Source organism: Chiloscyllium plagiosum, unplaced genomic scaffold (genome assembly GCF_037043375.1).
Source record: "Chiloscyllium plagiosum isolate Xiang-an unplaced genomic scaffold, Cpla_swu_hap1 HiC_scaffold_47, whole genome shotgun sequence".
Lineage (NCBI taxonomy): Eukaryota > Metazoa > Chordata > Chondrichthyes > Orectolobiformes > Hemiscylliidae > Chiloscyllium > Chiloscyllium plagiosum.
The window spans coordinates 32,181,352-32,325,530 of NW_028270185.1; the positions used below are offsets into that span (position 1 = coordinate 32,181,352).

At 43.5% G+C, this 144,179-nt stretch overlaps 1 long non-coding RNA gene across 1 annotated transcript; it reads left to right on the forward strand.

Moving 5' to 3' along the window:
* Positions 1–18,624: 18,624 nt before the first annotated feature.
* Positions 18,625–78,858, forward strand: LOC148136061 (uncharacterized). Its single transcript, XR_015754781.1, has 3 exons — positions 18,625–18,697; positions 19,861–19,967; positions 78,476–78,858. It is a non-coding gene; the product is annotated as an uncharacterized LOC148136061 (long non-coding RNA).
* The last annotated feature ends 65,321 nt before the right edge of the window (positions 78,859–144,179 follow it).

Here is a 144,179-nt window from a genome sequence, read left to right on the forward strand (position 1 = left end):
ACAGGAAGGGCGGTAAAGCAGTGGTGTCACGATAACCACGTGGAATGGGTTTATCATGTACCCTATCACCCACAAGCTGCGGGACTTATAGAACGAATGAATGGGCTTCTGAAGTCCTCACTACGAAAAGCAGGAGGTTGCAATGACTTAACGGGTTGGAGGAAGCAACTAATTCGGGTGGTGAAACAAATTAATAACCGCCCATTAGGAAATGGGGTAACACCCATGAATAGGATGATACGAGTATGTGATACCCCAAAGACTCAGCCTATTAAAATGTGGAAGTTCGCTGAGGAAGCTGATATTCCCGTAAGGGCCACGCCGGCTTCGGCTGGACTGGACCTACGAGCACTAACTGCCCAGACTTTGATCCAACAGAAACCTACGGTGATTAAGACCGGGTTAGGGTTGATTTGTCCCCCTGGAACCTATGGGCATATCCTCCCGCGGTCGGGACTGTCACTAAAGGGGATTGATGTGATGGCAGGCGTAATTGACGCAGACTACCAAGGGGAGTTAGGGGTGATCCTGGTCAACATCACCGCTGAACCTTACGTGATACAGAAGGGGGACAGAATAGCGCAATTGGTCATTAAGCCATGTAACCTTACAACGGTGGAAGAGATGGGAGCTCCCGTTACGGTTACTGAGCGTGGGACGGGGGGATTTGGGTCTACTGACACTAAGGGGGCCAAGGTATGGGTGCGCCAGACGACCGGCCCCCCCAGGCCGGCCGAAATCATAGCACAGGGGAAGGACAGTCTGGTCACCATTATGTACCCTGGAGACCCGACCTGGGCAAACGTCCCGGCGAACCAGTGCTACTTACGTGAGACCTAAATAATGTTGTAATTGCTATGCACCCGCAGGCTGACCCTCCGCCTTGAACATGGGGTGGTCATGGGGATTGCGACTCCTATTGGCGATGTTCGCGATCGGATGGCCACTCCAGGGCATCGGTATCACGGCCTGGACACTGGTACCGGTCGCCCGCCATGAGGTGCGGTGGGAGGCCAGTAGCCAGCGACGGACGCAGGACGACTTTACATGTGAACCCGGTCAGCAGTGCGTTGTTCTGACTCTCACCAGCGACTGTCAATTGTACACGTGTGCACAGTGCTACATGCGCCGGGATGGGGAAAAATATGACATATCGTTCATACCGCCTAATTGCACCCTGGTGGTAAATGCCCAAGTCAAGACGTGTTTGTGGGACCGACGCACCCAGACATGCGGGACAACGGGGACTCATTGGAGCGTCACAGCTCGGGGGGAAGATCTGTGGCTGCACAATGCCACCGATATTCGGAATCGTCATCGATTCATGTGGTTAATAATGGTACTGCCCTCGACGGACGCCCCGTCTGAGGCGTTATTAAACCCCACGCGGGGCGGGCCAGCCACGGGGGGCGTGCGGTCGCATCGAACACAGTTGGCCCCTATTATGTCAACTTGTCAACAGATGGCCCGGGCGGTACTGCACACTGATGTTCATTGGCGGGTACAGTTGCCCCTCATACCCGAGTGTCATACCAAGAGGCGGCGACGAGCGTGGTACGACACCCTGCTGGGAGGCGCAGGAACTGTTATGGGTATCTCGAATGCCATTGACTCTGAGGTAACCCGTACTAAATTATCTAACACGGGACAGGCCACCTCACAAGGACTACATACTATTGGAAGGTGGATGCCATCCGTAATGATGACTCAAGGAGAGACAGCTGAAATAATGATACGATCTCTGCAATGGGAACTGGATGTCTGGGGCGCCACTCAGGAACTGTTTGAGAACATTACGGCTCAGTTAAATTGGACTGCCTGTCATATTCAAATGTTGCATGCTCAAATACAGAAAGAACGCTTTTTGCGTGTGGTAACATCCCCCAATGTACAGGCGTGGAGGGGACTATGGAATGTATCTGAGAAATTGTGGATGATAACCCATCCAGAGCGAACATGGTGTAACGCAACTATGTGTAACGGATACTTTGTTACCATGAATGTAACCCACACTGTTACGGTCTGTCGATATTATGTATTACCAGTGATTACATCTTCTGGATATTATTTTCTGAAGACAAGGGGACAGTGGTTTAGCCCAGATACCAATATTACCTATGATCTGTCCGCTTGTGAACAGACTGATCAGGGGAAAACTTGCCTACTGATGGACAGGTATCGGGACCCTTGCTTGACTAAGGGAACGGCCCTGTGCGAATGGACTGTTGAGACTCCAAGGGACATGATGTGGCAGATTGGGCCACACACGCTCTGTGTGGCTACCAATAATCCACATCCTATGCTTCCCTCAGCACCGTTCTCGGGATGCCTCTCAAATGTCTATCAGTGGCACTGGCAGAATCACACCTATTTGTTGACCACTTATAGCAGTGCTCGCCACTTTACCAAGGTGCAGTGGAAAGTGCTGAGGAATCCCTGGAACATTTCCCTGGATCGGTTTAAGCGAGCATTGGACCGATCCGAGGAGCTTAAGCAGATATTACGAAAGCATCAAACCAATGTCACCAAGGTTACGGTGTCTACCTTTATACATGGACAGGAGGTAGTACATGCTGCCCGTGTAGTGGACGTGGAGTCAGCTCATCATTGGTGGGACATATTGAGTGGTATGTCCTCCACTGCGGGGACATTCCTGTTCCCACCCTTGTCGGTCCTGGTAGCGGTCCTGGTGATTTTAACATGCTGTAATGTCCTGACTTGCTTGTATATTTGGCGTGTACGTAGGCGCTTGTTAGAAAGAATACATATGGGCATAATGTAACACATGTATTGGGTCAAGCAGTGGAATGTGGTGTAAAATTATGTCCCAATACATGTGTGAATCATTATGCAACACATGTATTGGGCCAAGCAGTGGAATGTGGTGAAAGGGTTAAAATTGTGTCCCAATACATGTGTGAATCTAACCGAAAATGGAAGGTGTCGCTTAGTCCCGTGTGAATCTTGTTATACACCTTCCCGTGTGAATCTTCTTATCTGTATGTAACCAGAATGGAATGTGTTTTTTAGCCTTGCTCTGCTGTTCACATGAATGTTTATATCTGGAAAAGGGTATATCAGCTGGAGAAGTCTCCAGTTCGGTAGAGTCTGCTCCGGGGTTACGTTTAACTGCCGAGCGTGGGTTGTTGGCAACCGCTCTACGAGAACTGACGGCTCCCAGTTTTGGTAACATGTAGAGTGAGTATAAGCCAGACCCGTTGTAAGTACGAGACTGGTTGTGGGGACACTGCGGGGAATAAAACTATATTCTAGCAGACTCGCCTCTTGGCTGTTTGTTCTGTGTCAGACTACTTTCCTGCGAGCCTGGTCCTTGACCTTGAGAATTTTTTAAAACACCAGGCAACATCCTAGTAAATCTCCTCTGCACCCTTTCCAAAGCTTCCACATCCTTCTTATATTGTGGTGACCAGAACTGTACACAATACTCCAAGTGTGGCTGTACCAGAGCTTTGTACAGCTGCAGCATAACGTCCTGGTTCCAGAACTCAATCCCTCTATTAATAAAGGCCAAAACATCCCCTCTATTAATAAAGGCCTTCTTAACATCCCTGTCAATCTGGGTGGCAACTTTCATGGATCTGTGTACATGGACACCGAGAACTCTCTGCTCATCTGCACTCCCAAGAATCTTACCATTAGCCCACTACTTTGCATTCCGAATACTCCATCCACACTTGTCCACATTAAACTCCATTGCCACCTCTCAGCCCAGCTCTGCATCCTATCTATGTCTCTCTGCAACCTACTCCATCCTTCTTCACTATCCACAACTTCACTGACCTTAGTATCGCCCGCAAATTTACTAACCCACCCTTCTAAGCCCTCATCCAGGTCATTTATAAAAATGACCAACAGCAGTGAACCCAATACCGACCCTTGCAGTACACTGCTAGTAACTGGACACCAAGATGAACATGTTCCATCAACTGCAACCCTCTGTTTTCTTTCAGCAAGCCAATTACTGATTCAAACTGCTATGTCTCCCACAATCCCATTCCTCCGCATTTTGTATAATAGCCTACTGTGGAGAACCTTATCGAATGCCTTGCTGAAATCCATATACACCACATCAACCAGTTTAACCTCATCTATCTTTTGGTCACTTTGTCAAAAAAGTCAATAAGATTCGTTAGGCACGACTTACCCTTCACAAAACCGTGCTGACTGTCCTGATCAGATTATTCTTTTCTAGATGGTTATAAATCCTATCTCTTATAACCTTTTCCACCACTTTACCAACAGCTGAAGTTAGACTCACTGGTCAGTAATTACCAGAGTTGTCTCAACTACCCTTTTTGAACAAGGGAACCACATTTGCTATCCTCCAGTCCTCAGGCACTATTCCTGTAGACCCAATGATGATTTGAAGATCAATGTCAAAGGCTCGGCAATCTCTTCCCTTGCTTCCCAGAAGATCCTAGGATAGATCCCATCCGGCCCAGGAGACTTGTCTATTTTCACACTCTGCAGTATTTCTAATACCTCTTCCTTGTGAACCTCAATCTCCTCTAGTCTAGATGCAAGTATCCTCACCAACATTTTCATTTTCTATAGTGAACACTGTCGAAAAATATTTATTTAGTGCTGCCCCTATCTCCTCTGACTCCACACACAACTTCACACTATTATGCTTGATTGGCCCTAATTTAACACTCGTCAATCTTTTATTCCTGACATACCTATGGAAAGCCTTAAGGATAATCCTGATCCTATCCACCAACAATTTCTCATGTCCCCTCCTGGCTCTTCTGAGCTCTCTTTTTAGGTCTTTCCTGACTTCCTTGTAACCCTCAAGTGCCCTAATTGAGTTTTCACATTTTGTCCTAACATAAGTCGCCTTCTTCTTCTTGACCGGGGATTCCACTTCCTTAGTAAACCACAGCTCATGCGTTCTATATCTTCTTCCCTGCCTGACAGGTACATACTTATCTAGGACACACAGGAGCTTTTCCATGAATAACCTCCACATTTTTAATGTGCTCATCCCCTGCAGTTTCTTTCCCCATTCTACGCTTCCTAAATCTTCCCTAATTGCATCATAATTTCCCTTCCCCCAGATGTAACTCTTGCTCGGTGGAGTACACCTATCCCTTTCCATCACTAAAGTAAACTTGACAGAATTGTGATCGCAGTCTCCAAAGTGCTCACTTAATTCCAAATCTAGCTCCTGGCCAGGCTCGTTACCCAGTACTAAATCTAAAGTGGCTTTGCCCCTTGTTGGCCTGTCTACATACTGTGTCAGGAATCCCTCCTGCATACACTGGACAAAAACTGATCCATCTATATTACTCGTACTGTAGTGATCCCAGTCAATATTTGGATAGTCGAAGTCCCCCATGACAACTACCCTGCCTCTCTCACTCCTGTTGAGAATCATCTTTGCTATCATTTCCTCTACATCTCTGGGAGTATTCGGAGGCCTATAGAAAACTCCCAGCTTGGTGACTTCTCCTTTCCTGTTTCTAACCTCAGCCCATACTACATCGGTTAATGAGTCCCCAAACATCCTTTCTCCAACTGTAATATTGTCCCTGATCAACAATGCCACACCTCTCCCTCTTTTACCGTCTTCTCTGTTCTTACTGAAACATCTGAATCCCGGAACCTGCAACAGCCATTCCTGTCCCTGCTCTATCCATGTCTCCGTAATGGCCACAACATTGAAGTCCCAGGTACCAACCCACGTTGCCACGTTATTTCGGATGCTCCTCTCGTTGAAGTACACACACTTCAATCCAGGTTCTCGCTCGCCAGTGTCAGGTACTTGATTTGGGAACTCCCTACTCTTATCCTCTTCTGTACCTGTCCTACAATTTTGGTTCCCATCCCCCTGCTGTATTAGCTTAAATCCACCTTAATCACTTTAGCGAATTTCCCACCCAGGACATTGGTACCCCTCTGGTTTAGATGAAGACCACCCTGCTTGTAGAGGTCCCACCAACCGCAGAAAGAGTTCCAATTATCTAAAAACTCGAAACCCTCCCTCCTGCACCATCCCTGTAGCCACGTGTTCAAATCCTTTCTCTCCCTATTCCTCACCTCAGTGGCACGTGGCACGGGCAGCAAACCAGAGAAAACAACTCTGTTTGTCCTAGCTCAAAGCTTCCATCCTAGCTCCCTGATGTTCCATCTCTCTTCCGACCTATGTCATTGGTGCCAATGTGGACCACGACTTGGGGCTGCTCTCCCTCCCCCCCGAAGGATCCCAAAAACACGATCAGAGACATTGCGGACCCTGGCACCCAGGAGGCAACACACCAACCGTGAGTCTCTCTCATCCCCACAGAACCTCCTATCTGTCCCCCTAAATATCGAGTCCCCAATGACTACTGCTCTGCTCCTCTTCCCCCTTCCCTTCTGAGCAGCAGGTGCCCTACAGCTTTCCCCTGGTAAGTCACCCCCCCCCCAACAGTATCCAAAATGGTGTACTTATTGTTGAGGGGAATGGCCACAGGAATAAGGATGATTCAATACAGAGTTTTGTATGAGCTAAGTTGTTACAAGACTTACCAGGAACACCAACCACAACGAGGATGGTGTCAAACACCTGATCCACCCTTTCTCTGAGAAGATGCATTTCGTTGTTTCTTTCCCTTCCTGCTGCTGGTAATCTGTCGGAATCGGAGAATTCTCTCGGAGATGGAGCTGACACAGTTCCAGAGACTTTATTTATATTGTGTGGTATTTCCACTGGGAAACCGTGATTACATCTTCAAATTTTTATATCATTTTGAACAAACAATTAATGACAACACATTTATTTTAATGATATGATATCATTGAGATTTAAGTCTGTATTTGAATACCCCAAAGACTAGATTAATCTGATCCTGTTCGGTCTCAAATGTTCATTCCAAATTGTCTTCAACAACAATACTTGCAATATTTCACTCACTATCAGTCCCATCAATATCTGAATATCTTTTGATATTCTTTTCAGTGATGACCTTCATTCTGCTGAAGTTATTCAGTCATTTAATACCTCATGTTGTCGAGCTCCTTGAGAGCTGTTCCACTGCTCACTGTTATCCCACAGCTTTCCTTGTTAATCCAGCTGTACGACTGATTTGGGAAATTCTCTCTGTGAATGAGCACTCTCATACAGAACTGAAGCTGATACTGACCACACCAACAGCTGGAACTTCCACTCGGTCACATTTTCTCAAAACAAAAATCAGAACCTTACATTCAAATTAATAGCATGATAGCATCATACGGGATAAATGTCCCGTTTGGTCCATCGAGTTTGTACCTCCAAAATTACACAAAAAGCAACACAAGTCTCAGTCCCCAGCATTTCGTCCATGGTCTTGAATGTTTTGACATTTCAGTGCATATTCAAGTACTTTGTGATGGTTTTGAGGATTTCTACCTCAACTCCCCTCCTGGACGATGAAGCGCAGGCCCCTACTATCCTCTGGGTGGCATGTCCTCTCTAAACCATTTGCCATTCAGCTTAAAATTACACCATCTTGTTAATTGCCCTCTGACTAAGGGGGAAAACTGCTTTCCATTCACCCTGTCCACATCTCCCTTGGTCTTATATACCTCGATCTCTGCTCTAAAGAAAGCAGCCTGAGCTTATCCAGCCTCCCCCTTCACAGCAAAACTGCTGCAGCCCAAGCCATGTTCTGGTGAATGTCCTTTACCCTCCCTCCAGTGCAATCACACCCATCCCATGGTGCAGTGACCAGAACTGCACACAATACTCCAACTGTGGCCTATCCAAATGGCTGTAGAGCGCCAACAGGACCCTCCCTGCTCTGATAATCTCTGCCTCAAAGGGTAAAGACATGTTTCCTATCTGCCTTCTTAACTGCCCACTTAACTCACTGGCCTCCGCACTGGGACTCGAGTCCCAGTGCGGAGGTCAGTGAGGGGAATCGAGTCCCAGTGCAGAGGTCAGTGAGGGGAATCGAGTCCCAGTGCAGAGGTCAGTGAGGGGAATCGAGTCCCAGTGCAGAGGTCAGTGAGGGGAATCGAGTCCCGGTGTGTGAATGTGTGTGTGTGTGTGTCTGTGAATGTGTGTGTCTGTGTAAGTGTGTGTGTGACACACTTACACAGACACACACACTTACAGAGAGATAAACACAGACACACACAGACACAGACACGCACAGACACACACAGACACAGACACGCACAGACACACACAGGCACAGATAGACATACGCAAACACAGGCACAGATAGACATACGCAAACACAGGCACAGATAGACATACGCAAACACAGGCACAGATAGACAAACACAGACAGACAAACACAGACACAGATAGACAAACACAAACACAGACAGAGACACACATACACATGCAAACACACTGACAAACACAGATACACAGACACACTGACAAACACAGATACACAGACACACACTGACAAACACAGATACACAGACACACACTGACAAACACAGATACACAGACACACACAGACACACACAGACAAACACTGACAGAGACTGACAGAGACTGACAGAGACTGACAGAGACTGACAGAGACTGACAGAGACTGACAGAGACAGAGACAACACAAAGACTCACACACATAGACGGAGATACACAGTCACACACACACAGACTCTCACAAACACACATACACAGTCTCATACAGACAAACAGGCACACACACACAAATACCCTGATTCTCTGACTTCTCATTTCCCTTTATTGACATTTCTGTTTATATTTCATGGAATAGACTGGACGCCAATGTCTATCATAAACACCTTGCCTATACATCCACACATCCTGCATCCTGCAGAGACTGTATTCCATTCTCCAACTTGGCAGCGGTCTTCAAGGCAGGCCAATTCCTCCAGAGCAGTCCCACCTCCTTGCAAGCATGACACCGCATAGCCTTCACTGACCAGAATGCCAGGTAAGCAAAGACCTCCTTTAGACCAAGCAGTACTGACACCATACACGAAAACATCTCCCCGAGCTGGTGAAAGTGTGATGGAAGTAAATCAAATGGAACAAAGGGCAGGATGTTCAACAAAATGACCCTCTGGGAAATTACCTCCAGAAGGTCAACAGGCAATACCATCGTAGTGACAGTAAGGCCCTTCTCCAGGGTGAGTTGCACCACCTGCTCAGTCTTCAGGAAGAACACTGCCTTCCTTTACATTTTTGATGCAGCGACAATGGTGGGGAACCAGACTAGCCCCACCAAGGCCGCTGACAGGTCTTAATGGTCATGTTGGGGTGAATGTAACATTTCATCCCGAGCTGGTTTGTTAAATAAGGAAAGGGTGACAATGCCCCGGGAGGGGCTGGTTGGGGAGGTGAAAGATGCATCCACCCCCATGTAGGAATGACTGGGCCCCACCCTCGGTGTTGTTTTACAGAGTCCTGTGATCACCATCGCCCCTCCCAACCTAGACCAACACCTCCCCTCACATAATAGTCAGTAAAGGAAACTGAGAGAGTCCTGTTAGACTTGACCTGTCAGTCCAGTCACCCTGGCAACCATGCCCTGACCTGCTACCCAAACCACAGGTGCAAAACAATTGCTCCCCAGTACCCAGAGCAATAGTCACTGGCAGCAAATAGGTTACTGTCACAAAGCAGCAGCCAAAAGGAGATGGTCCAGGCTCCAAATAGTTCCAGGACTCCAACATACAGCCACTCACTAAGTGTTCAGCTCACTCTCCCCCCTCCAAGAATTAGTGTCCAGGCCAGAATCCCCAAACCGAAGAAGACATCCAGGCTCCAGAAACAAATCTTCCAGGCACCGGTGAATAGAATTGCAGACCATCAGGCTTCTCAGGGCAGCAGCAGCAGTGACAGCAAGTCCCAAGTTTGGTCCCCTCCAAGCTGCAGTACCTAAGGCCCAGGCTGTAGGCCCCAATCCTCAGCATTTTCTCCCCTGCATAGGAGGTGCAATTACAGCAGTCTTCAACTCACTGAGGAAAAATACAGGCCACCAGGCTTACAAAGGCAGTAAAAGGATCAGAGAATCCCAGGTTCAAGTGCTTCCAGGCAGGCAGGCTGCAGCGCTAGAGACTCCATGCTCTAGGCCTCAACCTACTCAGCTGCTCTCAGTTGCAACAACTCAGCATCTATTTTCCAAGGACAGCAGCAGCAGAGTGCAGACTCCCTACATACTGCCCTCTATGGGAGAACAATCCTCTGCCGTCACTCTGTCCCCTGACATTAAGCCAGTTTTGTATCCAAGTGGCAAGATCACTCTGAATCCCTGCGATCTAACTCGATTAATTAGTCTACTTTGTGGAACCTGGTCAAAGACTTTACTGAAGTCCAAGTATACAACATCTACTGCTCTGCCCTCATCCACCTTTTAGATAACTTCTTCAAAAAGCTCAATTACATTTGCAAGACACGATTTTCCTCATACAAATGGATGCTAACTATCCTGAATCAAATTCTGCCTCCATAAATATCCAAAAATCTTAGCTTTTGAGCTCACCTTCAACAATTTAACAACAACAGATGTCAGTCTCACAGGTCACTAGTTCTCCTTACAGCTCTTCTGAAATAAAGGCACTATATTAGACACTGTCCAGTCACCAGGCACCTCACTTGTAGTTATAGATGATGAAAACATTTTGCAAGGGGCCCCGTAATTCCCTCCCTTACTGTGTATATCTGAGTGGGATGCATTAGACCAGGTCCCAGAGATTAATCCATCTTTATATTCCCTAAAACCTCCAGAACACCTTCTTCGGTGATGTGAACTGTTTTTAAAACATTAATATTTATTATTACATTAAAATATCAGGTATCATTTTATGACAGTGAATTCAGAGAAATTTAGAACCCAGCAAAGGAGGACCAAGAAACTGCTCGGGAAATCAAAAGGAGAACGTGAATGCAAACAAGAAACAAACAAATGGACAAAAAGCTTCAATCGATGTTTAAAAGGGAAATGAAAGCAAAGTCCAATGTGGAGCAGTGAATGTGTGGACAGGATAAACTATTGTGGAGAACATGGAAATTACTGGGAAAATAAACAACTACTTTGTGTCTGTTTTCATGGAGTAAGATCCAGCAAATCCCCCAGAAACACCAAGTGACCGTGGGCCTTGTGCAAATAAAGAAAATAAAATCCTTCCTATCAGGGAGGAGGTAGGATTTGGAAACAAAGCTGGATTGAGCATTGATAAGTCTGATGGATGAAATGTACTTCATCCCAGAATTCCGGAGGAAGCAGCAATAGAAGCATTGATTGCATTGGACAGCATTGGGTTTTGCTCTGGTCATTCGCAAAGGCAGGAGTCCATTCTGGGTAAGTGGAAGGTGATTAATGTGGGAGACAGTATGCACTGCAGATGTTGGAAGTCAGAGTCAACAAATGTGAAGCTGGAACAGCAGAGCAGGTCAGACAGCCTCCAAGGAACAGGAAAATCAATGCTTCGGACCAAAACCCTTGGATAACCGGAATGTTATGAACATATTCCGACTACTTGCGAAGGGAAGAAGAAGGAGATTGGCGACCTACAGATCTGGTAACTTGTTATCCACAGTCAGGAATCTGTTAGATTCTATGATAAAGAATGTGATCTTAGATATTTAGAATGTAACAGGAAAATTGGAGAGAAAGATTATGCATTGATGAAAGGGAAATCATTACTGAGAAATGTTTTTCACAGTATTTGAAGATGTTTCTTGTAAACATGGACAATGGAGAACCAGAGATATGGTATAGATGTGTATTCCAGATGATTTTTGAAGACCTCACACAGTGAGTTAGCAAATAAAGTTAAAGGTGAGAGTATTGGCAAGAACATGTGCAAATGGAAAAGTAAAAGTTAGGTTTGCCTTCATTGAAAGGGATTTGGAATATCGAAGTAAAGACATTCTGCACCAGTTGCAGAGAGTGTTGGCGAGACTGTATCTGGAGTGTTGTGTTCTGGTCTCCTGATCTGAGGAAGAATATGCTGAGTACAGACGAACTACAATGGAGATTCTCCAGATTAATTCCTCAGGAGGGAAAGTTGTCTGATGAGGAAACGTGGCCTGTGCTATTGAGAGGTTCAAAAGAATGAGGCATGATCCCGGCAGAGAAGCCCAACTAACACAGAGACATGGAGAAGTGCTGGCAGGCAAGATTAGGAAGAATCCCAAAATATTCCACATGCACATCAAACAGAACAGAGAACCAGGGAGCAATTAGGGCCTATTAAGACCAAACAAGGCAATCTGTGTGTGAAGCTGACAAACATTGGCAGATACTTACATGACCGCTTCATATCTGTTTTACTTGGGAGAAAGAGGATGCAAGTACAGATTTCGAGAATGTGGACTATGAAGCTCTTCAGCAGATTGGTATAAAATGCGAGCAGGGGTTGATGGTTTTAGTTGGTATGCAATTGGTCAAATCCCCTAGTCTGAATGACTTGTGTCTCAGGACACTGTGGGAGAGCCAACAGAGGAAAAGGCCTGACCAAAAGTTTTAAGTCAACTTTTGTCACAGATGTGGTGCCAGAGGGATAGAGAACAGCTGGTGTGGTTCCACATCACAGGAAGGGTGCTGGAGATAGACCAGGCAACTCTCGGCCAATGAATATCAGATCAGTGTCAGGGAAACTATTGGAAAAAGCTGGGAAGGAGAAAATTGATCTTCGTTTGGAGAGGCAAGGTTTGATCAGAGAGAGACAGCATGAATTTTATCAGAGGGTAGTCTTGCCTAACGGATTTGAGTGACTCATTTTTGAGAAAGCCGTTCATCTTGATTCTTAGCAAGATCATGAGAAAACTCCACATGGGAAATTGAAAAACAAAGTAAAGTCTCATGGTGTCTTGGCAAGTTACATCCAAAATTGTCATCGTGGCAGGAGACAGAGGATGGTGGTACAAGGCTGTCTGTGTGACTGGAGACCAGTGTCCGGTGGGTGTACCACAGCGATCAGTGCTGTGTCCCATATTATTTGTGGTACTCGTGATGTAGATGTGAATGTGGAGGGGGGGGGGGTTAGTTTGTGGGGACTGTGATGAATAAGTTTGCATTTGACACCAACATTGGCTGGTGGTTGACAGTTAAGAGGAAGGTCTTATGATACAGGAAGATGTAGGTGGAATGGTCAGATGGCAGATCATTGACAGATGGACTATAACACTGATAAATATGAGGGGAAGAAGGAAGCAGACAGGGGCATACACAATGAATGGCAGCACGTGAGGAAGCTCAAAGGTTGCTTCTCCAGAGATCCCTGATTTGAAAGGCTATTAGGCTACTCAAGAAGGCATATGGGACCATAGACATAACCATTCTTCATCGAGCCATAGATTATAAGAGCTATTTGGGACTTTGGTTAGACCACAGAGGAATACTGTGTGCATTTCAGGATTGCACAGGAAGAGGAGATTTACTAGGATGTTCCCTGGGATGGAACATATCAGCTATCAAGAGCAACTGGGTAAGCTTGGGTTGTTTACTCTGAAGCAGAGAAGGCTGATGGGGATGTGATTCAGAAGGATAAGATGTCAAGGAGCATGGACAGGGTGCATAGACAGCACCTGTTCCTTTTAGTCCAAGGGTCAAGAACAAAGGAATACATTTTTAAAGTAAAGAATGTGAGGGTTAAAGAGGTTTTGAGGATTGTTTTTCACCCAGAGGATGTTGGGGACTGCAATGCACTTCCTGAGAAGGTAGTTGTCATGGGTAAACTCACAATCGTTAAAAAAGACTTGGAGGAGGACTGGAAGTGCCATAACATTCACAGCTATGGGCCTCGTGAAGGAAAGTGGGACTAATGCAGATTGAGCTGGATTTCAGATGGTACAGAGTCTGTGCTTCTATGGTTGTGGAAGATCAATTAACCTTATGACAGGAATTGATGTATTTCTGAAGAGTATAACAAGGGTTATAAGAATGAACTGGAACATCTTCTAAAAGAATGTCAATGGGAAAGGTTAACGAAAACAAGTGCAGCTTCCTTCCAGTCTGAAACCCGAGAATGCAGAACAGGGAAATGGCAGAATGATGAAGCAACTACTTCAGTTCTGTCTTCACAGGAGAAAACAAAACAAAAATAACTTCCTAACAAGAGAAGGAAACCTCAGTCTGGTGAGAAAAACAATGAACAGAATGGAATTAGGAAATAAATGGTTTTGGAGAAATGATTGGGAGTGAAGTAATGGACAGAGACAAAGTTAACATAGATTTATGAAATGGGAATTATATTTGAGAAAATGACTGGTACTTAAATTATGGAGAAGTAATGGATGTGATGCATTTGGATTTTCAGAATGGTTTTTGATAAAGTTCCAATCCTAGTTTGTAAAATCATTCTATGGGATTGGGGCTAGTATATGGACATGATTTTCGAATTAGAGAACTGACAGAAAATAGTGAATCGGAATGAAATAATATTTTTGGAGGATAAAGCTCATAGGCTGTCACAGGGATGGGTGCTTGGCCCCCAGCTGTTCACAATACTGATCAAACATGTGGTTGAGGGACTCACATGTAATATTTCCAAGCCTGGTGATGGCTCGAAATAATGTAGGATAGTGAGTGGGTGAGGAAGATGTAAAATAACTCCAAGGTGATTGAGACAAGTGGAGTGAATGGGTAAATATGGGGGAGATCAAGAGCAATGTGGATAGATGTGACATTGTATACATTGGAAGGAAACATAGAAAGGCAGCCTACTATTTGATAAGGGATTGATTGAACGACCTCAATCTATAAAAGGACTTACATTCCCTTTTTTGTTTGCTTCTGTGCAGGCCTCAGAGGTCCATGCTGGGCAGCGAGTTCTAAAGCTAGAAGTCAATACTGGGAATGGCATTGGCACGCTGACCAATGTACATACACCCAGCCAAGTGGGTAGCTGTAACATTGAAAAGGAACTGAGTCTCCTTATACATTAGTCACTGAAAACAATACTGCGGGGTGAGATAAGTGCTGTATTGACCTTCATTACGAAGGAATTTGAGTACCGGAGTAATGGGTGTCTTACTGCCTCTGTACAGGACCTCGTCTCAAACATTGTGCGGTATTGTGTGCCATCTGGGTCTCCATACTGAATGAAGGACAATCCTGACATTGAGGGAGCGCAGTGAATGATGGCCAGACTGATCTCTGGGATGACAGGTTTGTTGTGGGAACAAGTTTGGGTAGACTGGGTCTGTATTCCATGAGGCTTAGGAAAACGACTGAAGGATACAGTGACATATACAAATCTCACTGTAATGATAACTCCCCTGGCTGATAGGTCTAAAACAACAGGCCACAGTATTAGGTACAGGCAAGTTACTGTGCATTGAGATGAGAATAAATGTCTGCACTCAGAGACTGGTGAACCTGGGGAATTCTCTACCACAAAAGGCCATGGAAGCCAAAGCCCTGAAGGTAAGTAAGGATCTCTAGAGACTAAAGGAATGGGAAAAGAGCAGGAGTATGGTGGGGAAATGAAGGATCAGCTATCTTTATATTGAATGGAGAGAAAAATCGATAGACTGAAGGGACCACCACTGCAGTTCCTATTTTATATTTTTTACAGTCAATAATCACATTAAGAGATATGTACATTGTCTGGGAAAAGTGCATAGAGGCAATGTTCGGCAATATGGGTGACTCTTAACTGACTTCAACGTATCATGAAAAGGGAGAGATGAATCACCCATTCAATAGTTTTGGCTGAGGATGGTGCATATACTGCATCCTAGTCTTTTACACTGATGTACAGGGGTGTTCCGTTATTCAGGATGGGGATGTTTGTGGAGCCCTCTCCTCCAGTGTGTTGTTTAACTGTTGGTCACTATTTCTTGAGATCACAAATACTCTATCACTATTTATGACGGGATGGGACATGATCTTTGGTCAATTGGTATTGGGATCATTTCACCTTCTCTATCAGATGTTAGTCCTGCTGCTTGGAATGCAAGCAGCCAAGTGCAGTAGCTTTAATGGGGTTGCCATCAGTTTTCAGTAGACATGGTTTTGACCCTGGCATATTCACCCACACTCTTCACTGAACCCTGGATTGATGGCAATGGTAGATGGAGAGATTATCCTGGGAGGAAAGTTACAGACTGTGGTTAAACCTGAATCTGTTGCTGGTGTGGTCTACAGCACCACATGAATGGCCAGTCTGAGCTGCAATATCTGCAATGCATTCTGTTTCCTGTCCCCCAGTTCACACCGAGACCCATTCACCCATCGTCCCTGTACTCAGTGACCTACTCTGGTTTCTGATGTAGGAACACTTCAATTTCAATATCGTCATTCTCCTGAGGGTCCCTTCATAGTGTCACACCTCCAACTTATCATATCACACAAAATCCTTTAACATGTTCATCTGAAACTTTTCGCTTCCAGTAATGGCATCTTCAGTGTTTAAAGTGAATGTCTTCCCTTCTGTTTCAGTCCCTGACCATGATTAAGAGCTCTATAGGGTCATTGATGACAGCCATGTGTCGTTTCAGAACCAATGAAGTAGTGCACATTGTGCTAGTGTTCACTTCCCGGTGTATACTGCTCCACGTTGGACAGGGCGTTGGAGCAGTTTTTTTATTATACATCACTGAACTTTGTTCAAAAACAGAAATTGGTGGAGAACCTAAGCAGGTCTGACAGCTCCTGTGGACTGAATACAGAGTTAAAATTCTGGGTCCAATCTCCCCTTTTCTCCAGCAATTTAAGTTTTTACTGTAGAGTTCCAGTATCCACAGTTACTTGTTTTATTGAAAATTGGTTCTGTGCCTAAACATTTCTGGAAATAGTCAGGTCTGGCAGCATCTGCAGGGACAGGGAAAAAGATTGAATGTTTCAAGTCCAGCGTGACATTTCTTCAGAACTGGAAAGGGATTGGGACATTTGATTTTTAATCCCTTGACAGCAGTGGAAGAGGGGTGATGGAAAACAGAGGGTGTGGAGTTGCAGCATAAAAGACAAAAGTATTTTTAGTTGTGGTGAAAGAGAAACAGCTGTAAAGTGGGTCTAAGTTAAGGTGGACACGGTTCAGAATCACACAACACCAGGTTAGAGTCCAACAAGTTTATTTCGACTACAACCTGGTGTTGTGTGATTTTTAACTTTGTCCACTCCAGTCCAACACAGGCACCTCCTCATCATAAATTAAGGTGGGAATGGGGGGAATGGGTTCTCACCATTGAGTGCCAGATAAACAAGACACAGACAAGACAAGGTCATTATTTAGAATTGATACAGATGATTTGGAGTTGGGGACCACATGTAGGGTGTCAAAGTTTGCATATGAGACTGAGATGAGTAGCAGGACAAAGTGTGCCGAGGACTGGCAAACTTTGCAGAGGAACATAGATACATTGTGTGAGTGGGCAATGGTTTGGCAAGTGGAATATTATGTTCATAAATATGAAGTCATACTCTTTGATTGGAGTAACATTAATAAAAAGATTATTACTTGAATTTTAAAAAAGTTACATTATTTGCTATGCCGAGACACCTGAACATCCTGCTGCAGGAGGGTTGGTCACCAGGCACAACAATCAATTCAGAGGCAAATGGAATTTTGTCCTTCATTGCTGAAGGGATTGTGTTTAAAAGCAGAGGTTATGTTCTAGCTATAGTGGGTGCTGGTGAGGCCACACCTGGAGTACTGCATGCAGTTTTTAATCTCCTTACGTGCTCAAGAATGTACTGGCACTAGAGGGGGGTGCAGAGGAGGTTAACTATGTTGATTCCGGAGGTGAGGGGTTTGGCTTAACAGAGACTGGGTAGATTGGGATTATATTCATTGGAATTCAGAAGAATAGAAAGATATAAAATAATAAATGGAATGAATAAAATATAAGTAGAGAGGATGTTTCCACTGGCAGGTGAAGCTAGGACAAGAGGGCATCACCACAAGGTTAGAGGCAGCAAATGTAGGAGTGAATTGAGAAGGAACATCTTGACCTCGATGGAGTGCATTGCCCAGGGAAGTAGTTGGTGCTAGTTCAATGAACGTTTTTAAAGCTAAGTTAGTTTTTTTAAAAAAGAAATAATTAATTAAGGAATACGGTGAGAACGTGAGTAAATGGTTCTGCATCCACAAAATGATCAGCCATGATCAGCCATAATCTTATTGAATGGTAGAGCAGGCTCGAAGGGCAGGACGGCCTTCTCCTTTTCCAAGATCTTTTGTTCTTATGTTATGCATTCCTCCCTCACTCGGACTTGGAGGTGCTGGTGTTGGATTAGGATGGACAAAATTAAAATTCACAGAACACCAGGTTATAGTCCAACAGGTTTATTTGGAAGCACGACTTTGCTGGTCCTTCATCAGGTGGTTGTGTGATTTTTAACTTTGTCCCTCACTCTTGTAACTGAGAAACAGTAACAAAAGCCACAAAGCAGTAGTGCGCAAGCTCCAGCCAACAGTTGGTATTGTGAACAATGAAGAAAGATATCTCAGAATACAATGGGATATTGATCAGATGGGCCAATGGGCTGAGGACTGGCAGATAGGATTTAATTTAGATAGATTAGGTTAGGATATTTGGTTGTCATCGACAGGTTGGACCGAAGAAGTGATTGATGTCAGCGGCGGACCAATGCATAGGCAGGGGAGGAGCTGGAGGACCTGGCGGGGCAGTTGGTCCTCCGACCAATTCGTGAATGAGGGCAGGACTAGACTATACCACGTGATCATCCTCGCGGGATGTTTGGAGTGTGTGTGTGCGGAGGGCTGTCGGCAAGGAAAGAAATAAACAGCAGGAAGCAGGAGGGAAATGGTGTTGGTATGGTCTGAGAGGTTTTACAATCATTTGGTACACATCGGAAAATACAAATTTGAAACTTACAGTCCCGTTTTTGCAGCAAACGGGAAATGCCTCGTTGAGTAATCGGGAGAAAGTGAGGGCTGCAGATGCTGGAGATCAGAGCTGAAAATGTGTTGCTGGAAAAGCGCAGCAGGTCAGGCAGCATCCAAGGAACAGGAGAATCGACGTTCCTTCAGGAAAGAAGGGCTTATGCCTGAAACATCGATTCTCGTTGAGTAATCGGCCCGAGTGAGCGCCGCCATCTTTATTCGGGGCAATGATTCAGTGGACACGTGCGCAGCCGCCAGCTTTGTAGGGGGCAAAGTTCAGAGGGGTGTATGTACAGCCTTCCCTGGTAAAAAGAGTCATAGGGCAGTATTTACACAGAGCACATTCAAACCCAGAGAAATGTATTTTTTTTCTGGATTTGTTTCGTCATTCATTTAAATGATTTGGATGTGAATAGAGGCCGTATAGTTAGTAAGTTTGCAGGTGACACCAAAATTGGAGGTATTGTGGACAATGAAGAAGGTTATCTCAGAGTACAGTGGGATATTGATCAGATGGGCCAATGGGCTGAGGAGTGGCAGATAGGATTTAATTTAGATAGATTAGGTTAGGATTTCTGGTTGGCATAGTTTGGACCGAAGAAGTCCGTTTCTGTGCTAGACATCTTTGACTGTGGGATCATAAAAGTGAACTCTGCTCTGGTTCACCTCTGCGTTCTCTGATGTCCACTTGTTCATTATCTAGCTTCCTCAGTCTCTCATGGGTGTATTTTTGCTCTGTATAGTATTTTGCTATTACTTTCACAGCTATTTTGTAAATGAATTGAAAAATGTAGAGCTGGAAAAACACAGCAGGCCAGGCAGCATCCGAGGAGCAGGAGAATCAATGTTTCAGGCATAAGCCCTTCTTCAGGAATGTAAATGAATTGTCCACTGCTGCCCGGCTCCTGACCATATGCTGTTCCATTATCAGGTTATTTTTTCCACAATATCTTTGACAGTCAAGAATTCTTTTTTCCAATAAGCGAGTGCATTTTCCTTCAATTTCTGACAATCAAATTCTGCACCATTTTCATTCCCTGTAATTCATATTGCACTCCCTGAAACATCAACTGTGTATTTCTCCTTCCACAGAAACCAGTGATCAATGCCAAAGCCTTGTTGCCTGTGGAGCGGGTGATGTCTGACTTCCTCGTACTGCTGCAGTTTGTATGGTGAAGGTGCTCCCACAACGTGGTTGGGTAAGAGACATTACAGATTATTCACTCAGCGATATTGAAGAGTAGAAGATATCTGTTCAAATCATCATGGTTTTAATTTCACAAAAATATTATTGAGAACTTTTGACATAAGGCTACAGATGGAGAATATTGTGTCCAGTGACCAAAACCATTGCCAAATAAGCAGTTTTTCAAGAATGCCTGAAAGGAAGAAAGTAGATCTTAGAGGGTGAGAGTGGGGATTCCAGACCATGTTCCCTTGGAGTCTATAGAAACAGTCACACAGGTGAACTCAAAAATAAACACATCATTGAGAGTCTGAACTAAAATGAGTTATTGAGATATGAAAGGGTGTGTGGTGCAGGGAGATAGGAATGATTACAGCCAGGAATTAATTCAAAGGTGCGAAAATAAATTGTTGTTGCTTATAAATGGAAGTTTTGTGATTGATCAGCAAGTTTTGGTACAAGTGAGCACTTCGGCAGTAGAGTTTTCAATATTCTTGAGATTATCGGGAGGGTGAATGTGGGATGCTGGCCAGGAGTGGGTTTAGATAATGAAATCTAGAGTTAACAAAAGGAACAAATGAGAGTTTCAGCAAATGAGCTGAGACTGTGGTCAGGTCAGGTGATATCACTGAAGTCGAAATAGTGGTCTTGGAGGGGGTCTGGTCTGTCATCCTCACCTCATTCAGCTGCTTGTCAGTTTGTGAATCAAGTCTGTAACAAGCTCAGGAGCTGAGTGGCCCTGGCAGAACCCAAACTGGGCATCGCTGAGCAGGTTATTGCTGAGCAGGTGCTTGACAGCACTGTTGATGACACCTTCCATCACTTCACTGCTGAGCGAGTGTGGACTGATGGAGGGGAATTGGTTGAGTTGGATCTACCCTGTGTTTTTGTGATGGAACATCCCTGAGCAATGTTCCACAAAGTCAGTAGGTGCCAGTGCTGGAGCAGTACTTGCCTTGGTGGGCAGCAGGTTCTGGAGCACAGCCAACAGTATTATTGCCAGAATATTGGCAGGGCCCATACCTTTACACTGCTTATCCATTTCTTGATCTGATTTGAAATGAGTTTTCAACCAAATCGATTCATGTCTGTGATGTCAGGGACCAATGGAGAAGGCTCATCCACTTGGCACTGCTGGCTGAAAATCACTGCTAATGCTGTCCTTTATCTGTTGCATGAATGTGTGAGACCCCTCCATCAGTAAGGGTGGGGATATCTGTGATGCTTCCTCCAGTGAGTTGTTTAATTGTCCATCACTATTCTTGACTGGATGTGGCAGAACTCAGATCTAATCCATTGGTTATGGGATCACTTAGTTCTATTTGGTGTTGCTTGTGCTGTTTGGCCATGCAGGTTTGGTAGCTGCACCAGGTTGGCACCTCATTTTTAGGTATGCCTGGTACTGCTCCTGGCATGCCCTCCTGCATTCACCATTGAACCAGGGTTGATTCCCCTGGCTTGATGTTAATGGTTGAGTGGGGGATATCAGGCCATGAGATTTCAGATTGGGCTGGAGTACAGTTCTGCTGCTGTTGTTGGCCCACAGTGAGGCGGAAGTTGCAGGGTCAAGAGGGCTGATTGTGTGGTTGGTTTTGCTAGTGCATTGGTAGATGTAATGTGGTCCATCCAGTTTCATTCCTTTGTTGAGACTGTGCAGTGATTAATACAATGAGTGATTTGATGGGCCACTGTTGGGTTTCTTTCCCTCAAGGACATTGTCAATGGCAGAAAAACATCCCCAATGGTTCCATGGCAAACAGTAGATTCTTCATTCCAGTTATTTTTTTCTTGACTTCAGAGCCAACCTCTACCGATTTGGGATTCAAACCTGAACTTCAGTTGTATATTTTAATATTCTTGATAAATACGACAGGTTTGATCACTTAATTTTAGAATCACTATCACAGGTTTTGTTTATTGTTTCGGAAATTTAAAAAATGTCCATTATCCTGTCTCCTCCATCCTCCCTTCCAACAACAAGAGTGAGGAGCACATGGAGTTTCTCTGTCAATAACATTGAGTCAATCCAATCAGCTGCCTCTGCTTCTTTCCTCCCTCTCCACTAGCCCACCGAGCTAAACTGCCTCACAAGGATGATCCTCATTATCGTCCTAAACTTGCATTTCTTAGAGTCTCTTGTCAAGCCTTATTAGAGGTCATCTTGACCATTTACCCTAGTGTAGCTAAATCATGGACATTCCAAATCTCTGTCTCATCCTCCTGCTTGTCACTGCCCCCCACCCCACCTTGCCAATTCACAGATATTGTTCCATGATCTGTCTGTCTGTCTTTTCTGGTTATGTCCTTCTCTCCCATTCTGGTAAAACCTAATATTTGACCACCAGATGGAAAATCCTGCTCCATCTCCACTCTCCCTTTCCTTTCTGAATTCCTTGTATTTGGTCTCCTTCCAGGATCTATCCTTGGTCCGTCCTGTTTCTCACCTACATACAGCCAGGAGGTAACATCGCCCAAAAGCACTGTGTTAGGTTTCACATGTACACTGACCATGTCCAGCTCTCCCTTCCCATCATCCGTCTCCATTACTCCACTATTACTCAGTTATCGAACTGCTTACCACGCATCGATTAGCTGCAATTCACTCCAATGAAACACTGTAATTATTAAACCCATTGCCTTCAGTACACTAAAGGCAAAAGAATAACTAGGCAGAGAATAGCGACCCTCAAAGATCAACAAGACTGTCTATGGAACAGCACGAGGTAGGAGAGATTCTGTAAGTATTTCATGTCAGTTTTTACTGAAAGGGGATATTGAAGTTAGAGAAGTTGGAGAAATAAATAGTGATAACTTGGCAAGTGTACATATTACAGAGGAGGAGGTACTGGATGTCTTAAAATGCATAAAGGTGGATAAATCCCTGGAATCTGATCAGGTGTATCCCAGAACTTTGTGGGTAATTAGGGAAGCTTTTGCTGGGCCCCTCGCTGCGATATTTGTATCATCGATCGCCACAGGTGAGGTGCTGGAAGACTGGTGCCATTATTTGTGAAAGATGGTAAGGAAAAGCCAGGGAACTATTGACCGGTGAGCCTGAAGTCAGTGGCAGATAAGTTGTTGGAAGGGATTCTCAGGGACAGGATTTACATGTCATTGGAAAAGCAAGAAATGATTAGGGAGAGTCAGCATGACTTTGTGCATTGAAATCATTAACTTGGACTTGAGAAAGACACAAGGTTTCACATAACACACTGGTTAGCAGGTTCAACACCATAGAATTCTGGGGGAACTAGCTGTTTGGATACGGAATTGGCTGGAAGGTCAAAGAGTCATAGATGGACAGCACAGAAACAGAGACCCGTCGGTCCAACCAGTACATGCTGATCAGATATCCCAATGCAATCTAGTCCCACCTGTCAGCACCCGGCCCATATCCTTCCTAGTCATATACACATGAAGATGCCTTTTAAATATTGCAATCGTAATGGCCTCCACCACTTCCTCTGGCAGCTCATTCTATACACGTACCACCCTCTGTGTGAAAACGTTGCCTCTCAAGTCTCTTTAAAGTCTTTCCCCTCATACCATAAACCTATGCCCTCTAGTGCTGGGATCCCCCACGCCAGGGAAAAGACTTTGTCTATTTATCCTATCTATGCACCTCATGTTTTTATATACATAGATAAGATCACCTCTCAGCCTCCGACGCTGCAGGGAAAACAGCCCCAGTATATTCAATCTCTATTCAACCCCCAGCCTAGCTCAAATCCTCCAACCCTGGCAATGTTCTTGTAAATCTTTTCTGAACCCTTTCAAGTTTCACAACATCCTTCCAATAGGAGGGAGACCAGATTTGTACGCAACGTTCCAAAAGTGGCCTAACCAATGTCCTGTACAACCGCAAGATGATCTCATAACTCCTGTACTCAATACTTTGTCCGATAAAGGAAAGCATACCAAATGCCGCCTTCACTATCCTATCTACCTGCACTCCAAGGTCTTTGTTCAGTAACACTCCTCAGGACCTTATACACTTAATGCTAAGTCCTGCTAAGATTTGCTTTCCCAAAATGCCACTCCTCAGCCCATTCACCCATTTGATCAAGATCCCATTGTACTCTGAGGTAATCTTTTTCACTGTCCACTACACCTCCAGTTTTGGTGTCATCTCACTAACTATACCTCCTATGTTCACATCCAAGTCATTGATATAAATGACGAAAGGTAGTGGATCCAGCAGTGATCCTTGTAACACTCCACTAGTCACAGGCCTCCAGTCTGAAAAGCAACCCTCCATCACCACCCTCTGTCTTCTGCCTTTGAGCCAGTTCTGTATCCAAATGGTTAGTTCTCCCTGTATGTCACGAGCTCTAACCTTGCTGAGCAGTCAGTGTCATAGTGGAGGCTGCTTTTTGGACTGGAAGCCTGTGATGAGCAATATGCGGTCAGGCTGGGTGCTGGGTCCACTGCTTTTTGCCATTTATATAAATGATTTCTATGTGAATATAGGAGCTATGGTTAGTAGGTTTACAATAGACACCAAAATTGGAGGTGCAATGGACAGCAAAGTTACCTGAGAGTACAATGAGACTCCGATCAAATGGGCTGAGGAGTGGCAAATGAAGTTTAATTTAGATATATGTGAGGTTCTGCATTTTGGAAAAGCAAATCAGGGTGGGACTTATACACTTAATAGGAGGGGCATGGATAGGGTAAACAGCCAGGGTCTTATTCCTGTTTAGGTGAGTCCAAAACTAGAAAGCACAGGTGTGAGGGAAAAGATTGAAAAGGGATATTAGGGGCAAAGTTTCAAGCTGAACGTGGTATGTGTATGGAATGAGTTGCCAGAGAAAGTAGGATGAGGGATGAGGGATGAGGGAGCTCTCAGTGGGCTAGGCAATGGCCTAGTGTTACTCTCACTTGACTCTTCATCCAGAATTTAATGCTGGTAGCAGGGATATCCATCTGACTGCTTAATACCCTTTAAGTAAGGAAATCTGTTATGTGCTGCTGGTCTGGCCTACATGTGAATCCAGACCTAGAGCAAGGAGGTTGACGCTCAACTGCCCACTGGAATGATCTGGCAAGTCACTCAGCTCAAGGGCAGCTTGGGGGTGGGCATGAAATGCTGGCCAGCCAGAGACAGCAACATCCCATGAGTGAAATAAAAACAACACTGCAGGGAGCAGTGTCCTGGCCAATCATGTTGGTAGGTTTATGGACAGGGCTTTAAACTGACAGAGAGGATGCAGGGACAGGGTTCGGGTGAAAGGAGCTTTCCAAATCCAAATAGAAAAGGTGAAGCATCAGAACAGCACAAGGACGTGACTGAATACAAGCAGAAGGGAACTGGAAAGGGACAGAGTTTAAATAAAACTGTACACCAGTGAATTAGGCTGTGACAGCAATTTCTGGGAAAAAGTCAATAACAGTTTTTTTTGGAATTGTCAAAGTATCAGCAATAACTTGTGACACAGGGATAAATAAGATTTGGTCACCAGAAAGATGTGTTTACAAGAGAAACTGTGCTGTGTTCTAAACAGGGAGCGTTACAATGGCAGGAAGAAGTTCAGGAGGCTGAAGAGGATGAGATCTGAACGAATAGATACAATTAGGAAGATTTGCTCGGAGTGCCAGAAGTAACAGAAACACCAATGTCCTGATCTGAAACAGATGACCCAGACTGGGATGGGTGTGGGGATTGGAGGTGGTTTCACAGGGTGGGTTTGGGGGCAGGCGGGATGCTCTGTTGGACGCGGGCGGAGGGTGATATTGGATGGGTTTGGGGGCGGGCAGGGTGCTCTGTTGGTGGCGGGCGGAGGGTGATGTTGGATGGGTTTGGAGGCGGGGTGTGTGGCAAGTGAGGGTGGTGTTGGACGGTTTTGGAGGCGGGGTGGCGTGGGTCGGTGTTGGATGGGTTTGGGGGTTGGAGGTGAACTGTTGGAGGCGGGTGGAGGGTGATATTGGATGGGTTTGGGGTGGGCGAGGTGCCCTGTTGGTGGCGGGCGGAGGGTGATGTTGGATGGGTTTGGGGCGGGCGGAGTGCTCTGTTGGAGGCGGGCGTAGGGTGATGATGGATGGGTTTGGGGTGAGGTGGGTGGCAAGTGGAGGGTGGCAGTGTGCGGATTTTGTGGCGGGGGCGGCGTGGGTCGGTGTTGGATGGGTTTGGGGGTTGGAGGTGAACTGTTGGAGGCGGGTGGAGGGTGATATTGGATGGGTTTGGGGTGGGCAGGGTGCCCTGTTGGTGGCGGGCGGAGGGTGATGTTGGATGGGTTTGGGGGTAGGTGGGGTGGCAAGTGGAGGGTGGCGCTGGACAGTTTTGGAGGCGGGGCGGCGTGGGATGGGTTTGGGGTGAACTGTTGGAGGCGGGCGGAGGGTGATATTGGATGGTTTTGGGGGTGGGCGGGGTGCTCTATTGGAGGTGGGCAGAGGGTGGTGTTGGATGAGTTTGGGGCGGGCGGAGTGCTCTGTTGGAGGCGGGCGTAGGGTGATGATGGATGGGTTTAGGGGTGAGGTGGGTGGCAAGTGGAGGGTGGCAGAGGGCGGTTTTTGTGGCGGGGGACTGGCGTGGGTTGGTGTTGGAAGGGTTTGAGAACGGGTGGGAGGCGATGTTGAGGTGTGGGTGGGGGCGGTGTTGGAAGGATTTGGCGCCGAACAGCTGGGTGTTTTCGGGGGTTGGCGGGGCGTGAGGGCTCACGCATGGTTTGCTGCTGTCGAGTCACCTCAACGGGGAGTAGACATTACCAAAAACTCCGAGTCCCAGAGGAAAGGCATGGAATCGATTAATCGAATAACCAATTATCTGAATGTACTATTGCCCGCCCATCTCGTTCAGATAATCAAGGTTCCTGTGTAAACAGCTGGATGTTAACCTGGTTTTGTCTGATTTTTACCTTCACCCAATCAACCCCTGCTCGATCCTGCTGAATGGCCCCAATGGTGGCCCTGTTCCAGTTTAAGACCTTAATCTGTGGACCTGTCTGATCTTTTTCCATAACTATGTTAAAAATAAGATAGTTGTGGTCACTGGACCCAAAGTGCTCTCTGACTGACAATTCAGTCACTTGCCCGACCTCGATTTCTGAGGGGAGGTCCAGTGTTGCATCCACCTGAGTGGCATAGAGCCCTGTACATCTTGATTTAGGAAACATTCTTAGACATATTTGACAAATTCCACCCCGTATGGTCCTTTTACACTCTGGGTGACCCAGTCAATCCATGGGAAGTTAAAATCTCCATCCAATATTACTCTATTATTTTTATAGGTACCTGCAATCTGACTACACATTTTCTCCTCTCGTACCCGCTGGCTATTTGGGGGACGAGAACACCATCCCAGCAGACTGACCACCCCCTTTTTGTTTCTAACTTTTAAAAATATGGCCTCATTTGATGACCACTTAACAATATTGTCTCTCAGCACTGTTTTTCTGTCCTCCCTAATCAAAGGGACAACTTCCCCTACTCAACTACTTGTTCTTCTGTCACGCTTGTAGCTTCTGTATCCTGGAACACTGCCAGTCCTGCCCTTCTCTCAGCCATGTTTCTGTTATGGCTGTAATATCCCAGTCCCCAGAGTGAATCCATGGTCTGAACTTGTCTGCCTTACCAGTCAGACCTCGTGCGTTGAAATTAATGCCTTTTAAACCAGAAGTCTTTTCCCTCCCTGTACTGTGCCCAGATATCCTGGATAGGAAACTTGCTTTCGATGGCTCATGTATTTTCCCCTGACTAGTTGATGGCCCCTCTCTTATTCAGAGTCTCAATTCCCTGCCAAACTAGTTTAAATCCTGCCGGGTAACACTAGCAAATCTCCTCCCAGTGATACTGGTGCCTCTCTGCTTCCAGTGCAAACCATCCCCCTGGTGCACGTCACCTCTACCCCAGAAGAGATCCCAATGACCTAAGAACTGAAAACCCTACCCCCTATACCAGCGCCTCAGCCACACATCCATCTGGCCGATCTTTCTAATTCTATCCTCACTGGCACGTGGCACTGGGAGTAATCTGGAGATCATTAACCTCAATATCCTGTTTTTTAACTTCTTACCTAACTCCCTGTACTTCTTTCACAAGGGCCTATCCCTTTGTCTACCTCTGTCACATGGGCCGGTGTGCACAATGACCTCTGAATGTTCACCCTCCCCTTCAGAACGTTCAGTAACCGCTCAGAGACATCCTTGACCCTGGCACCCTGGAGGCAGCATACCATCGGGGTCTCTTCTGCAGCCACACAGTCTCCTGTCTGTCCCCCTCACAACTGAGTCTCTTTTCAGTATTGCGATCATTAGACAGGATCTGGCAAACAGAGACAGGGAGGAACTACCTGCAGTTGGGTCGATATTAGGAAAGTGGGAGTATTTAAAAGTGATGCTGTGAAAACACGGGGCCAGTGTGTTCCTTGAAGAGTGAATAGTAAAGGCAGCAACTCCAGCGAATACTGATCAAGTGATATCGTGAGTTTGATAAAGAAAATCCAGTTCAATAAAATCAGGAGAAGCCATTCACAAGTATAGAGAGGGCAAAGGGAGTGTAGAAAATGAGGGACAAACAATGGTCATGAAGTACATTTGGCAGATACAACTGAGGAAAAACCACCATCGTTAGCATAAGAGGCTTCCCAGCGAAAGAGCGAGGCCTGTTAGAAACCAAAGGGCTAATCTGTGCATGGAGCCAGAGGATGTAGGCGAGGTCTTCAATGAATACTTCCCATCTGTATTCACAAAGCAGCAAGGCATTGTAGCCGGAGATATCAGTCGTGATGGTGAGGTTCTAGAACATGGTAAGATCAATAAGGAGGGGGTATTAAATGTTTTCACAGGCATAAATAGGTGGAGAAATCCCCAGAGCCCAATGAAATGTACCCCAGGCTGCTATAGGAGGACAATCGGTACATGGAGCCAGAGAAAGTCGGTGAGGTCTTCAATGAGTACTTCCCATCTTTATTCACACAGGAGAAAGACATTGTAGCCAGGGATTTAAGTGGAATGGTGTGGTCCCAGAGCATGTTAAGATCAATAAGGAGGAGGTATTAAATGTTTTCACAGGCATAAAAAGTGTAGAAATCCCCAGTGCCCAATGACATGTGTCTTAGGCTGCTGTGGAAGGTAAGGGAGCAGATTGCTGGGGCCTTGGCAGAGAAATTTAATACTTTGCTGGCCACAGGTGAAATTCAAGAAGGGTAGCAGGGATAGGCCAGGTATTTAGAGTGTATAGCCCAACATCAGTGTGAGGGAAATTATTGGAAACAATTGTGAGGGTCAATTTGAATCAATAATTGGAAAGGTAGGGATCGATTAGGGATACTCAGTATGGATTTGGTAAGAGAAGATCCTGTCTGATGAATTCAGCTAATTTTTCTTTGAAATTACAATTAAAAATATTGATAAGGGCAGTGCAGATTATGTGGGTTCCATGGAGTTCATTAAGGTCTTTGACAAGGTCCCATATGGAGGGCTCATCCAAATGGGAAGAGCCCATGGGATCCAAAGCAAGTTGGCAAATTGGATCCAAAATTGGTGGAGGATTGGTTTTGTGATTGAAAACCTTTGCCCAGCGGGTGTACCACAGGGATCTGTGCAGCAACCGTTGCTGTTTATTATGTACATTAATGAGTTGGATGTGAAAGCAGAAGGTATCATTAGTAGGTTTCCAGATGACATGAAAGGTGAGGGTGTTGTCCACAGTGAGGGGGACGGTTTCAGGCTACAGTCTGAAGGTTGAGGCTGGATCAGAATTTCAAGACAGTCATTTCAATTGACAAGGCAGGCAAGAGCACAGCAGGCGATGAGGGAAAACTGATGTATTAAGGTGCATTTACTTTGATATAAAATGGCTGACAGGAAATGCAGATGAATGCACGGCATGGATAGGAACATGGGACTGGGATATCACAGGAATTACATAGGTCCAGCTGTGGGAAGGATAGGCCAAGCAACTTAATGTTCTGGGCTAGAGATGCTACAGGAAGAAAAGAAGGAGAGGCATTTGAAGAGGAGCGGATGTTTTGATCAGTGAAAACATCACTGCAGAATTGAGAGAGGATATTCCTGGCGATCACTCAGTGAAGCTGTAATAGTGCAATTTAGAAATAAGAATGTGTCATCAGTTTGATATGACTGTACTACAGGTCCTCAGCAGTCAGCAGGAATTTGAGCAAAAGGTATGTGGGAGATGTCAGATATTTGGTCCACAAGACGTGACATAGGTACAGTGTTTGAGGGACAGCACAGTCCAGAAAGTTCCCAGTCAGCATTACAACCCACTCATGGGAAGCCTGCTTTCCCCTCTGTTGTACTGATGTTCGCTAAGACAGCACAGGCCTGGATTTATAACTGTGACACCCCGGTGCCAACTTAGTATAACAAAACTCACAGTTGGGGTAGTGACTGAGCCTGGGTATGTCTGTACCGTGCTCCCCCTCTGGCACTATATCCATGTCATGTCTTGTTAGCTGATGTTTGGAGCCCTCTCATTGCTCTCTGCTCTGTGCACTGTGAGTGATCTTACCTCACAGCAGGATTTATTGAAGGCTCCAGATCTCCCTGCACTTTGTCTCTCTGGCTGACCGACCATCTTCAATGTGGCGATGGACAATACACCCAGCAGTTGGGAAGTCTATTGAGTCAGGAACTTCCTGAGTACCTACAGGAGATAGAGAGATAGACAGAATGGGAAATTAGACTGATGCAGTCAGGGTTACATGTGGAGAATGGCACTGAGTTGCACAGAGATCTGGAAAATCCCAGTCTCCATCTATGGCCTGTGCTGCTGCGTTACTTTAAAGTGGAGAATTCTGTTGGCTCAGGATCTGCAGTAGATGCAAAAGAGAGAGGCGCTGACAGAGTAATTAGACCCTCACAGTGAAGGATACCACATGGAGAGAGACTGAGTGATAGCACTAGAGTGCAGGAAGATGGCAGCATCGCACAATTGTGTCGGAAGAACGGGTTTTGCTTCATGATGCACTGGTATAACTGGTCAGGAATGAGCAACCAGTGAGCAGGCGAAGTGATGGCCCAGTGGTATTATTGCTAGAGCATGTATCCCAAACTTCAGCTAATGTTCAGGGGAGGCAGGTTTGAATACCACCATTTGAAATGGTGGCATTTTAAATGAATATACTTTTTAAAAATTGGAATTAACCATCCATAAATAAGTATTGATAAAAATCCAAACACTTGACCTTCAGGGAATGACAACAGTTCACTCTCACGTGGTCTGCAGGACATACCCACAGCAAAGTGTTTGCCTCTCAATTGCCCTCTGAAATGGGCGAGCCAGCTGCTTAGCTCAAGGGCAGCAAGGGATGGGCAATAAAGGCTAGTCAGCCAGAGACATCCACATCCCATATCTGATTTTTAAAAAAATCCATTCAGATTGTTCCACTGGAACAGTGCTGGGACCAGTGTGCTGGCCAATCACGTCAGTAGGTTTATGGACAGGGCTTTAAACTGACAGAGAGGACGCAGGGACAGGGTTCAGGTGAAAGGAGCTCTCCAAATCCAAAGAGAAAAGGTGAAGCATCAGAGCAGCATGGGAATGTAGCTGAAGACAACAGAAAGGAACAGATGGGACAAAGTTTAACTAAAACTGTACATCAGCAAATCGATTTGTGACAGGAAATTGTGGGAAAGAGTAAATTATGTTTTATTTTAATAGACAAAGTCTCTACATCAAGGTAGATGGATTTGTGACAGAGATAAAAGAGATTTATCACCGGGGAATTGTGGTTACAGGGTGAACAAAAGGTGGAACATAAATATTCAATGGTTCACAACCTTGCAGAAATTCAGGCAAAATGGGCAACGCTAACAATAATGGATAACAAAGGCCTTACAGAGAAAGCATTTGGTCTCAGATCATGAAGTAGAGTAAGTCTGAATGTAAATTCTGGCTATTACTTGCCAGGGACACAAGCAGCAGAACAGTTTTAGACCACGGAACAGTATTTAATTGCCCATCACTGCAATAAGCAGGAATTCAATGGAATTTTTAATAAAGGCACTGTGAAAATTTAGTGAAATGTCAATATTCGCATAATCTGGGACAATCACACTGACAAGAGTGATATTGGAAGAGGAGTTCGGAGAATTTCTTTTTCAGTGTTTCTTTGATTAACACATTGTGCAACTGACTAGGGACATAACAATCGCAGAGCGACAGTTGTGTGATGACACTTCGTGAATGAGTAATGTCACTTGGAGAGATCCTCTGGGAATTTGTGATAAAGTGCAGTTTAAAGAAATATAAAGTTTTAAAGTGAATCACAGAAAGGACAAACTACAACTAGAAACAAAAATAGACAATTACATGAGTTTGAGAGGAGAACTGACCAAGGTAAACAGGCTGAACAGACTGAAACATGTGTCTGTAAATGAACAGAGGAAAACATTTGAAGGAACAGTGTAAAACACTCAAAAGGTCATTTCACTGAAACAGACCAAACCTCAGCAAGAAATCCCCACCGGTCCCTCACTCAGGACAAAATGGATCATATTAGATTATCAGGCTGAGAAGATCACACAAAGTACTTAAAATCCTGAAATGAGAGAGTGTTTTAGGAGTAAGTTTTGAAGGAATATAAAGAGTCTGCTAGCAGGGGGAGGGCAGTGGGAAGGGGAATCATTGTCAGGGTTTAATGACACGATAGGAACAGGGAGAGGTGAAGGTGCTGGAGGTGGTCAGAGTGTGGTCAGGACCTGAATGGTGTTACAAAGCCAGTAAGGATTGCTGCAGCTGTGAGGTGTGTCAGAGGTAAGGAGGGACATATGTATTTTTATTTATTCTGTCATGGGATGTGGGTGTCACTGCCTAGACCAGCATTCTTTGACTCCATGCTAATTACCCAGAGATTGCTGGGGCCCTGGTGGATATATTTAATACTTTGCTGGCCACAGGTGAAGTGCTGAATGACTGAGGATAGCTAATGTGGTTTCTTTGTTCAAGAAGGGCAGCAGGGATAGGCCAGGTAATTACAGAGTAGATAGTCTAACAGCAGGGGGAGGGAAATTATTGGAAACAACTGTGAGGATGAATCAACACTTGCAAAGGTAAGGATCAACTTGGTTTAGTCATCACGGATTTGGCAGAGGTTGATATTGTCTGAGGAATTCAGTTCAGTTTTTTTTTGAAATGGTGCTTAAGTATATTGATGAGGGCTGTGCAAATGATGTGGTTTACATGGACTTGACTAAGTCCTTAAACAAGATCCAACATGGAAGGCTGGTCCAAAAGGACTGGGTTCCAAGGCAAGTTGGCAAATTGGATGCAAAATTGGTGGATAGCATACTTTCACCAGTGGATGTACCACAGGGATCTGTGCAGGAACCATTGCTGGGTATTCTGTCAAATAATAACTTTGAAGTGAAAGCAGACGGTATCAAGAGTAGGTTTGCAGATGACATGAAAGGTAAGGGTGTTGTTCACAGTGAGGAGGATGGTCTCCGTCTGCAGTCCGATGTCGATCAGATGATAATCTAAGCAGAGTTTAGTTCTGATTGAAGTGAGGTAATACTCTGTGGGAGGTACGATAAGCGAAGAACAGACATAATGAACGGTAGGTCCTTGCGGAGTACTGAGGAATTCAGGGACCTTGGTGGACAAGTCCATAGATCCCTGAAGGTGTCAGCACAGGGAGACAGGGTGGGAAAGGCATCTCAACTGGGAGCAGGAGAGGGACCCATATCCTGGTGGAGTGAATTGATAGAGCTGCTTGAGAGGATATAACCTAGTCTGGCAGGGTGTTGGACCTTAAACAGTCGTCAAGTCAGAAAGAAGATGGAACACAAGTTAAAGAGAGTGATTTCAAAAGACAAGGCAGGCAAGAACATAGCAGGAAATGGGGGAAAACTGGTTATTAAACTACATGTATTTCAATGCAAGGGACCTGACAGCTAAGGAAGATGAACTCAGGGCACGGACTGGAACATCAGACTGGGAGATTATAGTTATCACAGAAACACAACTGAGGGAGGGGCAGGACTGGCAACTCATTGTCAGGGATTGCAGGAAGCATCGAAGGGGAGGCAAGAGAGGATGTGTGGTGGTGGGTTTTGATTGCATGAATCATCACAGCAGTACTTAGAGAGGATATTCCTGTGGGATTGCCCAGTGAAGCTATGTTAGTGGAACTGAGAAATAAGAATGGGTCATCACTTTGACACAACCGTACTGCTGACGCCTAATAATCAGTGGGAGGCTGAGGAAGAAATATGAGAAACTGAGGAGCTCAAAAATGGTCTGAGGAGAGCCAGGAGAGGGCACAAGAAAGACTTGGCAGAACGGATTAGAGAGAACACAAAGGGATTTTACACTTATGTGAGGAATAAGAGAATGGTAAAGAAAGAGTAGGGCCAATCAGGGATAGCATAGGGAATTTGTGTGTGGAGTCTGAGGAGGTTGGGGAAGCCCTAAATGAGTTTTTTGCTTCTGTCTTTACGAAAGAAACAAACTTTGTAGCGAATGAAACCTTTGAAGAGCAGGTGTGCATGCTGGAATGGATAGAGATAGAGGAAACTGATGTGCTGAAAATTTTGTCAAACATTAAGATTGACAAGTCGCCAGGCCTGGACCAGATTTGTCCTCGGCTGCTTTGGGAAACGAGAAATGCAATTGCTTCGCCACTTGTGAAGATCTTTGCATCCTCGCTCTCCACTGGAGTCGTATCTGAGGACTGGAGAGAGGCAAATGTAATTCCTCTCTTAAGAAAGGAAATAGGGAAATCCCCGACAATTACAGACCAGTAAGGTCTGCAAGGTGTTAGAAAGGATTCTGAGGGATAGGATTTATGACCATCTGGAAGAGCATGGCTTGATTAAATGCAGTCAACACGGCTTTGTGAGGGGTAGGTCATGCCTCACAAACCTTATCGAGTTTTTTGAGGATGTGACAGAAACGTTAATGAGGGTCGAGCTGTGGATGTGGTGTATATGGACTTCAGCAAGGCATTTGATAAGGTTCCCTCATTCAGAAGGTCAGGAGAAATAGGATAGAGGGGAACTTAGCTGTCTGGATAAGAATTGGGTGGCCAACAGAAGACAGCGAATGGTAGTAGATGGAAAATATTCTGCCTGGAAGTCTGTGGTGAGTGGTGTTCCACAGAGATCTGTCCTTGGGCCTCTACTGTTTGTAATTTTTATTAATGACTTAGATGAGGGGAACTGGAAAGTGCTCAGAAAAGATTGACAAGATGTTGCCAGGGTTGTTGCTGAAGAAGCTGGGGTTATTTTCCCTGGAGCATCGGAGACTGAGGGGTGACCTGCCAGACGTTTATATAAACATGAGGGGTATGGATAGGGTAAACATTCAAGGTCTTTTCCCAGGGATTGGGTAGTCCAAACCTAGAGGGCATATGTTTAAGTTTAGAGGGGAAAGATTTAAAAGGGACCGAAGGAACAGTTTTTTCATGCATAAGGTGATGCATGTATGAAATGAACTGAGAGAGAATGTAACAGATACTGATACTATGACAACATTTAAAAGATATCTGGATGGGAATATGAATTGTAATGGTTTAGTGGTACATGGGCCAAATGCTGGTAAATGAGATGGATTTGTTTAGATCTTCTGGTCAGCATGGACGAGTGGGACCAAAGGGTCTGTTTCCATGCTGTACATCTCTATGACTTGAAAAGAGTGCATGTTATAGAAGAGGTGGTGATGGAAGCTTTATAACACAAAGGTATGGAAAGTCCCAGGACCTGATTAACTGTAAGACAGACGATGCTAGGGAAGAAATTGTGGAGCCCCAAGCAAAGGTATTTGTACCATTGACAGCCACGTGAGATGGGCTGGAAGTTTGGAGGGTGGAATAATTGACAGTGAAGGAGGTTTTCTAAGATTACAAAGGGATCTTGATGAGTGAATGGGCTGAAAAACTGTAGATGGAATTCAATTTGAATAAATGCAACCTAATAAATTTGGTAAAACAAACAAGGGTAGAGCTTATATAATTAATGTTAGGGCCTCGGTTAGTGTTTCAGAGCAGAGCAACCTCTGGGTACATAATTCTTGAAGTTTGCAACACAGGATGGATAAGGCAGTGCTTGGCATGATTGACTATTGCTCAGTCCATTGAGTGTAGGATTTGGGACGTCATGTTGAGATTGTACCGATATTGGTGAGGCCTCTTCTGCAACCCTCTTGTCCATTCTGGTCACCCAGTTATAGGGAGGATATTATTCTGCTGCAAGGGGTTCAGAAGAGATATACCAGGATGTTGCTGGGTATGGAAGGTTTGAGATGTGAAAAATGGCAGAATATGCTGACTCGTTTTTCACAGGAGCCTGGAGATTGAGAGGTGACCTTATAGAAGTTTATATGATAATGAGAGATATAGATAGAGTTAACGGTCGCTGCATTTTCCCCAGGATGGGGGAGTCTCAAGAGAAGGAGCCACATTTTTAAGGTTGGGGGAGAGAGATCTTCAAAAGAATGACATGAGGATCAAATTGTTACACAGAGGGCGGATTGAGTGTGGAATGAACTTCTTGAGGAAGGGGTGGATGTGGGTACAATAACAACGTTTTTCAGACATTTTGATAAGTACGTGAATAGGACACATTTGGAGGGATATGGGCCAGCAACCGGCAGCGGGGATGGGTTTAGTTTGAGATTATGTTTTCTACTAACTGTAGGGTCTGTTTCCATGCTGTACAATTATGACAAGAATATAGTTTTGGTCCATTTTTTGGGAAACGCGTTGATGGAATGCTAGGGAACTAAAGACCAATTAGCCAGATGTCAGTGATGGGTAGGTTGTGCCAGGCAGGAGTTACATGCATTTGCAAAGGCAAGGATTGATGAAAGCTAGTCAGTACAAAGTCAGGTCTCACGAACTTGATTGCTTTTGTTGAAGTGGTGACCATACATTGTCTACGCTAAAGTCAGCAGGACCTTTGACAGGGTTTAGCATGATACACTGGTTCAGAAGGTTAGATCACATGGGATCAGGGAGAGCTAGCCAACTGGATACAAAATTGGCTTGACAGTTGGAGACAGAGGGTGGTGGAAGGGGATTGGTGCTCAGACTGGAGGCCTGTGACCAGCGGTGTGCTATAAGGATCGGGGCTGGGTCCACTGATATGTATCATCTACATAAACGATTTAATTGAGAATATAGGAGTCATTGTTAGTAAGTTTGCAGATGATCAAATTAATAGCATCGTGCAGTGAATATGGTTATCAAAGGGGTTCTTGAACAACGGGATCAGCGGACCAAGGAATGAAAGATGCAGTTGACGTATGGTGTTGGGTTTTGTTGAGGCAAACCAGGGAGGACTAACACAGTTAATGGTTTGGCCCTGGACAATGTTGTCGAACAGAGAGAGACCAAGGGGTGCAGTTACATTGTTCATTGGAAGTGACATTGCAGTTGGACAGGGTGGTGAAAGCAATACTTGACGCACTTTCCTTCATTGTCCAGAGCGTTGATATGAATTGGAGACATTTGTAACATTGTCCTAAATATTTGCCTTAGGCAGAGGAGGCTACGGATTGACCTTCGAAAGGTTTATAAAACTATACGGGGCCTCAGTAAGGTGAAAAGCCAAGGGTAGGTGAGTCCAAAGCTAGAGGGTATAAACAGGGGGTGAGAGAGCAAGGATTCAAAGAGGGAGCTGAGCAGCAACATTAGCCACAGAGGATGGTGCATAGACGGAACGGGCCGCCAGAGGAAATGGGAGAAACGTGTACAATTACAACATGGAAAAGACATTTGGGGAGTACATGGAGAGGAGAAGGTTTGAAGAGATAAGGGCCAAACACAGGCATATGCGACACGTTTAGTATAAGAATCATGGTCAGCATTGATGGGTTAGAGTGAAGGTTCTGTTTCCGTGCTACATGACTCTGTATCCAGTTAAAGAGGAGGAGACTACTGAGATAAGGCATGTTGTAGACACTGAAGCAAGCTACAGCGATAGAGATGGTAGGCTGGAATGCAGTACGTTTCAAATTAGTGAAGTGACTATAAGGAAGGGAGGAGGTTACAAAGATAGCAACTGTTATAGGATTTTAAAAATTATTGAAGACATTGGTCACCAAGATATGACATAGATTCAGTGTTGCAGTGTAGTTAGTCTTAGTACAACAGACCTTACATTATGGGCAGTGATTGAGCCTGGGGTATGTCTGTATTGTGCTCCCCCTCCAGCACTGTATCTATGTCATGTCCTGTTAGCTGATGTTTGGAGCCCTCTCATTGCTCTCTGCCCTGTGCACTGTGAGTAATCTTACCTAACTCCAGGATTTATTGAAGGCTCCAGATCCCCCTGCTCTTTGTCTCTCTGGCTGACCAACCATCTTCAATGTGATGATTGACAAGACACCCAGCAGTTGGGAAGTCTATTGAGTCAGGACCTTCCTGAGTACGTGTAGGAGACAGACAGACAGAATGGGAAATTAGACTAATGCTGTGAGCGTTACATATGGAAAATGGCAATGTGCATCACACAGAGATCTGGAAAATCTCAGTTTCCATCCCTGGCCTGTGCTGCTGCGTCTCTCTGGAGTGGAGAATTCTGTTGGCTCAGTATCTGGAGATTCTGAGTGAGAGACACTGACAGAGGCAGCAATTAGACCCACACAGTGAGGGATACCACATGGAGAGAGACTGAGTGATATCACCAGAGTGCAGCAAGTTATCAAGATCAAACAATTGTGTTGGAAGAACGGGTTTAGCTTCATGATGCACTGGCGTCAGTGTTCAGGGATGGGCAACCATCGAGCAGGTGAAGTGATGGCCGAGTGGTATAACTGCTCGAGCATGAATCCAAAACCTCAGCTAATGTACAGGGGAGAAAGGTTTGAATCCCACCATCAGAAATGGTAGAATTTGAAATCAATAATTTTAAAAATAGTAATTAACAATCCACATCTAAGTATGAGACCATTGCTGATGTACAAAAACCCAAACACTTGTCCTTCAGAGATGGACATCTACACATCCTGACGTGGTCTGCACTACATAACCACAACAAAGTGTTTGCCTCTCAATGACCCTCTGAAATGGCCAAGCAAGTTACTCAGCTCAAGGGCAACTAGGGCTGGGCAAGAAAGGCTGATCAGCCAGAGACACCCACATCCCATACCTGTCGGTAGGTTTATGGACAGGGCTTTAAACTGACAGAGAGGATGCAGGGCTTAGGGTTCAGGTGAAAGGAACTTTCCAAATCCAAAGAGAAAATGTGAAGCATCGGAACAGCATGGGAATTTGGCTGAAGACAAGCAGAAAGGAACCAAAAGGGACAGAGTTTAACTTAGCCTGTACATCAGCGAATAGGTATGTGACAGGACATTGTGGGAAAGAGTAAATTATGTCTTTTTTTCGCATGGACAAGGTCTCTGCAATAAGGTAGATGGATTTGTGACACAGAGATAAAAGAAATTTAGACACCAGAGAGACATGGTTACAGGGCGAACAAAAGGTGAACGTAAGTATTAAATAGCTCACAACCTTGCGGAAACTCAGGCAAAATGCACAACGAGAACTATAATGGATAACAAAGGCATTACAGAGAAAGCATTTGGCCGCAGATCATGAAGTAGAGTCGGAATGTAAATTCTGGCTACTACTTGCCAAGGACAGAATAAGTAGAACATTTTTAGCCACCGAACAGCATTTCATTGCACATCACTGCATTAAACAGGAATTAATTGGAATTTTGATAATTATCAATAATAATTTTGGGAAATAATTTTGGGAAACTTCAATATTCGCATAATCTGGGACAATCACACTGACAACAGTGATAGTGGAAGGGGAGTACAGATAATTTTTTTTCAGTGTTTCTTTGAATAACACATAGTTATGTCCCTAGCCAGTTGCACAATGTCAGATCGATGGTTGTGTGATGAAACTTAGTGAATGAGTAATGTCACCTGGAGAGATTCTCCGGGAAATTGTGATAAAGTGCAGTTTAAAGAAATATAAAGTTTTAGAGTGAATCACAGAAAGGACAAATTACAATGAAAAACAAAAATAGCCAATTGCGTAAATTTGACAGGAGAAGTGACCAAGGTAAACAGGCTAAACAGACTGGAACATGTATCTGTAAATGAACAGTGGAAACATTAGAAGGAACAGTGTGAGTCACTCAAAAAAAGTACATTCCATCGAAACAGACAAAACCTCAACAAGAAACTCACTCCTGTCCCTCACTCAGGACAAAATGGATCATATTAGATTATGAGGCAAACAAGATCAGCAAAACGTGCTTAAAATCCAGAAGTGAGAGCGTGCTTTAAGAGTAAGTTTTAAAGGAATCGCAAAGGGTCTGCTCGCAGGAGGAGGGCAGGTGGAAGGTGAATCATTGTCAGGGTTTAATGACGTGACAGAAACAGGAAGAGATGAAGGTGCTGGAGGTGGTGAGTGTGTTACAGAGAGTGGCCAGGACCTGAACGGTGTTACAAAGCCAGTACGGATTGCTGCAGCTGGAGGGGTTTACAGAGATAGGGAGGGAAATTGGAGGGAGAGGATCAACCACCTGCTCATCCAAAACCACCACATCAGTGGCCACAGGATTTTTCATACACACTATTGACCATCCTCAGGCCATAGGATTATTCACACACTGACCATCCTCAGCCCCCAGGAGCATTTACATAAAGCATTTACGAATTACAGGCCAGAGGATAATTCACACACTGTACTGACCGTCCTCAGGACACAGGATTATTCACAGATAGTATTGACAACCCTCAGGTCACAGGATTATTCACACAGTTTTGAGCATGCACAGCGCACAGGATTATTCATACTCTGTATTGACCATGCACAGGCCACAGTATAATTAACAAACAGAAATGACCATGCAGAGACCACAGATTATTAACACACAGCATTGACCATCCACAGGCCACATTATTACTCACACACAGTATTGACGATTCACAGGCCACAAGTTTATCAACACACAGTATTGAACAACCTCAGGCAACAGGATTATTCATACACAGCATTGCCCATTCATAGGTCTCAGGATTATTAACACACAGTATTGAACAACCTCAGGCAACAGGATTATTCACACACTGCATTGACCATCCTCAGGCCACAGGAGTATCCACACACAGTATTGAATATCCTCAAGGCACAGGATTATTCCCACACAGTATTGACTATTTTCAGGGCACAGTCTTATTACCACACAGCATTGACCATCATCAGGCCACCGGTTTGTCACACACATTATTGAACATCCTCAAGCAACAGGATTATCCACACACAATATTGACCATCCTCGGGTCACAGGATTTCTCACACACTGTATTGACCAGCCTATGGCCACAGGATTTTTGAACACACTGTCTTGAACATTTACAGGTCACAGGATTACCCACAAACAGTATTGACTACCCTCAGGACACAGGATTATTCACACACAGTATTGACCATTCACAGGATGCAGTTTTATTAACAAACAGTATTGACTCTGCACAGGCCACAGATTATTAACACACAGTAGTGACCATTCAATGGCCACAGCCTTATTCCCGCAAAAAAATTGACTATCCTCAGGCCACGGGATTATTCCCAAACAGTATTGACTACACTCAGGCCACATGTTTATTCACGCAGAGTATTGAGCGGTCACAGTACACAGAATTATTCACACTCAGTATTGACCATCCCTAGGCAAAGGTTTATTCACACACAGTATTGACGATTCACAGGCTACAGGGTTTTTCACACAGATCACTGACCATCATCAGTCTGGACTATTATTCACACACAGTATTGACTATCCTCAGGCCACAGAATTATTCACACACAGTATTGACCATTGACAGTTCAAAGGATTAATTGCACATCATGTTGACCATCCTCAGTCCACAGGATTACTCACATACAGTACTGACCATCCGAAGACACAGGATTATTCACTCACAGTATTGACGATTCACAGCCCACAGGATTACTCACACAAGCATTGATCATTCACAGATAACAGGATTATTCTCACGCAGAATTGAACAACCTCAGGCAACAGGATTAATCATACATCGTATTGATCATCCATAGGCTACAGGATTACCCACACACAGTTTTAATCATCCTCAGGCCAAGGGTTATTCACACACAGTACTAATGATTCACATGCCAGAGGATTAGTCACACACAGTATTGTCCAACCTCCGGCCACAGGAATGTTCACAAACAATATTCAACATTCTTAGGACACAGGATTAATCACACAGTATTGATCACTCCAGCCACAGGATTAATGAACATACTGTTTTGACCACTTACAGATCACAGGATTATTCACAAACAGTACTCACTATCCTTAGGCCACAGGATATTTCACACACTGTATTGATCCTCAGGCCACAGGATTATTCACACACAGTATTGACCATGTTCAGGCCACAGGACAATTCACACACAGTATTGAGCATTCACAGTGCACAGGATTATTCAACACTTTGTATAGTCCATCCACAGACCACACTATTATTAACAAACAGTATTGACGGTTCACAGGCACAGGATTATTCGCACACAGTTTTGACCACCCTCAGGCCAAGGGTTATTCACACACAGTATTGACGATTCACAGGCCAGAGGATTATTCATACATGGTATTCACCATTCACTGTCTAAGGATAATTCACACACAGCATTGACTGTCACAGGCCACAGGTTTATTCACACACAATATTGAATATCCTCAGGGCACAGGATTATTCAGTATTGACCATCATCAGATCACAAGATTATTCAGACACTGTATTAACCAGCCTCCGGCCACAAGATTATTCACAACAGTATTGACCATCCACAGGCCACAGATTATTAACACACAGTATTGGCCATTCACAGACCACAGCCTTATTCACACACATTATTGACTATCCTTAGGCCACTGGATTATTCCCACACTTTATTGACTACTCTCAGGCCACAGGTTAATTTACACAGAGTATTGAGCAGTCACAGTGCACAGGATTATTCACACACAGTATTGACCATCCTCAGGCCATAGTATTATTAACAAACAGAAATGACCATCCTCAGTCCACAAGATTTTTCACACACAGTATTGACCATCCTCAGGCCAAGAGTTATTCACACACAGTATTGATGATTCACAGGTCAGAGGATTATTCACACATGGTATTGACCATTCCTGAAGAAGGGCCTGTGCCCGAAACGTCGAATCTCCTGTTCCCTGGATGCTGCGTGACCTGGTGTGCTGTTCCAGCAATAAAGTTTCAACTTTGATCTCCAGCATCTGCAGACCTCACTTTCTCCTCATTGACCATTCACTGTCCAAGGATAATTCACACACAGTATTGACGTTCACAGGCCACAGGATTATTTGCACACAGTATTGTACATCCTCAGGCCTCAGAATTATTCACACACTGTATTGACCAGTCTACGGCCACAGGTTTATTCACACACAATATTGAACATCCTCAGGGCACAGGATTATTCAGTATTAAACATCATCAGACCACAAGATCATTCACACACTGTATTAACCAGCCTCCGGCCACAAGATTATTCACAACAGTATTGAACATGCACAAGCCTCAGATTATTCTCACACAGTATTGACCATTCACAGGGCACAGGATTATTCACACACAGTATTGACTAGCACATGGCCACAGGATTAATGAACACTCTGTCTTCAACATTTCCAAGTCACAGGATTATTCCCACGTTGTATTGACAATTCTCAGACCACATCATTATTCATTCATTGTATTGACCAGCCTCCGGCCACAGGATTAATGAACACACTGTCTTGACCATTTACCGGTCACAGGATTATTCCCACACAGTATTGACCATCCTCAGGCCATGGATTTTTCACACACAATATTGACAATCCTCAGGCCACAAGATTATTCACACACAGTATTGACTATCCTAAGGCCACTGGATTATTCCCACACTTTATTGACTACTCTCAGGCCACAGGTTAATTTACACAGAGTATTGAGCAGTCACAGTGCACAGGATTATTCACACACAGTATTGACCATCCTCAGGCCATAGTATTATTAACAAACAGAAATGACCATCCTCAGTCCACAGGATTTTTCACACACAGTATTGACCATCCTCATGCCAAGAGTTATTCACACACAGTATTGATGATTCACAGGCCAGAGGATTATTCACACATGGTATTGACCATTCACTGTCCAAGGATAACTCACACACAGTATTGACGTTCACAGGCCACAGGATTATTTGCACACAGTATTGTACATCCTCAGGCCTCAGAATTATTCACACACTGTATTGACCAGTCTACGGCCACAGGATTATTCACACACTGTATTGACCATCCTCAGGCCACAGGATTATTCACACACTGTATTGACCATCCTCTGGCCACAGTATTATTCACACACATTATTGACCATCCACAGGCCAAGGGTTATGAACACACGGTATTGACCATTCTCAAGCCAGAGGATTACTTTCACATGTTATTGACCACCATCAGCCCACAAGGTTATTCACACACATTATTGACAAACCTTAGGCCACAGGTGTATTCATTAACAGTATTGAGCATTCATAGTTCCCAGGATTATTTACAGGATTATTCACACAAGTATCATCCATCCTCAGGCTGCAGGATTATTCACACACAGTATTGAACATTCAAAGTGCACAGGATTATTCCCACACTGTATTCACAATTCTCAGGCCACAGGTTAATTCATACACAGTATTGACCATCCTCAGGCCATGGATTATTCACACACAGTATTGACAATCCTCAAGCCACAGGATTATTCCTACACAATATTGAACATCCTCAGGCCACACGAGTACTCGCAAACAATATTCAACATTCTAAGCCGACAGGATTATTGCCACACAGTATTAACCAGCATATGGCCACAGGATTAATGCACACACTGTCTTGTTCATTTACACGTCATTGGATTATTCCCACACAATATTGACGATTCAAACGGCCACAGCAATATTCACACACAGTATTGACCATTCACATGGCACAGGATTATTCACACACAGCATTGACGAGCACATGGCCACAGGATTAATGAACACTCAGTCTTCAACTTTTGCAGGTCACAGGATTGTTCCAACATAGAATTCACAATCCTCAGGCTACATGATTATTCCCACACAGTATTGACCAGCCTACGGCCACAGGATTAATGAACACACTGTCTTGATCATTTACAGTCCAAAGGATTATTCACACACAGTATTGACCATCCTTAGGCCAATGGTTATTCACACACAGTATTGACCATCCTTAGGCCAATGGTTATTCACACACAGTCTTTACGATTCACAGGCCATAGTATTATTTACACATAGTATTGATTGCCCTCAAGTCACAGGATTATTCACACTGTGTTGAATATTCACAGTGCACAGGATTATTCACACAGAGTACTGAATAATCTCAGGCAACAGGATTAATTACACACTGTATTGACTATCCTCAGACCAAGGGTTATTCACACACAGTATTGACCATCCTCAGAGCACAGGATTATTCACACACAATACTGATGATTCATAGGCCACAGCATTATTCACACACTGTATTGACCAGCCTACTTCCACTGGATATTTGAACCTACTGCTTTGTCAGTTTACAGGTCACAGGATTATTCACACAAAGTATTGAACATCCTCAGGCCACAGGATTATTCCCACACAGCATTGATCATTCTCAGGCCATGGATTATTCACACACAGTATTGACAATCCTCAAACCACAGGATTATTCCTACACAGTATTGACCATCCTCAGGCCACAGGATTATTCACACACAACTTTGATGATTCATAGGCCACAGCATTATTCACACAGTGTATTGACCACTCACAGTCCAAAGAATTATTCACACACAGTATTGACCATCCTTAGGCCAAGGGTTATTCACACACAGTATTTACGATTCACGGGCCATAGGATTATTCACACACTTTATTGAGAATTCACAGTGCACAGGATTATTCACACAGAGTATTCACAATTCTCAGGCCACAGGTTAATTCACACACGGTATTGACCATTCTCCGACCACAGGATTACACACACACAGTGTTGACCATTCTCCGTCCACAGGATTACTCACACACAGTATTGACCATTCTCTGTCCACAGGATTACTCACACACAGTATTGACCATTCACAGTCCACAGCATTTTTCACACATAGTATTAACCATTCTCAGGCCAGAGGACTATTCACGCACAGTATTGACCATCCTCAGGCAACATAAGTTTTCACACACCGTATTGACCAACCTCAGGCCACAGGATGATTCCCACAGAGTGTTGACCATTCACAGGCCACAGGATTATTCGCACATAGTATTGACCGTCCTCAGTCAACAGGAGTTTCCCCACACAGAATATGACCACACTCAGGCCACAGGATTATTCACACAAGGTATTGAACATCCTCAGGCCACAGGATTATTCCCACACAGCATTGATCATTCTCAGGCCACAGGATTATTCCCATACATGAATGACCATTCTCAGGCCACAGGATTATTCACACACTGTATTGACCATCCTCAGGCTACAGGATTATTCCCACAGAGTATGGACCATTCTCAGGCCACAGGATTATTTACTCACTGTATTGAACACCCTCGGGCAGCAGGATATTTAACACACACAGTATTGACTATCCTTCGGCCCAACGGTTATTCCCACACAGTATTGACCATTCTCAGTCCACAGGATTATTCACACACAGTATTGACCACCATTCGGCCACATCATTAATGAACACACTGTCTTGATCATTTACACGTCACAGGATTATTTCCATGCAGTATTGACGATTATCAGGCCACAGCAATATTCATACACAGTATTGATCATTCACAGGGCACAGGATTATTCACACACAGTATTGACTAGCACACGGCACAGGATTAATGAACACTTTGTCTTGATCATTTACAGGTCACAGGATTGTTCCCACACAAGATTGACCATACTCAGGCCATGGATTATTCATACACAGTATTGACCATCCTCAGGTACCATGATTATTCACACACTGTATTGACCATTATCAGGACACAGGATTATTCATATACAGTATTGACTTACCTCAAGCCACAGGATTTTTCACACACAGTATTGACGATCCTCAGGCCACGGGATTATCTTCACAAGGTATTGACCATCATCAGGCCACAGGATTATTCACACATAGCATTGACCATTCTCAGGCCACAAGATTATTCCCATACAGTATTGAGCATTCATAGTTCCCAGGATTATTTACACACATTATTGACCATCCTCAGTACACAGGGATACTAAAAAAAATTAAACATTCTCAGGTCACAGGAATACTCAGACACAGTATTGACCACCATTAGGCCACAGGATTAATGAACACACTGTCTTGACCATTTACAGGTCTCAGTTTTATTCATACACAGTTTTGACCATTCTCAGGCCACAGGATTGTTCACACAGTGTATTGATCACCCTCAGGCTGCAGGATTATTCACAGACAGTACTCACTACCCTCAGGTCACAGGATTGTTCACACACAGTAATGACCATCCAAGGATTATTCACACACAGTATTCAGCATTCACTGTGCACAGGATTATTCACACACAGTTTTGACCTTCCTCAGACCAAAGGATTATTCCCATACAGAAGTGACCATCCTCAGGCCATGGGATAATTCCCACAGATTGCTGGCCATCCTCAGGCCACAGGATTGTTCACAAATAATATTGACCAGCCTCGTGCCGCAGGATTATTCGCACACAGTATTCACCATTCACAGTCCACTGCATTATTCACACACAGCATAGACTGTTAACAGACCACAGGATTATTCACACAGAGCATTGAATAACCCTAGTCAACAGGATTAATCTCACATAGTATTGACCATTCACAGTCCACAGCATTTTTCACACAGTATTGACCAACTTCAGCCCACAGGATTATTCACACACAGTATTGACAATCCTCGGGTCGCAAAATTATTCACACACATTATTGACCAGTCTCATGCCACAGGATTATTTACACACTGTGTTGACAGTACAGAGGCCACAGGAGTATTCACACACAATATTCAACATTCTCAGCCCACAGGATTATTCCCACACAGTATTAACAAACATACGGCCACAGGATTAATAAACACATTGCCTTGACCATTCAGTACAAACAGTACTGAACATGCACAGGCCACAGTTTTATTAACAAATAGTATTGAACATGCACAGGCCAGAGATTATTGACACAGTATTGACCAGTCACATTCCACAGGGTTTTCACCACACAGTATGGAGCGTCCTCAGGCAACATAAGTTTTCACACATTGTATTGACCATCCTCAGGCCACAGGATTATTCACTCACTTAATTGAACATCCTCGGGCAGTAGGACATTTAACACACACAGTATTGACTATCCTTCGGCCCAACGGTTATTCCCACGCAGTATTGACCATGCTCAATCCACAGGAATATTCACACACAATATTGACCAGCCTACGGCCACAGAATTAATGAACACACTGTCTTGACCATTTACAGGTAACAGGATTATTCCCACACAGTATTGACCATCCTCAAGGAACAGGATTATTTACACATAGTATTGACCATCCTCAGGCCATGGATTATTCACACACAGTATTGACAATCCTCAAGCCACAGGATTATTCCTACACAGTATTGACCATCCTCAGGCCACAGGATTATTCACACACAATATTGATGATTCATAGGCCACAGCATTATTCACACAGTGTATTGACCACTCACAGTCCAAAGAAATATTCACACACAGTATTGACCATCCTTAGGCCAAGGGTTATTCGCACACAGTATTTACGATTCACGGGCCATAGGATTATTCACACACTTTATTGAGCATTCACAGTACACAGGATTATTCACACACTGTATTCACAATTCTCAGGCCACAGGTTAATTCACACATGGTATTGGCCATTCTCCATCCACAGGATTACTCACACACAGTATTGACCATCCTCAGGCCAAGGGTTATTCACACACAGTATTGACCATTCACGGATCAGAGGATTATTCACACGTGGTATTGACCATTCACTGTCCAAGGATAATTCACACACAGCATTGACCGTCCCAGGCCACAGGTTTATTCACACACAATATTGAACATCCTTAGGGCACAGGATTATTCAGTATTGACCATCATCAGACCACAAGATCATACACACACTGTATTAACCAGCCTCCGGCCACAAGATTATTCACAACAGTATTGACCATGCACAAGCCACAGATTATTCCCACACAGTACTGGCCATTCACAGGCCACAGGATTATTCACACACAGCATTGACGAGCACATGGCCACAGGATTAATGAACACTCTGTCTTCAACATTTGCAAGTCCCAGGATTATTCCCACAGTGTATTGACAATTCTCAGACCACATCATTATTCACACATAGTATTGACCAGCCTCCGGCCACAGGATTAATGAACACACTGTCTTGACCATTTACACATCACAGGATTATTCCCACACAGTATTGGCCATCCTCAAGCCACGGGATTGTTCACACACACAGTATTGACCATCCTCAGGCCATGGATTTTTCACACACAGTATTGACAATCCTCAGGCCACAGGATTATTCACACACTGTATTGAACATCCTCAGGCCACTGGATTACTTACACATAGTATTGATAGTAGACAGACTGCAGGATTACTCACACACAGTATTCACAATTCACAGGCCACAGGATTACTCAGACACTGTATTCACAATCCTCAGGCCACAGGATAATTCGCACACAGTATTGAACATTCTCAGGCCACAGGATTATTCACACACTGTATTCACAATCCTCAGACCTCAGGATTATTCGCACACTGCATTGAACATCCTCAGGCCACTGGAGTATTCACACATAGTACTGACCATCCTCAGGACACACGAGTATTCACACACAATATTCAATATTCCCAGCCCACAGCATTATTCACACACAGTATTGATTGGAACACGGCCACAGGATTAATGAACACACTGTCTTAACCATTTACATGGTCACAGAATTACTTCCACACAATATTAACTATCTTCAAGAAACAGGATTGTTCACACACAGTATTGAACATCCTGAGACCACAGGAGTATTCACACACTGTATTGACCATTCTCAAGCCACAGGATTATTCCCACACAGTATTGGACATCCTCAGGCCACAGGATTATTCACACATAGTATTCACCAGCATACGGCCAGAGGATTAATGAACACATTATCTTGACCATGTACAGGTCACAGAAGTATTCGCACCCAGTATTGACCACCCTCACGCCACAGGATTGTTCACACTCCGTATTGACCATACTCAGACCACAGAATTATTCTCACACAGTACTGACCATCCTCAGGCCACAGGATTGTTCACACACAGTATTGCCCATTCTCAGGCCACAGGAGTAATCACACACGCTATTGACTATCCTCAGGGCACATGATTATTTTCACACTGTATTGACCATCATCAGGCTACAGGAATATTCACTCACAGTCGTGACAATTCTCAAATTACAGGATTGTTCACACACAGTATTGGCGATTCACAGGCCAGAGCATTATGCATACATGGTATTGATCATTCACTGTCCAAAGGATTATTCCCACACAGTATTGACCATCCTCAGTCCACATGATTATTCACACACAGTATTGATGAGTCACAGGCCACAGGATTATTCCCATACATTATTGACTATTCTAAAACCACAGGATTATTCACACACAGTATGGCTGTCCCCAGGCAATGTAATTTTTCACACAATGTACGGAGCATTCTCAGGCCACAGGATTATTTCCTCACTGTATTGAATATCCTCGGGCAGCAGAATATTTAACACACACAGTATTGACTAGCCTTCAGCCCAACGGTTATTCCCATACAGTATTGACTATTCTCATTCCACATGATTATTCACACACAGTATTGACCACCATACGGCCACAATATTAATGAATGCACTGTCTTAATCATTTACACATCACATGATTATTTCCACGCAGTGTTAACGATTCTCAGGCCACAGCAATGTTCACACACAGTATTGACCATTCACAGGGCACAGGATTATTCACACACAGTATTGACTAGCACACGGCCACAGGATTAATGAACACTCAGTCTTCAACTTTTGCAGGTCACAAGATTGTTCCAACATAGAATTCACAATCCTCAGGCTACATGATTATTCACACACAGTATTGACCAGCCTACGGCCACAGGATTAATGAACACACTGTCTTGATCATTTACAGGTCACAGGATTATTCCCACACAGTACTGACCATCCTCATGGAAGAGGAAAATTTACACAAAGTATCACCATGCTCAGGCCATGGATCATTCACACACAGTATTGACAATCCTCAAGCCACAGGATTTTTCGTATACAATACTGACCATCCACAAGCACCAGGATTATTCTCACACTGTATTGACCATTCTCAGGCCACAGGATTATTCACACACAGTATTGACCATTCACAGTCCACAGGATTATTCACACACAGTATTGACAATCCTCGGGTAGCAAAATTATTCACACACATTATTGACCAGCCTCAGGCCACAGGATTATTTACACACTGTGTTCACTGTACAGAGGCCACAGGAGTATTCACACACAATATTCAACATTCCCAGCCCACAGGATTATTCCCACACAGTATTGACGAACATACGGCCACAGGATTAATAAACACATTGCCTTGACCATTCAGTACAAACAGTACTGAACATGCACAGGCCACAGTTTTATTAACAAATAGTATTGAACATGCACAGGCCACAGATTATTAATACACAGTATTGACAATCCTCGGGTAGCAAAATTATTCACACACATTATTGACCATTCACAGTCCACAGGATTATTCACACACAGTATTGACAATCCTCGGGTAGCAAAATTATTCACACACATTATTGACCATCCACAGGCCACAGGATTACTATCACACAGCATTGACCATCCACAGGCCACAGGATTATTATCACACAGCATTGACCATCCACAGGCCACAGGATTATTATCACACAGCATTGACCATCCACAGGCCACAAGATTACTATCACACAGCATTAACCATCCACAGCCCACATTATTATTCACTCACAGTATTAACCATCCTTAGGCAAAGGGTTATACACACACAGTACTGACGATTCACAGCCCATAGCATTATTCACACACAGTATTGACTGCCCTCAGGCCCCATTATTATTCACCATCCTCCGTCCACAGGATCAATACTCTCACACAGTATTGATCATCCTCAGGTCAAGGGTTATTCATACACAGTATTGACCATCCTAAGACCATAAGATCATTCACACACTATATTGACCAACCGGAGGCCACAGGTTTAATGAACACATTCTCTTTACCAATTAACAGGTCACAGGAATATTCCCACACAGTACTGACAATCCACAGGGCACAGGATTATTCACACACAGTATTGAACATCCTCAAGTTCAGGATTACTCTGACACACGATTGACCATTCACAGTCCACAGGATTGTTCACACATAGTATTGTTCATACGCAGTCCAAGGATTAGTCAAACACAGTATTGATGATTCACAGGCCAGAGGTTTATTCACACACTGTATTGACTAAACACAAGCCACAGGAGTATTCACACACAATGTTCAATATTCTCAGCCAACAGGATTATTCAGATACAGTATTGACCATCATACGGCCACAGGATTAATACACACACTGTCTTGTTCATTTACACGTCACAGGATTATTCCCACACAATATTGACGATTCAAACGGCCACAGCAATATTCACACACAGTATTGACCATTCACAGGGCACAGGATTATTCACACACAGTATTGACTAGCACATGGCCACAGGATTAATGAACACTCAGTCTTCAACTTTTGCAGGTCACAGGATTGTTCCAACATAGAATTCACAATCCTCAGGCTATATGATTATTCACACACAGTATTGACCAGCCTACGGCCACAGGATTAATGAACACACTGTCTTGATCGTTTACAGGTCACAGGATTATTCCCACAGAGTATTGATGATTCTCAGGCCACAGGATTATTCACACATAGTATTGACTAGCACATGACACAGGATTAATGAACACTTTGGCTTGATCATTTACAGTTCACAGGATTGTTCCCACACAGGATTGACCATCCTCAGGCCATGGATTATTCATACACAGTACTGACCATCCTCAGGTACCAGGATTATTCACACACTGTGTTGACCATTATCAGGACACAGGATTATTCATATACAGTATTGACTTACCTCAAGCCACAGGATTGTTCACACTCCGTATTGACCGTCCTCAGACCACAGAATTATTCTCACACAGTATTGACCATCCTCAGGCCACAGGATTCTTCACACACAGTATTGCCCATTCTCAGGCCACAGGAGTAATCACACACGCTATTGACTATCCTCAGGGCACATGATTATTTTCACACTGTATTGACCATCATCAGGCTACAGGAATATTCACTCACAGTAGTGACGATTCTCAAATTACAGGATTGTTCACACACAGTATTGGCGATTCACAGGCCAGAGCATTATGCATACATGGTATTGATCATTCACTGTCCAAAGCATTATTCCCACACAGTATTGACTATCCTTCGGCCCAACGGTTATTCCCACACAGTATTGACCATTCTCAGTCCACAGGATTATTCACACACAGTATTGACCACCATTCGGCCACATCATTAAAGAACACACTGTCTTGAGCATTTACGCGTCACAGGATTATTTCCACGCAGTATTGATGATTCTCAGGCCACAGGATTATTCACACACAGTATTGACTATTCTAAAGCCACAGGATTATTCACACACAGTATGGCTGTCCTCAGGCAACATAATTTTTCACACAATGTACGGAGCATTCTCAGGCCACAGGATTATTCCCTCACTGTATTGAATATCCTTGGACAGCAGAATATTTAACACACACAGTATTGACTATCCTTCGGTCCAATGGTTATTCCCATACAGTATTGACCATTCTCAGTCCACATGATTATTCACACACAGTATTGACCACCATACGGCCACATTATTAATGAACGCACTGTCTTAATCATTTACACATCACATGATTATTTCCACACAGTATTAACGATTCTCAGGCCACAGCAATGTTCACACACAGTATTGACCATTCACAGGCCACAGGATTATTCCCACACAATATTGACGATTCAAACGGCCACAGCAATATTCACACACAGTATTGACCATTCACAGGGCACAGGATTATTCACACACAGTATTGATTAGCACATGGCCACAGGATTAATGAACACTCAGTCTTCAACTTTTGCAGGTCACAGGATTGTTCCAACATAGAATTCACAATCCTCAGGCTATATGATTATTCCCACACAGTATTGACCAGCCTACGGCCACAGGATTAATGAACACACTGTATTGATCATTTACAGGTCACAGGATTATTCCCACAGAGTATTGATGATTCTCAGGCCACAGGATTATTCACACACAGTATTGACCAGCATACGGACACAGGATTAACGAATACACTGTCTTGACCATTCACAGGGCACATGATTATTCCCACACAGTATTGACTATCCTCAAGCCACGGGATTGTTCACACACAGTTTTGACCATCGTCAGGCCATAGGATTATTCACACACAGTGAAGACCATCCTCCGGCCACAGGATTGTTCATACACAGTATTTACCATCCTAAAACCATAGGATTATTCACACAGAGTATTGACCATTCACAGTCGACAGCAATATGTACACACACCATTGACCATTCACAGGCTACAGGATTATTATCACACTGCATTGACCATCCACAGGCCGCAGGATTATTCACACTGTGCATTGACCATTTACAGTCCAAAGGATTATTTACACACAGTATTGACCATCCTTAGGCCAATGGTTATTCACACACAGTATTTACGATTCACAGGCCATAGTATTATTTACACACAGTATTGACTGCCCTCAGGCACAGGATTATTCACACTGTGTTGAATATTCACAGTGCACAGGATTATTCCCACAGAGTCTGGACCATTCTCAGGCCACAGGATTATTCACTCACTGTATTGAACACCCTCGGGCAGCAGGATATTTAACACACACAGTATCGACAATCCTTCGGCCCAACGGTTATTCCCACACAGTATTGACCATTCTCAGTCCACAGGATTATTCACACACAGTATTGACCACCATTCGGCCACATCATTAATGAACACACTGTCTTGATCATTTACACGTCACAGGATTATTTCCACGCAGTATTGACGATTATCAAGCCACAGCAATATTCACACACAGTATTGTTTATTCACGCAGAGTATTGAGCGGTCACAGTACACAGAATTATTCACACTCAGTATTGACCATCCTTAGGCAAAGGTTTATTCACACACAGTGTTGACGATTCACAGGCTACAGTATTATTCACACACAGTCTTGACCATCATCAGTCCGGACAATTATTCACACACAGTATTGACTATCCTCAGGCTACAGGATTATTCACACACTGTATTGACCATCCCTAGGCAAAGGTTTATTCACACACAGTATTGACGATTCACAGGCTACAGGGTTTTTCACACAGATCACTGACCATCATCAGTCCGGACGATTATTCACACACAGTGTTGACTATCCTCAGGCCACAGAATTATTCACACACAGTATTGACCATTCACAGTCCAAAGGATTAATTGCACATCATGTTGACCATCCTCAGTCCACAGGATTACTCACATACAGTACTCACCATCTGAAGACCACAGTCTTATTCACTCACAGTATTGACTATCCTTAGGCCACTGGATTATTCCCACACCTTATTGACTACTCTCAGGCCACAGGTTTATTTACACAGAGTATTGAGCAGTCACAGTGCACAGGATTATTCACACACAGTATTGACCATCCTCAGGCCATAGTATTATTAACAAACAGAAATGACCATCCTCAGTCCACAAGATTTTTCACACACAGTATTGACCATCCTCAGGCCATAGTATTATTAACAAACAGAAATGACCATCCTCAGTCCACAAGATTTTTCACACACAGTATTGACCATCCTCAGGCCACAGGATTATTCACACACAGTATTGACCATCCTCAGGCCATAGTATTATTAACAAACAGAAATGACCATCCTCAGTCCACAAGATTTTTCACACACAGTATTGACCATCCTCAGGCCAAGAGTTATTCACACACAGTATTGATGATTCACAGGCCAGAGGATTATTCACACATGGTATTGACCATTCACTGTCCAAGGATAATTCACACACAGTATTGACGTTCACAGGCCACAGGATTATTCGCACATAGTATTGTACATCCTGAGGATTCAGAATTATTCACACACTGTATTGACCAGTCTACGGCCACAGGATTTTTGTATCCACTGCCTTGTCACTTTAAAGGCATAGGATTATTCATACACTGTATTGACCATCCTGAGGCCACAGGATTATTCACACACATTATTGACCATCCACAGGCCAAGGGTTATGCACACACGGAATTGACCATTCTCAAGCCAGAGGATTATTTTCACATGTTATTGACCACCATCAGCCCACAAGGTTATTCACACACATTATTGACAAACCTTAGGTCACAGGTGTATTCATAAACAGTATCGAGCATTCATAGTTCCCAGGATTATTTACACATAGTATTGACAATCCGCAGTCCACAGGATTATTCACACAAGTATCATCCATCCTCAGGCGGTAAGATTATTTGCACACAGTATTCTACATCCTCAGGTCTCAGAATTATTCACACATCGTATTGACCATTCACAGTACAAAGGAATAATTACACATCATGTTGACCATCCTCAGTCCACAGGATTACTCTCACACAGTATTGACCATCCGTAGACCATAGGATTATTCACTCACAGTATTGACCATTCACAGGTAACAAGATTATTCTCACACAGGATTGAACAACCTCAGGCAACAGGATTAATCACACATAGATTTGATCATCCTCAAGCCACAGGATTATTCACACGTGGAACTGACCATTCACTGTCCAAAGAATTATTCACACACAGTATTGACCATCGCAAGTCACCGGATTAGTGGCACACATTATTGAACATCCTCAGGTAACAGGATTATTCACACGCAATATTGACCATCCTCACGCAAAGAATTATTCACACATAGTATAGACCACCCTAATGCCACAGGATTATTCATACACAGTGTTGACAGTCCGCAGGCCACAGGCTTATTTTCACACATTATTGACCAGCCTCCAGCCACAAGATTATTCACTCACAGTATTGACCAACCTCAGGCCACAGGACTAGTTCACAGAGTATTCATCAACTCAGGCAAAGGGATTATTCACACGCAGTATTGACCATCCTCAGGCAACAGGATTATTTAAACACGGTATTGACAATCCACAGTCCACAGAATTATTCACACAAGTATTCTCCATCCTCAGACCGCAGCATTATTCGCACTCAGTATTCTACAGGTTTAGTGACACACATTATTGACCATCCTCAGGCAACGGGATTATTCTCACACAGTACTGACCATCCTGACGCAACACAATTATTCACACACGGTATTGACCATCCTCAAGCCACAAGATTATTTTCACATGGTATTGACAATCATCGGGCTACAGGATTAATCACACATGGTATTGATCAATTGTCCAAAGGATTATTCTCACACAATATTGACCATCCTCAGGCAACAGGGGTAGTTCACAGAGTATTCATCAACTCAGGCAACAGGATTATTCTCATGCAGTATTGACCATCCTCAGGCCACAGGATTATTCACACGCAGTATTGACCATCCTCAGGCCACAGCATTATTCACACACACAATATTGAGAACCTCAGGCAGCAGGATTAATCACACATGTAACTGACCATTCACTGTCCAAAGGATTATTCACACACTGCATTGAACATCCTCAAGCCACCGGATTAGTGGCACACATTACTGAACATCCTCAGGCAACATTCTCAGTAGTCAGTATATAGGGTCCAGGCCAATGTGCTTATTGATTGAATCTGTGGATGAGTGCCAAACCTCTAGGAATTTCCTGGCTGTTCTGTGTTTGGCTTGTCCTATAATAGTAGTGTTGTCCCAGTCGAATTCATGTTGCTTGTCATCTGCGTGTGTGGCTACTAAGGATAGCTGGTCGTGTCGTTTCGTGGCTAGTTGGTGTTCATGGATGCGGATCGTTAGCTGTCTTCCTGTTTGTCCTATGTAGTATTTTGTGCAGTCCTTGCATGGGATTTTGTACACTGCATTGGTTTTGCTCATGCTCGGTATCGGGTCCTTCGTTCTCGTGAGTTGTTGTCTGAGAGTGGCTGTTGGTTTGTGTGCTGTTATGAGTCCTAGTGGTCGCAGTAGTCTGGTTGCCAGTTCGGAAATGCTCTTGATGTATGGTAGTGTGGCTAGTCCATTGGGTTGTGGCATGTCCTCGTTCCGTTGTCTTTCCCTTAGGCATCTGTTGATGAAATTGCGCGGGTATCCGTTTTTGGCGAATACATTGTATAGGTGTTCCTCTTCCTCTTTTTGCTGTTCTGGAGTACTGCAGTGTGTTGTGGCCCTTTTGAATAGTGTCTTGATGCAACTTCTTTTGTTTGTGTTGGGGTGGTTGCTTTCGTAGTTCAGGACTTGGTCTGTGTGTGTGGCTTTCCTGTAAACCTTTGTGGTGAATTCTCCGTTCGGTGTTCTCTGTACCATCACATCGAGGAATGGGAGTTGGTTGTCCTTTTCTTCCTCTCCAGTGAATCGGATTCCTGTGAGTGTGGCATTGATGATCCGGTGTATGTTCTCTATTTCTGTGTTTTTAATTATTACAAAGGTGTCATCCACATATCTGACCCAGAGTTTGGGTTGAATTTGCGGTAAGACTGTTTGTTCTAAGCATTACCGCTTCTGCTAGGAGTCCAGAGATGGGTGAGCCCATGGGTGTGCCGTTGATTTGTTCATATATTTGGTTGTTGAATGTGAAGTGTGTGTTGTGAGGCACAGGTCCAGTAGTTTGAGTATGCCGTCTTTGTTGATAGGTTCAATGTCCTGTTGTCTGTTCTGTATGTCCAGCAGGTTGGCTATTGTTTCTCTGGCTAGGGTTTTGTCGATAGAGGTGAACAGTGCCATTACATCAAATGAGACCATGGTTACTTCCTTGTCTATGAGTATATGTGTATATTTCTGGGACAACTGGGACAACACTACTATTATAGGACAAGCCAAACAGAGAACAGCCAGGGAATTCCTAGAGGCATGGCACTCATCCATAGATTCAATCAATAAGCACATCGAACTGGACCCAATATACCGACCACTGCAACGGATAGCTGGAACTGACAACCGGAGGCGGCAGGTTCAAACCACTACAAATGCCGGAGGAAAGATCACAGAAACGCTTCCCAGGAGGCTCCCAAGCACTGAGGATATCACCTAGACAGGGGACGAAACGTCTGCAACACAAATTCCCAGCTCTGCGAACAGAACCACAACAACGAGCACCCAAGCTACAAATCTTCTCACAAACTTTGAGACCTGTAAGATAATCAGAGGGTTAGATAGAGTGGGCATCCTTTTTTTCTTGAATGGTGATGGTTAACATAAGGGGACATAGCTTCAAATTGAGGAATGATAGATATCGGACAGATGTCTGGGTAGTTTATTTACTCAGAATGTAGTAGGGGGCATGGAACACATTGCCTGCAACAGTAGTAGACTTGCCAACTTTAAGGGCATTTAAATGTTCATTGGATAAACATGGATGAAAATGGAATTGTGAAGGTGAGATGAGTTTCAGATTGATTTTACATTTTGGCACATCGAGGGCCAAAGGGCCTGTACTGCGCTGTAATGATCCATGTTCTATGTTCTGTCCTATCCCCATTCCCTATCCTTGTATCCTCCTCCAGCCCCTTCACTGCAAACTGTGTCTGTAATATTCAGTTCACAAATAGGAGATTCATCACATGCACAAAGATTGCTCATCAACAGACACAGTCTGCCTTTGTTTAATGCAGATGTCCCAGGATAGTCCACTCCGCCATTCAATCATGGCTGACGGGCATTTCAACTCCACTTACCCGCATTCTCCCCATAGCCCTTAATTCCTTGTGACATCAAGAATTTATCAATCTCGGCCTCCACTGCACTCTGCGGCAATGAATTCCACAGGCCCACCACTCTCTGGCTGAAAAAATGTCTCCGCATTTCTGTTCTGAATTTACCCCCTCTAATTCTAAGGCTGTGTCCACGGGTCCTAGTCTCCTCGCCTAACGGAAACAATTTCCTACCGTCCACCCTTTCCAAACCATGTATTATCTTCTAAGTTTCTATTAGATCTCCCCTTAATCTTCTAAACTCCAATGAATACAATCCCAGGATCCTCAGCCGTTCCTTGTATGTTAGACCTACCATTCCAGGGATCATCCGTGTGAATCTCCGCTGGACACGCTCCACTGCCAATATGTCCCTCCTGAGGTGTGGGGACCAAAACTGGACACAGTACTTCAAATGGGGCCTAACCAGAGCTTTATAAAGTCTCAGTAGCACAACAACAGTGCTTTTATATTCTAACCCTCTTGAGATAAATGACAACATTGCATTCGCTTTCTTAATCACGGACTCAACCTGCATGTTTACCTTTAGAGAATCCTCAACTAGCACTCCCAGATCCCTTTGTACTTTGGCTTTACGAATTTTCTCACCGTTTAGAAAGTAGTCCATGCTTGTATTCTTTTTTCCCAAGTGCAAGACCTCGCATTTGCTCACATTGAATTCCATCAGCCATTTCCTGGACCACTCTCCCAAACTGTCTAGATCCTTCTGCAGCCTCCTCACTTCCTCAGTACTACCTGCCTGTCCACCTAACTTTGTATCATCGGCAAACTTCGCTAGAATGCCCCCAGTCCCTTCATCCAGATCATTAATATACAATGTGAACAGCTGTGGCCCCAACACTGAACCATGCGGGACACCGCTTGTCACCGGCTGCCATTCTGAAAAAGAACCTTTTATCCCAACTCTCTGCCTTCTGTCAGACAGCCAATCCTCAATCCATGCCAGTAGCTCACCTTGAACACCATGGGCCCTCACCTTGCTCAGCAGCCTCCCGTGTGGCACCTTATCAAAGGCGTTTTGAAAGTTTAGATAGGGCGGCACATTGGCACAGTGGTTAGCACTGCTGCCTCACAACGCTAGAGACCCGGGTTCAATTCCCACCTCAGGCGACTGACTGTGTGGAGTTTGCACATTCTCCCTGTGTCTGCGTGGGTTTCCTCCGGGTGCTCCGGTTTCCTCCCACAGTCCAAAGATGTGCAGGTTAGGTGAAATGGCCATGCCAAATTGCCCGTAGTGTTAGGTAAGGGGTAAATGTAGGGATATGGTTGGGTTGCGCTTTGGCGGGTCGGTGTGGACTTGTTGGGCCAAAGGGCCTGTTTCCACAGTGTAATGTAAATGTAAATGTAAAAAATGTAATAAATAGACCACATCCACTGGGTTTCCCTGGTCTAACCTACTTGTCACCTCTTCAAAGAATTCCAACAGGTTTGTCAGGCACTACCTCCCCTTACTAAATCCATGTTGACTTGTTCTAATCTGACTCTGCTCATCCAAGAATTTAGAAACCTCATCCTTAATTCTTAATGATGGATTCTGGAGAAACCTCATCCTTAATGACGGATTTTTCAACAGGGAAAGGACATTTCCCTGTGTCTTCCCACTGAAGCTGGGCTGGAATGGAATTTCTGTCCAACAATGAATTGGCTGCTTGACTCCAGCTCCTTTTGCTGAAACAATATATTTTAAAACTGACAGTAACTGGCCATACATGAATTAGTGATGAGAAACCAGGCAGAAGTCATTCAGAATCTGACGGTAACTGTGTACCCTGTAAACAATAACAAAGTCATGACAGAGTACCTCCAATTGTTATTTCTGTCACCATTTTCTTTAGTTTTGAATGCTTTTGGACAACAGCTTTTGAAGATCCTGCCATTTACACCCTCAGCTTTTGTTTCTTCATTTAATGATTTCCCCTGCCCACCCCCATCCTTGCACAATTTTGGTCATTCCGTCATTGAAGTCTCTCCTGCCCTCCACCCATCACAGACTTTCCCTTCTGCTTTCCTTCCCATCTTTCTCCTGAGATCCAAGGAATAATGCAGGTGGTTCCTTCTCTCCCGCAGTCGGTACATTATCACCCACAGAGATACACAGAGATCATCAAACCACAGGCTCAAACAGAGACTGTGTTCAGTCCCACTCCGATCTCACAGTCCAGTGACATATTTATATTCTAACATTCAAACAGAGCAACAGAGAAATAAGTCATTTCCAATTCTCTGCACGCCAGTCTGTAGACAAATCCTAGGAGAAAGTGAGGACTGCAGATGCTGGAGATCAGAACTTAAAAATGGGTCACTAAAAAAGCGCAGCAGGTCAGGCAGTATCAAAGGAGCAGGAGAATCGACTTTTTGGGCATAAGCCCTTCTTCAGGAAACATTCCTGAAGAAGGGCTTATGCCCGAAACATCGATCTCCTACTCCTTTGATGCTGCCTGACCTGCTGCACTTTTCCAACAACACATTTTTAAGCTGTAGACAAATCCTAGCCTCCAAATCACAGCGACTGTAAGATCAAAAAGGACTGTGTTAATCTCTCAATATTTACCCACATCAACCAACTGAATAATACTTTGTGAAGGTTTATAATTGGAAAAACTGTATTGTCCAGATGCTGTGAACATTAATTAAAAACAGAGACTGCTGGAAATACTCACTCATTTTCTCTGATGAAAGGTCATTGACCAGAAACATTCATTGTGTTTCTCTCTCCACAGATGCTGTTTGATCTGCTGAGTATTTGCAGCACTTTCTGTTTTACATCATTTAGGTTCACTCCATGTTCAGAATGCACACAAGTTATTTAATTAAAACAGATATTCCCATTGAGTTCAGGTTATTTATGATTGATATACGACAGAAATCTATTTGTACTTTACAATATTAAAGATACAATTACATACACAAATGTGGAGATAAACATTAAATATATGAACATAATCCATCAGACATACAAAGAATAACAGAGATCTGAGTGCTGAGTGGTCTCACTTCATGTACAATATCAAAGACTGGGAAACAAACTCAACACATCACATTTACAGGCTGGAGTGCCCAGAGATTGAATTATTCCCACTGTCAATTCGAAAATCTTTAACTTTTGGATCAGGCTTATCCTTTTCCATAGCTATTTTAAAACTGATAGAATTGTGGTAAGTGTTTCCCCACTAATATCTCAGTGACTTGCCCTGCCTTATTCCCCAAGAGGACGTTAAATTTTGCCCCTTCTCTCGGATGGCCATTTACATATTGATTGAGAAGGTTTTCTTGAATAAATTTAACAAATTCCTCCCATCCATTACCAGTCTATGTTTGGAAAGTTAAGATCTCTTTCTATTATAACTTTATTATTCTTACAGCTATCAGCGACCTCCCTGCATATTTAGAACATAGACACATGGTGGGTGGCACGGTATCTCAGTGGTTAGCACTGCTGCCTCACAGCGCCAGAGACTCGGGTTCAATTCCCACCTCAGGCGACTGTCTCTGTGGAGTTTGCACAATCTCCCTGTGTCTGTGTGTGTTTTTTCCGGGTGCTCCGGTTTCCTCCCACAGTCCAAAAATATGCAGGTTAGGTGAATTGACCATGCTAAATTGCCTGTAGTGTTAGGTGAAGGGGTAAAGGTAGGGGAATGGCTCTGAGTAAGTTGTGCTTCGGCCGGTCGGTGTGGACTTGTTGGGCCGAAGGGCCTGTTTCCAAACTGTAAGTAATCTCACCTAATCTAAAAAAAAGTGCATCACAGAACAGGCCCTTAGACCACGATGTTGTGCCGAAATTTAATCCTAATGTAAAATATAGTAACAACCTACGCACCCCTCAACTCACTGCTATCCATGTGCATGTCCAGCAGTCACTTAAATGTCCCCAATGACTTTGCCTCCACCACCTCAACTGGCAATGCACTCCATGCATTCACAACTCTCTGCGTAAAGAACCAACCTCTGATGTCTCCTTTATACTTTCCTCCTAATATCTTCAAACTATGACTTCTCGTACCAGTCAATCATCAATTTGCTCCTCAATTTCCCGCTGACTACTGGGGAATCTATGTTACGATCACATCAGAGTGATCAAACCTTTCTTTTTTCTCAGATCCACACACGTTGCTTCACTGGGCGATCCCTCAGGAACATCCTCTCCAAGTCCTGTCATGATGTTTTCCCTAATCAAAATAGCCACTCCCCCTCTTCTCTTGCCTCCCCTTCCATCTTTCTAATGAATAGATCATGGAGTATCTGATCTTACTACTTCTGATGAAGAGTCACTGGACTTCAAATATTAACTCTATTTTCTCTCCACAGATGTTGCCAGACCTGCTAAGTTTCTCTAGCAATTGTGCCTGCAGTTTACCCAGCTTCAGCAGCAAGTCATAGAACATAGAGCATTGCAGGGCAGTACACGCCCTTCGGCCCTTGATGTTGCGCCGATCTGTGGAACTAATCTGAAGCCTATTTATCCTACGCTATTCCATTTTCATCCGTACGTTTATCCAATGACCATATAAATGCCCTTAAAGTTGGCGAGTCTACTACTGTTGCAGGCAGTGCATTCTAGGTCCCTCCTACTCTCTGAGTAAAGGAACTATCTCTGACATCTGTCCTATATATATATCACCCCTCAGTTTAAAGCTATGTCCCCTTGTGCTAGCCATCACCATCCAAGAAAGAAAATTCTCACTGTCCACCCTATCTAATCCTCTGATTATGTTATATGGCTCAATTAAGTCACCTCTCAACCTTCTCACTAATGAAAACAGCCTTTCCTCATAAGACCTTCCCTCCATACCAGCCAACATCCTAGTAATTCTTCTGAACCCATTCCAAAGCTTCCACATCCTGCCTGTAATGCGGTGACCAGAACTGTATGCAATACCCCAATGCAGCCGCACCAGAGTTTTGTACAGCTGCAGCATTACCTCATGGCTCCAAAACTCAATCTCTCTACCAATAAAAGCTCACACACCATATGCCTTCCTAACAACCCTATCAACCTGGGTGGCAACTTTCAGGGATTATATTCCAAGTTAGATCTTCATGCTCTTTCTTCTACTATGACTGCCATGTTAGGAAATTCCTAGTATGAGCCTTGTTTTGGTTTTAATGACATCACTGTCCTGTTTGAAGCCATCCCCAGATGCTCTCTCCCTCCTCCTCTCTTCCAGGTTGTGGTTGAAGAAATATTTGCAGCTGTCTGGGCTGTTATTTCCAAATGCCTTAGCTTAATGGTCATAGTAACAATGGGACACAGTTCTCCAATACAGTGTTTAAGTTCTGATCTTTCTCAATGCAGTTCTTTGATCTAAGGAGAATTTCTACTTCAATATCACGGAGGGTGGTGTGTGTATGGAATGAGCTGCCAGAGTAAGTGGTGGAGGCTGGTACAATTACAGCATTTAAAAGGTATCTGGATCATGCCTGAGACAAATCTTTCACATTGGTCTTCACCACATCAGATTTAAATTCATGAATATGGAATAAATCACAAACACAGTGACATGATTCACTGTGATTAAAGTAATAATACAAGAAGCAATGCATTGGATTATCATGGTTTGTGTATGTGTATTAGTGTGCGAATGTGCATCGGCAACATTAATCATCTTCCACTTCTTTGACACCCCTATCATTTTCATAGTTATCTTTTTGGTCTTAATCAACTGATAAACCATTTCTTTTCCTGTCGATTTTACCCATTTACAATTTCCCTGTGCTTCCTTGGCCTTTCTAAGTTTTTTTTAGTTTTCAGTTCACCCATTTAGATTCTAGGCTAAGCTTCCCATTGTTTTTTAATTGTTTTGTCAGGATCAGTATCTTTCTTTTACTGTTTCATGTCACCCTGTATGCTTGGGGACACCTATGGAGCACGAGATGTGGAAATATAATGATATCTGTTATTGGATCATGTTTACTCTGTTTCTTTAGAATCTCACTTTTGAGATCCTCCCACTGATTTGTCATTATTTTATCTTCAAATACCTGCATCCAGTCCAACTTCGTCAGATTATCTCTCAGATTAAGAAATAGAAACGTACAGCACAGAACAGGCCCTTTGGCCCAAGATGTTGTGCCGAGGATTAATCCTAATTTCAAATAAAAAAACTAACCTACACACCCTTCAATTCACTGTTGTCCATGTACAAGTCCAGCAGTCACTTCAATGTCTGTAATGAATCTGCTTCCATCACCACCGCTGGCAATGCATTCCATGCGCTCACAACTCTCTGCGTAAAGAATCTAATTCTGACGTCTCCTCTATACCTTCCTCCTAACACCTTAAAACTATGACCCCTCGTGGCAGACTCATGAGATTTGTTCCCCCTGACATCAACGTTTTAATCTTGCTGTCTTTGTCTTGTTCCATATTTATGCTCAATGTAAATGTATTAATGTCAGCAACTCAAAAATAGTCCCTCTCTCTTAGTTCATCCAGAAGACCAGCTTCATTTCAGAAGATCAATTCCTGAATTGCTTTTCCTCTCACTGAGCTCTTATGTGCTAAAGAGGTCAGTTAAATATGGTACAATAATCTTTTTGCTCTCAGTGTCTTTCACACTGTTCGTATTGAGAGATTTTTGAGAGATGAAATCCCCAAATACTCTGGTACTTCAAAATATTCAAAAATGTCTGACATACTACTCTTCTGTTTTCCTCAGAGGATTTGGTCATCACCTGTAAACTGCTAGCAGTGTGGCTGCCACCTTTTTAAAACGATCTCAGCTGAACCCTTATCGCGTCTTTTGTAAATTCATTGAGTATATCAATGAAGGCCCTGTTAACCAGAGTGGAGGAGGAGAAACAGTTGAAGATTAAGGGATGCATAGAGTCATTGAGATGTCCAGTATGGAAACAGACCCTTAATTCCAATTGTCCATGTTGACCAGATATCCTGAACACATCTAGTCCCATTTGCTAGCATTTGTCTCATATCTTTCTAAATTCTTCCTATTCATGGACCCATCCAGATGCCTTTTACGTGTATTTACACGAACACCGCTCCCCCCCCCCCACCCCGACTTATCTGGCAACTCATTCCATACACACAACAACCTGTGCGAAAAAGTTGCTCTTTAGGTCCCTTTTAAATCTTTTCCCTCTCGAATATGCCTTCCAGTTTTTGTTTCCCTACCCTGGGGAAAGGATCTTGGCTAATCACCATATCCATGCCTCTCATGATTTTATAAACCTCGATAAGGTCACCCCCCTCTAGTCTCCAAGCTCCAGGCAAAATAGCCCCACTTGCAAGGAACTATGAATCATTCTTTTGCTAATTATCTTAGCTGTGTTCTCTATTAATGGTCTCCCTGTCAGTCTAAAGACAGACAGTAATTGCTTCCAGCACGAGGGAGAGAGAAGCTCATATTAGATGCACGCTGGTGGAAGGTGACATCGAGTCATAGGGTGGTACAACATGGTACAACTTGTCCATGCTGACCAGATGTCATAAATTAATCTAGTCCATTTGCCAGCATTAGCACCAAATCCCTCTCAACCCTTCCGAATCATATACACATTCAGATGGCATTTAAATGTTGTAATTGTACCAGCCTCCACCACCTCCTCTGGCAGCTCATTCCATACACACATCAACCTCTGCATGAAAAAGTTGCCCCTTAGGTCCCTTTTAAATGTTTCCCCTCAAACCATAAATCTATACACTCCAGTTCTGGACTCTTCCACTCCAGGGCAAATACCTTGTCTATTTACCCTATCCATGCCCCTCAGGATTTTATAAACCTCGATAAGGTCACTCCTCAGCCTCTGATGGTCCAGGGAAAACAGCCCCAGCCTATTCAGCCTCTCCCTTTCACTCCAACCCGCTAACCCTGGCAATATCCTTCTAAATCTTTTCTGAACCCTTTCAAGTTTCACAACATTTTTCCTATAGCAGAGAGACCAGAATTGAATGTGGTATTCAAAAATGGTCTAACTAATGTCCTGTACAGCCACACCATGACCTCCCAACTCCTACTCATTGCACTGACCAATAAAGGAAAGCATACCAAATGTTTTTTTCACTATCATGTCAACCTGCAACTCCACTTTCAAGGAACTATGAACCTGCACTCCAAGGTCTATTTGTTCAGGGACACACTCCAGTACTTTACCATTAAGTGTATAAGTCCTGCTCTGATTTGCCTTTCCAAAACGCAGCACCTCATATTTATCTAAACTCCATCTGCCAATCCTCAGCCTATTGGTCCATCTGATCAAGGTCCCACTTTACTCTGAGGTGACCTTGTTCACTATCCACTGCACCTACAAATTTGTTGTTATTGTAAACTGACTAATCACACCTCCTATATTCACATCCAAATCATTTATATAAATGACAAAAGGTAGTGGACCCAACACCAATCCCTGTGGCACACTGCTCATCACAGGCCTCCAGTCTGAAAAACAACCCTCCACCACTACCTCTGTCTTCCACCTTCGAGACAGTTCTGTATCCAAGTGGCTTCTTCCTGTATTCCATGTGAACTAACTGTGCTAACCAGGCTACTATGAGGAACCTTGTCAAACACCTTACTGAAGTTCATATAGAACATGTCCACTGCTCTGTACTGATCAATCCTCTTTGTTACTTCTTAAATAACTCAATCAAGTAGGTGAGACATGATTTTTCACACACAATGCCATATTGACTATCCCTAATCAGTCCTTGCCTTTTCAAACACATGTAAATCCTGTCCTTCAGGATTCTCTCCAGCAACTCACTCAACTCCAACGTCAGGCTTATTGGTCTATAGTTTCCCAGCTTTTCCTTACCACCTTTCTTAAATACTGACACCACATTAGTCAGTCTTTCAGCACCTCACCTAGCTATTGATGATACATTTATCTCAGCAAGGGGCCCAGCAATCATTTTGCTAGATTCTCACAGACGTCTAGGGTACACTTGACCAGGTCCTGGAGAGTTATCCACTTTTAAGGATTTTAAGCCATTCAGCACCTCCTCCTCGATAATATGGACATGTTTCAAGATATCACTAGTTATTTTCACATGTTCTATATCTTCCATGTTCCTTTCCACAGTAAACACTGATGCTAAACACTAATTTATTATCTCCCCCATTCTCTCGTGGTTCCACACATAGGCTGTCTTGCTGATCTTTGAGGGGCCCTATTGTCTCCCTGGTTACCCTTTTGTCCTTAATGTATTTGTAAAGCCCCTTTGGATTTTCCTTAACCCTATTTGCCAAAGCTATCTCATGTTCCCTTTTTGTCCTCCTGATTTTCCTCTTAAATATAATTCTATAGCCTTTATGCTCTTCTAAGGACTCACCCGATCTCTGCTGTCTATGTCTGACATCTGCTTCCGTCTTTTTCTTGACTAAAACCTCCATTTCTCGAGTCATTCAGCATTTCCTCCACCTACCACCTTGCCCTACACCCTCACAGGAACATACCTTCTCTGGAGTTCCATTATTTCATTTTTGAAGGCATCCTATTTTCCAGCCATCCCTTTACCTGCAAACATCTGCCCGACCCCAAACAACTTTTGAAAGTTCTTGCCTAATACCATCAAAATTGGCCTTCCTCCAATTTAGAACTTTAATCTTTAGATCAGGTCAGTGCTTTTCCATGGCTATTTTAAAACTAATAGAATTATGCTCATTTGCCCCAAAGTGCTCCCCCACTGACACCACAGTCATCTCAGACTGCCTTATTTCCCAAAAAGACATCAGGTTTTACACCTTCTCTAGTCGGTATATCCACACACTGAATCAGAAAATTTTCTTGTACACACTTAAGAACTTCTTTTCCATCCAAGCCCATACTGTTCAATTTATTAAATGTATATTATTCTAAGGCATTAGTTTTCACATTCAACACCCAGGCTGCAATTTGCCTACTTATGATAGAACCCATTTGATTTGAGTTCCATTGAATTCAGAGAACACGTAGACATCTACTCTTCCATATAGACAATGAAACTTGTTCTGATTCCCAACTGATGGTAATACTGGACCAGAATCAAACCTGGCTTGATGGATCATAGGTTTAATTTTCTGTTGCTAAGTTAGTTAACGTAGTGGTTAGTCACTGTGGCAGATTTGGTCCGACTGGATTTATACATTCCTTTTTGGGAAGGACATACTATATGGTCACTGTTAGTGTCAGGGTCAATATTGTAGATGAATTGGAACAGCTTCACTTCAATACCTTAGGGCAGACTTGATAACATATGAAGATTATGCCATGATCTTGAGAACTGCTAACATTTTTAGAGGTGCAAGTGTCTTAAGTGAAATTTAAAAGTAGTGAAGATTGTGTAGATGGTGATAATCCTGTGATCAAACAGTTTTGATCAGGTGCGAGTTGGTGACAGCCTGTTTGAGTGCTCATACTGTCCCTTGGTTGGTTGTTGGTTCAGAGCCATCATCAGCTGATGATCACCAGGTGACGGTCAGAATACCCGTGTGCAGCACGATGCACCGAATGGCCTCCTGCTACATTATGCCAATTCTGTGATTCTGTTTTCCTCATTGTTTGGATGTGAACATTGACCACGTGTTTCAACACAATATCAAAATTGAGATTGGGAATTTAGTAACAATCAATCACAATATCTGAACATGTTCCATTGTTTTAACTCACTGTGTTCTGTTGTACCGTGTAGTTTCTCCCCCATACCTCTCAAGCTCACTTCACTCTCATTCACAAGACCCATCCTGGCTATTCAACTTGAAAAAGAATGATTTGCATTGATAGAATATCTGTCACAATGATAGGTCTTTTCAAACTGCTTTATGGTCAATGAATCCTTCCAAAGTACAGTTGCAGTAGGAAATGTGACATTGAGTGTTCACAAACACAATGTGGTAATGACCAAATCACCGGTTTCTGCATTAATACCTGGGAGTAAATATTGAACAGAACTCTGGGCATAACACTCTTCATCCCAGGCTGCAAAAGGAACAGGATGTGAACATAGGAGATGGCTCATTGTGAACTTCCAGTCTTCACTTGATTTAGGGAGGATGCTACAGAATCAGACATTTCCAATCCTTGCTCAAAAAAATGTGAGCTCAGTCCTCGTAATGGTAGGCCAGTCAGTTTAATGTCAGTGATGAGGCAGGTTTTAGAAGTAATAATCTGGGCAAAAATTGATAAACACTGGGATATTTCTAGTTAATCACAGAGCCAAGACACATTGTAAAAGGCGGATTTTGCTTCACTAATTTAATGGAATTTTTTGATGAAGTAACAGTGAAGGTTGATGAAGAGAATATGTTGGATGCTGTTTTGGAAAACATTTGACAAAAATGCCACATAAAAGGCTCCTGACAATGTTGAAGTTCATAAAGTAGGACAGTTGGTATTAGTTTGGATGAAATCATTGGCTACAGGACTGAACAGCAATATTACATTTTCCTATTGTGCACTGAATATAACTATGTTCCATACTCCAGCTGTAGCCTAACCAATCAATACTCCAACCTCTCACCCTCGGAACGCGCAGCCCTCCACTCCCTCCGTTCCAACCCCAACCTCACCATCAAACCAGCTGACAAGGGAGGCGCAGTAGTAGTTTGGCGCACTGACCTCTACACCGCTGAGGCCAAACGCCAGCTCGCAGATACCTCCTCCTACCGTCCCCTTGACCATGACCCCACCCCCCACCACCAAACCATCATCTCCCAGACCGTCCATAACCTCATCACCTCAGGGGACCTCCCATCCACCGCCTCCAACCTCATAGTCCCACAACCCCGCACCGCCCGTTTCTACCTCCTGCCCAAAATCCACAAACCTGACTGCCCCGGACAACCCATCGTCTCAGCCTGCTCCTGCCCAACCGAACTCATCTCGGCATACCTCGACACGGTCCTGTCCCCATTAGTCCAAGAACTCCCCACCTATGTTCGTGACACCACCCACGCCCTCCACCTCCTCCAGGATTTCCGCTTCCCCGGTCCCCAACGCCTCATCTTCACCATGGACATCCAGTCCCTGTACACCTCCATTCCCCATCACGAAGGACTCAAAGCACTCCGCTTCTTCCTTTCCCGCCGTACCACCCAGTACCCTTCCACCGACACCCTCCTTCGACTGACCGAACTGGTCCTCACCCTGAACAACTTTTCTTTCCAATCCTCCCACTTTCTCCAAACAAAAGGAGTAGCCATGGGCACCCGCATGGGCCCCAGCTATGCCTGCCTCTTCGTAGGGTATGTGGAACAATCCATCTTCCGCAACTACACTGGCCCCACCCCCCATCTTTTTCTTCGCTACATTGATGACTGTATCGGCGCTACCTCGTGCTCCCACGAGGAGGTTGAACAGTTCATCCACTACACGAACACCTTCCACCCCGACCTCAAATTCACCTGGACAGTCTCGGACTCCTCCCTCCCCTTCCTAGACCTTTCTGTTTCTATCTCAGGCGACCGAATCAACACGGACATCTACTACAAACCTACCGACTCCCACAGCTACCTGGACTACACCTCCTCCCATCCTGCCCCCTGTAAAAACGCCATCCCATTCTCCCAATTCCTTCGTCTCCGCCGCATCTGCTCCCAGGAGGACCAGTTCAAAATACGTACAACACAGATGGCCTCCTTCTTCAAGGACCGCAATTTCCCCCCCGACGTGGTCGACGGTGCCCTCCACCGCATCTCCTCCACTTCCCGCTCCTCCGCCCTTGAGCCCCGCCCCTCCAACCGCCACCAGGACAGAACCCCACTGGTCCTCACCTACCACCCCACCAATCTCCATGTACAGCGCATCATCCGCCGTCACTTCCGCCACCTCCAAACAGACCCCAGCACCAAGGATATATTTCCCTCCCCTCCCCTATCAGCTTTCCGTAGAGACCACTCCCTCCGCGACTCCCTTGTCAGATCCACACCCCCCCACCGACCCAACCACCACTCCCGGCACCTTCCCTTGCAACCGCAGGAGGTGCAACACTTGCGCCCACACCTCCCCCCTCACTTCTCTCCAAGGCCCCAAGGGAAACTTCCATATCCGCCACAGATTCACCTGCACCTCCACCCACATCATCTACTGCATCCGCTGCAGCCGGTGTGGCCTCCTCTATATTGGGGAGACAGGCCGCCTACTTGCGGAGCGATTCAGAGAGCACCTCTGGGCCACCCAGACGAACCAACCCAACCAACCTGTGGCACAGCATTTCAACTCCCCCTCCCACTCCACCGAGGATATGCAGGTCATTGGACTCATCCACCGCCAAACCACAACAACCCGACGGTCGGAGGAGGAGCGTCTTATCTTCCGACTGGGAACCCTCCAACCGCAGGGGATGAACTTGGACTTCACCAGTTTCTTCATCCCCCCTCCCCCCACCTTGTCTCAGCCGGATCCCTCCAGCCCGGCACCGCCTTCCTGACCTGCAGTCTTCTTCTTGACCTCTCCGCCTCCATCCTACTCCGACCTATCACCCTCACCTTGACCTCTTTCCACCTATCACATTTCCAACTCCCCTCCTCCAAGTCCCTCCTCCCTACCTTTTATCTTCTCCTGCTGAACACTCTCTGCTCATTCCTGAAGAAGGGCCTGTGCCCGAAACGTCGAATCTCCTGTTCCCTGGATGCTGCCTGACCTGCTGTGCTGTTCCAGCAATAAAGTTTCAACTTTGATCTCCAGCATCTGCAGACCTCACTTTCTCCCTTAACCTATCAATAAAACCTCCAATGCTTCGGCTAATAAGAAAATGTATGATTTTGTGACCACTGTATAATCCTCCCACTCACCTTCAAGGACTTGTGGACATTCACTCCAAGGTCCTGTCTCTCATTATGTCACTCTCTGTTCCCAGTTCAGTGTATTGTCACACTCTGTCTCCCTGTATTCACAGGTCAGTGTGTTATCTCTCCATCTTTCTTTCTTCCCAGTTGTGTGTTCTCTGCTTGTCTCTCACTTTTTCCAGTTGTGTGGTCTCTGTTTTTCTCTCTCTCTGTTCCCAGTTCAGTGTGTTGTCTCTCTGTCTTTCTCTATTGCCAGTTGTGTATTATCACACTCTCTTCTCTCTTCTCAGTTCAGTGTTTTATCTCTCTGTTTCTCTCTATTTTTAGTTGTATGCTCTCTGTTTCTCTCTTTCTCCATTCCCAGTTCAGTGTTTTGTCAGTTTATCTTACTCTATTCTCAGTTCAATGTGTTGTCTCTTTGTCTCTCTCCATTTCCAGTTCACTGTGGGTGTCTCTCAATCTCTATTCCCAGTTCAGGGTGTTCTCTATCTCTCTCTATTGCCAGTTCTGTCACTCCTGTTCCAGTTCAGTATGTTGTCTGTCTGTCTCTCTCGATTCCAAGTTGTGTGTTCTCAGTTTGTCTCTCACCTCCCCTAGTTCAATGCATTCTCTGTTTCTCTCTCCATTCCCAGTTCAGTGTTTTGTCAGTTTATCTTACTCTATTCTCAGTTCAATGTGTTGTCTCTTTGTCTCTCTCCATTTCCAGTTCACTGTGGGTGTCTCTCAATCTCTATTCCCAGTTCAGGGTGTTCTCTATCTCTCTCTATTGCCAGTTCTGTCACTCCTGTTCCAGTTCAGTATGTTGTCTGTCTGTCTCTCTCGATTCCAAGTTGTGTGTTCTCAGTTTGTCTCTCACCTCCCCTAGTTCAATGCATTCTCTGTTTCTCTCTCCATTCCCAGTTCATTGTGATGTTAGCTTATCTCCTTCTATTGCCAGTTCAGTGTGTTATCATCTTTTGTCTATGTTGTCTATCTATCTCTCACTATTCCCAATTCAGTATCTTGTTTCCCTGTCTCCCTCTTTTCCCAGTTCAGAGTGTTGTATCTCTGTTGCTATTGCCAGTTCTGTGTTGTTACTCCATCTCTCTCTGCATTCCCAATTCAGTGAGTTGTCTCTCTGTCTCTCACTTTCAGGTTCATTGTGTTGCCACTCTGTCTCTCTCTAATCCCAAATCACTGTCTCTCATTACCTGGTGGTCTAGTGCTTAGGATTCGGTGCTTTCACCGTCGTGGCCTGGGTTCAATTCCCAGCCAGGAAACGGGTGTGTTTAATTTTTTTTTGGGTGCCACAGTAGCTCAGTGGTTAGCACAGCTGCCTCACAGCGCCAGAGACTCGGGTTCAATTCCCGCCTCAGGCAACTGTCCCTGTGTCTGCGTGGGTTTCCTCCGGGTGCTCCGGTTTCCTCCCACAATGGGTGAATTGGCCATGCTAAATTGCCCGTAGTGTTAGGTGAAGGGGTAAATGTAGAGGAATGGGTCTGGGTGGGTTGCTCTTCGGAGGGTCGGAGGGCCTGTTTTCACACTGTTAGTAATGTAATCTAATCATTACGTCTCTATTTCCAATTCAGTGTGTTGTCTCTCTCTGTCTCTAATCCCAGTTCACTGTCTTGTCACTGTCTCTCCCCATTCCCAGGGCAATGTCTTGTCACTGTCGCTCCCCATTCCCAGGGCAATGTCTTGTCACTGTCTCTCTCCATTCCCAGGGCAATGTCTTGTCACTGTCTCTCCCCATTCCCAGGTCACTGTCTTGTCACTGTCTCTCCCCATTCCCAGTTCACTGTCTTGTCACTGTCTCTCCCCATTCCCAGGGCAATATCTTGTCAATGTCTCTCTCCATTCCCAGGTCATGTCTTGTCACTGTCCCTCCCCATTCCCAGGGCAATGTCTTGTCACTGTCTCTCCCCATTCCCAGGCCACTGTCTTGTCACAGTCTCTCCCCATTCCCAGGGCAATGCCTTGTCACTGTCTCTCCCCATTCCTAGGTCAATGTCTTATCACTGCCTCTCCCCATTCCCAGTTTAGTATGCTCCCTCACAATCTATCTCTATTGCCAGTTCATTCTGATGTCCATCATTGTCCATCCTTAATTGTGCAAAGGGCAGTTAAGAGTCAATTTGCTGATGACATAAAGGTGAGTAGTAAAATGAGTTGTGAAGACAAACCATCTGGCAAATGGAGTACAATGTGGCAAAGTGTGAAATGGTACATTTTGGAAGAAAGAATAATAAGGCAACATATTACTGCAATACTATGGCTGAAGAGCTCAGGGATGGAGAGGAATCTGGGTGTCTTCGTACACAAATCACAGAAAGGTAATCTATAGGTATAGCAAGTAATCAGGAAGGCTAATCGTGTCACATTTTATTGTGAGAGGAATTGAAAGCAAGTGTGTGAAGGCTCTGCTTCACTTACCAAGGATGTGGGTAAGGCCTCATGTGGAGTGCTGTGTACAGTACCGGTCACCGTACTTATGTTAATGTGTTGGAAGAAGAACAGGTTTACTAGGCTAATACTCGGAAGGAGCGGATTGTTCCTTATATTTTTCTCGGGATTTACTCAATCCCTGCTGTTAATACCTGACATCTGCTTCCTTCTTTTTCTTGACCAGAAACATAATTACTCTAGTTATCAGCATTCCCTACACCTACCAGCCTCGCCCTTCAACCGAGTAGGAACAGACAGTATATTAGACTCCATTATCTCATTTTGAAAGTTTGACATTGCCCAGCCATGCCTTTCCCTGTGAGTATCCACTCACAATCAACTTTCAAAAGTTCTTGACTAATACCATCAAAATATGCCTTCCTTCAATTTTGAATGTTAACTTTTAGATCTGGTCTATCCTTTTACATCACTATTTTACAACTAACAAAACGATGTTCACTCCCCCATTGATACCGAATTCACTTGCCCTGCCTTATCCCAAAAAAAAGGTCAAGTTTTGCACCTTCTCTAGTAGGTATATCTACATACTGAATCAGAAAGATTTCTTGCACACACTTAACAAATTCCTCTCCATCCAAGCCCTTAGCAGTATGGTAGTCCCAGTCAATGCTTGGAAAGTTAAAATCCCCTACCATAACCACCCTATTATTCTTACAGATAACGGATATCTCCTTACAAATTTGTTTCTCAATTTCCTGCTGACTATTGGGGGTGTAAGGGCTCTATCGTACAATCCCAATAAGGTGATCATCCTTTTCTTATTTCGCAGTTCTACCTAAATAACTTTCCTGTGTGCATTCCTAGGAATATCCTCCCAAAGTACAGCAGTAATGTTATTCCTAATCAAAAACGCCACTCCCCCACCTCTCTTGCCCCTTTCTATCCTTCCTATAGCATCTATAAACTGGAATATGAAGCTGCCAGTCGTGTCCATCCCTGAGCCCCATCTCTATAATTGCTGTGATATCCCAATCTCTTTTTCCCAACCACGCCAAGTTCATCTGCCTTCCCTGTTTTGCCTCTTGCATTGAAACAAATGCAGCTTAATTTATCAGTCCTACCTCATTCTCTGCTTTGTTCCTGCCTACCCTATTTGACTTGCTCCTTTCCCCAACTGTACCAGTCTCAGACTGATCTCTTTTCTCACTACCTCCCAAGGTCTTCCCCCTACACCCCCCCCCCTCACATCCCACCTCTGCACCCTTTCCCACCCTGCACTAGTTTAAATCCTCCTGAGCAGCTCGAGGAAATCTCCCTACCAGTATATTGGGAGAGGTTGGAAATCTTACAACGTTTAAAAATATTTGAATGAGCACTTGAAATAACATAACATTCAAGACTATGTGACGAGTACAGGGATTTGGGATGACCATGCCTTTGGTGATAGTTAATGTCAGTGAGGACCCAATAGGACAAAAGGCCTTTTCTGAACTGTCTAACTATGACTTTATTAAAGGGCCTACATAACATTTAAAGCAAAGCATTCCAAATTTGCCAGAACATTTTTGATTTCAACTGCATTAATAATGTATTGGTGGTAAAAACTTCAAATCTTTAAAGAATCTTTTGAAAAACAAATCTATAAAGCCCCACAAAACATGTCACTTATCTAAAATATGCCGTTTATTTTAGAAATCTGATGGAGTACTTGGGTCATTTGGGCTCAGCACTAACCTGGAGCATAACAGCCTTTACAAAACAATACACAAACTTTGATCTGAGGAGTAAAAGTAAATAGGAACGCAAAAGCATATGATGTCATTTCATGTGGCACCATCTCATTACTTCAGGTTATCCCCAAGAGTCTTCACCATTAACTAATTCCTTTTGAACTGCAGTCATTACTATTATCTATGCAAAACATACCCATCAATTTGCACATACCAAATCCCATAAAATGTAAGAGGGAATCGGTTTTGATGATATTGATTAAAGGATGAATGCAACCTTGGTCCCTCAGGACTCCCAGCTCCTATTCAATGAATGACTGAAGTCTCCGTTGTGCCCTAATTTGATTGTTGTATGATCACAGGTTAAATTACAGCCTCAACTTCATACTAGGACTTAACACACAAACTTTCCTTTAGAGGAAATATGATGATTAAGAATGTAGTTTAATTCACTGTTTCCTTTTATTTTGTTCAGAAGCTGAAGTTCCTGACTCATGTTCCACGGACCACAGTTGTCTTCCGGTACCTCACTGTTATTGAGCCGTATTCAATAATGGAAGGAAATAAAGCAAAATCCTTTCTTCACTGAAATTCATAAACCCCAAGGCCACAGGGAAGTCATTGCCTTGTGATTGGAAGAGGGAAGCCCAATGGATTTCCAATAGTCACTCATTAAACATCACTGAAGTTGATCATTGTCGATAGTCAGATTTCTCACCATCGATCTTCCTGCTCTGTAAGACTGAAAGAATGGACTGAAAGAAGTGAGCATGAATGTTATTAATAACTCCAGTGATATTAGGTAGATGAGAACACTCACAGCTGATCCAATAGAAACTAGGAACAAATACCCTGGGATGTCACTTCATCCTCTGTACTGACTTCACAGGGAAATATCTTCAATGGCAGAAGTGTGGATCTCTCCCAAAGCCATGCCATAATAGATGGTGTCACCAATCACTGTAACCCATGGCATTGAATTAGTGGTGAACCTGGCTGCCCACTTCCCTGTGTTGTTGGGGACTATGACTCTATCATTACTCCATCATCTGGTCCTCAGGTACTGAAGCCCAGCATCAGCTGTCTCTTCTGTAGACATGCCTAATGTTCGGGGGTGGGGTGGGGTTGAAACAGATAATAATACAAATTACCCAAACTTACTTTTTTTTATTGAAAAGAATATATGAATGATTGACTTTGAAGTTTATTAGGCTCAGCTGCTCTGTTCAGTCTTCAAGCTTCAGAAGGGACTCATTCACTCCGTTCCATCTAACCCTCTGTACATCCTTCAGGTTTTCATTTTCTTCTCATGGACTTGATGAACACCCCCTTAAATGGTGCTTACAATATTTCTCTCAACTACATGTGGCATTGAACACCACATTCTGAAAGCTCTTTGGAGAAGACGTTTCTCCCGAATTCTTTATTGGTCTTAATTGTGACCATCTTATATTGATGTCATCTGATTTTTATTCCTCATGTGCAGACACCACGTTTTTACACCCACATCATCAAATCCCCTCAATTTTAAACATACATTTAAGTAGTTTCCTCCTTCTCCTTCCTATGTGAATACACCACCTCTTAAAATTATTTTCCACTGTCTTGCCCATTCTGCTCACCTCTCTGGAATCTGCTATTTTACCACAACCTTCCTCAGTATTAGCCATAGTCGCCAATTTCCTGTCATCCACATAATTGTTATACCCCTGATCTCCAGGCACAATTACTTTCAGGACTAGTACCCTGTGGAACAACACATTCTGTCAGTCTGAACAACTAACTTTTAGCTTTAGTTTCTGTTTCTAACCCTATTGTTATCCATTCTGCTATTTCTTCCCTGCATCCATGTTGTAACTCTCGTTTACTATTAACATATCTTTTAAAAGTCCAGACATAAACACACCCTCCCCAATACCTTTACATATACTGTTATGTCATCAAACAATTCAATAAGGTTTGACACCAATGCTGACTGTTCTTTATTACATCCTCAGTTCTGGATATTTTACCATTATGGTTTTGAGTAAAAACTGCAATATTTTTCCTACAACCAACTTTAAACTACCTGGTCTGCAGACCCACGTTGCATTATTACTATGATTGTGATCCGGTAGCTGAAGATGAAGCAATAAAGCCAAATACTTTCATCAATTAATTAATTATCAAATTTATACAAAATCAGTTCGCTCAATGAGCTCCCCTTGAACTTAAGGTGTCCAAAAGTTTAAAAACAAATTTTAAATATCTGCCAAAATGCTCACTGTTTTGATTTGAATGCATTGTCTTTCATTTAGGGGGAGGCAATGGCCTAGCGGTATTATCACCGGACCGTTTACCCAGAGACTTTAATAAGCCCACTCAATTCTAATTTCACAAAGCAATATATCCTTTTTAACAAGGCATTTTTCAATGATCTTTGTCTTCTCAATGCTGTCATTCCTACCCGAATGACTGTTTTTATTGGGTCGAGGTATATATATATATATATATATATATATATACACACACACAAACGTGATCTGGGACACTGTACCCAATTCGGCACTGCAGCATGGGGGAGGTGCAATACAGAATCAGCAGAATGATTCTGAGATTAAAAAAGTTTCAACGAGGCCAGGTTATATAATGTACATTTGTATCAGCTTGATTAATATTTAAGGTAAAGATAGGTAAAGAGAGATTATTTCCCTGGGAAAAGGTCAGGGGAGAACAGCCCAGAAATAAGAGAGAAGCGTGAAAATTCAAGGAATACCTTTCAAGATGATAAATGGATGTGCTTTCTATACAACACCACAGAGGGCTTTAAGAAAATTCAATGCCAAGACAAATTGACTTTAATCAATAAGGGAATCAGGCATTATGGGAAAAGGCAGGCAAGTAGAGTTGAGAGTTACCAGATCAGCCGTGATCTCATTAACTGGCAGCTTTTATCAGAATCAATGAAAGGTTACAATCTGAAATGTGAACTCTGTTTCTCTATCCACTGATGCCTCCTGATGTGCTAAATGTTTCCAGAATTTTCTGTTTTGATTCCTGGCATCCTAAGGCGATGTTAAACAATCTATTGGTTTGTTTTGTTCAGTTCCTTTGACACTATACTTGACTCAATAGTCTTGGTGTTGAGAACAATTATTCTCACATTTCCTCTAGTTTTAGTTTCTCAATTTTCCCTCAGTCCATTGAGACTATGATGAAACTGGGAGTCCAATAATTCCAACAGAAGGTAAACAAAGATTTACTGACCTGGTCATTGGAGAGTAGAAGCTGCCAGATGGTACTCGAGACAGAGACATAGAACATACAGCGTGACAACAAACCCTTCAGTCCAACTTGTCCATGCCAACCAAATATCCTAAATTCATCTAGTCCCACTTGCCAGCACTTCGACCATATCCCTCTAAACCCTTCTTATTCATATACTCATCCAGATGCCTTTTAAATATTGTAATTGTACCAACCTCCACCACTTCTTCTGGCAACTCATTCCATTCACACACCACCCTCAGCATGAAAAGGTTGCCCCTTAGGTCCCTTTTAATATCGAAATGTCACGTCCAATAAACCACCTCATCTGTAAACCACAATCACTGTTTGGTCAGACATCCCATGGGATAATCAAGTGCAATTATGTCCTATGATAAGGGGCAAAGAACTGAAAATGTGTTGCTGGAAAAGCGCAGGTCAGGCAGCATCCAAGGAGCAGGAGAATCGACGTTTCGGCATAAGCCTGAAGAAGGGCTTATGCCCGAAACATCGATTCCCGATTTTGTAGATGACGTTTGTTTTGCATGCTGTCTGGTTCATTAGCTACTGTTTAAGTGTGTTGTTTGGTTTGTGGGCTACCATGCTGCCAACAGGTCTGAGTAGGCTGGCAGTCATTTCAGAGATGTCTTTGATGCAGGGTAAAGTGCCTAAGGCTTCTGGGCCTGTTTTGTCTGCTTGTTTGGGTTTGTTGCTGAGAAATCGGTAGAATGTGTTTATTGGGTACCTGTTCTTCTTGAATACACTGAATAGGTGGTTTTCTTCTGCTCTTTGAAGTTCTACAGTGTGTGGTGGCTCATTGAAATACTGTCCTAATGCAGCTTTGTTTGTGGGTGTTGGGATGATTGCTTCTGTATTTCAGTATTTGGTCCGTATGTGTTGTTTTCCTGTGGATGCGCATTTGAAGGTCTCCATTGGCTGTCCGCTCTACTGTGAAATCTAGAAATGACAGGTTATTGTTGTTTTCCTCCTCCTTTATGAATTTTATGCCAGTAAGGATACTATTGATGATCTTGAAGGTTTCCTCTAAATTGTTTTGTTTAGTGATCACAAAGGTGCCATCCACGCAGCGGACTCAAAGTGTGACTTGGATGGTTGGGAGAGTTGTTTGTTTGAGTCTCTGCATTACTGTTTCTGCGAGGAACCCTGATATGGGTATTCCATTGATTTGCTTGAGGGTCCTACTATTGAAAGTGAAGTGGGTGGTGAGGCATAGTTCTACTAGCTTGATGATGTTGTCCTTGCTGATGAAGTTGGTGGTGTTTGGTATATGTGTCTTTGGTTTTTCTAATAGCGTAGTCAGTGTTCCTTTGGCCAGGTTGATGTTGATGGATGGGAACAGGGCTGTTACACCATTATTTCATCCACTTCTTTCTTGGTGTCTTTGATGAGGTTCAGGAGTTCTTAGATGCAGTGGTAGGAGTACTCTACTAAGTGCTTTAGACTTTTGTGAAGTTCCTTGGCTAGTCTGTATGTTGGTGTTCCTGGTAGTGAGACTGTGAGTCTGAGGGGGGCTCCTGGTTTGTGAACTTTGGGTAGTCCATAGAAGCATGCTGTGTTGGATCCGTCTGGTTTCATTTTTTGGAAGTCTGTCTTGTTTAATTCTCCTGATTTCTTAAGTTTTCTGAGGAAGGCTATGATTCAGTTCTCCAGTTGAAACCCTCCAACCCTGGCAAACATCCTTGTTCATATTTTCTGAACTCTTTCTGCACTCTAAGCAACACTCATCAGGACCTTACCATTAAGTGTATAAGTCCTGCCCTGATTTACCTTTCCAAAATGCAGCACTTTACATTTATCTAAATTACATTCCATCTGCCACTCCTTGGCCTATTGGTCTATCTGATCAGGATCCCATTGTAGGTGCAGTGTATAATAAAGAAGTTTAACTCAAATGTTGGTGTCATCTGCAAACGTACTAATTATACGTCCTGTGTTCACATCCAAATCAATTATGTAAATGATGAAAACCAGTGGACTCAGATCCGATATTTGTGGCACACCACTGGTCCAGGCCTCCAGTCTGCAAAAGCAACCCTTCATCACCACCCTCTGTCTTCTGCCTTCGAGCCAGTTCTGTATCCAAATGGCTGGTTGATATGTACTACTCGACGACTACTGCCATTTTATGATGTTTTGAAGGAGAATAGAAGGATTAGGTTAAATATAATCTTTTTTTATCTAGGTAGAACTTAACTTGCTTAGTCTCTACATTGCTGGGTGGATGCCAGGGGTATAGAAACACTAGAATACATTGAATAAGAAGGAGGCAATGCGATGGATAGGTCATGAACATTGCAGCCAAGATATTATCACAACCTGTAGTCTTCAATTTATCAATGCTCCCAGCCACAACTTGCTATCAGTTGGTGTGAACTGAATTGATTATCACAGCAGGTTCATGTTTTGTACCTCTGTAACCCCTTGAACATGAACTGTTCACTCAGAATCTTAGAATCCCTACTGTGTGGGAAAAGACCCTTCGGCCCAACAAATCTATACTGATCCTCCAAACCCATATCCCATTACTCTACATTTACCATTGACTTAAGCTACACATCCCTGAACACTATGGGCAATTTAACATGGCCAATTCATCTAACATGCACATCTTTGAATTGTGAACAAAACCGGAGCACCCGGAGAGAACCCACGCAGACACAGGGAGGATGTGCAAACTCCACACAGACAGTCGCCCAGGGCTGGAATCAAACCCAGGTCCCTGGCACTGTGAGGCTGCAGAGCTAACCAGTTGTTGCTTTGGACTATGTTAACATCTTTAAAGGTGCAGCACCATACAGTTAAAACTGGCAGAGAATCATGTGAAATCAATGTACTATCCAACTCTAATCCATGCTATGGCTGATAGTTCAAATTCTAATTTAACATATTTAATATCTTTGGCCCAAAAGCACACTCTTCTCTGCTGCAGCTTCTGGCTGAGCTTCTCCACTGACTGTAACCCTGTTACCATTTGACTGACAGTTCCACAAACTTTCATATTATTTGGTCACACTTCTTAAAGTCTTCATTCTTGCACCAGTGCATGGACTGATCCCCGAAATTTCACTGAACCCATGCTTCTCTTTGACAACCATATTCTACTTCTTGAATTCTTCAAGGAGAATTTCTTAGCATCCTGTTCAAGTCTAATTGGCTTTTTATCCTTGGTTCCTTTATTGTTCCTTAACAGGTTGTTTCTCAAATTAATTGGTTTTGTACATGTTGATACTAATTGGCTTAGACTATTAGGGTCTTTTATTCATTTAATCCTTGGTCAGTTTCCATTCACAGATTAGAAACCCTTGTCTCTGATCCCTGCCTTTTTGAGATTAGTATAGTTTTAGTAGTGAACCCTGATTAATATGAATTGGTTTTACAGTTTGACCATTACATCTGTTAATCCTTGCAGTAAGACACAGCAGAAGGTGGCCATGCCGTCCCTTAAGTCTGCTTTGCCATTTAATGAAATCATGACCGATTTGATATAATGCTTACTGATTCCCTTAAAATTCGCTCAGTATTGAATGTCCTTTTACAGCCTATACAGTCTCTGTGATAAATAATTCCATAGATTCATTACACTCAGAGAAGAAATTCTACCTCATCTGTCTTAGATAGGTGAGAGACTATTCAGAGATTATGCCCTCTGCTCCTGCAAGAGGAACCAATCTTTTTGCATCTAACCTGATGAGTCCTCTGGGAATCTCAGATGTCTCAAGAAGGTTGCATCTCATGTGGAAAGGTCCTGACCTGTACCAAACTGTTTCACTCCACCAATACTGTCTGATCACATGTGCTTTCCTGGCATTTTGTGTTTTTAATTTCAGATTTCCAGCATTGGCAACATTTTGCCTTTCTCTCGGGACATCAGGCTCAGCGGTTTGCACTGCTGCCTCACAGTGTCAGGGATCCAGATTCAATTCCAGCCTTGGGTGACAGTGTGTGTGGAGTTTGTACAGTCTCCCAATGTTCTGCATAGGTTTCCGTCGTGTGTTCCAGTGTCCTCCTACAGTCCAAAGATGTCACGTTAGGTGGATTAAACATAGCAAATGTGTGATTACAGTATAGGGTAGGGAGCGGAGTCTGAGGAAAAAGCTGTTGGGAGGGTCAGCACATACTCAATGGGCCAAATGGTCTTTCTCCACATTGTAGGGATTCTATGATCAGGAATTTTTCCAGGTGGCATCCTCATCTTGCCCATTTTCAGCTGTTCCTTCAACAATCTTCCATTTATCATATAAAGTCACAGCGGTGTTCATGAGCAATTTTACATCATTCAGCTCCATTCCCAATTCCTTCCAGAATAAGGCAGCTCACAAGGCTCCTACAGCAGGACCTGGACAACATCGTGTGGCAGGTAGTACTTACTAATGAAGAAATCACCATTTCCAACAAGAAAATATTCAACTGCCTGATTATTACAAATGTGGATTTGAGAATGTGGCAGAGACTAGATACTGAGTGACTGTCAAATTCTATCCACCATTTATAAATTAGAAGGTAGATGCAGGTGATGGAAGTTTCCTTCCACAAACAGACATCAATATCTGATCAATTGTTTACTCTTAAGCGAAAACTAAGATTTCTGTTAAACAGAAGTACTGAGAGTTAGAGTACTTCTGTCCCTCAGTACTCCAGACACAGGAAGATCCGAAGACAAGAACCTACAGCTGCCTGGTTCTGAGATAAGAAGTGTTGTTTAGTAATTCTTAATTGGGAGTTTATTGGACTAGTATTATAGAAGGGAAGGTAGAATATAGGTTAGAGAAAGAAATTGTAAATAGTAGTTAATTATTCTCTGTTATACTTTAAGAAATAAAGCCATTAATTTTATTTTAAATATTCCTTGGCCATTCGAATTTTTACAGATTACTGCACAGGATCAATCTTTTCTGTGTTGCTGGTTTTAAATTAAGCAGGAGGGTTTACCCTGTGTCGTAACAAGGGTTACCGTAGAAATCACCCTAGTTCTAGTTCCATATGGCTGCTCTCTCATAGACAGAGAGAGAGAGAGAGCAAGAGAGAGTCAACTGGTGGTGAGCTTAACCTAAGGATCACTTCTTCTCTTTACATCTCACACCAGTGACACCGATAGCATAGGTTCAATCCCCACACACTAGCTGAGATCATCATGAAGGTCCCACCTTCTCAACCTCACCCCTCCCCTGGGGTATGGTGACACTCAGGTTAAACTCATGACCAGTCATGTCTCGCTAATGAGAGAACAGCCTGTGGTTCACTATGACTATGGGGACATGGAAGGAATATATATCCAAAACACGGTGGTGAGTGGTTTGGAAGGGAACATGTAGGTAGTGGTGTTCTCATGCATCTACTGCCTTTGTCTTTAGGAAGGTATGGTCATACGTTTGGAAGATGCTAAGGAGCATTGGTGAATTTCTGGAGCATATCTAGTTGATGATACATAAGGCTGCTAAAGAAGATTGGTGTTGGATTCACTGCATGTTTGTAGATAGGGTGCCAATCAAACTGGCTACTTTGTCCTAAAAAAGTAAGTGCTGGAGAAATTCAGCAGGTCTGGTAGTATATGTTAAGAGAGAAAGAGAATTAATGTTTCTAGTCCTACATGACTCCTCCTCAATACTGTTCTGAAGAGGAGTTATATTGGAATCAAATGGTTAATTCTGTATTTCTCTCCACCAATGCTGTCAGGCTTGTTGACTTTCTCCAGCACTTTCTGGTTTCATTTCAGGCTTCAAGTGTCTACAGCATTGTGTGTTTATCATGGCGGTCTCCAATTTCTTGACTGTTGTTGGAGATACATTTCATCCAGTCAAATGGGGTGTATTCCATCATATTCCTGATGTGTGCCTTGTAGATAGCAGAGAGGCGTTTGGCGCCATGAACTGCGTCACTCACGGCAGTACTTTTGCTCTCTGACCTGCCCTTCTATCCAGAGTGAGCAGGACTTATCTCATGAGTCCAGTTCATTTTCAGCTCAATGGTAACTCCGATACTGTTGATCGTAGGGGATTCAGCAATAGCAAAGCCTTAAGTGTCCAGAAGCATTATTTAGGTGATTTCTTATTGAAGGTGGTAATTGCTTCGCATTTGTATAGCGTGAATGTTAATTGCCAATCGTCAGCCCAGGCTGGAATTTTCAGGGATCTTGTGACACAGCGACATGGAGTATTCAGTATCTGAGGATGTAAGAATGCTTTGAACATTGTGCAAGTATTAGTGAACCCTCTGATTTATGGCATTCTGATTGAGAGAAGGTCAGTTATACAGTCACTAAAGATAGTTACGGCTAGGACACAATCTTGAGGACCTCCTGCTGTGAGGTCTTGGAGCTTAGATGGCTGACCTCCATAAACCACACCAATTTCTGTGGGTCTGGAGTCACATGTAGCCCAGACCAGGTAAGGACAGTAGTTATCTTTCCTTAAAGGATATTAATGAACCAGGTGCATTTTCTTTGACAACTGACATTAGTTTAATGGTTGATATTAGAGTTTATAATCCACATACTTATGAAATTGAAGTTTTGTCATGCTGGGATTTGACCCAATTCCATGATAGTAGCTCTCAAGTATCTGAATATGAGCTAATTCAATGGCTGGCTTCCTGGCTGATTTGGAACCCAACTTGATTTTTTTTTTAGATTGGATTACTTCCAAGTTAATTTGTTTCTATTTGATCCCAAAAAATGGAAATATGACAGACTAAGTGATAGTGGTCAACTACATGAATTTGTCTTGACTATGACCAATTGTGAGAACATCCAGTTTGTATCAGGGTTTGTGTATTTGCTCAGTGGGAGTTATAATGGAACGATGGATGATTAGAGGGGATTATTTTACCATTCAGAGGGAGGTATAAAGGTAAAAGAATAATTTATATGTGTGTGAGGTAAATGTGGTGTGTATGTGTGTATGTGTACACATGTGTACATGTCTTTCTGTGTCTCTGTGTGTAAAATACCTAAGAAATTCTTCTGCATGAATAAGAACTTTTTCTTTCCCTTAGTCTTAAAGGACTTTGGAATGTGCTTATCTGAAAAATTGGAATTTGAAACCCAAAGTTCTAAGAACAGGAATAACAGACCAGGAATAACAGACTAGTGAGTGTCTATCAATGTTACAGAAATTATTGGAGAAAATTCCAAAAGAAAGGATTCATCTCCAATTAAAGAAACAAGGTTTGATCATGGATAGTCAGCATGGCTTTGTCAGATGGAGGTCATGCCTAACAAATCTGGTGGAGGTTTTGAGGAGGTGACCATGTCTGTGGATGTGGCTAGGACAATTGAAGTAGTTTATTTGGGTTTTAGCAAAGTCTTTGACAAGGTTCCACATGGGGGATTCAGAATGAAGGTAAAAGCATATGGCAGCTGGAGCAACTTGGCAAGTTGGCTGGGAAATTGGCTCAGTCAGAGGAGGCAGCGGATATTGACAGAAGGCTGTTTGTGTAATTAGAGGCTCATGTACGGTGTGTATCACAGAGATCAGTGCTGAATCCCTTACTGTTTGTCATATTCATAAATAATATAAACCGGTCAGATGGGCAGATGCAATTTAACTCTGACAAATGTGAGATGATGCACTTTAGTAGAAGTCACAACATAAGGCACTGAGTGGTGGGACACCAGGAAGCTCAGAGAAACAGAAGGACCTTGAGGTGCTTGTTAACAGATCCCCAAAGGCAGCAAGACAGGGTAATAGGATAGTTAAGGCATACAAGATACGTGTCTTTACCAGTCCACGATTAGATAAAGTCATTGAGATTCTCAGCATGGCCCAAATTGCTTGTGCCACCCAGTTTTCACAATTAAACTAGTCCCATTTGCCTGGGTTTGGTCCATATCTACCCCATCCATGTACCTATTTAAATGTTTCTTAGGGCGGCACGGTGGCTCAGTGGTTAGCACTGCTGCTTCAGAGCGCCAGGGACCCAGTTTCAATTCCCATCTCGGGCAACTGTCTGTGTGGAGTTTGCACATTCTCCCTGTGTCTGTGTGGGTTTCTTCTGGGTGCTCTGGTTTCCTCCCACAGTCCAAAGATGCGCAGGTTAGGTGAATTGGCCACGCTAAATTGTCCATAGTGTTAGGTGTAGGGGAATGGGTCTGGGTGGGCAACAAGTGTGGACTTGTTGGGCTGAAGGGCCTGTTTCCACACTGTAGGGAATCTAATCTAATCAAATCACAAAATTGTACTTGCTTCTGCCAATACCTCTGGCAGCCTGTTACAAGCACTCACCACCGTCTGTCTGAACAAAGTGTCCCTCTGAATCCTTTTGTATCTCTCCACTCTCACCTTAACTTATGCTCTCTAATTTTTGACTCTCCTATACTGGCGAAAGTCTGTTGGCTATCTATCTTATATGAATCTCACAAGATTTAATAAAGCTCAATAAGGTTGCCTCTCAGTCTCCTACGTTCCCGGGGAAAAAAGTCCCAATCTATTCAACCTCGTCTTATAGCTCAAAACCTCCAGTCCAGGTAGCATCCTAGTAAGTGGAGGGCCAATACTGAGGTGTAGCTGAAAGGCAGGAGGTTTAGAGGGAACATGACATCCAGAGTATGGAAGGGGCCTACAGTGCATTGCCCAGGAGGATAACTGAGAAGGAAATCCTCAAAACCTTTAAAAAGTACTTGAATGAGCATTTGAAATGTCATAACATTCAAGACTGTGGACTAAGTGCTGGGGAGTGGGACTTGTGCAGCTTTTCATGCAATTTTTGGAGGGACAATCTTTATGGATCGATGGGTCACTTCTGTCCTATATGGTGCTATCATTCTATAATTTTGAAGTTAAGGTTCTGATTTCTTTTTGTCTTTGTTTTGAGAAATTATTACCAAGTGTAAGTTCCAGTAATTGTTGTGGTCAGTATTAGTTTCAGCTTCGGTATTTGAGTGCTCAATCACACAGACTTTCCCAAACGAGTTGTGGAACTGAATTAACAAGGGAAGTAGTGATATAACAGTGTGCAGTAGAACAGCTGTCAAGGTACAACATGAGGTATTGAATGATTGAATATCCTCAGTAAAATAAAAGTTATCACAGAAAAGAATATCAAAAGATATTCAGATGTTGATGGGACTATCAGTGTGTGAAACACTGCAAGCATTCTTGTTTGATGACAAGTTGCAAGGAGCGGTTGTGACCAAATAAGATTAGATTCATCTAGTCCTTGGGGTATTCAAATGTAGACTTAAATTTCAATGACATTACATCATCAAAATAAACCTGTTGTCGTAATCTCTTTGTTCAAAATGATATTAAAAAGGTGAATGTGTGATCATATTTTCCCAGGAGAGATACAACAAAATATAATACGATGTCTCTGGATATGTCTCATCTCTCATTTTGAGACAATTCGGACAGATGCCAGCAGCAGGAAGGGAGAGGTTGTTTCACAAACAATAAAATGTATTTTGCAAACATAATGATCTCAAAAATATACGGCACCATCCTTGTCATTGTTGGTGTACCCGGTAAGTCTTGGAACAACTTAAGTTACATAAGTCTATATTTCCGATCTGCATTTACTGATGATTTAATTTCCATTTAGCAAGGCAAATCCCAATGTCAGATGAAAGTGCTCTCACTTACAGAGTTTAAAGTGAATTGTTTGTCGATTCGGAAGTTTCTCAGTAACGTGTAGCGGTGTCTGTTTCTCTGTCCTGTGCAGAATGGGTTGACACGGAGGCCTCAATGAAGAAGTTTGGCTGAGCACCGGCCCCAGCTTGTCTAGAAAGGGTTTAGCAAGACCATTCTCTCTCCATGGTCACTTAAAGCCTGCTCTCAGTCAGCTGGATTAGATTGGGTTCCCTGTGACATGGTGGCTCAGTGGTTAGCATTGCTGCCTCACAGCACCAGTGACCTGGGTTCAATTCCTGCCTCTGGTGATTGTCTGCATGGAGTTTGCATGTTCTCCCTGTGTCTGTGTGGGTTTCCTCCCACAATCTAAACATGTGTAGGTGAGGTGAATTGACCATGTTAAATTGCATACAGTGTTAGGTCCATTAATTAGTGTCAGTGTGGACCTTTTGGGCCAAATGTTTCCACCCTGTAGAAAATCTAATCATGATAAGGGTGGATCAGCCCAGATGGCTTTGACCACCTTGAGTTTTTGTCAGTCAGTGGATGCCTGGGGTTATGATATTTGTGAGGACAGATCATTGGGAAGGGTATTGAACACAAGGTTCCAACTACAATGTAGATTGTTGAAATTATGTGAATGCTATGTGAGGTGTGCCATTTGTAAAATGATGCACAGTGCTGTGGTGTAGAGCCCAATAGGATAAGCGCTGAGGTCTAGAGTTTTAGGTGCCTCAGAGGATTAAATTGTCCAACAGGATGTTTTCTATCTTGCCTTTTCTTGCTTTATCCTTTGATGTTCCCCAAATGATAATGTGAAGGTCCTCCAATTTGCGTTCATTTGGGATTATTATTTAGACTTTAGCTGTCAGTTTAAATATGTAATTGCTATCATTATTATTCACATTATTGTTATAACATTATTATTATGACTATTTTGTCAGGACTGATGTTTTAGAGACAAAAACTCCTGGATATATTTTTAGATGGATTCACCTTGAGGCTAGAGTGTTACACCATGTACTGCAGTACTCCATCAACTTTGTGAAACCTCTATCATTGTACCTGGCTCAGAACGGTGGAGATTGGGTGGTACAACATAATTTTTTGTAGATGAAAGACATTTTGGTTTGGGGTGACTGATGTGCAATTTCGGATATTTGATATAGTTGTGCTGTTCAGAGGCTCCAATCAGGATCAAGAACATCCGGCCATATGGAGAGAAAGTCAGCCCTGCTACTGTGACACCAACTGACCTGATGTTCAGTATTGAGGGACATGCTGCATTAGATACTGTTTCAGGATCACCAATTGAATCATAGTCCATCAACAGCACACTGCTGAACGGATATTAAAATAAACTATTGGAGATTATTCTTAGGGATAGGGTTTACATGCATTTGGAAATACAGGACCTAATTAGGGACAGTCAGCATGGCATTATGCAAGGCAGGTCATGTCTTACTAACTTGATTGAATCTTTTGAGGAAGTGACAAAGGTAATCGATGAGGGTAGAGCAGTGGATGTGGTCTGCATGGATTTCAGTAAAGGGGCCCGCTATGGTCCCTCATGGTGGGCTCATCCTGAAGATTACACTACATTGGATCCATGGTGAGGTGGCAGCTTCGATTCCCATAGAAAGCAGAGGAAAGGGGTTTTTCTGGCTGGAGGGTCGTGACTTGTGGTATTCCTTAGGGTTTCATAATGGGACCTCTGCCCTTTGTTTATTTGCAGATGATAGAACGATCAGTGAAGTTGTGGATAAGGTTGTCAAAGATACAGTGGAGATCAATTGCCGATATGGGTGGAAAGGTGGCAGATGGAGTTTAATCTGGGTAAGTATGAGGTGCTGCACTTTAGGAGATTGAAAGTTAGGGAAAAGATATACAGTAATGGCAGAACCCTGAACAGCATTGATGTACAGTGATCTTGGTGTTCAAGTCCATAGCTCCCTGCAAGTGACCATGCAAGTAAATAGGGTAGCAAAGATGATGTATGGTCAGCTTGCCTTTATTGGCTGATAAATTGAGTACAAGAGTCAAGATGTCATGTTTCAGCTTTATAAAGACTGTTCCTGTGCTGTACAGCTCGATGTTCTGTGTTCTCATGTGAATCATCTGTCAACCCTGATTTACATGATGCTCTTTGTCTCATGGTGTAGGACATCATTGCACCGATTGTCACATAGGATGTCTGTCCAAACAGTAATTGTGGTTTACACCATCGAGACAGATTTGCATAGACATATCAGTTCCTGCAGTTATAAAGTGAGATGTTACATCAATGCTAGTCAAGATCTTGCTGATCAATTTGAGCCAATCTTCCCTTAGAAATGTTGTCATATTTTCCTCCCATTCTGAATGATTGGAAAGCTGAGGTGAGTGGGAATGACTGCTCACCTGTATTCACTCATGTCTTAACCCTGGCCATTCAGGGAACTGATCCCACAGTTCAGTGCATTCAGCCCCTTCTGGTTGGATAAAAGTTTTCATGTTGATTGAATCTCTATATCAATATGAGGTGGTTTATTGGAGATCACACTTAGGTGCTGAGTAATCTCAGACTGTTTTGTGGCTATCGAGGAATCAAATTTAAATTGGGAGTGGATGAGAGATAGTATGGAAGGATCTTGCTTATGCCAGCTAGCACTTGGAAGTTTATAAATGTTTGCAGTAACAGTAACACCGAGCTGTAAATTGTAAATGTCAGGACTGCTTCATCAACACTGCTGCCTGGGGCATGTCTGGAACAGTGTGTTTTACATCAGGGGAGTAACACAGTAGGTCAAACTCTTTGATGCAATAATGACACCGTTCTTCAATTCCATAATGATTCACTTGAAGGAAAATAGTGTTCGATATATTGTGTCACCATAGTCTTACCAGAGCATAGGGCTCTCATTAGAGAGAAGTAGCTGCTGGTGATTTAACTTGAGGGCCACCAGACCTCAGATGAGGGAAGAGGTTGAGAAGAAGAGTCCTGCATGGTAACCTCAAGCCAGTGATGAGAATTGAGCCGATGCTGTTAGCATCATACTGCTCTGCAAACCAGCAATCCAGCCAACTGAGCTCAACCCATTCCCATGGAATGTTGGATGACAAGATATTAAACAAATTTCATTTGACAGCCAAGGGAACGATGTCAGATTCAGAGAACATGCGTTGCTGCCATTATGCCAGAGGTTAGTACAATACAGAAGACTGAATGTTCTGGGGTACAAGCATTCTGTGATGGGCTATCTTCAAGTATTTATTTCTTCTCTTCAAGATCAGTCTTTACCTCCCCAGAGGAGCCACCTCTCAGATGTGGGGTACTCTCTGAATGCTGAGCCATTGGTGTGCATGACAAATACATTTAACCCTCGACTTACTGGCCACTGAACTGGGCAGTACAAATTCCTAATGTGTGATATCATGTATCCATTTAACATTTCCAAACTAACCCTGTGGTGTAATTCGGCAACTGAGAACAACAACAAAAAAAGATTTTATTGCCCACAGGTGCTCTTCATTGCCACTGATTTACTGGATTGATGTGTGATACTGAATCAAGTCTCCAGAAATCACTCTGAATGAAGGCATTAATGATCATGGAACTGAACTGTCTTGGGATCACTAACATCAGGCTGGACCCTCTCATTGTAATGGTGTCTTGTTGTTGGGACAATCCATCACTGTAGAGCTGAATTGCAGAGCTGATTTCCAGAAATGTGGTGACACTGATTACCTTTGTCAAGTGTGGCATCAGGAGCCCAGGCAAAACTAGAATGAATGGGGTATCAGGAAGTAAACTCCGATGGATGGAGTCAAAACTGGCACAGAGTGGTTCTTAGAGGTCAGTCTTCACATCTCCTGGTCATTTCTGCAGCAGTTCCTCAGAGTAGTGCTCTAGGCCCAACCATCTTCGGCTGCTTCATCAATGACTTGCCCTCCGTCAGAAAGTCAGAAGTGGGGATGTTTGCCGATAATTGTACAATGTTCAGCACCAGTCACAACTCATCTGATACTGAAGAAATCAATGTTTTAAGGGAGCAAGATCTCAACAATATCATGGAATTGTAGAATCCCTACTCTGCAGACAGAGGCCATTCAGCCCATTGGGTCAGCACCAACCCTCCGAAGACCATCCCACACCACCACCCTACTGGCGTAATTCTGCATTTACCATGGATAAGCTACCAAGCCTGCACAGCTTTGGACTGTGAGATGAAACCATTGAAACCAAAACCACACATACAGGTAAACTCCATGCAGATGGTCCTTTAAGGCTAGAACCTAAACTTGGGCGCCTGGTGCCGTGAGACAGCATTGATTACCACTGTGCTGCCAGATATGCTGGGTATCTGGGCTTGGGCTGAAAAATGGCAGATAAGATTCACGCCATAAAATGCAAGGCAATGACTATCTGTGATAAGAGATGACCTTCCCTCCACACCTTGACATTCAATGGTGTTAACATCAGTGAATCCCCCATTATCAATATTGGCCAGAAATTCAACTGGCCTCACCCCATCAATACAGTGGCTGGGACAGCAGGTCAGAGGCTCAGAATACTGTAGCAAACAAATGACCTCCTGACTCCCCAAACCCTGTCCACCACCTGCAAGGCACAAGTTAGGGGCGTGATGGAATACTCCCCAATTGCTTGGAGGAGTGAAACTTCAACAAAACTGATGGATCTTGACACCATCCTAAACAAAGCAGTGCATTTGAATAGCACTACATCCACAAACAGTCACTATCTTCACCACTGAGAGCAGTGTGTTCAGTCTACAGGATACGTGCAGAAATTCACTAAAAGTCCTTAAACAGCACTGTCCAAAACGATGATTAGTACCATCTAGAAGAACAAGGACAGTGGATACTTGGGAACACTACCACCTGAAAGTTCCTCTCCAAGCCACTCTCCATCTTGACTTGGAAATATATCACCATGCCTTCAATGTCAGACTGGGTCAAAATCCTGGAATCCATTCCCTTATGGCATTGTGGGGGCAACCTACAGCACATGGACTGCAGCAGTTCAAGAACGCAGCTCACATCACCTCTCAAGGGCAACTGAGGTTGACTAATAAATGCTGGCCAGCAAACAATTCTTTTTGTTTACTGACACACAGAATTGGTCATGAGGAATTTGTGACCCAGTGTTCTCGCTTTACTGTGGGTATCTGTAAAAGCAGCATTGTATTCAATGTGGACCATGAATAGGAAAATGCCCTCAATCGCTAATACTTTTCACTGGAGAACTGTTTTGCATGTTGGTCAATAGCCTTAAGAGAACATCTAATTCCAGTGGCATTGTGATTCAGTTAGGATCTTTCAATTAGAATTGCACTGAGTGTGGGTTCCTAGCTAAAGGGGAACAACTTACCCCAGTGTTCAGGTGTCACTGGGAGCATCTCTCAAAGTAAAATTATACTGAGTGTGGGGAGGGGAACAACTTAGCCAGTGGCCTTGCATAAGTAGGAGTATCTCTGACTATCTCTGACATATCTTTCCCATTACGAAGTGTTCGAATGCTGAATGAATATTCTAACAAAACAAACTAGTTGTTGTCACCCTTATTCATGGAAATTCCATCTCTGTATCTTGCATCGCTAAATCTTTTTTAAAGTTTTGTACCCCAACTTTAGCTGTACTCGTCTTTCAAGAAACAGAGGCATACTTCTTTTTGGATGTGGTACTGTAGGGAGTATTCCATCGCATTCCTGACTTGTGTCTTTGAGCTGGTGGACAGACTTTGAGGAGTCAAAAGTGAAGATGTAGTGCATTTGGATTTCAAAGGTTTTTTTTTAAGTGCTGCATGGAAGGTTAATGCTCAAGACAGGAGCTCACAGGGTTGAGTGTAATGTATTAGCATGGATTGAGACTGGATTGACACACAGAAGATGGAGAGTTGGGATTAATAGACATTTTGTAATTTGTGAAGTGCCATCAGAACCTGTCCCAGCATCTCAATTCCTTGCTATCTATGTTAATGACTTGAAGAAGGAAATAGAGTATAATGTATTCAAATTTACTGATGATATATAAATAGCTGTGGTACATTCTAGTAAGAACATAAGGAATCTGCAAGGGGATATAGATACATGGAGTGAATGGGCAAAAAACTTGGAAGCTGGAGCTTTAATGCTGGAAAGTGTAAGGTCAAACACTTTGCTAGGAAGAATCAAAAAGCAAACAATTATAAATGGAGGAAGATTTCAAAAAGGTCAGCAAAGTGAGATTTGTGTGCAAAACAAAAGGTTAGCATGTTCATCAAGTAATTAAGGATACAAGTGGAATTTGGGCTTTGTTACCATGGGTTTGAAGTGTAAATATAGGGAAGTCTTATTACAACTGTACAGATTGTTGAGACTCCACCTTTAGTACTGTGTATGATTCTGGTTTCCATATTTATGAAAGGAGATGCTGGTGTTGGAGGCAGTTCAAAAGATTCACTAGAGGGATTCCTGGGGTGAAGGGTTGACTAAGGAAAAATGATAACCAGATTAAGTCTTTACTCATTAGCATTTTGAAAAAGTAAGGGGTGATCTTATTGAAATATACAAAATTCTGAGGGGGTTTGACAGGGTAGATGTTGAGATGATGTTTCCACTTATGTAGGGGTCTTGAACAAGGGAACATAGTTGCAGAATAAGGAGACACTTACAGTCAGTTCTGCTATAATGTGGTAATTCCATTCTTGTGCAATCCCGTGTTATAAGAACATTTCGTAGTAAGAGCACCATTTGAACTAATGGGGCCGGAATAGTATTATAACTAAAACACACCTTAAAATTTTGCACTTTAGAAACAGTGTCTTCAATTTGTCAATTGCATTATAGCGATTTTGTGCTAACGAAACACACTGTAACAGAACAACCTGTACATGAAATATTGTAAAGTATGACTGATTAATTTTACCTTCAACATAACGAGTTATTTCTGCCTGCCCTTGGTATACATGTCACTAAGACAATTCCCACTTCTAGTATTGGGAGTATTTCTATCCCTTCAGTGTGATAATGACAAACATTCTGACTTTTCCTGGGCATTCAAACTGTGTCACACATTGACCTGTTTTTTTCCCTCAGCCTTTGACCTTCCAGCACAACCACATTTTTATTTTAGTGTGACGAACTCAGGATCATTTGACTTGGATTTACAGATGTATTGATTGTATTTATCTCAATCAGATGCTTCTCTTTTTACAGTTAAATTTTAATTACTGACAACAAATGCTCAGCTCTTATTGTCAACACATATTCACAATAAGGACTCCTTGAAAAACTGAACTCACCAAGATTACAACTCTCGCGTTTCATCCTGACCACAGATGAAGATAGTTACGGTTGATGGCGGTCAATCATCTCAGCCGTCACACATCTCTGCAGGAGTTCTTCACACTTGTACCATGACCTTAAAATCTGCAGCTGCCTCATCAATGCCTTTCCCTCCATTGCCATTTCCAAAGTAGAGAGGTTTGTTCATGCTTGCACAATATTCTGCACCATTTACATCTCCTTAGATAATGAAAAGATCTGTGTCATTATAATTCAGAGAGGCCAGTGTTGGACTGGGGTGTACAAAGTTAAAAATCACACAACACCAGGTTATAGTCCAACAGGTTTAATTGGAAGCACACTAGCTTTCAGAGCGACGCTCCTTCATCAGGTGATTGTGGAGGGCTCGATCGTAACACAGAACTTATAGCAAAAATTTGCAGTGTGATGTAACTGAAATTATACATTGAAGAATTGATTGTCTGTTAAGCCTTTCATCTGTTAGAATACAGTGATAGTTTCACTTCTTTCATGAAAGATCTGTATTCTAACAGATGAAAGGCTTAACAGACAATCAATTCTTCAATGTATAATTTCAGTTACATCACACTGCAAATTTTTGCTATAAGTTCTGTGTTACGATCGAGCCCTCCACAATCACCTGATGAAGGAGCGTCGCTCTGAAAGCTAGTGTGCTTCCAATTAAACCTGTTGGACTATAACCTGGTGTTGTGTGATTTTTAACTGTGTCATTATACAGTGACATAACATCTAGCTTGGTCTGGTAATTGACAAGTAACATTCGTATCCCACAAGCACAAGGGAATAGCCAACGCCAAGAAGTGAGAATCTACCAATATGCCATTGGCTTACAGTGACATTACTGTCACTGAATGCATGGCTAACAACAACCTGGCCCAACCATTGACAAGAAAATGATCTGGTCCAGCCATGCAAGTGCTGTGGACACAGGAGTATGTCAGATATTGATTACTGCAGCAATAAGCTCCCTGTCTGTCTCTCCAATCCATGTCTACCATCCAGAAAGTATAGCTTGGGTGGGATGGAATGCTTTCCAAGTGTCTCTCTGAAAGCATCTCCAACAACATTTACAAAGCACCACATTGCGCAGTACAAACAGCTGATTGATCAGATTGCCAATTACCACATTCCATACTCACTCTCTTCACTAATAACATGAATGACCCACAATGAATACCATCCACAGATGCAAAACATTACACTCCAAGTGTTTTTTGACTGCACCTCACAGAACCATGACCCCTAATAGCTAGAAGAACAAGAGCAGAAGTTGCATAGAAACACCATCACATGCTACTTCCCTTTCAGGATAGATTTCATTCTGACTTGGGCGGCATGGTGGCACAGTGGTTCGCACTGCTGCCTCACAGCGCCAGAGACCCAGGTTCAGTTCCCGCCTCAGGCGACTGACTGTGTGGAGTTTGCACGTTCTCCCCGTGTCTGCGTGGGTTTCCTCCGGGTGCTCCAGTTTCCTCCCACAGTCCAAAAATGTGCAGGTCAGGTGAATTGGCCATGCTAAATTGTCCGTAGTGTTAGGTAAGGGGCAAATGTATGGGTGGGTTGCGCTTCGGCAGGTCGGTGTGGACTTGTTGGGCCGAAGGGCCTGTTTCCACACTGTAAAGTAATCTAATCTAATCTAATCTACTCTACATCATTGTTCCATTACTACTGCTGTCTAAACATTATGGAACTCTGCTCCAAAATATACAGGGTTTTCCTATCCACCAGATAGGAAAACCCTGTATATCCTATCCTGAAGAAGGGCTAATGCCCGAAACATCGATTTTCCTGTTCCCTAGATGCTGCCTGACCTGCTGCGCTTTTCCAGCAACACATTTCCATCTCTGATCTCCAGCATCTGCAGACCTCACTTTCTCCTCAAAGATATCCACCAGATAATGCAGGTGTTCAAAAATGCTGCTCTCCAGTACTATCTCAAAAGCAATTAGAATTGGGCAAGAATTATTGGTCCAGACACCAAAACTCACATTTTGTGAGTACATTTAAAATTAACCAATATTCCCACATCTGAAAGAAGATAGCTCGGAACCTGAGCTGTGGTTATTGTCCAAAAGAATGTCCCACATGGGAGACAGCAGAAGAAATAACCAAGGGGAAAGTAGGGAAGCTTGGTGCTGATATCTTGCTGGATTCAGGATGTCAGCTATTCCAGTGGATGGTCCATGTCAAAGCTTATTTTGTCTTGTCCAACGAATTTCCCAACTACTACTGTCGAGAAGCCAGAAGACAGATACATTTCCCTGTCGTCTATGGGTTTATGCGTTGGTGTTCCTTACTTTAGAAAATTACACAATCAAATTCAGGATCTTTTATCTTCAAAACTGGGTCGATTTTGGGAGTTGCACGCTCGTGAAAATGAACATCACATAAGGATATCCTATCACAAGAAGTGGTCTAAAAAAAGGGAGCAATCATTTTAGAGTCACCATGAGCCCATCATCTCCCCTAACCTTTAATATTGGCCTGAATTCAGAGAGAGCCTCTGAAGCCAGGCAATGGAACAATGTTTGGGTCTCCCACAACAAGCTTTAGTACCATTCTCATGATTTCCAAGGTGTGTGTTGGGTAACCTATGGACATTCTTAGCCCCAGCATGTGCTCTGAATCTGGGAGGAGGATCTCTGGTCACAAGGAGAGGAGCTTGTGTGAGAGAGCCTGGACATCAGGCAGGAAGCTTTGCTTCATCCCAGATAAAAAGTGTGAATTCTAAACTAGAAAGTTGCAATGAGCAATGCTGCATGGATTTGGGTGGGAGCAGTGGAGTACAGTCTCAGACAGGCCAGGGACTCCGTGCCAAATATTGAAATTCTTATGATTGTGGTAGGCACCTAACCTGGGGTATGGTGCCTGGATTCACTGCCGAATACTTCCATGGATAAAATTGTTGGTATGTTCAATCCTGTACACGTGGGATGGACTCAAAATTTTATCATTTTTTAAAATTTCATATTGTGGAGTGCATCCACTCCCGGTCACTGTGAAGTGATTTAATATCCCATATTATAGTTCATACAGTGTGGACCTAAAATTCTAGACGCAATCTGAGCTGTGGAAACTCCAAAACTGATTGCAAGAATTTTGCAATCAATGTTTGTGCTAAATGTACAACATTGTTGATTTACTCTTGCAGGGTGCCTTTGTGTAGATGTTGCGGTCCTATAGGAAAATCCAACCAGTAAGAGTAACCTATAAAACAGCTCAAACCAACCACTGCCAACCCGAACAAAACATTGAATATGTGACCATCTTGCTATGAATAAACTGTCACTCATGTTCTTACCTCTGTCTTTTAAATGTGCAAATGATTCATTTAGAGAGTTTGCTACTGAGGTTCAGATTCGAGACTTCATGTGGTTTATAACAACGACCTTCTTGCCCTTACTTACTCTCTGTGCCTGAGCCCAGATTGCAACTTCAAGTCTCTTTTTCTCCTTTCTCTCTCTTACAGTGAGTCTAGTGGTGATTGCACTCTTGACTCGGGGCAAGTGTGGTCTTTCTACATGCACCATTCGCTATCTGGTAGCCATGGCAACATCTGATCTACTGTTCATCGTTTTTGATATCGTACTTGATAGATTTGTGTCTTATTATTATCCACGCTGTTTCCTGAACATCACTCCTGTTTGCAGAGTTATCTATGTCTTGACCTGCTCAGCCATTGATTGTTCTGTCTGGTTCACTGCTGCTTTTTCTTTTGATCGATTTGTTGCCATCTGTTTTCATCAGATGAAAACTAAGTATTGCACAAAGAAAACTGCAATGAGGGTTCTAGCAACAATTTATATTTTCTTTTCCTTAAAGAACATTCCTAACTACTTCCGATTTAAACCTGGAAGGATCATCAACAATGTTCCATGGTACTGTTTTACCACACACAGTTATTATAATAGCCGTCGGTGGGCAAGTTTCAAATATTTTGAACAATTTTTAACACCAATGTTCCCATTCACTTTTATTCTATTTATCAATGTCCTGACTGTCAGACAAATCTTCGAGGCAATTAAGGTGCGTGTGGAACTGAAAGGTCAGAGAAAAATAGAGAATGACCCAGAGCTGGAGAGCAGAAAGAAATCTGCCATTTTACTCTTTGCCATATGTGCAAGCTTCATACTTCTCTGGTTGGGGTACATTTTATATATGTTTAGTGCTGCTAATTCTTTGAATTACACTGCTTTTCGTACATTTGAAAGAATCGCATTCATGCTGCGGAACCCGAGTTGCTGCACAAATGCTTTTATTTATGTGGGGACTTAGAGAGCATTCAGAGACCAGTTAATATATGCAGTGAAATATCCAGTTATAAAAATAATTCAATTGAGGAATAAATCCAAGTAATGAGAGCCAACATTAGATGCAGCAGGTAATGGAACGAAGAGTCCACATGAGGAATGGAATGAAAGGAGAAAGAGGTGGAGCAACATGATAACACTACTTCATTCCCTTGCAATTTACCGGTCAGCAGAACAGGCCCACAGTGGACACAATTCCCTCGCCCTACATTTGTCCCTGGAACATCTAGATAATAAGGATACCTACATCAGGCTCCTACAAATCAACTGCAGCTCCACCTTCAACATTATAATCCCAATTGAACTAATCTCAAAACTCCGAGACCAAGGGCAGTTCTACAACTGTATCCTCAGTTTCCTGACGCACAGACCGCAATCAGTGAAAGTAGCTAACTGCACCTCTTCTACAATAATTCTCAACACTGCGGCCCCGTAAGGATGCATCCTCAGCCCCCAAACACTCCCTGTACACATGACTGATTGGCCACATTTCATACGAACATCTACAAGTTTGCTGATGACATCATGGTTGTAGGCTGCATATCAAATAATGATGAGTCAGAATATAGGAAGTCGATAGCGTGCTTGGTTTCATAGTGCAATGATAACAATTTTTGTCTCAATGTCTGCAAAACAGAAGAACTGATCATTGACTTCAGGAAGCAAGATGGAGGGCAGACCCCTATCTACATCAATGGAGAGGGACGAAAGCATCAGGTTCCAATGAATAACGGTAACCAACAATGTGTCCTGGATCTCCTGGATCACAGTCAATAATTTGTTAACAATGTATAATTTTTGTGCCCTGAATAATACTAAATATAGCTTTCAAGAAAATTGTTATGCTGTTGCATGTATTGCTATTCAAATTTTACCTGTCTGTGTTGTTCAGTTACCTGACCATCGCTGGATACATTGGTCAGTTGTATAGTATGCTGTCCTGCTCAAGCCTGTTACAATAAGCATTAAAGAAAACTCTCACCTTTCACTGTCCTCACCATTCCAAATTGTTTGTGAACACTCAGTCCAGATCGATTGGTCACTTCCAACATTTATAAATAACTTTTTATAACTAATAAGTTATGACTTTTTGACAATTCTTGACAAAACTGGAGATATTTTGACATAACGTGATCTGATAATAATTGCGAAATATAGCTGGGTTTGATCATTGTGAATCTGTGCAGGACTTCCACTTTTGTGATTCAGGACATTGTACAATCAAAGCTGCAATTCAACAAGTGGTACTGAGAGTGTATCAGAACGCATTCCAGATAATTTGTTCAAAGATAGTGAAAAAAGTTGCATGCTCATTAATGAGGAGCTTTTGCACTATTGGAGGATCATTACAAAAGGAAAGGTTGCATTGTCTCAGTCATTTAAATCAAGTGCTCCATCTCTTCTCTCAGACCATTCTCACTATTGCAAAAGATACCAGAAATGTTGTGGTTCTGTTCGCTGAGCTGGGAATTTGTGTTGCAAACAGAACCGCAACAACGAGCACCCGAGCTACAAATCTTCTCCCAAACTTTGAAGATACCAGAAATAGCCCGTGTGTCTTCTGGCCAATAATTCTTCCTCACAACAGAGCACTCAAGAAACAAAAGATGATCTGGTTCCAATGATATTACTGTTTGCGGAAGCTTGGTGCGTGTAAAGTAGCTGCCGTTTCCCTACGTTACAACAGGGACTGCCACTTCAGCTGGCTTAATAAACTTTATCTTTGTAAATCCCTTTGGGCTGTACTAAACTGAGAAAATCCTTCTTTCTGAAGGAATGTGGACTGAAGGACGGACAGAAACCATGGGATTACTAAGGAGGAATTTCTGGGACGTTTTGATCAAATAACATTAACGGAATGCGGTATAGTTTAAATTCAAACTAGTGCGATATAGTCTATTGATGGGTTCCTCAGTGTCTGTGGAATTTGCCCTTTTCAGTGACAGTGGTCTTTTTATTTTTGGAAGGTTACATCCACGGTGCTTTGGTTTGGAGCCTGAAGCAGCAAAAATCTCAGAGCCAAATTAAAACTGAGATGAAAAGTTCATATTCAGAGTTAAGCCTGAACCCTATTAGGATGGATCCAGGAGCAAGCGGTGGGAGAAAAAGAGAGAAAGACAGACAGAAAGACAGAGAGAGGGGATTTGGTCTGTTACCCAAAACACCAAGCAGATTAGGACTGGTGATAGACTCGAGGAGACAGGGAGAAATCACAATGTGGGGATCTATTATAGATCAGGGCAGCACAGTGGTGAAGTGGTTAGCACTACTGCTTCATGGCGCTAGGAACTTGAATTTGATTCCACCCTCGGGTAACTGTCCTACTAGAGTTTATACATTCTCTCCATGCCTCCAAGCGCTCTATTTCCTCCCACAAAGATGTGCAGGCGAGATAGATTGACCATGAGAACAATGTGGTGATGGAGTGGGTCTGCTTGGGATGCTCTTCGGAGGATGCATGTGGACTTGATGGTCTGAATGGCCTGCTTCACACTTAATTAAAGATTAAATATGAACTGGAGTTTGGGTCTGGGAGAAGATTCGGAACACACAGTAATTTGTGCATCGATGCTCTGGGTTCAGAGCATCAAAGCTGAATCAATTGAAGCTCGAGATGATCCACCTCATGAGGCAAATCAATGAACTTGGATAGTGAAACAGAACACAAAATTGTGGAAAAGAGGAAGACACAGGTGAGCTTCAATGTTTCTTATTTTACAGAAAGGTAAAAACATTCCATGGTTGATCCTGGGTCTGACTGGATGGCAATCAGAGCAGGATACATCGAGTGCACGGTGTAAGCATTTGACTGATGAAAATGAATGAAGTAGTCAGATGTCAGTCGTTATGGTGACCACTGAAAGGTCAGGGCCTCACAGAATGTCACAGGAATGGCAGCGGGTTGGGTGTTCATTCCAGCAGAGAGTGAACATCATGAGATAAAAAAAAGTGTCTGAATCAATCCCACAAACACACATTCTCGTTCATCCTGGATATTACCACATTCAGCAATTCGTGGTAACAAATCTACACTGAATAAAGGGGGAGGAGTTTTCCTGAAACTGGAAAGACATCATTCTCCATGTAAATGCTGCTGTAATCTCCCCTTTCATGACTGTGAACTGTGTCTGCAGAAAGAAAATAAAAATCACAACACCATGTTATAGTCCAACAGATTGATTTGGAAGCACCAGCTTTCTAAGTGCTGCTCCTTTATCACACCTGATAAAGGGCACCTCCAAGTCATGTCTGCAGGATGAGTTACAAGAGAGCGTGCGGATTTTCAAATCCACGGTCAACTCCGTCCAAGTAAATAACAAATCTCAAGATTGAGAGGAAAGATATTTTTTTAAAAGCTAATGAGGAATATTGAGTACTATGGCCCCATGCTGAGAATGGTTAGCATCTCCACAAGTTCTTGAGATTGGCACCCTTGGTAATGTTGGTGGAATGAGGGCAATGATGATGTGAAGCAGGGCATTATCTCTCCACAATACCCTCCCCTCTAATCTTCACCATCAGATTCCTCTCCCACCCTAATCTCTCACAGGGAGCTCCACTTCAATCAATCCCTCTCCAACTCAATTTCTGACCCGTCTTCCTCCAAGTGACATGAATTGTCTCTGGGTTCTCCTCAAATTGTTGGCAGACCAGTTCTCTACTGAACGATTTTTACCACCCTTTTCAAAAGGACGAAAATAGGTATTGGCCAAGGTCTGAGGAAAAGAGTAACATTTGAGACAGTTTCTGTCCCTCATTAAGAATCAGTTCTGTGTATCTCACCGGTTTCAATAAGCCCCAATCTTTCTCAGAATAAATCTCTATAGCATTATTCCCCAATAGAGTTTTTACAAATACATTAAGAACAAAAGGGTTACTTGGGAGAGAATAGGGCCCCTGAAATAACTGCAAGGCGGCCTTTGTGTGGAACCACAGGAAATGGGGGAGATACTAAATTAATATTTTGCATCAGTATGTACTGTGGAAAAGGATATGGAAGATATAGACTATAGGGAAATAGATGATGACATTTTGCAAAATGTTCAGATTACAGAGGAGGAAGTGCTCGATTCTTGAAATGGTTAAAAGGTGGATAAATCCCCAGGACCTGATCAGGTGTACCCGAGAACTTTGTGGGAAGCTTGAGAAGTGATTGCTGGTCTCTTGCTGAGATATTTGTATCATCGATAGTCACAGGTGAGGTGCCGGAAAGAAGGGCGGTAAGGACAAGCCAGGGAACTATAGACCAGTGGACCTGACCTCAGTGGTGGGCAAGTTGTTGGAGGGAATCTTGAGGGACAGGATGGACATGTATTTCCACTTCCCGATCCTCCGCCCTTGAACCCCGCCCTTCCAACCGCCACCAGGACAGAACCCCACTGGTCCTCACCTACCACCCCACTAACCTCCATGTACAGCGCATCATCCGCCGTCATTTCCGCCACCTCCAAACGGACCCCAGCACCAAGGATATATTTCCCTCCCCTCCCCTATCAGCATTCCGTAAAGACCACTCCCTCCGTGACTCCCTCGTCAGATCCACACCCCCCACCAACCCAACCTCCACTCCCGGCACCTTCCCCTGCAACCGCAGGAGGTGCAAGACTTGCGCCCACACCTCCCCTCTCACCTCCCTCCAAGGCCCCAAAGGAAACTTCCATATCCGCCACAGATTCACCTGTACCTCCACACATATCATCTATTGCATCCTCTGTACCCGATGTGGCCTCCTCTATATTGGGGAGACAGGCCGCCTACTTGCGAAGCGTTTCAGAGAACACCTCTGGGACACCCGGACCAACCAACCCAACCACCCTGTAGCTCAACATTTCAATTCCCCCTCCCACTCCACCAAGGATATGCAGGTCTTTGGACTCCTCCATCGTCAGACCACAGCGAAACGACGGTTGGAGGAAGAACGCCTCATCTTCCGGCTAGGAACCCTCCAACCACAAGGGATGAACTCGGATTTCACCAGTTTCCTCATTTCCCCTCCCCCCAGCCTGTCTCAGTCAAATCCATCAAATTCAGCACCGCCTCCCTAACCTGCAATCTTCTTCCCGACCTCTCCGCCCCCACCCCAATCTGTCCTATCACCCTCACCTTGACCTTTTTCCACCTATCACATTTCCGATGCCCCTCCCCCAAGTCCCTCCTCCCTATCTTTTATCTTAGCCTGCTGGACAAACTTTCCTCATTCCTGAAGAAGGGCTAATGCCCGAAACGTCGATTCTCCTGTTCCCGAGATGCTGCCTGACCTGCTGCGCTTCTCCAGCAACACATTTCCATCCCATGTATTTGGAAAGGCAAGGACTGATTAGGGATAGTCAACATGGCTTTGTGCTTGGGAAATCATGTCTCACAAACTTGATTGAGATTTTTGAAGAAGTAACAAAGAAGATTGATGAGGGCAGAGCAATAGATGTGATCTATATGGACTTCAGTAAGGCGTTCGACAAGGTTTCCCAGGGGAGACTGATTAGCAAGGTTAGATCTCATGGAATAAAGGGAGAACTAGCCATTTGGATACAGAACTGGCTCAAAGGTAGAAGACAGAGGGTGATGGTGGAGGGTTGTTTTTCAGACTGGAGGCCTGCGACCAGTGGAGTGCCACAAGGATCGGTGCTGGGCCCTCTACTTTTTGTCATTTACATAAATGATTTGGATGAGAGCATAAGAGGTACAGTTAGTAAGTTTGCAGATGACACCAAAATTGGAGGTGCAGTGGACAGCGAAAAGGGTTCCCTCAGATTACAGCAGGATCTGGACCAGATGGGCCAATGGGTTGAGAAGTGACAGATGGAGTTTAATTTAGATAAATGCGAGGTGCTGCATTTTGGGAAAGCAAATGCTAGCAAGACTTATACACTTCATGGTAAGGTCCTAGGGAGTGTTGCTGAACAAAGAGACCTTGAAGTGCAGGTTCATAGCTCCTTGAAAGTGGAGTCGCAGGTAGATAGGAAAGTGAAGAAGGCGTTTGGTATGCTTTCCTTTGTTGGTCAGAGTATTGAGTACAGGAGTTGGGAGGTCATGTTACGGCTGTACAGGACATTGGTTAGGCCACTGTTGGAATATTGTGAGCAATTCTGACCTCCTTCCTATCGGAAAGATGTTGTGAAACTTGAAAGGGTTCAGAAAAGACTTACAAGAATGTTGCCGGAGTTGGAGGATCTGAGCTATAGGGAGAGGCTGAACAGGCTGGGGTTGTTTTCCCTGGAGCGTCGGAGGCTGAGGGGTGACCTTATAGAGGTTTACAAAATTATGAGGGGCATGGATAGGATAAATAGACAAAGTCTTTTCCCTGGGATTGGGGAGTCCAGAACTAGAGGGCATAGGTTTAGGGTGAGAGGGGCAAGATATAAAAGAGACTTAGAGTGTGGTACGTGTATGGAATGAGCTGCCAGAGGATGTGGTGGTGGCTGGTACAAATGCAACATTTAAGAGGCATGTGGATGGGTATATGAATAGGAAGGGTTTGGAGGGATATGGGCCGGGTGCTGACATGGGGGAACTAGATTGGGTTGGGATATCTGGTCGGTGTGGACAGGTTGGACTGAAGGGTCTGTTTCCATGCTGTACATTTCTATAACTCTATGACTCTATAATTACCCCAAATCCTCAGTCAGTGAAAGAGGAAGAATTTTACACTTACCTTTCAAACCTCCCCATCTTCTGCCTGATCCAAATGCTGATGGTGTTTTCAAAGCTTTGTTTTCTCTTTGTAAAGTCCAGCTGTTTTGATGATCTCTCTGATCACATTCACTCGCAGACAGATCAGCCAGAGACACGGTCAGTGCAGTGACCTAGCCTTCCCTGTGTTTCCTGACACAACCTCGTGTCTCAGTTGAAGCCAGTTTACAAACCAGTTGTGATGTCAGAACTCTCTCTGTGATGTACACAGTGAGGTCACACTTGTTCTGTGAGGTCACACTTTGACCTGTCCAGTTCAAGTGGCCTCACTGCGATCAAACAGGGAGTAAGCCGGGGAGGACCGAAACCCTCACCTTTCTCAGGTTACAATGTGTTCATATTCCAGAAGAGACAAAGCAGTTCTAGACATAGACATTAGGGTGTACGGGTGATGCTCAATGACACGGAGTCAGAGACACACAGATACAGATTGAGACTGCCCAGGAGATGGCTCAGAGCTGACTCTGAGACACACACGATATGTACGGCAGCAAATGGGGGTGAATCACATTCTTTGTTCCCTGCCGTGTACTGGGCATGCTCAGTGTAGAAACCCAAAACAGCTGACTGATGATGGAGCAGTTTGAAGGGGGATGGAGGGGTGAGGCCAGGGAGGGTATGGGTCTGGGCCCACTATACAGAGAGGTGTGGGTTTCACTCCTTGTCTGTCATATCCTCTTACTTCACTGTCTACATCAGTCTGCAGCCTTGTCCACTGTGGCATTTCAAAATATCATTCATATAATTCCAAATTGTCTTCAGGGTTCACACCTCTACCACTCATTTTGGCTGTGCTTTCCAGCTCTTTCTCTTATCCTCCAGCCATTTAGTTGTTGACACGCTACTCCTCCCTTAACTAAAGGGTGCAGTTTCCTTCACTTAAATCTATGTCCGGTCCTTAATCCCTCCATCCATGGGAAATGTTCTCTTCCTATATACCCTCCACCCATCATAGTCTTATACATCTCAGTCGTGTCTCCTCTCCATCGCCTCTGCTTTAATGAAAACAATCCCAGTCTGTCCAAACTCTCTTCAGAACTAAAACTCTCCAAGCCCAGGGAACGTCCTGGTCAATCTCCTCTGCACCCTCTCCAATGCACTCACATCCCTTCTAGAATGTACAGAACTCTGTTGGCCAATATTTCAAGTGAGTTTGCGAACGGTCATGTCGAACCTTAGACATCGCTGGTAGCATCATGGACAGTTCTAGAGTGTTCTGTTCTGGATGGAATTCGATTGGTCAGAATGTTGAGCTTTACACAAAACACACTTAATTCTTACACCACAATTAAAATGCAAACAATGAAAAAAAAACACAACTTGAACCTGTTGGAATACAGAACAAAATAATATATTATTTATTTCTACCAATCAACTGTTCCAACACAGCCACATCCTATAAACAGACCCATAGTAAAGGCAAATTCAGCAAAACAGATTTCCCTCACTTACTATCTCCTCCAATCCAGAAGATGGGAACACCAAAACAAACAATCTCACAGCAGAGAGAGAGTTCAAGCTTTTTTCCTACAGCAGAGAGAGGTGACAGCTGTGACTAATAGCTTCAACACCAAATAATGCAACTTCAGTAACTGAAAGCAGCACTGAGCCCCTGGATCGGTGAGAGCCGGACTCCACTTCCTCATGCTGCTTTGGTCGTAATTTAAGAAAACCCAAAGTTATTTCCTCTGCTTTCCATGGAACATACACCTTGGTACCAGGTTGATAACATCCCTCATCAAGGGAAACAGAACACATCCTCCTTAAAGGGACAAGGTATCAGTCTGCTCTCCTTGGAGTCAGTGATACCGACACAGTGGGGTCAGTGACACAGTAACTATTAGATGAGAAATGCACAGCCCCATCCCAGCAGTTTCAGCAGAATGAACCCTGTCTTAGATTAGATTCCCCTACAGTGCGGAAACAGGCCCTTTTGCCCAACCAGTCCACACCGACCCTCTGCAAAGTAACCCACCCAGACCCATTTCTCTCTGACTAATGCACCTAATATTATGGGCACTTTAGCATGCCCAATCCACCTGACCCGCTCATCTTTGGACTGTGGGAGGAAACTGGAGCACCCAGAGGAAACCCACGCAGATACAGGGAGAATGTGCAAACTTCATACAGTCACCCGAGGCTGGAATTGAACCTGGGGCCCTGATGCTGTGAGGCAGCAGTGCTAACCACTGAGCCACTGTGCTGCCCCAGGGCACGAGATTGTCCATCCTTATTCATTTATCACCTTCCAATTTTACTGAAGAGCTCTGGTAAATTTGTAATCAAGTTTCACAGGAAAAGGAGGAGGCCATTCAGCCCCCAAATCCTGTTCCAATCCCTCAATAAGATCGGGGTTGATCTGTGGCCTCACTCCATTTGTCTGCCTTGACCCCATAATAAAAATCATTGCTTATGTCAAATATAAATTTAACAATTGAATTGGTATAGACTGCAGTTTCAGGTACAGAGTCCCAAACCCTACCAACTCTTCCCAACTCCAAGTTCTCTTTCTTTCCTCAGTCCCCGGGCATCCTCCTGCATCTGGAGCGTGTCCCAGCGGCAAAAAAAATCGGTGTGGTCCTCGCTGTCGCGGTGGTCAGCCATCCCTCTTCCTTCACCAGCATCAGCTCCCCACCATCAGATAATATCCTCCAGTGTAAATAAAAACCCTTGAAGCAAAGTGAGGGGGGGGGGGGGGGGGAATATAAAATAAAATTGGTAACGGTCACCCGGCCCCGCTCACCGGCAAGATGTCTCACTGTGGGGAGGGGACCAGGCTCAATCCCCTCCCCCTCAGCCCCCAATGTCCACCATCATAACCTTCAGGAACAGGACTTTACTGACACAGTCCACTCTCCCTCCATCCCCCAATAACCACCATCGTTACCTTGGGAAGAGGGACTTTATTGACACAGTCCGCTCTCCCTCTGACCCTTTTCCTTTCTGGGTGGGACCGCCGCCATTTTAGCTCCAGGCCCCGCCCCCTCCCCCGCCGCGCGCGAGCTGGCGGTTAACGGCCGCCTCGTGCCCCGAGTGACCGTTAGCAGCTGCTTCAGAAGATAAACTCTTTAAAGAGAAACAACTCTTTCAGGAGAGAAAACAGAAACACAAAAGGGCCGACTTCGGTGTCGCCAAACAAAATAATACGTTTTATAATGAAAAATACTCCTTCCCACAGGCAGGGAGGTGAAAGTGATGAAGAAATTGTGTGTCGCCGCATCAAGTCCCAAAGCGCGATCTTCCGAATGACGGCCGCCCCCGGACCCCAAACGTTGTCTCAGCTTTATCTCTCTCTGGGCAGATACTGCCAGACCTGAAGCACAAAGGGACTTGTTAGTCCGTGGTCAGGATTCTCTTCATGTTAAAATGTAGCTTCAGTTAGCAGTTAGGAAAGTAAATGCAATGTTAGGGCTTGTTTGAGAAGGTTAGAATAGGGATGTGTTGCTCAGGCAGTATAAGGTATTTGGAATATTGTGAGCAGTTTTGGGTCCCGTATCTAAGGAAGGATTCTTTTTATTTCAAAAATACAATTTATTCATGAAAAATATATAGATATCCATAGTTACTAAAGAAGTTTGATTCTTTACAATAGCAAGTAAAGAAAACAAGACAAACATTGAAGTTGGACTCTATCCATTATCAAACAAAAGGCATCTCTTACTTGTATAAGATTATTTCTATTTTTGAGGTACCCAAAGGGTCCGATAACTTAATGGACCTCCACTTGCCTTCAGCAGAAAGACCTCAAACAGTGGTCCTTCCCCAATGTGTCTTGATAGCAGCTGCCCCAAGCTTTAGTGCATCCCTCAGCACATAGTCCTGGACCTTGGAACGTGCCAGTCTGCAACACTCGATGGGGGTCACCTCCTTGTTTTGGAAGACCAACAAGTTTTGGGCAGAACAAAGAGCATCTTTGGCCATGTTGATGGTCCTCCAGGCACAGCCAATGTTTGTCTCAGTGTGTATCACAGAATCCTAGAACGTAGAGTTCTGCTTCACGGAGCTGCTTGAGATGAACCTCAACAAAAACCACTGCATCTTTCTGCAGACTTCCTTTGCAAAGGTACATTCCAGAAGAGGATGTGACACAGTCTCTACTCAGTCTGCAGCAGCTTCAAGGACAGAGTGTGGTGGCACACACAGTCTAGGAAGACAAGAGGGTCTTGCAGGTAGTGCCCTTCCCACCACCAGCCAAGCAATGCCTTGGTGTTTGTTGGAAAGTTCTGGTGATGAGGCATTTTGCCAAGTTATTTTTGACAGTTTGCTCAGGGAACCATGTTACAGGATCTACCCTCTCCTTTTGAGAAAGTCTGTAGCCTTAAAACTTGTCCATAAACATTTCGACTAAAATGTAATGTTGAATTATAGAACACATTTGCTACACACTAGAAAATAGACAGGCAGGGAAGGTAAGGCAATTAAGAATATTTATCTTGGCATCAGTGAATCTGTGTAAACAGGACACAGAGTGATAACATTCATGGCTGTTCCCTTGTGAAATTAGGAACAGTGTTTGATTCTGACCTCTAAATGAAACTCGGTATCAATTAACTTCTCTCCTGAATTATTGTCCTTCACTGTTATCTTTCTAGTTAAGAACATGCAGTGTTTTTGTAAACTTGATTTGAATAAAGGAAGCCTGTTTGTGACAGTACAGCAGCGTAGCCTGCTGGGCTGTAGGGGAGCTGATATCCTACTCCTTAGTTATGAGAACCTAGTTAGCCTGGCTTAAAGATATCAGTGTTACATTGTAACAGTGATGCTATTGGTAATTAAAGGGGATGACTAAAATTAAACTAAACTGTCTGAAAGAGGTTTTTTTAATTCCAGACTTCCAAAAAGTACGATCTCTGGGACGAAACAAGAGAGGCTTACAGGTTGAGTCCACAAGGGGTTCCCTGGGCCATCTCAAATCTGTACTTTATCAATTTGGCGCTGCAAGCAGGGTTCCAACAAGGGACACGTTTGAGTGAAACTGGAAAAGAGGAGCTTTACCTAAGGGTCGGGCTCACAAGGTAAGATTATATCTTGATTGCTCTTTGTGTGCTGTTTCCCCATTTCACTCTCACGGTACCCTGACTGAATTCTAAATGAGATAGTTTAACTAGAAGCAGAAAGTTATGGGGTTAGAAGCCGCTGTGTTTTGTGGGGTTAGAGACCCCTGTAGTGATTGGGGTTCGAGTCCCCTGTAGATCAGTAGTTTTGTGAAGGTCTAAAGTAAATAAGATAAATATGGTGCAACCCTCGATAAGATGGAAGACAAATGTCCCCTAACAAAAATAATAAGTCTGTATCCTAACTATGAGAAACAATTAAGGAGAATATCGACCACAGCTGCTCAACAGAATAGACTTGGGGAAAAAAGAAAGGAAACTAAGCAGAAAGAAGCCATATCAGTGTGGAAAAAGGTAGCTCAGGAAAAATGGGAAAAATCCATGCAATCATCATGGAGACCAAACTTTATTAAAAAGGGAATAAGTCCATTAACTGAGGGAGGATCTGAACTAAATTGGATAGAACTAAAATGTACATATGAAGCACATGATTTAGAAGCAGAATTGGAATTGGCGAGGGAGAAAATAAAAAAAAATAAAAAGGTTAAGCAAAGAATCACAGTCGAAGCTGAAATGTCAGGGGCCCAAAGAAAAGGGAAACGGCTGAATAAACAACAGATTGCAGCTGCAGCCGCGCAGGACTAGACAGACGATAAAGACTGTTCCTTATATCCCACCTCTCCCAAAGACCCATTACAAAAAAATCCTGATGCATCCGCGAATGAGTGATGGGACTCAGATTCAGAGGAGGAAATATTTTACGCCTCCCGTCCAGTCAGCTGATTTCCTCTGATTGCCCACCGGGGACCTCCTCAAACCTCACCCACAGTACGACCAAGGTGAACACTCTTCATAAAAAAATGTTGCCTGAACCCCACACCCCACCCACACTCTGAGGACCAGTGTACCAAGGCCCATGCCCTTCCCCCAATGAATCATTGTCCCTGTGTGTTTTAGGAGTGTTACAACTGCACTGATAAGTGAACTTAAGGCCACTGATTCTGATCAAATCTAACTGCTGCTTTTAAAACCAGTTCATACTCTTTAACCAGAAAGAAAACAATGTACTGCTGAAAGAACCAAAACTTTGCTAGTTTTTCAAAAAAAAAGTATTTTAGTTTGACTTTAAAACAACCAGAAGTGCAAATTAGATACAAACTAATGCAATTTAAAATTCTGATTAGAAGGATTAGGCCACCGTACAGGTTGGCAATTACAACTCTGCCTCCTAATTAGTATTTACAGACAGCCTATGGCATTCTACTGGGACCACATTTAATTCATTCAAGATGAAAGTACATGTGGCTGCTACACGATTATTTTAAAACTGCACCCAAATTCTCCCCGCCATTCATACTATGGTAGCGGCTGCCCCTAATATAACTTCTCATCAAAATGTAGAAGTCTGTACATCCCATTCTGTGGTATCTTTGCTTACCTCTAAACATACTCAACACCTCACTGTGGCTCGACTCTGTCGCTATGAGATTTCAATACTTCAGAATCCACTTCTCTCCTTTAGAGACTGCTCCAAAATTTACCCCGGTACATTCCTGCAGGAAGAGCCTCTTGAACTGCCTGATCCTCCCCATGATTGTGTTCTCATAAATGAACTTGTTATTAAACCATGTCCTGACGTTACGGATCAGGCTCTTGTTAACCTTGACCTTACACTTTATGTCGATGGTTCTTCTTCTACTTCTCCAAAGGACAAACGCATGTCAGGATATGCGATCGTCACTTTGTCCTAAACAATCAAAGCTTATTCTGTCGACCCACCCTGTTCCGCCTAACAAGCTGAACTCTTTGCTTTCACCCATGCCTGTACACTTACTAAAGGAAAGTCAGCTAATATCTAGACTGATTCCCACTACGCTTTGGATGTGCCCATGATTTTGGTCAACTCTAGCAGCAGCGCAGCTTCCTTGCCTCATCAGGAACTCCTATCCTCAATGCTGTCTGTTTTGCTAATCCCCTCAGTGCTATTCAACTTCCCTCTCAGCAATTATCAAATGTTTTGTTCACTCAAAAAGTAATAGAGATGTACAGCAGGGAAACAGACCCTTTGGTCCAACTCGTCCATGCCAAACAGACATCCCAACCCAATCCAGTCTCACTTGTTGCACCCGGTCCATATCCCTCTAAACCCTTCCTATTCATATACTCATCCAGATGCCTTTTAAGTGTTGCAATTGTACCAGCCTCCACCACATCCTCTGGCAGCTCATTCCACACACATACCACCCTCTGTATGAATAGGTTGCCCCTTAGTTCTCTTTTATATCTTTCCCCTCTCACTCTAAACCTCTGTCCTCTAGTTCTGGACTCACTGACCCCAGGGAAAGACCTTTGTCTATTTATCCTATCCATACCCTTCATAATTTTATACACCTCTATAAGGTCACCCCTCAGCCTCCGACGCTCCAGGGAAAATTGCCCCAGCCTATTCAGCCTCTCCCTAAAGCTCAAATTTTCCAGCCCTGGCAACATCCTTGTAAATCTTTTCTGAACCCTTTCTACATCCTTCCAGTAGGAATGAGACCAGAATTGCATGCAATATTCCAAAAATGGCCTAACCAATGTCCTGTACAGCCACAACATGACCTCCCAACTCCTGTACTCAATACTCTGACCAATAAAGGAAAGCATACCAAACGCCTTCTTCACCACTCCTCTGGTGCTTCCGATGTCACCCAAAGCAACAACTCTGCTAAGCAGCTAAGAAAGCAGCTTTTGAGCAAAAAGACATGGTTACTCAAATGGCAAATTCTCTTCTGACACCCTGACCATGCCTGACCTAGAGCAAATATGGACCCATCAGGGGGACACCTCTGATGAGGAGAAACAAAGATGGATAGACCATGGTTGTTATGTTACAATAAGCTTTGGGTTATGCCGGTAGGACAGACATGTCTGCCCAACACGACTTTGCCTATTCTGGTTGATTATGTTCATACACGCACGCATATCGGTAAGGAAGGAATGGTGGACAGAATTCTCCAAATTTGGTGGAATCCCCACCTGCAAGAAAAAGCAAAACAAGCAGCTGCAAATTGCCTAATTTGTTAAAAGCATAATCCCGGGAAAGGAGTAAAGTGTCCACCAGATGAAACTCCCTTGCCAAGTGCACCTTTTGATACTATCCAGTTAGATTTTGTAGAGTTACCGAGATGTCATTGTTATAAATGTTGCTCAGTGATAATCAATGTATTTAGTAAATGGATTGAAGCTTATCCCTGTACTGACTGCACAGCAACAACTACTTGTAAAATTCTACTAAGGGAAATCATACCCAGATTTGGAATGCCAGTAACAGTCTCTTCCAACAATGGTCCCCACTTCTGTGCAGAGCTAGCCAAGGCACAGTGTAGGAGTTTGAATATGAATAAAAAGTTCCATTGTACCAACCACCCCCAAGCAGCGGGAATTGTAGAAAGAGCCAATGGTACCTTAAAAGGTCAAGTAAGAAAATTGGTAGAAGAAAGCTGATTGGAGGCAGATGTTGGCATGTAAAGGGACGGCTGGAAATGGGAAGCCTTCAGAAATGAGATAACAAGAATCCAGAGAAAGTATATTCCTGTCAGGGTGGAAGGGAAGGCTGGTAGGTATAGGGAATGCTGGATGACTAAAGAAATTGAGGGTTTGGTTAAGAAAAAAGAAGGAGGCATATGTCAGGTATAGACAGAATAGATCGAGTGAATCCTTAGAAGAGTACAAAGAAAGTAGGAGTATACTTAAGAGGCAAATCAGGAGGGCAAAATGTGGACATGAGATGGCTTTGGCAAATAGAATTAAGGAGAATCCAAAGGGTTTTTACAAATATATTATGGACAGAAGGGTAACTAGGGAGAGAATAAGGCCCCTCAAAGATCATCAAGGCCACAGAAAATGGGGAAGATATTAAATGAATATTTTGCATCAGTATTTACTGTGGAAGAGGATATGGAAGATGTAGACTGTAAGGAAATAGATGATGACATCTTGCAAAATGTCCAGATTACAGAGGAGGAAGTCCTGGATGTCTTGAAACGGTTAAAAGTGGATAAATCCCCAGGACCTGATCAGGTGTACCTGAGAACTCTGGGAAGCTAGAGAAGTGATTGCTGGGCCTCTTGCTGAGATATTTGTATCATCGATAGTCACAGGTGAGGTGGTGGAAGACTGGAGGTTGGCAAATGTGGTGCCACTGTTTAAGAAGGGTGGTAAAGACAAGCCAGGGAACTATAGACCGGTGAGCCTGACCTCGGTGGTGGGCAAGTTGTTGGAGGGAATCTTGAGGGACAGGGTGTACATGTATTTGGAAAGGCAAGGACTGATTAGGGATAGTCAACATGGCTTTGTGTGTGGGAAATCATGTCTCACAAACTTGATTGAGATTTTTGAAGAAGTAACAAAGAAGATTGATGAGGGCAGAGCAGTAGATGTGATCTGTATGGACTTCAGTAAGACGTTCGACAAGGTTCCCCATGGGAGACTGATTAGCAAGGTTTTATCTCATGGAATACAGGGAGAACTAGCCACTTGGTTACAGAACTCGCTCAAAGGTAGAAGATAGAGGGTGGTGGTGGAGGGTTGTTTTTCAGACTGGAGGCCTGCGACCAGTGGTGTGCCACAAGGATCTGTGCTGGGCCCTCTACTTTTTGTCATTTACATAAATGATTTGGATGCGAGCATAAGAGGTACAGTTAGTAAGTTTGCAGATGACACCAAAATTGGAGGTGTAGTGGACAGCGAAGAGGGTTACCTCAGATTACAACAGGATCTGGACCAGATGGGTCAATGGGCTGAGAAGTGGCAGATGGAGTTTAATTCAGATAAATGCGAGGTGCTACATTTTGGGAAAGCAAATCTTAGCAGGACTTATAGACTTAATGGTAAGGTCCTAGGGAGTGTTGCTGAACAAAGAGACCTTGGAGTGCAGGTTCATAGCTCCTTGAAAGTGGAGTCACAAGTAGATAGGATAGTGAAGAAGGCATTTGGTATGCTTTCCTTTATTGGTCAGAATATTGAGTACAGGAATTGGGAGGTCATGTTGTGACTGTACAGGACATTGGATAGGCCACTGTTGGAATGTTGTGTGCATTTCTGGTCTCCTTCCTATCGGAAAGATGTTATGAAACTTGAAAGGGTTCAGAAAAGATTTACAAGGATGTTGCCAGAGTTGGAGGATCTGAGCTACAGCGAGAGGCTGAACAGGCTGGGGCTGTTTTCCCTGGAGTGTCGGAAGCTGAGGGGTGACCTTATAGAGGTTTACAAAATTATGAGGGACATGGATAGGATAAATAGACAAAGTCTTTTCCCTGAGGTCGAGGAGTCCAGAATTAGAGGGTATAGCTTTATGGTGAGAGGGGAAAGATATAAAAGAGACCTAAGAGGCAACTTTTTCACGCAGAGGGTGGTACGTGTATGGAATGAGCTGCCAGAGGATGTGGTGGAGGCTGGTACAATTGCAACATTTAAGAGCCATTTGGATGGGTATATGAATAGGAAGGTTTTGGAGGGATATGGGCTGGGTGCTGGCAGGTGGAACGAGATTGGGTTGGGATATCTGTTCGGCGTGGATGGGTTTGACCGAAGAGTCTGTTTTCATGCTGTATATCTCTATGACTCTAAACGGATCTTAATTAGTTGCAAGTACTCCCAATTACCCTTTTAAATATGCCAAGCATTATACAGAAAAAGACGGGATTCTTAGCGGCTGAACTGATATATGGAAAACCTTTGAGGACTTGCCGGTCTGCACCATTAACTGCCCAACACCCTATTGATGTGCATGCCATGACAGAAGAGATGCACAGGTATCTGATTAAGCTAACCAAAGCATTGCAGTCTTACCATCAACAGATCAAAGAAGCCTATCAGACACCAGGGAAGGAAGAAGAAAAAGCCCCAACATTTAAAGACATTAACCCTTGTGACTACCTACTACTAAAAGACTTTAATCATGAAAAATTGGGCCTTTGCTGGAAAGATCCTTATGAAATTCTTCTGACAACTGCAACTACAGTAAAGGTAGAAGGACGTTCAACATGGGCGACGAAGGACATTGCAAGCTTGTATCTTCCTCACAGTCCTAGTATTAGTACTGATATAGGCATCTGATGAAAACCCAACCCAAGTACATGCGCCCAGCTGTAACCAATCCATCTGTGATATCTCAGACCGGCTAAACTCCAGTGTAACTGTATAAGTCAAACCTGTACTAAAACCATGGGAAGTTATGAATGCAGCTGCCCAGGTGAAACTCATTTAAACTACTCACATTGTGTAAGTAAATATCACTCTCGACCTTATTGTCATCCTCACAACACTTCTATGCCAGTCATCATGAGATGGCATAATTCCATAACCTCATCCGCTCTGTATAACACTTTGAAATGTTTGTCTGTTCCCCATCAAACTGAACTGTACAGATTGCAATGTTGAGCACACAGTACCGAAATGAGACTGACCATCTACACCTTCTTAATGGAATCCTCTCCTATCCAACCTAACGCCACCAACAGCAATACCTTTATATGTTTCCTGTATTCAGTAGCTACAGCAATTGACAAGACAAGCTGGAAAGATGTACCAAGACCAAAAATACTATGCACTCCCAATCCTCCTCCTGTTACTAATGGTTTCTTTATTTAAGCTAAACCTCCTGATCCATGTGTTATCTACTCACTCTTCTATCATTCTGATGTACAGTGTGTAAATAGGACTCATCCACTTATGCAGTCCCTCGTTTGTGATGGAAACACCCATTCGGTAGAAGAAGCACGTTGCTGTATAAAGTGTACAAACCTCAAGGATTCAATATTAATGTTGTTCTGCTGTTAAAATGGTGCACTGAAAGACCTTCTGGTACCCTCACTATGGGGTAAGTGAAACAAAAACTATGTAAAAATATTATCAAAGACACTGATCATACCCCTGTTCTCCATCCGTTAATACCCTTGGACAACTGAACATAACATTTGGTAGCAATCACTGTTTCTAAGATTCAGCTCTCGCTCTGAGTGGACTCCTCATTCACTCACAGAAGCGCACCCTTGGAGCTCCTTTTAGCCTTCATTGACTATGTGAAAACAAAGCCGACTCATATTTACCCAATGACTGGTATGGAAGTTGTGCCATAGTACGCACGTTACCACATTTTACCCTCCACCATGAAATGTCTGAAATAGATGATGAATGGAACACCTACCAATAAAAAATAAAGGATAAACAAAACTTACACAACTTCTTCCATTAACAAGCCTGGTGGTCCAGGTTGCTGGGAGGTCCTATTCCTGGCTGGTGTGTTGAGATGGCCCTAGATCAGATAAGTGACCTGGCATATGACATAGAAAAACTTGCCAACTCGACTGCCCATGCTCTGAAGCTGGTGAACAAAGAGTTACAGGGGACATGGATGATGATGCTTCAGAATCAGCTCGTGCTAGATTTCCTCCTTGCTAAAGGAGGTGCTTATTCAGTCATTGGCCCGCAACGTGGCATCTACTTCGATGATTTCTCGAAAAACATTTGGACAACACAGATATTATCAATAAATCGGGTCAAGACACAGGGAAGGTACCTGCCCCACTGTTATCTGTTTCATGTGGATGGAGTGTTACTTGCTGGCTATGGTCGCTTTCTGGGTGGATCATATGGGATGTACTGATAGTCCTTTGTCTCATCTTAGGAATATACATTGTCATAGGAATATGCATGAAGCGGACCTTATATTGTTTTTTGCCTAAACCAAAGAGGAATCTGGTTAATCGACCCTTGCCTACCCCAGTACCTCCATGCCCAAACTTCCATGCTGAAATTTAGTATCTATCAGATGCTGCTCCTCTGGATGATGACTCGCCAGAGGAGGCACTTGACTTACTAAGAATACAAATTGACTGAATGGACTAATTATACTTGTATAAGCTCTGCAGTTGTCATGAAATAACCAAAGGAGGAAAGGTAACTTTAATCAACATTTTAATGAGTTTGAGATTATACAAATTAACATAAAGCAATTATACAAATGGACAAAATGTTTTTAAAAATTAACAGAAATGTATGATGAACATACATGCACGAAACAAAGGTACTTCATTCCTAGGAATTTGTAACTGAATGTTACAAGGCTGTTCCATTTTTCGTCAATAGTTCATCTACAGTCAATGTTGGGAAATAGTTGCTTGACACAAATTGTGTTAAAGATGTTGACACTCAGGACAGTGTCAATTACAGAACATACACCACCAACAGCAATCTCCCTCTGCTAGATTCTGAATATCCAGCCCTCTCACACAGACAAACACATGATTCCCCCTCTACTGGTGACTGTACATGTTTTCCATAAGAGACAGGTGATATAGATATAGTTGTGACTTCTATAGACAAAATATAGTTACATGCATGATTTTGAGCAGAAAACATACCAATCAATAGCCTTGTTCTAATTTAGTGTTTGGGACTGACTGCTAGAGTTCAGACATCTTTGAGGAAAACACAACTTTATTACAGTTAAGCAGGATAAACCATCAGAGTTGAATAAATGTTCCCTGAAGATAATAAAAGGTTAACATATTTAACTGAATCAAATTATATTGTAGTGCTAACTGCATAATTAACTAATTTCTAATTAACTGTTAATAGGTGACATGTAATGTTCTAATTGGTCAGATGGTGCAAACCCAAGCCCTGACATCAGGACTTTGAACCGAGGATTAAAGTTTTCAGAGGATCTGCCAGCTGATTTAAACGGGTTTCAAGTTATTTCTTCGAACCTCTGTCCAAGCTCTCCCACGTTATCCATTGAATTGAAAATCACACAACATCAGGTTATAGTCGAACAGGTTCATTTAAAAGTACTAGCTTTCAGAGAGCTGCTCCTTCTCCCACGTTATCCATTGAATTGAAAATCACACAACATCAGGTTATAGTCGAACAGGTTCATTTAAAAGTACTAGCTTTCAGAGAGCTGCTCCTTCATCAGGTAGCTTGTGGGGTAGGATTTTTAACTGAATCCTACCCCACCGGGCGGCACGGTGGCCCAGTGGTTAGCACTGCTGCCTCACAGCGCCTGTAGACCCGGGTTCAATTCCCGACTCAGGCGACTGACTGTGTGGAGTTTGCACACTCTCCCCGTGTCTGCGTGGGTTTCCTCCGGGTGCTCCGGTTTCCTCCCACAGTCCAAAGATGTGCGGGTCAGGTGAATTGGCCATGCTAAATTGCCCGTAGTGTTAGGTTAAAGGGGTGGATGTAGGGGTATGGGTGGGTTGCGCTTCGGCGGGTCGGTGTGGACTTGTTGGGCCGAAGGGCCTGTTTCCACACTGTAAGTAATCTAATCTAATCTAAAAATCTAATCTAATCTAACTGTGTCCACCCCAGTCCATCACCAGCACCTCCATATTATATCCATTAGGAGTCATAAATACCATGTTGTATTGTGGCCTTTGTCTATCTGTTCTCTCTGAGACACCAACTTAAACCTTGCAGTCTCCTACCTTTACATCAAATATCGATTCATTTTCAACTGAAAATAAGCCCCAGCTGTTTCTCAATGGGGGAGACACACATGGGTTTTCATTGTGACTTCTCCTCCCTGCTCCTGTTGACCTATAGCCATGTGTCGTGTAGTTTTAATCCTGCACTCTCTCTATTCTAACCCCTTATATCATTGCCACCCCAACAACGTGAAAGTTGTTCTTTTTTGTTCTCGCCCTGAAGAGTCTGAAACATTCACCCACGGATACAGTCAGTGCAGCTGTAGGTTCCTGTGCTGACTCCAATTGTCTCTGTCCCTTTGGCCTGAACTGATTCCCAAACAGCCGGAAACAGATTGAAGAGAAAACAGAAATAAACAGATTGAACACAACTATAAATAAAACTGAGGTAATATTTTAATAATTCTTGACATATGTTACCGATAAAAGAGACTAGATCACATTATATTTTATATTAGCAAAAAGACAGACACTAACCCAATCTTTTCCAAACCTGCAGACATGTATGACATTGATAAAACTCCTGGCCCCGATGGGCTACATCTTAGAGTTCTGAGGGAGGTGGCTGAGGAAATAGCGGAGGTGTTGGTTGAGATCTTTCAAAAGTCAGTGGAGTCAGGGCAAGTCCCGGATAATTGGAAGATCGCTGTTGTAACCCCCTTTGTTCAAGAAAGGATCAAGACAAAAGATGGAAAATTAGAGGCCAATTAGCCTAACCTCGGTTATTGGTAAAATTCTAGAATCCATCATTAAGGATGAGGTTTCTAAATTCTTGGAAGAGCAGGGTCAGATTAGAACCAGTCAACATGGATTTAGTAAGGAGAGGTCGTGCCTGACAAACCTGTTGGAATTCTTTGAAGAGGTGACAAGTAGGTTAGACCAGGGAAACCCAGTGGATGTGATTTACCTAGACTTCCAAAAGGCCTTTGATAAGGTGCTACACGGGAGGCTGCTGAATAAATGGAGGGCCAGTGGTGTTCGAGGCGAGCTACTGGCATGGATTGAGGATTGGCTGTCTGACAGAAGGCAGAGAGTTGGGATAAAAGGTTCTTTTTCGGAATGGCAGCCGGTGACAAGCGGTGTCCCGCAGGGTTCGGTGTTGGGGCCGCAGCTGTTCACATTATATATTAATGATCTGGATGAAGGGACTGGGGGCATTTTAGCGAAGTTTGCCGATGATACAAAGTTAGGTGGACAGGCAGGTAGTACCGAGGAAGTGGGAAGGCTGCAGGAGGATCTAGACAGTTTGGGAGAGTGGTCCAGGAAATGGCTGATGGAATTCAATCTGAGCAAATGCGAGGTCTTGCACTTTGGAAAAAAGAATACAAGCATGGACTACTTTCTAAACAGTGAGAAAATTCGTAAAGCCAAAGTACAAAGGGATCTGGGAGTGTTAGTTGAGGATTCTCTAAAGGTAAACATGCAGGTTGAGTCCGTGATTAAGAAAGCGAATGCAATGTTGTCATTTATCTCAAGAGGTTTGGAATATAAAAGCATCATTGTGCTACTGAGACTTTATAAAACTCTGGTTAGGCCTCATTTGGAGCACTGTGTCCAGTTTTGGTCCCCACACCTCAGGAGGGACATACTGGCACTGGAGCGTGTCCAGCGGAGATTCACATGGATGATCCCTGGAATAGTAGGTCTAACATACGAGGAACGGCTGAGGATCCTGGGATTGTATTCATTGGAGTTTAGAAGATTAAGGGGAGATCTAATAGAAACTTACCGATAATACATGGCTTGGAAAGGGTGGATGCTAGGAAATTGTTTCCATTAGGCGATGGGACTAGGACCCGTGGACACAGCCTTAGAATTAGAGGGGGTAAATTCAGAACAGAAATGCGGAGACATTTTTTCAGCCAGAGAGTGGTGGGCATGTGGAATTCATTGCCACAGTGTGCAGTGGAGGCCGGGACGCTAAATGTCTTCAAGGGAGAAATTGATAAATTCTTGATGTCACAAGGAATTAAGGGCTATGGGGAGAATGCAGGTAACTGGAGTTGAAATGCCCATCAGCCATGATGGAATGGCGAAGTGGACTCGATGGGCCGAAAGGCCTTACTTCCACTCTTATGTCTTATGGTCTTATGTATGAGGCAGGAGACAGTGGGGACAGATTTGTTTGTGAATGAATTTGATCTCAAATGCAGAACTTTCAGTGACTGGTTTGTACCAGCAAAGAACAAAGAGCAATACAGCATAGGAACAGGCCATTCAGTCCTCAATGCCTGTGCTGAGACATTTTGCCCTTCTATCCTAAAACTGTCTTCACTTACAGGATCAAATATCCCTCTATTTTCTTCCTATTCATGTGTTGATACAGGTGCTTCTAAAATGCTGCTATTGTGTCTGCTTCCACTACCACCTCTGGCAGTGTGTTCCTGTCACTCACTACACTTCACGTGAAAAACGTGCCTCACATATCTCTTTTAAACACACCCCCACTGACACCTGGGACCTGTCTCTCTGAATAATTGGCACCTCCACCCTGGAAGAAAGGCTCATACTTTCCATTCTACCCATGCAATTCACAATCTTATAAACTTCTATCAGGTCACTTCCTGCATTCCACTGAAAACAAACTCAGTCTATCTAACCTTTCTTCATCGCTAAAATCCCCCAGGCCAGCCAACATTCTGGTAAATCTTTTCTGTACCCTGTCCAAAGCATCCACATCCTTCTGATATTGTGGTGACCGAACTGTACACAACAACAGCAGTGGAGAAATCTTTAGACCAAAAATCTGTGAGATTAACATTGTACAACCTGGATAGAATAGAAAGAAATATGAATAGAATCAAAGTCAACCCCCAATGTTTATTTTCACTGATAATAATAATAATGTGCAGTGTTTATGAGTAATACGGATACTGATATTGTAAAGTGTCTACTAATAACAATTCTTGATTGCAATAATCATATACAGTATCAGGTATCGACTGATAAAACACAATCTCACAGATTTTGGTCCTTAGAGCAAATTTTGTGTTTTACAATGCAAATTCAACAAAGCGTCTGACAGTAGATTAGATTAGATTAGATTAGATTAGATTACTTACAGTGTGGAAACAGGCCCTTTGGCCCAACAAGTCCACACCGACCCACCGAAGCGCAACCCCACCCATACCCCTACATTTACCCCTTTAACCTAACACTACTGGCAATTTAGCATGGCCAATTCACCTGACCCGCACATCTTTGGACTGTGGGAGGAAACCGGAGCACCCGGAGGAAACCCACGCAGACACGGGGAGAATGTGCAAACTCCACACAGTCAGTCGCCTGAGTTGGGAATTGAACCCGGGTCTCTGGCGCTGTGAGGCAGCAGTGCTAACCACTGTTAAATATTTCACTCCTAAATATTTCAGCATAAAATTGTAAGGAGATTACAGTTATCTGTAACAATAATGGGGTGGTAAGAGTAGAGGATTTTAACTTTCAAAAGTAGACTACGACTACCATAGACAATAGATAATAGACAATAGGTGCAGAAGTAGACCATTCTGCCCTTCGAGCCAGCACCACCATTCACTATAATCGTGGCTGATCATCCTCAACCACAGTATTCTGTTCCTGCCTTATCCCCATAACCCTTGATTCCACTATCCTTAAGAGCTCTATCCAACTCTTTCTTGAAAGTATCCAGAGACTTAGCCTCCACAGCCTTCTGGGGCAGAACATTCCATACACCCACCACTCTCTGGGTGAAGTAGTTTCTCCTTAACTCTGTTCTAAATGACCTACCCCTTATTTTTAATCAGTGTCCTCTGGTACAGGACTCACCCATCAGCAGAAACATGCTTCCTGCCTTCAGAGTGTCTAATTCTTTAGTAATCTTATACTTCTCAATCAGATCCCCTCTCAGCCTTCTAAACTCAAGCATATACAAGCCCAGTCGCTCCAATCTTTCAGCATAAGATAGTCCCGCCATTCCGAGAATTGACCTCGTGAACCTACGCTGCACTCCCTCTCAATAGCCAGAATGTCTTTCCTCAAATTTGGAGAACAAAACTGCGCACAATATTCCAGGTGCGGTCTCACCAGGACCCTGTACAGCTACAGAAGGACCTCTTTGCTTCTGTACTCAATTCCTCTTGTTTTGAAGGTCAGCATGCTATTAGCTTTCTTCACTGCCTGCTGTACCTGCATGCTTGCTTTCATTGACTGATGTACAAGAACACCAAGATCTCATTGTACTGCCCCTTCACCTAGCGTGACTCCATTTAGGTAGTAATCTGCCTTCTTGTTCTTGCCACCAAAGTGGATAACCACACATTTATCCACATTAAACTGCATCTGCCATGCATCCATCCACTCACCTAGCCTGTCCAAGTTACCCTGTATTCTCCTAACATCCTCCTCACATTTCACCCTGCCACCCAGAAAATTTGCTAATATTACTTTTAATAGTATCAAGGGTTTGGGTGAAGATTCTGTGCAAGAAAATTCTCATAATCAGTCTGTGGATGTAGCAACTAGAGAAGGAGCAAAACTTGGTCTACTCTTGGGAAATAATGATATGGAGGTGCCAGTGTTGGACTGGAGTGGACAAAGTTAAAAGTCCAGATTATAGTCCAACAGGTATTTGGAAGTACGTGTTATCGGAGCGCTGCTCCTTCACCAGGTAGCCTTTTTGACCTTGGGAAATAAAGCAGGGCGAGTGACTGAGGAGTCAATGGGACAGCACTTTGGGGCCAGTGATTATAATTCTCTTTGCTATGTGGGAGGCTTTTAAAGAGAGGTTGATTAGACAGCCGGACAGATATGTCTATGTGAAAATGAAGGATAGAAATGGCAAGATGAGGCAATCATGGATGACAGGTGAAATTGTGGGACTAGCAAAGAGGAAAAAGGAAGCATACATAAGATCGACATAAGCGTACATAAGGAAGGTACGTAAACTTTGGAAGAATATCTGGAGGGTAGGACGAATCTGAAATGAGGAATTAAGAGGGCTAAAAGGACTCATGAAATATCTTTAGCAAACAAGTTTAAGGAAAATCCTGAAGCCTTTTATTCATATATAAGGAGCAAGAGGGTAACTAGAGAAAGGGTTGGCCCACTCAAAGATAAAAGAGGGAAGTTATACATGGTGTCAGTGAAAATGAGTGAGATTCTTAATGAGTACTTTGCGTCAGTATTCACCGAGTAGAGGGACATGACAGATGTTGAGGTTAGGAATAGATGCTTGATTACTCTAGGTCAAGTTGGCAAAAGGAGGGAGCACGTGTTGGGTATTCTAAAAGGAATTAAGGTGGACAAGTCCCCAGGTCTGGATGGGATCTAACCCAGGTTACTGAGGGAAGTGAGAGAGGAAATAACTGGGGCCTAAACAAATATCTTTGCAGCATCCTTGAACATTGGTGAGGTCCCAGAGAACTGGAGAATTGCAAATACTGTCCCCTTGTTTAAGAAAGGTAGCAGGGATTACCCATGCAATTATAGACCAAAGAGCCTGCCATACTGAAGGAAAGGATATGTACCCATTTGGAAGAAAATGGGCTTATCAGTGATAGACAACATATCTTTTTGCAGGGGAAGTCATGCCTTACCAACTTAATAGCATTCCTTGAGGAAGTCACAAAGTTGATTGATGAGGAAAGGGCTGTAGATGTCATATACATGGACTTCAGTCAGACATTTGGTAAGGTTCCCAATGGTAGGTCGCATGTGGTCCAGGGTGTATAAGCTAGATGGATAGAGAATTGGCTGGGCAGCAGGAGATAGAGTAGTGGTGGAAGGAAGTTTCTCAAAATGGAGAACCGTGGTCAGTGTGTTCCACAGGGATCAGTGTTGGGACCACTATTGTTTGTGATATACATAAATGATCTGGAAAAAGGTACGGATTGTCTGATTAGCAAGTTTGCAGATGACACTAAGATTGGTGGAGTAGCAGGTAGTGAAGGGGACTGTCAGAGAATGCAGCAGAATATGGATAGATTGGAGAGTTGGGCAGAGAAATGGCAGATGGAGTTCATTCCGGGAAAATGCAAGGTGGTGCATTTTAGAAAATCCAATTCTAGAGCGAACTATACAGTGAATGAAAAGCCCTGGGGAAAATTGATGTGCAGAGAGATCAGTGTGTTCATTAGATTACTTATAGTGTGGAAACAGACCCTTTGGCCCAATAAGTCCACACCAACCCTCTGAAGAGCAACCCATCCAGACCCATTTCCCTACATTTACCCTTCACCAAACACTACTGGCAATTTAGCATGGCCAATTCACCTAACCTGCACATTTTTGGATTGTGGGAAGAAACCAGAGCACCCGGAGGAAACCCATGCAGACACAGGGAGAATGTGCAAACTCCACACAGACAGTTGCCTGAGGTGGGAATTGAACCCGAGTCTCCGGCAATGTGAGGCAGCAGTGTTAACCACCGTGCCGCCCACATTGTATCCTGAAGGTGGCAATGCAGGTCTATACAGTGGTCAAGAAGGCATACGGCATGCTTTCCTCCATTGGATGGGGTATTGAGTACAAGAGTTGGCAAGTCATGTTACAGTTATGTAAGACTTTGGTTCAGCCACATTTGGAATGCTGCGTACAGTTCTGGTTGCCACATTACCAAAAGGAGGTGGATGGTTTGGAGAGTGTGCAAAGGAAGTTCACCAGGATGTTGCCTGATATGGAGGGTACTTGCGATGAAGGAAGTTTGAGTAGATTAGGATTATTTTCATTAGAAAGATGCAGGTTGAGGTCTACAAAATCATGAGAGATATAGATAGGGTGGATAGCAAGAAGATTTTTCCCAGAGTGGAGGTCTCAATTACTAGGGATAACGAGTTCAAAGTGAGAGGGGAAATGTTTAAGGGAGATATGCATGGAAAGTTATTTATACAGAGAATGGTTGATGCCTGGAAAGAGTTGCCAGCGAAGGTGTAGAGGTGGGCACAGTAGCATCATTTAAGGTGTATCTAGACAGATATATGAATGGGCAGGGAGCAGAGGGATACAGATCCTTAGAAAATAGGCGACAGGTTTAGACAGAGGAGTTGGATCGGCACAGGCTTGGAGGGCCGAAGGGCCTGTTCCTGTGCTGTAATTTTCTTTGTCTTTGTTCTTTGTAGTTTTAAAGTAGTGATGGAAAAGGATCAACCTGATCTCAAAGTTAAGGAAGGCAAATTTTGACAGTATTAGACAAAGAATTTCCCAAATGAGTTATAAAACTGAATGAACAAGGAAAGCTGGGGGATAACAGCGTGCAGTAGAACAGCTCTCAAGGAGCTCTCCGAAATGAGGTATTGACTGTCTGAATAGCCTCAGCAGAATGAAGGTCATCACTGAAAAGGATATCAAAAGGTATTGAGATGTTGATGTGGCTAATAGTGCTTGGAATAATTTAAGTATTGTTGTTTGAAGACAAGTTGGAATTAACGGTTGAGACCAGGATCAGATTAGTGCAGTCTTTGGGGTATTCAATTACAGATTAAATCTCAATGACATCACATCATTAAAGTAAAGCTATTGTTCAAAATTATAAAAAAGCCTGAAGGTGCAATCACAGTTTCCCAGTGGAGATGCAACACAATATAAAATAAAGTCTCTGGAACTGTCTCATCTCCAATTCTGAGAGGATTCTCCAATTTGGACAGATTGCCAGCAGCAGGAAGGGGGAGGTTGTTTCACAAACAACAAAATGTATTTTCTAAGGCTAAGAATCACAACAGTATGCTACACCACCTTGCTATCGTTGGTGTTCCTGGGAGGTTTTGTTATAACTTAAGTTGCATAAATCACTGCATTGAAACATAGTTATTTCCACTTACAACTGATAATTGTTATATTTCCATTTAGCAAGGGAAATTCTGATGTCAGACAATAGTGTCCTCACTGACTGAATTTAAAGTGAATAGTTTGTCAGTTCGGAGGCTCCTCAGTAATGTGCAGCATTGTGTGTTTCCCTATACTGTGCAGAATGGGTTTACACTGAGGCCACATTGATAGGGTTTGGCTGAGCACCGGCCCTGGCTGGTCTAGAAAGGGTTTCGGATAACCACCCTCTCTCTGTGGTAGTTCACAGCCTGCTATCGGTCAGATGGGTTTTGTAACAACCCATCTTGCAGTGACACCTGGTTTTTCCATTCCTTGATGGAAAAGGATCTTGCTCAGTCAGCTTGCTCCAAATGGGAGCCCAGATAAAACAGGATAATCAATGGGTACAGCAGGTTATTATGGAGTAAAAAGTGAGGGTCAGCAGAGATGGCTTTGACCATCTTGTGGTTTTTATCAGTCAATGGATGTGTGGGGTCATGACATTGGTGAGGACAGATCACTGGGTTAATGCGAGTTTCCACTGTGTGAGATTAATGTCTGCAGTTAACATTTCCAAACTTACTCTGTGGTGTAATTCCTCAGCTGAGGAAAGAAACTCTGTCTATAGCTCACAGACACTCTGCATTATCCAGAGATTGATTGGAATGTTGTGTACTGTTGATCCAGATCTCCAGGAATCACTCTGATCATGGAATTGTACTGAATGGGGATCACAAACCTCAGGCTGGACCCTCATGTTGCTGGGAGGATGTGTCATTGTGGAATTGTACAGAGTGTGGGTAACTGCTCAGATATGAACTTCTGAGCCAGTATTCTTGCTTTTCTGTGGGTATCTGTAAATACAGTATTGGAGTAAATGTGGAGCACTAACAGCAGAATACCCGTGACCTCAGGAGGAGTAACTCAGACTATAAATTTTAATTGTTTGTGGGGAACTGAATGCAATGGAATATCTGACTGCAGTGGGAAATAGAATGATAACTTATTTGAAACCATGTGATGCTTTATTTGTATTATATTTCTCATTTCTGATCTGTTCACAAATGGAGCTATGAATGTAGCTTGGAAATGAGATGGATTGTTTGTGGGAAAATCTTCTCAGTTGGGTGGATATATTTGGTCCAAAGTTTCCAAAGTTAAATAATCCGCTGGAGATAAACAAATATAAGTCAACAATGTGGAGCTGGAGAAGCACAGCAGGTCAGTCTGCATTGGAGGAGCAGGGAAGTCGATGATGTTTTGGGCTGGGATCCTTCATCAGGACTGGGGAGGGAAGGGGAGGGGAGCTTAGAAATAAATGGGGAGGAGGGCTGGGGGAAGGGCAGGTGAGATGGTGATAGGTGGATGCAGGTGGGCGTAATTGTGATTGGTTCATGGAAGGGGGTGGAATGGACAGGTGAATAGGAGGATGGACATACAGGAATAAAAAAATATTAAGAGGAATAAAAATACCTGTTTCAACAAATAACTGACTTTAGTATCTGCAATATTGTGACTATGATTAATAATTGAGTTTGAGAGCATGTCAGAGAATTAACAGTAGAAAATGCAGAATGTGGGCCATTAAATAGAGAAAATCTTGAATGAGACATTTGACTTAAGACATTATGACTCGATTTTGCCCAGCATATTTAATGTCACTAACAGAGCTCACAAATCCAATTTCTCGAGTTGCGGGCATTTCTCTTCTTTTCGTATGATAATGACAAATATTCTGACATTGTCGGTTGTCCAGACTATGTCACACATTTCCCATTTTTTACTCCCAGCCGCTTCCAAAGAAGCAAGTGTTAACTCTAAAGTGTGACAAACTCAGGACTGTTTGACTTGCATTTACAGAATATCTGCTCCTTAATCAGATCTTAATCAGATCATAGAACACCAAGTTATAGTTCAACAGCCAAAACAGAAAATGCTGGAAAATCTCAGCAGGTCTGGCAGCATCTGTAAGGAGAGAAAAGAGCTGACGTTTCGAGTCTAACTGACCCTTTGTCAAAGCTTTGATGCTGCCAGACCTGCTGAGATTTTCCAGCATTTTCTCTTTTGGTTTCAGATTCCAGCATCCGCAGTAATTTGCTTTTATAGTTCAACAGGTTTATTTAGAAGTACAGGTAGTCAATCCTTTATTCAAAATCCTGAAATCCGAAAAGCTCCCAAATCCAAAGTTCCTTTTGTGAAGATTTTTCTCATTCACAAAGTTGTTTGGCCTGCAAACAGTTAACCCAACTCCACACCCACTCAACCCACATCGCTCAGATGTGACATGGGGGCATGACCCAGCATTGGCAGGTGTCAATTCTGTCTCAGGGCCTGTAATGCTCACCAATGAGACTGCTGTTCAGTACAATTTTTAAAAATTTCACGATTAAACAGTCACTTATTCTGAAATGCAAAAACTTCCGAATTCCGAAAACCAACTGGTCCCGAGGGTTCAGATAAAGGATTGTCTACCTGTAGTAGCTTTCGGAACACCTCTCCTTCATTAGGTAGCTCATGGGGCAGGTTCATAAGACACAGAATTGAGAGCACAAGATCATAGTGTATTGCAACTGATACAATATATTGAAGAAATCTAGATTGCTGTTAAGTCTTTCTTTTAGAATGGGTTGTGGGTTTTAATTCATTAATATGTAAATTCCAGAATTTCTTTCAAGTCATATTCCCGAGATAACTTAAGGTTTTACAAAAAAATTGACATCACTGCTCAGACAAGGCATTAAATGAGGTTAGAGACTGTCTGTATTCCATCCTTGAGTCAGACTGGTTCTAGTTCCAACGTAGGAACTTATAAAATGTTACATGGATTAACTGCCTGCGTTCACTGCCTGCAGGTTATGTGTTTTTTGAGCAAAATAGATTGTATCTGCAAATACAATTCAGCCCATTGACTTAAATATCTGTGTGTGTACATGTGATGGAGAGAGGAGCATGTGTGTATGTGCATGCATGTGTATGCATGTGTGTGTGTAAGGGAGAGTGTGTGTGTGTGCGAGTGTGTGTGTATGCTTGATAGACTGTGAGAGGGTGTGCAAGTGGGGATTGTAAGTGTGTGTGGCTGAGAGACAGAATATGTATGTGAGAGGGTCAATGTGAGTGTATGTGCATATAAGAATGTGTGTGTATGTGTGAGTATATGTGTGCGTATATTGTAGTGGAGTCAACTGTGGTGTAACATGAACCCCAGATCCCGTTAAGGCCATCCTCATGGGTATCAAATGTGGCTATCGACCACTCCACCTCTGCACACTCCACTAAGCATGCACACACTCACTCTCTGTCCCTCTCCCCCAACACACACACACACTCTCTTTCTCTCTCTCTCACACGCACACACACACACATAAGTCAATGAGGTGAATTTGCATTTGCAGAATTGTATTTGCAGATGCATTCTATTTTATATTATTGACCAGAGACAAAGTAATTTGTGTTTTAACTCATCCATAAACACACCCTTGGCGAAAGCAAATTCAGCAAAACAGTGTGATTCTCATTGCAGTCTTCTCATTCTAACGCAGCAAAATGAAATACTGAAAGAACCCTTTCAACAACTGAGAGAGCCCTCAAGATTTTTTTGTAGCAGCAGAGAGAGAGCTCTATTGACCAGTTTCAATTCGAAAACACGAAGTTCAACAACAGATAGCAGAAACTAAAACCCTGGGAGTTTGTGACCTAACTCCATCCACTCAGGATGTTGTTGTGTAAATTTTAAAAATATCAAAGCTATTTACTCTGCTTTCCATGGAGCAGACACCTCACCATTAGTTGACAATAGCTCTCTTCAAGAGAAATAGGACAAAATAAATCCCTCTTAAAGGCATATTTCCGACACACTGTAGTCCCATGTAGCCCAGACCGTGTTAGAATGAAAGCTTTCCTTCTCTGAAAGACATTTGTGAAGGAGATGGGATTCTTTTTTCCTGACAACTGATAACAGTTTAGTGGTCACCATTAGACTGTTAAGTCTAGATTTGTATTGAATTCACCATCTGCCGTTGGGGATATCGAACCCAGCTCCCCTAGATCTCTGAAATCATTGTCTCACAAGACCAAAACACCATCATCTCCCCTAATCTTTGACATTGGACTGGATCCACAGCAGCAGTCCCTGATACCAAGCTCCAAAAAGGCAGCGGAGTAGGATGTTCCAGCCAGAACTCATCCGCGCCACGTGTTCTTCTTTCTCTTTTCCTGCTCCTTTCCTTCCTGGCCGCTGGTGAGCAATGATTCCTTGCCTGTAGAGATGATTCCCGGCCTCTGGCAACCACTCCCATCCTCTGGGGAGCACAAGTCCTTGCCTGCAGAGATGATTTGCGCCCTTTGGTGATGACTCCTAGCATGGCACAGCAGCCTTCTCTCACGGTCTCCTGGCCTGGCCCAACAGCTTCCTGGCAGGTTGTGGGCAGCCTTATGGTTCCCATAGCAGCATTCCGGTGAGGCATGACATCCTCCTGGCCTGTTGCAAGGGCCTCCCAGCCTAGCGCAGCAGCCTTCCAGCATGGCGTGCCATCCTCCCATCCTGGCGCAGTGGCCTCTCAGTGTGGCATCCTCCTGACCTGGTACAGTGGCCTTACAGCACAGTGACCTCCCCGCCTGGCGCAGCAGCCTCCCGGGGTGACATGGCAACGGTCTAGTCTGGCGTAGCAGCCTCCTTGCATAGCAGCTTCCCGGGATTGTGTGTCACAGGTGCAAACTGAAAACTAGCTGCCAGCGTGGTCTGCTGTCCTGAACTTTTACTTTTGTATCTCAGTCGGTACTGTAATTGGTGAGGTATAAACTCCTCACTGTATTCATCGAGTATATGTGACAATAAAGGCTATTCTATGTTTGCTCTCCTAGAACAAAATTGTGGTGTAATTCTGGTGATCTCCACGGAGAGTGCTGGTTAAACCGTGAAGACTCCTAGCCCTAGTGTGTGCTCCAAATCTGGGAGGGGGGTTTCCATTCACAGGGAGAGGGACTAGGAGAGAAGTTTGGGTGCATGAACCTGGACATCAAGCAAGAAGCTTTGCTTAATCCCAGATAAAGTGTCTGATTTCTAAACTGGAAAGATGCAATGAACTATGTTGCATGGAGTCAGATTTTATTGGGTGTGAAGACTGTGGTTTACAGGCTTGAACATGTGGAGGAATTCCATCACAAATATTGGAAGTTGGGCGGAATGGTGGCTCAGTGGTTAGCACTGCTGTCTTGCAGCACCAAGAAGACAGGTTCAATCCCAGCTTCTGGTGACTATGTGTTGATTACACATTCTCCCTGGGTCTGTATCAGTTTCATCTGGGTGCTCTGGTCTCCTTACACAGTCCAAAAATGTGCAGGGTCGGTGGATTGGCCATGGGAAACACACGGTTACTGGGATTGGGTAGGCAGCTGTTTGAGTGGGACGCTCTTCAGAGAGTTGGTGTGGAATTGTTGGGCTGAAGGACTTGTTTCCACACTGTACAGATTTTTTAAAAAAGGCACTTCTTTTAATTTTGGTGCAATCTAACCTGGGACATGGTGGTTGGATTCACTGCTGAATACCTTCAAAGTTCTGATTGTCAGTATGTTCAGTCCTGTGCATGAGGGAGTGACTCAATGTCCAATCATTCACCTGTCCATAATGTTGAGGGCATCCATTTCTGGTTACTGTGGAGTGATTCCATATCTTGTACTGTCCTTCATAAAGTGTGGATATAAAATTCTGGAGGCAATCTGAGCTGTGGAGACTCCAAAACTAAATGCAAACATTTTGCAGTTAATGTCCATGTCAGGTGTCTCCCATTCTCTACTTTATTGATCCCAGGTGTCTTCTTGTGGATGTTGTGGTCTTATGGGAAGCTCCTGCCAGTCACAGTAACCCATGAAAGAGAAGAAACAACTTCTGATTCCACCAAAAAATATTGAGTATATTAACTTGTTTCTGGGGGTGATTTGCTGCTGATGCATTTCCCTATGTGTCTCTAGAAGGGCAATTCTTTGATTTGAGAGGTGTTACTATAATGGTTCAGATGATAAGACACAGAGCAACAATTATCTTTGTGCTAAAATCCATCATGCATAGACAATATTTGATCAGTAACTTTGTCTCTTTTTTTCCTTTCTCTCTCTTACAGTTAGTCGAGCAGCAATTCTAATCTTATCTGAGGGCAAGTGTGATCTTTCGACATGCACCGCTCGCTATCTGGTAACCATGGCAGTGTCTGATCTACTGTACGTTACTTTTGATATCATGCTTTCTAAGTTTACTTACTATTATTATCCATGGTGCCTTCTGGGCATGACTCTTGTTTGTAGAGCCATCTAGGCCCTGAGCCGCTTGACCGTTGATTGTTCTGTCTGGTTCACTGTCGCTTTTTCTTTTGATTGATTTGTTGCCATTTATATTCATCAGATGACATCTCAGTATTGCACAGAGAAAACTGCAATGAGGGTTCTAGCAACAATCTGCATTTTCCTTTCTTTAAAGAATATTCCCAACTATTTTCGACTTGAAGCCGGAAGGATCATTAACAATGTTCCATGATACTGTTACACCACCTACAGATATTATAATGATGCTCATTGGCTGAGTTATCGATATATTGAAACATTTTTAATACCACTTCTCCCATTCACTTTTATTCTCTTTCTGAACATCCTGAATACATGAGTGAGAATTTAAAATTAAGAATTTGGAGGATAGTATGTCTGTGTTGGTTCTTGCAATCACAGGTTGATCAGGGAATATTGGAATTTGCTGGGATACGCAAAGCAGGAGGGAGGAAGACATTTTGGACAAAGAAAAGTTTTGGAGTTTATAATCTGGTCTCCAGCCGATATGGTGCTTGTTACAAAGGTCCAGATATAACAACCGCAAAATGACTGTTTCACCAAATATGAACTGAGGCAGGGGTTTAGGAGCTATTTTGCAGATGGAAGCAACTCTTCATAATGATGTAAATAACATTTTGAATTTATCACACCCCTCAATTCGAAGCCACAAGCAAACAGGGCTCATCCAGAGTCAGTTCACAGTGAGCTCCATGGAGACAGTGAGAGCCACAAAACATTTTTATGGAAGTATGAGACACATTTTTCAGGCAGTTAAGGCATGTAAGGGACTGAGGAGTCAAAGAAAAATAGAGAATGACCCCAAGATAGAGAGCAGAAAGAAATCTGTGACTTTACTCTTTGCCGTATCTGCCAGCTTCATACTTCTCTGGTTGGTGTATATTTTATATTTCTTCAATGTTGGTTATTATTTGGATGATTTTTATCTCTTTGAACTAATCACATTTATGCTGCGAGTCTTAAGTTGCTGCATAAATGCATTTATTTATGTGGTGATGCAGAATAGTCTCAGAGACCAGTTAAAGTATGCAGTGAAATATCCCCTTATAAAAATAATTCAATTGATGAATAAATGCATGTAGCTGGGAGTCAACATTAGGTGAAGCAGATAGTGGAACAAGGAGTCCACGTGAGGAATGGACCCAAAGGAGAAGGAGGAGCAGCAACATGATAACACTCCTTTCCTAATGGGCAAGGAATGACTCCATCTGAGGGGCAAAGTGAATGAGATTGGAGGTGTAAAGCCAGTGTAAAGTGCTGTCAGCAATGAGCAACAATTAGTAGAAAGTGGAACAACAAAAGCAAAACCGAAAAAGGAATTAAATATGCACAAAAGAAAATTCATCCCAAGCAAAAGAGGGCAGTCATCTGAAGCAATCCATTCTCAGTGAGTGAACCAGACACTGATAAAAAACCTGACCTGAGGGAATTATCACTGTTCACTGCAGGCCAGAGTGGAAAAACCAATGACTGGCTCCTGCCCATTCTTCCGTACTGAAGTCTCTGATATATACATCTGGAAAAAGTGAAAAACAAAAGTTCCTGTTATAAAGACTAAATAATGTGATGTGTAAACAGCAAAAAAAACTGCCTTTTCATTACAAACATATTTTCATCGATAATTTACTTTGCCCATTTCCACACTGTCTGCCCGGCCCTGAGACTGATATCACTCCATTTCATTATTCATTTCTTTACACAATCTTTGGGAAAGTCGTTGGGAAACTCCAAGGCCCAATTAGAGGGCTTGGTGGCAGATGTAATCCGAAGCTTAGGAATGGGGTCGGATATGGAAAATGAGGCAACATCTCGTACTTCCATGAAAATATTTTGTGGCTCTCACTGTCTCCATGGAGCTCACTGTGAACTGACTCTGGATGAACCCTGTTCGCTTGTGGCTTCATATTGAAGAGTGTGATAAATTCAAAATGATATTTACATCATCATGAAGAATTGTTTCCATCTGCAAAACAGCTCCTATATCCCTGCCTCAGTTCATATTTGGTGAAACAGTCATTTATTTGGTTGTTATATCTGGACTTTTGTAACAAGCACCATATTGACTGAGACTAGATTATAAACTCCATACCTTTACTTTGTCCAAATGTCTTCCTCCCTCCTGCTTTGCGTATCCCAGCAAATCCCAATATTCCCTGATCATCCTGTGATTGCAAGAACCAACACAGGCATCTTGTCCTCCAAATTCTCATTTTAAATTCTCACTCGTGTATCCAAAATGTTCCATGTTCTTCCACTGATTTCATTTTTTTTCGGATTCTGTGAGTCTTGTTGAATAAACTCAATATGAAAGTGTTCGATGTTCTGCTATGAATGCAGCCTTCCCTTGAAGCCAAGATGCCACTTACATTCCCAAGCCATTTCTAATCTTGATTATCACCTCCCCAACAGCACTCACAAACCTATTTGGGGGAATTGTATGGATGTTCATTCCAGTCCTACCAAGAAGTAAACTGTCCATCTTGTTGAGTTCTAGCCTGCTCCAGAGCTGGTCCTAATGCCTTGAAACATGCTGTCTGACCTTCTGAACCCGTTTTCCAGACACATGTTCGACCATCCAATTATTCTGCTCGGATTCTGATCAACACATGGGACTGGCAGTGATTCTGAGAATACTGTTTCCACATCCTGCTTTTCAATCTCATTCCTTGCTGCCTCAAATCTGTTTCATGGACCACATCCCTGCATTCCCACCTAGGTCTTTGTCACCAACATGGAGCAATACCTCTGTCGTTTGATCTTCCTGCAGCAGAATTTCCTGCAGCTGTTCTGTGATTTCCTTGACCCTGGTAGCAAGGAGGTTATCATTGCATGCTGAAGGTATGTTTATAACTGTAGAAACTTCACTCTGTTCCCCTAATTAAAGAATCCATTATCAGTACAATGTACCCACTCTTCCTACCACCCTGTCCAGCTGACGTGACTCTGTCTGCGTTCTTCTGATGAATTCTTTCCATCACAAGCTTCCAAAGCAGGAAACTGATGTCTGATCTCGATCATCTCAGGGGACTGCTGAGATACCTGGCTGTCACGTATTCCTTATTTGCCCATACATACTAACTGTGATGTAGCCACCTCCATAAATGTGTTATTCCCCTCATCCTCAGTCCCGTGGATGGCCTACAGTTACTCCCATTCTCGAAAACAGAGCTCCAGTTTATGCACACTGTCACATTTCCAAGAGATATGTTTATCTCTGAGACTTCGAACCTCCCAGAATCCCACATTCCACAGGCTGACCATTTCCTTGCTCAGAGACAAAAAAAAACAGCAGATGTTGAATTCCAAGGGAGACAAGCAGGAGGCTGGAAGAACACAGCAAGCCAGGCAGCATCAGGAGGTGGAGAAGGCAAGATTTTGGGGGTAACTCTTCTTCAGGACTGGGGGTGGGTGTGTGGGGAGCTGCAGATAAAGGGGTTGGCGGGGGCAAGGTGATGGGGATCGGTGAAGACAGGTAGAGGGTATGACCTGGTTGGTCATTGGGAGGAGTGAATCCGGTTGGTGCCTGGGAGGAAGGGTCGATGAGAGGAATGGAAGGGAGAGGAAGGGGCTAGGAAGGGAATCAGGGGATGGGAAAGGGGGTTATTTGAAATTGTCTCACCTGTAAGGACTGTTTGGGGCACTGGATGGAGGTGAAGGGGGTGGTGTGCTGGTAGATTTTGCATCATTGGTGAGACAGAGGTTCACCTGCTTCTCCTCCAACCTAGTTTACTGTATCCATTGCTTCTGGTGTGGATTTCTCGACATCTGGGAGACCAAACGTAAACTTAGTGAATGGTTTGCCAAGCATCTCGGCCAGGCCCACAGAGGCCGACGAGACCTCCCAGTCACAGGCCATTTTAATTCCCCTTCCCACTTCCTTTCTGACATGACCATCCTTGGCTTCCTCTACTGCCACAACAAATTAAACTACAAATTGGAGGAACAACACCTCATCTTCCGTCTGGCCCGCCTGCAACACGGAGTACTCAACACTGAGTTTTCCAATTTCAAGTAACCCCCTTTCCTATCCCCGACTCCCTTCCCAGCCCCTCACCTCTCCTTCTAGCCAGGAACTGGATTCATTCCTCCCATTGACCAAACAGCTTGTCCTGTCTTCTCCTATCTCCACCAAAACCTCAAGACAAAGATTTTTTTCAGGGACCTTTCAAACCTCACCACCTTCTGTCTGATCGCCTCGCTAATGGGATTTACGCAATATAATGTGGTGTCTGTGAAATGAAGCTGTTTTGATCTTCTTGCTGATCACATTCACTCTCAGACAGATCAGACAGAGACACGGTCAGTGTTTCCTTCCCTGTGTTTCCTGGAGCAGCCTCGTGTCTCCGATGAAGCCAGTTTGCAAACCAATTGTGATGTCTGAGCTCTCTCTGTGATGTACACGGTGAGGTCACACTTTGACCTGTCCAGTTCAAGAGGCCTCACTACGATCAAACAGGGAGTTACTGAAACCCTCACTATAACATCCCTCAGCCCCAGCACCCCTCCCTATCTCTGGAACCTCCTATAGCACCTAGAATCCTTCCATCTCTGTCACTTCCATTAATCTCTATAAACCTCCCTATCTCTGTAAATTCTGCCAGCCCTTAAACTCTTCCCTACTTTGTAACATACTCCAGCCCCTGCACACCTCCCCAGTTCTGCCATCTCCTAGAGCACCTACAATCCTCCCATCTCTGTTACCTCCTTTAGCCACAACAAGCCTCCCTATATCTGTAAACCTGCTCTATCTGTACACCCCTCATCTCTCTAATATCCACGAGAAACTACAAACCTCACTATCTCTTTCAATTCCACCATCCAACAAAACTCATCGCTATCTTTGTAACATTCCCCAGACACTGCATCTGTCCCTATCCCCGACATCCCTTCCTCTTTCTGTGTCACCATCCAGCAGTTACATCCCTCCCTGTATGAGAAGCCATCTTGACTATCAACATTATTCCATATCTCTCCAACAGCCTCCAACCCATACCTCTGTAAACTCCTCCAGCTCCAACACCCCTCGTTATCTCTATAATTTCCTTCCAGCACCTACACCCTCCTTATCCCGCTCCAGCCCCTTTACTATCTCTCCAGGATATAGACGCTTCAGATAGGACAGGCAGGGAATCAAAAGTGGGAGAGGAGTTGCATTGCTGGTCAGGGATGATAGCACGGCTGTGCGAAAGGACACTATGGAGGGCTTGAGTAGCGAGGCATTATGGGTGGAGCTGAGAAATAAGGGTGCAGTTCCATTGTTTGGGCTGTATTACAGGCCTCCCAACAGTGAGCGTGAGTAGAAGAATGAATAGGTAAACAGATTTTGGAAAGATGTAGAGGCAACAGGGAGTAGTGATGGGAGATTTTAATTTTCCCAACATTGACTGGGATACACGTAGTGTCAGAGATCTGGATGGGGCATAACTTGTAAGAAGCATCCAGGAGAATTTTTTCAGAGCAGTATGTCAATAGTCCGATGAGGAAAGGGGCCATATTGCACTTGGTGTTGGAAAAAGAGCAAGGCCAGGCGGTATAAGTTGCGGAGGGGGATTTCTTTAGGAACAGTGACCACAATTCTGTAAGTTTTAGAATACTTGTAGACAAAGATGAGAATGGTCCTAAAGGAAGAGTATTAAACTGGGTCAAGGCCAGTTATATCAAAATTAGGCAGGAGCTGGGAAATGTGGATTTGACACAGCTATTTGAAAGGAAGTCCACATTTGATATGTGGGAGACTTTCAAAGATAGCTTAAAGTTAGTGCAGGGTAGGTAGGCATGTCCCGTTGAAAGCAAAGGATAGGAAAGGCAAAATTCGTGAACTGTAGATGACAGGAGAAATTATACAACTAACCAAGAGGAAAAGGGAAGCGTACATAAGGTCAAGGCAGCTAAGAACAGAACGGGCCCTGGAGGAATATTGGAAGAGTAGGACCAGTTTTAAATGATGAATCAAGCGGGCTAAAAGGAGTCATGAAATAGCTTTAGCAAGCAGAATTAAGGACAATCCCAAAGCCTTTTATTCTTATATAAGAAGCAAGCGGGTAACTAAAGGATAATGAAGGAAGACTGTGTGTCGAACCTGAGAGAATGGGTTAGATTCTGAATGATTACTTTGCATCAGTATTCACTGAGGAGAGGGACATGATGAATGTTGAGATTAGAGATAGATATTTGATTAGTGTGGATCACGTTAACATCAATCAGGAAGTTGTTTTGGGTAGGCTAGAGGTTATTAAGGTGGACAAATCCCCAGAACCGGATGGGATCTATCCCAAATTGCTGAGGGAGGCGAGAATGGAAATAGCTGGGGCCCTGACAGATATCTTTGTAGCATCCCTAAAAACAGGTGAGGTGCAGAAGGACTGGAGGGTTGCTCATGTTGTGCCCCTGTACAATAAAGGTAGAAGGAATATTCCAG